The sequence below is a fragment of the Toxorhynchites rutilus genome, chromosome 3, assembly GCF_029784135.1.
Source record: "Toxorhynchites rutilus septentrionalis strain SRP chromosome 3, ASM2978413v1, whole genome shotgun sequence".
Taxonomy (NCBI): Eukaryota; Metazoa; Arthropoda; class Insecta; order Diptera; family Culicidae; genus Toxorhynchites; species Toxorhynchites rutilus.
The window spans coordinates 76722817-76866995 of record NC_073746.1 but is presented as its reverse complement, the minus strand read 5'-3'; the positions used below and the strand labels follow the sequence as shown (position 1 = coordinate 76866995).

The 144179-nt window shown below is 39.9% G+C and overlaps 9 protein-coding genes and 3 long non-coding RNA genes across 24 annotated transcripts in view; 6 read left to right on the top strand and 6 right to left on the bottom strand.

Annotated features, from left to right (window-relative positions):
* Positions 1-46727: 46727 nt before the first annotated feature.
* LOC129776889 (sodium-coupled monocarboxylate transporter 1) lies at positions 46728-65742 on the bottom strand. Of its 7 annotated transcripts, none has more exons than XM_055782811.1 (9): positions 65609-65742; positions 58594-59043; positions 58469-58534; positions 58357-58408; positions 58016-58083; positions 48411-48565; positions 48205-48345; positions 47219-48143; positions 46728-47149 (listed from the first exon to the last, which is right to left on the bottom strand). In XM_055782811.1, exons 2-9 carry the CDS (start codon positions 59041-59043, stop codon positions 47123-47125), a joined length of 1884 nt encoding a protein of 627 aa, XP_055638786.1. In that variant the 5' UTR covers positions 65609-65742; the 3' UTR covers positions 46728-47122. The 7 variants fall into 7 exon arrangements, with proteins under 7 accessions (XP_055638786.1, XP_055638783.1, XP_055638784.1 ...); XM_055782808.1 differs by lacking the exon at positions 65609-65742 and adding an exon at positions 61354-61376; XM_055782809.1 differs by lacking the exon at positions 65609-65742 and adding an exon at positions 60601-60744.
* Positions 65743-70205: 4463 nt separating this feature from the next.
* LOC129777717 (uncharacterized) lies at positions 70206-81395 on the bottom strand. 3 transcript variants are annotated; one of them, XM_055784160.1, is made up of 4 exons: positions 81003-81395; positions 72203-72461; positions 71465-71980; positions 70206-71403 (listed from the first exon to the last, which is right to left on the bottom strand). In XM_055784160.1, the coding sequence occupies exons 2-4, from the start codon at positions 72441-72443 to the stop codon at positions 70862-70864; spliced, it is 1299 nt and encodes a 432-aa protein (XP_055640135.1). In that variant the 5' UTR covers positions 72444-72461; positions 81003-81395; the 3' UTR covers positions 70206-70861. The 3 variants fall into 3 exon arrangements, with proteins under 3 accessions (XP_055640135.1, XP_055640134.1, XP_055640133.1); XM_055784159.1 differs by having other exon boundaries at positions 80842-81394; XM_055784158.1 differs by lacking the exon at positions 81003-81395 and adding an exon at positions 80651-80799.
* LOC129777719 (uncharacterized) lies at positions 75062-77167 on the top strand. Its single transcript, XR_008743285.1, has 2 exons — positions 75062-75380; positions 76817-77167. It is a non-coding gene; the product is annotated as an uncharacterized LOC129777719 (long non-coding RNA).
* A 114-nt stretch (positions 81396-81509) lies between the features above and the next one.
* Positions 81510-82230, top strand: LOC129777718 (NADH dehydrogenase [ubiquinone] iron-sulfur protein 6, mitochondrial). The gene is made up of 3 exons (XM_055784161.1): positions 81510-81725; positions 81820-81999; positions 82058-82230. The coding sequence occupies exons 1-3, from the start codon at positions 81600-81602 to the stop codon at positions 82124-82126; spliced, it is 375 nt and encodes a 124-aa protein (XP_055640136.1). The 5' UTR covers positions 81510-81599; the 3' UTR covers positions 82127-82230.
* Positions 82231-93075: 10845 nt separating this feature from the next.
* LOC129776242 (uncharacterized) lies at positions 93076-101021 on the top strand. Its single transcript, XM_055781780.1, has 5 exons — positions 93076-93468; positions 98858-99045; positions 99118-99235; positions 99296-99605; positions 99664-101021. The coding sequence occupies exons 1-5, from the start codon at positions 93407-93409 to the stop codon at positions 99931-99933; spliced, it is 948 nt and encodes a 315-aa protein (XP_055637755.1). The 5' UTR covers positions 93076-93406; the 3' UTR covers positions 99934-101021.
* Positions 94056-114734, bottom strand: LOC129776246 (uncharacterized). The gene is made up of 4 exons (XR_008743069.1): positions 114598-114734; positions 114474-114540; positions 94930-95260; positions 94056-94867 (listed from the first exon to the last, which is right to left on the bottom strand). It is a non-coding gene; the product is annotated as an uncharacterized LOC129776246 (long non-coding RNA).
* On the top strand, positions 109280-111467 carry LOC129776244 (putative nuclease HARBI1). Of its 2 annotated transcripts, XR_008743068.1 has the most exons (4): positions 109280-110313; positions 110379-110815; positions 110884-111028; positions 111090-111467. XR_008743068.1 is itself a non-coding variant. In XM_055781783.1 (3 exons), the coding sequence occupies exons 1-3, from the start codon at positions 110717-110719 to the stop codon at positions 111368-111370; spliced, it is 525 nt and encodes a 174-aa protein (XP_055637758.1). In that variant the 5' UTR covers positions 109280-110716; the 3' UTR covers positions 111371-111467. The 2 variants fall into 2 exon arrangements, 1 of the variants encoding a protein (XP_055637758.1); XM_055781783.1 differs by having other exon boundaries at positions 109280-110815.
* LOC129776243 (uncharacterized) lies at positions 111299-114399 on the bottom strand. Of its 2 annotated transcripts, XM_055781782.1 has the most exons (4): positions 114152-114399; positions 113982-114073; positions 113719-113905; positions 111299-113660 (listed from the first exon to the last, which is right to left on the bottom strand). In XM_055781782.1, coding segments are annotated over exons 2-4 (765 nt in total). In that variant the 5' UTR covers positions 113984-114073; positions 114152-114399; the 3' UTR covers positions 111299-113084. The 2 variants fall into 2 exon arrangements, with proteins under 2 accessions (XP_055637757.1, XP_055637756.1); XM_055781781.1 differs by having other exon boundaries at positions 113982-114399.
* A 7575-nt stretch (positions 114735-122309) lies between the features above and the next one.
* Positions 122310-125909, bottom strand: LOC129778909 (ATP-dependent RNA helicase WM6). The gene is made up of 7 exons (XM_055786089.1): positions 125803-125909; positions 125278-125491; positions 124675-125079; positions 124368-124486; positions 123156-123287; positions 122675-123077; positions 122310-122614 (listed from the first exon to the last, which is right to left on the bottom strand). Exons 2-7 carry the CDS (start codon positions 125474-125476, stop codon positions 122601-122603), a joined length of 1272 nt encoding a protein of 423 aa, XP_055642064.1. The 5' UTR covers positions 125477-125491; positions 125803-125909; the 3' UTR covers positions 122310-122600.
* Positions 125910-130563: 4654 nt separating this feature from the next.
* LOC129778997 (uncharacterized) lies at positions 130564-131606 on the bottom strand. The gene is made up of 3 exons (XM_055786226.1): positions 131493-131606; positions 130993-131433; positions 130564-130936 (listed from the first exon to the last, which is right to left on the bottom strand). Exons 2-3 carry the CDS (start codon positions 131022-131024, stop codon positions 130624-130626), a joined length of 345 nt encoding a protein of 114 aa, XP_055642201.1. The 5' UTR covers positions 131025-131433; positions 131493-131606; the 3' UTR covers positions 130564-130623.
* A 6974-nt stretch (positions 131607-138580) lies between these two features.
* LOC129779292 (uncharacterized) lies at positions 138581-141054 on the top strand. The gene is made up of 3 exons (XM_055786690.1): positions 138581-138968; positions 140119-140547; positions 140753-141054. The coding sequence occupies exons 1-3, from the start codon at positions 138947-138949 to the stop codon at positions 140941-140943; spliced, it is 642 nt and encodes a 213-aa protein (XP_055642665.1). The 5' UTR covers positions 138581-138946; the 3' UTR covers positions 140944-141054.
* Positions 141055-143215: 2161 nt separating this feature from the next.
* Positions 143216-144179, top strand: part of LOC129778703 (uncharacterized) — a 968-nt gene continuing 4 nt past the window's right edge. Inside the window, exons 1-4 of one of the 3 annotated variants that reach the window (XR_008743482.1) lie at positions 143216-143246; positions 143301-143337; positions 143419-143732; positions 143789-144179. The exon at positions 143789-144179 is cut by the window's right edge and continues 4 nt beyond it. This is a non-coding gene — a long non-coding RNA (uncharacterized LOC129778703). The other 2 variants (XR_008743481.1, XR_008743480.1) reach the window with 2 other exon arrangements.

Sequence of the window (144179 nt, the reverse complement as noted above, 5' to 3'; positions counted from 1 at the left end):
TCTCGGTATTCTCTCTGAACTTCCATGCCACCATTCCATTCAAAAATAATGTGTCTATGATCAGACAAAGACGCCTCATCGGAAACGTGCCAGTTATGGATATTTTCTTGAATTCTACGTTTAGAAGGAATCCACTGATTACTTGCGGTTCACTCGAGGTTAGGTGGGAAACAATTTTCGAGGGACTGGAGATTACTAGCTTTGTATACAATTTCAATTACTTGGCCACGTTTTGTAACAACAACCACAGTATTCAAACAATTATGCCTTCTATTTCGAATCTAATTTTTTTATGAGTTCCAATGTTATCAATTTTTATATGATGATGATCCACCTCATATCCCAACAAAGGTTTGAACTGGCCGATTCATCTAATAGATAATATTTATGTTTAACCAAATTAATTGAACAGTACCGTTCCGAATCATATTTCGGACGCTTAAGGCATATGATGCAAAAAAAAGATCGAAACTTTGTGCACAGTTATTATTTGGTAGATATTTTCAATGAATTAGTTCAATATACTTTTGAGCTTTCTTCTTTGGTACTTATTTGATTGAAAACATAAGAAAATCATCGAATAAAATGCTTTTCAAATGAAGCGAATAAGAATCAAACTTCGGACACTAAATCAAATTTCGGACAGATTGAATTCAAATTTCGGACACTTTATTTTGTCATTTTTTGGACGAAAATTGCATTACACTTGATTATATTTTATAGTCAACTGCGAAACACTTACCAAGCAATCACAGTAAACTGTTACCGATGATGAGAATTGATGAAACACGGGAGAAATTTAAATATTGATGAACAGGTAAATTCTACGTGCTCACGCTAAGCAAACGATAATGAGTGGATTTTGGATTTTGGATGGATTTTTTTCCTACTATGTAATAATTCAAATGTAATTCTTAAATTAAGGGATAGTGAAACTAAGGGATTACTCTAAAGAAGCAATTGTGATGTTAATGTTAATAAAGGGTGTGTCACATCAAATTGCATCACGGAAAATACGCTGTAGGAATTTAATTTTTAGGAATTATATCTTCAGCTTTCGCTTATAATCAGATAAGAGTGTATAGATCACGTTGGCCATGCTTCACTGTCAATTTTTCGTAAATTTGGAAAATGTCGTCGAACGAAAAAGAGCGTCGTGAATTAATCCTGTGCACTCAATTCGAGAATCCGGAATTATCACATCGGGACATCGGTAAGATGCTGGGAATCGTCCAATCCACGGTCAGCAGAGTACTAAAACGATACTTCGAGAACCTAACCATCGACCGGAAGGTGAAGAACGGCAAAAATGGATGCTCCGTCAGTGAAAAAGATCACAAGCGCGTAGTTAAGCAGTTCAGACGTGATCTGAGAAGTTCGGTCCGGGATGTCGCCAATAAGCTGAATTTGTCAAGTTCATTCGTCCAGTAGACCAAGCAGCGGGAGGGCCTGGGTACATACAAGGTTCAGAAGGCTCCTAACCGCGACGAAAGGCAAAACATGGTAGGGAAGACGCGAGCCCGGAAGCTGTACACCGAAATGCTGACGAAGCCGTATTGCCTGGTAATGGACGACGAAACCTACGTCAAAGCGGACTTTCGTCAGCTGCCGGGCCTGTTGTTCTTCTCCGCAGAGGACAAATTCAGCGGAGGAGATTCGCAAGCAGAAACTATCCAAGTTTGCCAAAAAGTACATGGTGTGGCAAACGATCTGCTCATGCGGAAAGCGGAGCGCCCCCTTCGTGATGACCGGCACGGTAAACGGGCAGGTTTACCTTAAGGAGTGCCTACAGAAGCGCTTACTACCACTATTGAAGCAACACGAGGGCCCAACCATCTTCTGGCCGGATCTCGCTTCGTGCCACTATTCAAAGGACGTGTTGGAGTGGTACGAAGCCAACGGGGTCACCTTCGTGCCAGAGGAAATGAACCCGCCCAACGCGCAGGAGCTTCGCCCAATAGAGAAATATTGGGCGATTATGAAGCAGGCCCTCCGGAAGAACCCAAAAGTTGTCAAATCGGAGGCGGACTTCAAGAGAAAATGGATTTATGTTCAAAAAAAAACTACAACCTGACCTTGTACAGAACCTTATGGACGGGGTAAAGAGGAAGGTGCGAGCATACGGGCTTGGGCTCGAAGTATGAATAAAAAGAAAATGCCAAAAGTTGTTTAATAGTTTTTATTTTACTGTCTAAAATTTTCAAAAGGATCGGTCTACTGGGCGAATTTCTACAGCGTTTTTTCCGTGATGCAATTTGATGTGACACACCCTTTAGTTATATCATAAGTGCATCAAGCATTTCAAGATATTAGAACAAAGTGTCCGAAATATGATTCAGAACGGTATTATAAAACCAAAATCAAAGCGAACTGACTCTGTTGAAGGCATTAATTTCTATTAATAGAACATTATAAATAGGCAAAAACTGTAAAAGAAAAACAATGGTCCTATTTGTATCGACATTAACATAATAATAATCTCAACTTCAGGGTCCTTGACAGATTGTGAATTGAACCCAATATCTAAAAGTGTCTACTTAGAACATGATAGAGATCTGCCGTAGTTCAGAAATACTCGTTATTACCATCCGATAAAAAGATAGTTTAGATTCTGAATAGGCTATCCCCATTCCAGTTTCCACTTCAGACCCCACATAAAAATTTCATTAAGTATATCAGTGTTCTGTCAGTGTTCACTTTACAAAATCCAGGCCCACCAAACGCGCGCGAGTCTCAAACTTTCGTAGACAACGCTCTATTTTTTTTACAATATACAGGGTTTTCCAACTTTAAATTCCGAAAGTAAATTGAAATAAAACACACTTAGAATTCGAATTTCGATGAAACTTTTATTTCAAATTAAAGTTTGGTTTATGCCATTATGTGTGAAATACAACATCATTCAAATGTCCACCTAGGGCTTCCTCGCACACCTTGATACGGAACAGGTAATTTTCGATGACTTTTCGGCACATATGAGGCGATATCTCGGTCATAACTTCACGAATGTTGTCTTTCAAATGTTCAAGAGTTTGCGGAGAGTTGGCATAACCCCACAAAAAAAAGTCTAGCGGGTTCAAATCGCATGATCTGGTCGGCCAATTGGCATCACCAAAACGCGAAATCCCTCAAATTTCGTTCGCAATATGGCCATGTTCGGTCGCGTTGTGTGGCACGTGGCGCCGTCCTGCTGAAACCACATGTCATCCGTATCCATATCTTCAATTTGTGACTAAAAAAATCGGTTAACATGCGGCCATAGCGCTCACCATTCACAGTTACCGTTTCGCCGTCCTCATTTTCAAAGAAATACGGCCCGATGACTCCACCAGACCATAATGCGCACCAAACGGTGACTTTTGGCGGATGCAATGGCCTCTCAACAATCACGTGTGGATTTTTTTTTTATCTGTATTATAGTGACTTTCAACTCATTTGGCTGGTTCGTCACTTTTACTTCATTTTTGGAAGAATGTCGGGAGTGAGAATTGAACTCGTGACCTTTAGCGTGAGAGGCATGGATGTTACCACTACGCCAGATCGGCTCCACGTGTGGATTTTCTGAGCCCCATATACGGAAATTTTGGGTGTTCACATAGCCACCGAGCTCGAAATGTGCCTCATCGCTGAAGAAAATTTGATGCGAAAATTCAGCATTTTGCTGCTGTTGTTCGTTCACCCAATCGACGTATGCCCAACGCATTCCATGGTCACCACGCTCTAATTTTTGTACCAGTTGGACTTTATATGGATGTAGGTGCAAGTCCAAATGCAAAATTCGCCACAATGATGTGTTTGACAAGCCCAATTGCTGAGCACGCCGTGGAATCGAAACATTCGGGTCATCCTCCACACTGGCAGCAACAGCAGCAATATTTTCGGCCGAACGCACATTACGATGATGCACAGGTTTCACAATATCCGCTACGGATCTAGTTTGTTCGAATTTACGCACTACATTAGCGATTGTGTGCTCTGTAGGCCGTCCATGATGACCAAAATCCGTCCGTAATGCTCGAAAAACATTTGCCGGTTTTTCATCATTTTTATAGTATAATTAAACAAAATTAACACGTTGCGCGATGCTAAAACGATCCATATTGTAAAATGGCAGACATTCAACTAACGATATGACGCTTTGATTGACAGCTATGTCAAACGGTTGTCAGCGCAGGGCTGTATACTTTCGGAAGCCCGAAATGGAAAATCCTGTACATTAACAAAACAACAACAAAAAATGGCATTATCATTAATGCAAAAGTAATCGAAAACAGTCATTATTTTGTTGTTTATTTAATGTGACATGCTCACTGTGGGTTTGCTAAAGATGATGCTGCACTTTTCTTTGCAATAAAATGTTGCAATCGAACTTCCGCAAATGATGAATGGAATAGTACATCAGTATTTTCAATAGAATAATGACACGAATGACTATCAAATACAAGTGTTGTCCTTTTTAAAAATAAATTGTAGTTGAATCTGTTACACCTTCATAGATAGACACAGCAAAAAAAATCTGAACAGCTGAAAACAGAATGCGAGTAATGCTGAGGGTTAACTTCCTTCAAACCCATCCAACTATTGTAATTCTGATCATCTGTATCCTAATGAAACCCACTTTGTCGAAATTATATTTGAATTTGTACAAATCCCGATCGCATCCCCACCCAAAACTCTGTTTGTGGCAGTCAACATCAAAGCACACTTTCACAGCAGCACTTAGAACGCTGATTGAGTTGATCCGGCATCCTAAAATAGCGATAATTAAACGACGGCCCAAGAGCTCAACCCGAAACCTCTCGTAATGTGTTTTTTTCCAATCAACTCCACATAACCTGCCCGAGCAAATACAGACGTTTTAGAGACGCTCGCTCCCAGGTAAACTTATACGTAATTCAAACGTGATTAAAAGTGCTGAGCCAATTTTTCAAAAACATCCTTCCGCCGCACTGTTTTACGGATGCTTTCAAACCGCAGCATCCTCTTCACCGGGAAAATTCCGCACCACATTTAGCCAAATCACAACATGTCAGGAAGGGGGGAAGGTTGGCAACTAGCAGAACTGACGAAGGGAAATTTGATAAAGAGATTTTTACGAAAACTAAATAAACATTAATGATGTTAAATTCCGAAGCGGAAAAGTGGAAGTCGAGAAAAACATGATTCAGAGCGGCGTGTGTATTTACCTTGGAGCTCCTTCACTCGGTCCCGGTGAAACGAAGATTCATTAGCGAACGGTGCCGTGTGCCGTCGGAAAAGAAAAAAGGGTTCGTTGGAATTTTCCTCACCAGCCCCCAGCTCCGAAAACCGTTTGATGCCACCGATTGGGAGTGTACACGAACAGTACCGTACGCCGGGAGGGGGAGGGGTGGAAATCCGAGATGCCCACCCCAAAAACTGAGTAGAGAATTTTAGTTTTAATTTATTTACGCCGGATAATAGCGAATCTGACTGATGCGGTTAGGAAACCATTGCGCCTCTATTCAGCTTCACTGAAGAAGCATTTAGTCGTCGACTTTTGGAAAATTGTGAAAGGACTTCTTTCGACTGTCTCGCGTTTGATTATGCGATGCTCGTACACGGCTTCTTCGAGCACTTTTTGTGCCACGCGAATAGGATGATTATCGTAATAATATATGTTATTATGAATACTTTCTGCGGCATTTGCTGGCATGGATTGAATAGCGGTGGAAATTTCGCTGAATGAAACTACTTGAGAAAATAACCTGAAAGACAGTCTTCTCTGTAGACAAGCTTGGGAAGACACATTTGATCATTTTAATACCATTCAAAGTTTCCCAAATAGAAATTGTAAAGTACGCGAGGAGCGGAAGTCATTCTCGTCGAACAAATAATCCACATTATTGTGAAAGCACTGATCGTATGAATAAACGACAAAGTTCTGCTAATGATTTTTTACGACCGAAATTTGTTACGCTTTCATCAGAAAAGCGAACTTTGCAATTAAGATCAAATCAATAAGGTGATTTCGTTTGTTTGTTTATTTGAAGCTTCCATATCAATAACACCTTAATTCTATTGAAATCTCCCTCCAAGCGCCTTAAAGAAAATTGATATGTTTTTCACAGTTCACCACAAATGATGTCCACCGCAGGACACCGGAGGATAGATCGATTCTCGAGGAGAGCATGGCAACCAAATCTTCAAAGAGGCTCTCGCTCATCGTTTAAAAAGAAAACACGCTAAGCTTCTTATGTTTCCGAACAATTTCCCATCGCATTGATCTTCGATTGTGTGTCAGGCTCTTTCGGTCCTGCGGTAAATGCGTTCCACAAAAAAAAACATTCGATATTAAATTGACTACGGATTTTGTATCCCGTTCCAAGCGTTTCGAATTGCTTCAATAATAAACAATGTTCTTCCTTCAACCTCCCGTTTATTCCGGCAGAGCTTTACACATTCACTCTCCCCATGCAGTCATTAACGACAGAGAAAGTGATTATGAGCGTCACTCTTATTATCAGCTGGACACGTTCCCGAAGTACCGCGGGCGCGCTCACGTGTGGGTGTTATTCGCATAAATTCAGCATAAGCTGCGGTAATCCTGTGTTTAATCCGGCAAAATGAGCAGTATTCAAATGTGAATCACTGCGCTGAGCGTCATTTGGCTTGGGAATTGTGGGTGGTACTTGTTGTTGCTTTCGGAAATCGGAAAATGAGCTCCATCAGTGTTCTCGTGAAACACTACAAGCTAGCTGTAGGCGTTTTGTGATGGCAATGGATTATTAGGGGGTGATAAAATCAGATTATAATGATGACATCAAATTGGCAATATGGTTTGACTTTAATCACACCATTGGATTTGCACATATTGAATATTAGTTATTGTTGTGAAAGGCTTTTATGGTATGTTTGCTAAATCATCCAAACGGTAATCCCGATAATCTGAGTTTAGTGAAAGTCGAGCAGTTCCACTCCAAATGGCGAATCCATCAGACTTGACCATATTCAATTTCAATAAAATACATCACATATTTTAAGAGACTGAGTATTTTCTATCCACTCAATAGAATAGTGTTAAAATAGAACGAATGATGAGATGTATTTCAATGCACAATGGTCCAGGAGATGCATTTAAGTCGAAATTAGCATTTAGAGCTCGACACATATTCTCTAGACAAAAACTATCCTCGACAAAGTTGTTACATATGATAGAACGCTCATTTTCATGTTATCAAAAATAGGGTGACCAAAAATTCTCGATGAAATAAAAAATCTAACTTTCTTATTTTTATAGATAGAGGTAAACATAGTTCGACAATGTTGTACTCCCAGTTATTTGAGACATCTTTGTGGAACAAAGTTTTTTTCTATCTCTTGAAATAACCGATGTGGCACCTTTTTTCTAAATTGCGTTAGGGTCACCATGAAAAAAACTGTTTTATTCCTCTAACTTTTATATTTCAAATTCTACATACAAACTGTCTTCGAAAGACTTTTTGAGCTTACTAATACAAATATTTTGCGATGCAGAACTTATTCATATTTCTTCCCAAAAAACACGCTATCTGCAATTGTTTGTCATTCTTTCTGGGGCAAACATAAACGAAGTTTCTAGGCGGCATTTAAAAGAGCAGTTCACTCTACATGATGTGTGATTTTCAAAACTATGTTATTTTTCGTGTTTGAGTAAATTAAAATTAAATTAAATTTGAGTAAAAAACCATCAATAGTAGGATTGAGATATTGAGATATTGTGAAGTTCTGCATCGCAAAATGTTGGTCTTGATAAGCTCTAAAAGTCGTACGAAGACAGTTTGATGTAGAATTTTAAATATAAAAATTAAAACAAAAAAAGCGCTTTTCATGGTCACCCTAATGCAATATAGGAAGAAAGCGCTAAATCGATTTTTAATATAATAGAAAAAAGATTTGTTCTACAAAGTAGTTTAAAATAACTGGGGCTACAACATTGTCAAATTATGTTTATCTCTATCTTATAAAGATAAGAAAGAAGTCAATATCTTAATCCTACTCAAAATTATTGATGAGTTTTCGACCAAAAACTCATGATTTCAGTTGTAATTTACTCAAATACAAAAAATAACATAACTTTGAAAATCACATATTATACAGAGTGAATTTTGTTCTTTCGAATTCCGCCGATTCTATTTTTCATACAACTCTTAATAAATGGATACGATTTCGTTATGTGTTGAAATTTCATAAAAAATTTCAAAATTCATATTTCCATTTTTATAAGTTCGATACTGCATCACTGTATGTAAAATTTTCTTGAATTAAAAGGGAACTAAAGTATATAAAAAAAATCGAAGGGGGATAATAAAGGGTGTGTCACATCAAATTGCATCACGGAAAAAACGCTGTAGAAATTTAATTTTTAGGAATTATATCTTCAGCTTTCGCTTATAATCAGATAAGACTGTATAGATCACGTTGGCCATGCTTCACTGTCAATTTTTCGTAAATTTGAAAAAATGTCGTCGAACGAAAAAGAGCGTCGTGAATTAATCCTGTGCACTCATTTCGAGAATCCGGAGATGTCACATCGGGACATCGGTAAGATGCTGGGAATCGTCCAATCCACGGTCAGCAGAGTACTAAAACGATACTTCGAGAACCTAACCATCGACCGGAAGGTGAAGAACGGCAAAAATGGATGTTCCGTCCGTGAAAAAGATCACAAGCGCGTAGTTAAGCGTAGTTAGTCGGTCCGGGATGTCGCCAATAAGCTGAATTTGTCAAGTTCATTCGTCCAGCGGACCAAGCAGCGGGAGGCCCTGCGTACATACAAGGTTCAGAAGGCTCCTAACCGCGACGAAAGGCAAAACATTGTGGGGAAGACGCGAGCCCGGAAGCTGTACACCGAAATGCTGACGAAGCCGTAATGCCTGGTAATGGACGACGAAACCTACGTCAAAGCGGACTTTCGTCAACTGCCGGGCCTGTTGTTCTTCTCCGCAGAGGACAAATTCAGCGTTCCGGAGGAGATTCGCAAGCAGAAACTATCCAAGTTTGCCAAAAAGTACATGGTGTGGCAAGCGATCTGCTCTTGCGAAAAGCGGAGCGCCCCCTTCGTGATGACCGGCACGGTAAACGGGCAGGTTTACCTTAAGGAGTGCCTACAGAAGCGCTTACTACCACTTTTGAAGCAGCACGAGGGCCAGACCATCTTCTGGCCGGATCTCGCTTCGTGCCACTATTCAAAGGACGTGTTGGAGTGGTACGAAGCCAACGGGGTCACCTTCGTGCCAAAGGAAATGAACCCGCCCAACGCGCCGGAGCTTCGCCCAATAGAGAAATATTAGGCGATTATGAAGCAGGCCCTCCGGAAGAACCCAAAAGTTGTCAAATCGGAGGCGGACTTCAAGAGAAAATGGATTTCTGTTAAAAAAACTACAACCTGACGTTGTACAGAACCTTATGGACGGGGTAAAGAGGAAGGTGCGAGCAAACGGGCTTGGGCTCGAAGTATGAATAAAAAGAAAATGCCAAAAGTTGTTTAATAGTTTTTATTTTACTGTCTAAAATTTTCAAAAGGATCGGTCTACTGGGCGAATTTCTACAGCGTTTTTTCCGTGATGCAATTTGATGTGACACACCCTTTAGATATACAGGTAAACTTCAATATAACGTACATTTCCCTTTCAACATTGTACGATATATCGAAGCAAAATAATGAACCCAGGAACACAGCTTATATTACTTTTTTGTGTTGTTGTTTGGGTAAGGTAAATAAAAAATGATGTAAAGGTTCAACTAAAAGATGAAGCCAACCTTTCTCATGATGTTTTCCTTCATACTGCTCGATTCATTTAGAATCAGGAATCATAAAACCAGTTGTATCTAGAGATTGGTGAAAAGTACTGGCCACCAAGTGACCTTTGTTGAACCTGTGAGATTGACATGAAACTCTCAGTACATATTTCGGGAAATATTTTTTACACATTGAACATCGAGGTAAAATGTACATTATATCGAATTACGTTATATCAAATGACGTTATATCGAATGACGTTATATCGAATGACGTTATATCGAGGGTACGCTATAACGAGGGTACGTTACATCGAAGTTTCCCTGTAATAGTCTTTCGTGAACAACTCTGCTGCAAAAACATTCCAATTTTACTTTACTAAGGAAACCGATAGATGAGGTTCTGACCTATCGTCCAAATTGTCAAATGCTGCTAGCAATGTGTTTCCAGCTAAGTTATGACCAAAAGAGAGAGTCGATGAAGAGAAAATCTATCATGTCACTTACACCCCTTTTCTTCTGAGCCTATCTTTGACGCTCCCCTAAACTAGTAAACGAATCTCAATTCCGTCACCGCAAATATGAAATGATTCGTACGTAAGTACGAATTCTGCAACTAAGTACGGTGGATACTTTTTTTGTGTTATTTTATTTTCGCGATTTTGTTTTACGCGATTCTCTTGAAATTACGCGCTTTACTCGAAATTACGCGATTCTCTTGAATATTCGAAAAATTGCACTGCCTCCCGTCGCTTCGAAGAAAAGAAGAGAGACGCTGCGAGAGCGTGTGCGAGTGTGACTGTGACAAACGCGCACCGGTGATGGGACAATCTTTTTTTACGCGATTCGATCGAAATTACGCGATTTTTTTTTGCGCGCACGCATCAGTCGCGTAAAAAGAATTCAGTGTACAGTGGACAGGACTTGAAATTGCTATGGATGCTATGAGAGAGAAAAGAGAAAAAACACATTGATTGATGACACACATGATTAATTGTTCAATAAGTAATTATCGCATCGCAAATCGAAAGGCAGGTTTTTGGCACTTTTTGAAATCGATGCAAAAAATATGAATTAAATAAATTTTTGTTCGTAAATCGTAAACTTGTTCGTACGCCAGATCGCCTCCGGCAAAAAATTGTGCTAGTTCACAAAATCATTGAAAAAACAAAAATGAAATCGATTTTCTATTTTTTCCCGATATTTTTGTACACACCGAAATAAAAATTTGTCGTGAAATATTCAAAACTCGAAAGTTTAATCTATAAAATGATGTGCATCCCATTTTTATGCGTTCATTCAACGTACAAAAATGTATTTTATTAGTATTGGAAAAGACAATTTCTTTTCGGGCCACCCAATAAATCAGCTTTTTTAAACATAATCTACTATTTTTGAAGATTATCAAATTATCCATTATCCATTTTCCGATACGTGTTGGGTGTTGGGACTTTTTGGTGAGGGTATATCTGAAGATCTATTTTTGACGTGGGACTACGTCTAACCGGAATATATGGAGGGCAAAATGCAAAACCTAAACACAGAACATGCAAGAAAGAATGAAACATTTCGAATGCTTATAACTCGAATATTTCTTACTAGATCGGAAAGATGTTTGCATCAATTGATAGGGAATATTTCTACGTATCTATCGCAACTAACAAGATGTTATTTTTCATTAGATAAACAATTGAATAACTGTAATATTAGGCGTTATCTAAAAGCCCTAACTGTCTCGTTTTGATTGGCCCGATTTACGGTTTCCCTAACACAGCCATCAAAACCTAGCAGCCTTGGGGAAATCGACATTGCAAATACATGAAAGTAGATGGACTTTTGTTCTCACCGAAAAAAAAACCAAGCAACGATTGAGAAATCGGCATTGCAAACACATGAAAGTAGGGGGAGCTTTTGTTCCCACCGAAATGTGTTCCCTAACAGAGATTTCTAAATCAAGGTGCCTGGAGGAAATCGGCATTGCGAATTCATACAAGTCGGGGGTATTTTTGTTCCGATTGAAATGTGTTTCCCTAACACAGGCTTCGAATCCATGGAGCTTGGGCAAATTGGCATTGCAGATACATGTAAGTCGGGGGTATTTTTGTTCCGACTGAAATGTGTTTCCCTAACACAGACTTCAAATCCATGGAGCGTGGGGAAATCGGTATTGCGAATTCATACAAGTCGAGGGTATTTTTGTCCCGATTGAAATATGTTTCCCTAACACAGGCTTCAAAACCAAGGTTTCTGGGAAAATCGGCTCTGCGAATGAATGCAAACAGCGAGTTCTTTTGTCCTCGCTTGCCTTTTTGCTGACTGGAATATGTCTCTCTGTGTGGTATACGTCATTAAGGAAGTGTGAAATGAGCTTATTGATTTGATAGTGTCAATCGAACTGAACTCGACGTACATCACAGCCGTCGATGTTTTGGTTAACACGTATAATCATGACTCGTCCCCTTTTTCCTCTTCGGCATTCGTACTGATAAGACGTGTTAATAAAAATTTATAGGGGAATTTCCCTTCAGAGCGAGAATTGCACATTGGCGATCCTGCCAGGAGGTATAATTGAAAAGTTTATTACGTTCTTTATCCGCACTATTATTTCTCACGCTCTTGGAAGGAAGGAAATCCCTCATACAAACGATGTAAGTAAAATTAAATAATTTTAAAATTGAGCGAGGTAAAAGCGAGACGGAATGTCTGCACGGAAATGGCGTGACGAGTTGTCTGTACAGAAATAGCGAGCCACGATGTCCGCACGGCAATAGCGAGATGGGATGTCCGCGCGTAAATGGCGAAACAGGAAGTCCAGACGGAAAAGCGAGACGGGATGTCCGCGCGTAAATGGCGAAACAGGAAGTCCAGACGGAAAAGCGAGACGGGATGTCCGCACGGAAATAGCGAGACGGGATGCCCGCACGGAAAAGGCGAGACGGGATGTCCGCACGGAAATCGCGAGACGGGATGTCCGCACGGAAATGGCGAGACGGGATGTCCGCACGGAAATAGCGAGACGGGATGTCCGCATGGAAATAGTGAAACGAGATGTACTTGTTGGGAGCGAAATTAACATGGCAATTCCAAGAAAGTCTATCCGAAGGGATTAAAAAGTATCACAACATAACAATATCGGTGTGTGAGTGTATATATGCATCATAGGCCGCCCACAAGCTGGGGTAAATTGGTTGTTACGTTAGTAAGTTAGTAAGTAAGATTTGCTTGCAACTCAAAACAGTATTGCTCTCTCATGCAACTTTGGTTACGGTGGAGGTCCGTTATCGGCAGCCGAATGATATTATGAGAAAATGTTGGTGGTAAACGGCGACGGTCCAACAACAAACCAAATAATGAATACATTCTCGGATCAACGCTGAAATTTTGCAGCAAGGTAATCGGTATATATCATCCAGCTCGAAATAATTGAAAAAATTGACTTGCCTTGGTTTCATTCTTTTACCGAAAGCGGTCGTTTGTGTGACATTGCATAGCGGTTCTCGTTAATGTGGTTGTTACAGCTGAATTCATCGAAGCGGGTTTGATTGCGACTGTCCCAGTATGGAGCGAGTTTGGTGATAAAGAAAATTTACAATATAATATGGTTGGAATCAAGGCGCGTAGAAGTATATCCTAAGGTGGGCCAACTTGCTAAAACCACTCTCCAGCCATCTTGGAAGTCTACTGTGTTTTGTTTGTAAACAAAACACAATACGCTAGTGCCGAAGATCGCTCCTGATCAGTCTGTCTCTTTCACGCTTCAAGGAAATAATTCCCCTTCTGCTTTCTTCCGTACTGTTTTCATATACCGCTCCCCTAACCAACTTAGTGACGAAACGGCCTCACCTAGTACCATAGACCCGTCTTGGTTGGAATATCAAATGTGTGTCCTTGAAGCTGATGGAGGTACACTGTGAGAAATAATTAGTAAATATAACGAAATTTTTGGTAAATGTTACCAATCCATAGTCATTTTCTACCGTACTAATAAACATATATGTCAAGCAGAACCATGATTCGTAAGGCCAATATCAGGTACATTTTCCCGCCGAAGATGCACGTATCAGAATTATATCCTTATTATACCTCCGTATCGCCTTATGGCAACAATTAAAATGGTTAATACGCACTTTTCGCGCCAGTTTTCAGATTTGACAACATTCAAGTTTACCAATGTTATCGAGTAAAATATACTAACCTCTGGTAGGGATGTCGGTTTGTTGACAATATGTACAAAAAATTTGTACATTCTACTAAAGTTTGCATTTGTACATTCTACTAAAGTTTGCAAGTTTGCATCTGTAGTTTTCGACCGAGGATTTTTCTAAGTATACAGTTTACGCAGGCAGGAAAAATTACGGGGTTGCCTGGATTACGCGAATATTAATAACAACGAGTGAAGTTTTCCCGCCATATTTCGCAAGTATAGTATCACCTAACGTGGAAACAGATGCCCACGGCCACAGAGGGAATATTTTCGTAATATCGAATCATTGAAGAGACGCGCATATTTTTGGGTAATTGGTTTCCGCTTCAATAGAGCCACAAAGAAAAAGCTTCCGGTAGCTAGGCGGACGAAGCAGCTCATAGAATAAAAGGCGTTGACGGAGCGAGTTGGAAGGCTCCAAGCACTAGACCAAAAGGTGAGGTACCATGTTGGAATATATGTATGTGTATGTGTTTTCGTGCGACCATGTAACATCTGTTGCATTTACAGCAACTGAGAGGATCAGTGAGACAATAGTTTGGGTATGTTGAAGTTCCAATAAATAGCTCTATCATGCAGTAAATGATACCAGCAATTATCGGAATGAAAATAGGGAAAAAAGTACAATTCCTGTGGTCAGGGAAAAAACAAGTGAAATGTTTGTGTCGTTTTGTGGCACAATTGATGGAATTGGGTGCCCCCCCCCCCCCAAAAAAAATATATAAAAAAGTATTATTTCATTCAAAGATTCGTGTGGTTGCCATGATGTTAGTTCATTGTGGTTATAGTGATATTTGTACATTCGTAACGTTAACATTGTAGCTTGTGAAGTTCCACTGAGAATATAGCGTAAGACAGTTGGGTCAAGAATAGGGGAATTGCCAGACATTCCCTGACGAACTCAGATCTGAACAGCAAGATACGTTTAAATTATGTTCTAACAGACAGTCGCCAGAGAAGGAGATGAGCATACTAAAATATCAAATGGATTAAGTCATTTATTTCCCTTGAGTAGAGGGGAGATGTGTGGTATACGTCATTAAGGAAGTGTGAAATGAGCTTATTGATTTGATAGTGTCAATCGAACTGAACTCGACGTACATCACAGCCGTCGATGTTTTGGTTAACACGTATAATCATGACTCGTCCCCTTTTTCCTCTTCGGCATTCGTACTGATAAGACGTGCTCTAACATAGGGGAATTTCCCTTCAGAGCGAGAATTGCACACTCTCCTAACACGATCTTCTAAACTTAGGAACTTGGAAAAAAAGGTCCGTCATTAAATTTACTTCTAACGAAGAACATAATCTATCACAATGCATGAATTGACCTTACATGGCATTATACAATCTTTTTACTCACAAAGCAATTATATTGAACTCAATTGAATTTGGAAACTGTTTCATTCAATCAAGAATTTAATCAATACAAACGAATGATTGCTAAGGTCACGTCAACCTTGCGGTTATACCATAGATATAACCAACCCATTTTTTTATATTTTTTTGGAAGCCAATATAGTGTTCATAATGCTGTCGGCAGCTGGGCGTGTGGTTTTTCTCAGAATGTGGTGGACCGATCTGGCGGTAATGCATGTAAATCATGAAAACATGAATTATATAAATTGTTACGTACCGGTTCTTGAAAATTCGAAAAATTGCGAAAAATGGCGGCAATTTGAATAAAAAATTGGCTGTTTTTCAAAGAAAACCGCTATTGAAAAAATCATTAAAAAAAATTTTTTTTTCGTAGAATTTGAGCACTGACAAACTATCAACCATCTCGACCTTTTTGGTCTACCACAAGAACCCTGCTTTGTAAAGCCGACTTTCTCGCTTAGAACTTATTGAACTAATTAGAAATAGAAATATGAAGAAATGGTAAATGACTTTAACAGCGTATTATTGGATGATCGACGACCGGAATTACGAAAAAAACAAAAATTTAAGAAAATCTGTACCTCGAATATTGACTGAAATCTTGAAAATGAGAAGCCCGTGTACAAGATGTAACTAACTAATTGAAACTTATTTGTGAAGGTCAGTGAAATGTGCGGTTGGTCGTGATTTTAATTGAACTCTCGGACGAAAACGTTCATGAGTAACAAGAAGTCTTGTTGAGGAAATAACTATATATTTTCCTAAATTTATAATGTCTTTTTCTATCAGAGACGAACCAGCCAAGGAAGGAAGCCTCTTAAAGAAGAATATTGCCCCTTCCGCTGAACCGGGTAGTTTTGGATTATCATATGAGTAAATAATCAAACAATAGCAAACAACACGAATATTGTTATTTTTAACATAAATTTGAGTTGAATCGGAATTAGCGTATCTCTGCAGGCGTGTTATTCAAAACAAAAACAATGTAGCATACGTATTAATGCGATAGAACCGAATATTCAGCAAAAGCACTACAGTCAGATATAAAAGTCTGATTATTCAGTACAACAGCTCTCTATGCATTAGTCATATAAAAACGTAGTCCCTCAAAGTCGACACGTATGCCATGTAACATCGTGAACCAACGTCAGAATATCAGCATCAGCAACTACTGATGATTTTGTCTCACCGACAAAATATATCACGAATATCCGCTAAACATGAAACCTGAACACTGGAGTATACGTGTCTTCCCTTTCGTACCTGGCTGAATAAATTATTCGTGAGAATTCCATTAATTGCAAACAGCAAGTCACTCACTCCAACAAACAACACAACACATCCCATCGAGTATTTAAAATACGGAAAAACAACATCCGTCCTGATAAATCCTCGCATTTTAGTTACAGAGCATACACTGCTGACGATGGTGAAGGCTCTACCGCAGGACTTAAGCTTATCGTGTGTATGTGAGTTAATATGAACGTTTCCTTTTTTTTTTCACCAGAGTTTCCCAGCCTAAATGGGAAAAATAAAAATTTCACTTATGTGCCTCTACAGAATTTTTCCAACTCAAAGCTGTTGCCTGTTGGTAAAGCGTTACTTTATTTTAAGTTTTATTACGAGATGTTTGTCCCACTTCGCTATGTTACGCAGAAGGGTTGGTCTCTCATGTTTAGTTTCGGTAGCGATATGCGGAAAAAAAAGATCCTTTTTTTCCACACACATATTCGGTTAAACAGACACGCGATGCCTAACCCTCGCAGGAAGAAGGCAAACCGTGGGAGGGTTTGAGAAAAGCAAATAAATTACACATAAACATCCTCCCCCTTTCTGGTGGGTGGGGCAGCACAGTTGAAAAATACAGCAGCCCTGGGATTCCAATTGGAGGAGGCTGGGCATTCCGAGGTTCGTGTAGAAGATTTGTGCAAATAATGCTATTATATTATACAAATGAGTGCGAGTGTTTGCTTTGTGCGGGATGATATTTATTTCATTTTTATGTTGTTGTTTTTTTTATATATATTTGGATCCTTTTGAAATGGTCATTCACTGGAAGCACTGGAGGCGAAATATAAAAGGTCGAAAGGAATTTTCAAAGGAATATAAACAAACTCGCGTTTAGGAATGCTCGCGTTTACACCATACACAAACTATGTGAATTTTATTTTGCTCTGCATTAATGGTTAGCGGTTTCGTGAATGACCACTTGCAGTTGTCATGATTGTTCAATGCTGTAAGGAATGGTATTCAGCCGTGACCGTATTCAACGTTGTTTACTCTCTGGTTAGCAGAATTTCCGAATTATTGGGCAATGGAATTTGGCTACCAACAATCAGAGGCAATGCGAATTTGATAAAAGTCATATAAAAAGGTTTGATACTTCAATACACCTACTCACTTCCTCGAGGTTTCCTTGGTTATTATCCGATGGATATGAGAATATAAATTTGGATTAATTCATTCTATTTTTGGATGTATAACTTAATTAGTTCCGTTTTTTGCATAAAAAACACATTATTTGAATAATAAAATGAATTAATACATTATTCAAAATACTGATCATCGCTAGCCATCACTTTTTCCATCTTTCTGACAATTTACGGATTTCGTAAGCGTTCATCTTTTGCAGCTAAAAATGAATCCAGCCAAGGAAGGAACTACCAGGTTTTAGCAGCTCATAGTGGATCATATTCTCTTGATCCCACCAAATAAAGAGCATTACTTTGGCACCGTGGATATTCGGCTTCGGTGTTGATGTTTCCGGGCCGAGCTTTACATACGATCTTTTGCGTTTTGGATTGTCATAGTGAATACATTTTTCCACCCGGTAACGATTCGAAAAAAAAACCTTTTTGTGCCGTTCAAGCAACGTTTCGGACATGCAAAATCACGGTTCGACATCTCTCCCTTTCATTTCGTATGGAGCATACTTTCCTTGCTTTTGGACGTATCTTGCGGATTTGAATCATTTTGAAATAGCTTGTCGAGTTAATCCCAATGATTCTGCAAGTTCTGTTTGTGTTTGACACGAATCTTGATCGAGTAATGTTTCTAATTCTTTGCTTTCAAACTTTTTCGGTTGACCTGGACTCTTTTTGCCTTTAACACTAAAAAAATCATCAGTTTTGAATCGTCCAAATCATTCTCTATAAAATCTATCCGATGGTGCAGAGTCACCATAAGCTTCCACAAGCATTCGATGCACTTCAGCTGCAGTTTTCTTCCAATGGAAACAGAAAACCAAAACTTCCCGCATATGATGCTTATTTGCAACGAAATTCAACATTTTCAGCGCAGTAAGAATTAAACTTGTTGTGCAAACCACAAAGACTATTAAAAATATTTGGTTGACATTTGGAGCAGTCGATTATTATATACATGCAAATCAAATATCAAGTTTCGTGGTGTGGGTACCAGGGATGCCAGGTTTGAAGGCATGTCTTCATTTTGAAGACATTTGACTTACTGTGTAGACATTTGATTTTTGAAGACATTTCGAAGACATTATATGTGAAGTATGTGTACATTTCAGTATGATAGTGTATGTTGATTTTTGGAAGATATTATTTCCATAAAATACCTATTATTGGTCGAAAAAATTGTCAAAAGAAGTAAGGCTTTTGTCTCCGTTACATTCTCTCGCTTTTTTCCAACCAATTCACAATACGAAGGTGTTCCGATTACATACCGTTTCAATAATTAGTTATATGGATAAGGTTTGAGTTACAACCAAAACATCAGAGCTGAAAGACACACATTGAGTTTTTTTTTAATTGTCTGATAAATAAGAGTCATCCATTCTATTTTTGGGCATTTCAGTCCACCTTAATAGAACACTCATCATAGTTTCGTTTTTGTGGAAGAATTGGGGCGATATTCACTCAATCAATGGTTCAGCAAGACAATTATCATTTCTAAACTCATGAAATTTAGTTCGCCGTTGCGCAACATATTCATATATTTTCTGAAATAAAGTTCAAAATCTCAAAGAAAGTTTAATAAAACTCGACATTTAACAATATCAATCAGAATAAACGTTGAATAATCTATCAAACATTGTTCAAAATAAAATTATGAATTTTAATTTATGATTGTAAAGACATTTGAAGACATTTTTTCGTTCCATGTGAAGACGTCTGAAAAAATCACCTGGCATCCCTGATGGGTACGTTCGTAATTCTTCGAAACGTTTGATATTTACTCGGTTGCGAGTAAATGTCACTATTCCAATACGAAATTAACATAAGACATAGTTCCCAAATGGCACAACATGAAATCAGTGTCTTCAACGCAAATCGATGAATGACAAAACAAAAGTTCACTGACGGAAGACATGCGCACCAGTTCATTGCGAGGTGAAATTGGACATTACATGGTAAATTCAATTTAATCAAAACACATCTAAAAAAAATAAGACTGCAGTGGCCGTACCGGTATATTTTTCTCTGAATTTGGATCGATTAATCGACGTAATGTATTGCAAAATATTCGCAAAGGATAGAAATGGTTTCAAATGCTAGTATCCATTACTGGCTCGAAAAGTCACGATAATACGGTTACAGTTAGGATTGGGCGTTCTTTAGCAAAATATCGATCTTCACGGACCGATTTCCTAAACGGCGTAGGCATCCATTCTTTAATTTAATCGGTACCAGAGAATCGATGTTTGATAAATCTAACGATTTTTTTCCAATTTATTTATGTATTCTATATAAGTGTTTTCTTTTCTTTAGAAATGGAATAATCATTTCACATTTCTATTCAAGCATTTTATTATAATTCTCAGCATGAAGGTCACGAGAAAACTTCTGAAAGTCTAGACTACTAAACTTCTAAATATGTGTTGAAAAAATGTATTTTCCAGGGTATTCATCTCGTACCGTCATGAAATCATTTAACTAAATCAATGAATTAAGTAATATTATTATTAAATTCAACAACTTTTTATTATGTTTATTCATCCAGAATAACCCTGGAAGTAATCCCATATAATCCAACCGTGCCATAAGTCAAAATCACGGTAGTAATCCCAGTTCCAGAAAAGAACGCTTCAACTGGAGCTGATGTAATCATCCAATTTTATAAGTTACTAACTGACTCGACAAACATTGTCCCGCCCAAAAATTTAATTTCCATTATCACATTCACGTTTTCTTACTAAGCGCACGTTCATGGGTCCAATCGCAGAACTGTTCATTCATTGATTAGAAAATCTACCCGTTAAAATTAGCATAGAATATATGCGAATTGAATTTTCCGAATTTTCCCATTTTTCCTTTTTTCCTTCAGAGTGTTCCGAAAATTTGCAATTGTCATGTTTGATTGAAATATGTGTATAATTTTTACGGAAACCCCTCTCCATTTCAGAGGAGGAAGAGATGTCATACCGCCATAGAAACATTTCTCGCACCCAAAAACCCTCACATCCCAAATTTGCCTCGATTTGCTTGATTAGCTCTCGAGTCATGCAGAAATTTGTACTTCATTTGTATGATAGCCTCCCCTTAGAGAGGGGGGAGTAGTGTCAAACCACCATATACACAGTTATTGCCCCCTAAATCCTTCATGTATCAGATTTGGTTCCATTTGCTCGATTAGTTCTCGAATTATGCGGAATTTTGTATTTCACTCGTATGTTTTATTGGGATTTAGCGACTAGTTGTGTGATAGAATAGCTAATAGTTTATGTCGATTCTTCCAATACTTTTTTCGTTCCACATTTTGTTTAGCCCATTTGTTTACTTATTTAGGCTCGTCAGCATTCTAACAGTAACAAAGCCGAATTTAATCGTGTACATGTTACATGTTTATGAAGGCTGACCGAATAGTTCAAAAATGAAAACGGGACACGAAAGCAGAAAAAACAAGATCAGGAAGTTCATCATAGAAATTACCACATTCTAGATCGATTTTGTTTAACAGTTATCTTAGCTATCAGGGATCCAACATTCATTCATCATACAAAAATCCTTTCAGCTGGTCCGGTAAAATCAGGCGGACACAAAATATAATTAGTGAGCTTCACGAATGCCTTACACTCTAGAAATTTGTTTTCTATTTCTGAAAATATTTGCATCCAACGATTTGCAACTAGCATTGATTCTTTGTTCTAACTTTTTATCTCATTATTTACAAGTTCTCTGATCATTGTCCACTAATCAATCATACAATATGTTTCTATCTATCTCAAATAGAGGTTTTTCACAAATGCTACTTTTAATCTTTGTTCATTCAGGAATGAGCTTTAAGGGGGTAGTACACTATGGAAACTTGAAAAAGTTAAAACAAATATTTCTAGCAGGGGGTCTTCGTAGCCACTTGGTTACGCGTTCGCTTACCAAGCGATCGATCGTGAGTTCAAACTCAGGGCCCTCAATTGACCATCTTTGTGTTGTTATAGAATACCATCATCAGCGATGGAAATCGATCCACGGTGGAACAAAGATCGATACATCCATACAACTGCTCTGCTCTGCAAGAAACATCGGGCTGCTGTTCTATAAATAACTCAACAATGATCAATATCAACTGTCTCCGCTGTCCGGTCTGTTGAACAATGGATGAACAGAAAGAATACCCTTACGCCTAAATGGCTACTACTGTGTAATTTACCATAATGTAATGGAACAGAAAACTGAACGCCTAAATGGCTACTACTAACTACTGTGTAATTCACAATTCATAGAAACATAAACATATGTACATGTACACGATTAAACCCGGCTCTGTTACAGCTAAAATGCTAATGAGCCTAATAAATAAATGGGATAAAAAAAATATTTCTAGCTTAAAATGTTTTTACTGTAGTTTTTGTCCCAGATTTGTGCGATGCTCCGTTCCAAAGTTACAAGCCAATTAGTACACCTAAGTCTTTGCGCAAGGAGCGCGGATCCAAAATTCAAAACGCGTTTTTCCCGAAACAATATTTTGCAAACTGGTGGGAGTTCTATCTCCGAAACGGTCCATCCGATTTTGATGAAATAGTTTTTCCCAGGTTCTCCACTAAATTTCCTGTCATTGTACGTAGGTACGTTTATAATTTTGAAAAATGAAACTTTGGTGAATGTGGAAATCCAGGATTACGTTAAAAAATCATCGGTTGAAATCGGTCCACTAGAAAAACTTGTAGAACTCCCATCAGTTTATAAGGATTTGGCTGCAAGGGGTTCAGCAAACCGGTTGAGGCTATTCAGGGGACAGTCCAATTGACACCAATATTTTTTTTGTTTGTTGAGTAATATATACCTAATAAAACTGTGATATCAGATTAATTATATTAGTTTGATTATCTCGTTGAAAAAAATCGCGAAAATCACATATTTTTTATGATGATCATAGTTTGAGAAATTTTGCCTCCTGTATTTAGATTGAATAAGCTAGACTATTAAGAACACTAATGAAGTCATCAAAAATAACAGAAAAGTCAGTGACAAATGCATCGTCTTTTCCAACAAGGCAATATATGTTTGGAAGGCCACCAACTAATCTCTGGTAAAAAGCAACCATAGTTTGAGGCAAGAGGTTTCAAATTAATCACGCGGGATATTTCTCCTTTGAAAGAAAATAGGAGCGCAATTCGTCAAAAAAAATCCTCTCGATTAAAGATCCAAAAGAAAAAAAAATGTGTTATCATGTTCATGCAATTCACCATACTGTTTATTGTTCAACTCTTCAATTATTCTACACGAACCTTGTAGATATGAAAATGTTTGTAAACTTTTACTGGTCAACCAATCGATTCTCAAATTCAAATTCGAAAAAAATTACCCAGTGCTACAGATTTTCCCCTGGCTTCTTTAAATGATTTTCTATTTGTGTAGGGCTCTAATCTAAACGTCGCATTGTAGACATCGTATCGTAGAATCGTCATCAGTGGTCATTGAACGCTGTCCGAGCACAATTCCCCAATAATGCTGTGCCGAAGAACAATAGGCACAAGATACTATAAAATAGCCCTGTAAACCACACTCAGTCTCTTTCGTCAATAAATCATCATACGATATACAAGACAATGTTATAAATTTTAAAGTGCCCAATAGCCATTTAGGCGTAAGAGTATTTCTTCTGTTCTTCCAGTGTTCAGAATACCGGACAGCGGAAACAGTTGATATGATCAATGTTATGTTATCAATAGCACAACAGCCCGATGTTTCTTGTTGCAAACAGAGATTGAAAGGATAGAGAAAGACCAGGACTCCGACCGTGAATCGTTCTGCTTCATTGATGAGTGTAACGAGGACGTAGTTATGCTATAACAACACAAAGATGGTTAATTGAGGGCCCGGGTTTTGAACTCACGGTCGATTGCGCAACCAATGTGGCTAACAAAAACCCCCATCTTACAACATTGTTGACTCTTCATCACCCGTCACAAGAACGAGTCGCAGATAAAGATGAGATTTATGAAATTTATTTCGGTCAAATAATGTAAAATTCACACGCTGTAGCGATTTATGTAACCAAGCTTAATCAGATGCTCAGTAACGGTGGTTTATATACCTGTAGTGAGTCTGTTAGTTAACCTATCGTGTGGCGAGGATGTTTCTTGGTCGATGTCTCGATATGATCGTCCTCAGTGGCGGCACGAACTTTCCGAGCACCCAATATAAGAGTATTTAAAAAAAAATATGAAGAAGAGGATCGCTCATATAAACCCTCCTCCAGAGATATGGCCCGTACACCCTTAAAAGAAATACACTCTGTCCAACTTCTATAAGACCACCCTGATCTATTTCATTGCAACACAAGCAGTTAGAATTTCAATAAGATACATTCATACATTGTTGAATGCTTAAAATAAAGTTTTTTTTTTATAAATTCGTCTATTTTTACAGGCTCAGTTACATAAGTTTAAAGGAGCCGAAATCTTAAATATATTTTTAAAACTATATATATGAACAATTTTCTTAAATCTATGGTTAGTAATGTGGGAAACCGATTACTCGTGGTGGACTCGAGATTAAAAGGGTGACATTTTCTCAGGAAAAGGATGGGGTATAAGGAAATTATTACAATGTTGATAATCACACACACTCAATTCTTAAATCTATTCGTACATCAGTTGTGAATTTACATTTCATTCTTCTGTTTATAGCAAGCGGACCAATTACTCACAAAGGAAGAAATGGAGGGTATAAGGATATAAGGATAATCACACACGAACATCGATAGATTTAAGGAAAACATATATTTGGGACATGTAATCAAGGTCTAACCGAGCCAACACATCTCTCACCGGCACATTGGGCTGCCTTCCTCTAGCACAAAAATAAAGTTTAGTCAACGTCAATTTCGTTCATAAGAGTTGTTTGTTTATATATTGTGTTTAAATACGATAATTTCAGCTGTCCAGTTTCTATAAAACCATTTCAAAATCCATAAGTATTATCAATGAAAAATTCAAAACGATCGGATGATTTACATGTCAATAATGGGCTTCCTTGCCATTTCGGCTAATAACCTGATAAATTCGTGTTGGAATACTATTTACCAAATGCTGCTGAACGATTTTCTCGATTTTTTTTCCACGTTTTCGAAATTGCGACCTTGAGCTATTCAATCGTTGTGTGCCGTTTTCCCTCAGTGTAGATTCTGCGTACAAGAATCCGCCTAAGATTTTCAATAAGATTCAAATATGGAGAGCGAGCCGACCAGTCTAAAAAATTAAGTTTTCGGTCCTTAATCCATTGCTTAGTTACCTTGCTGATATGAATATGATATGATGTGAATTTTTTGTGACGATATCCACGCAGAAACGATAGGAGAGAGGATGCCAGAATATGTATGTAATCCTTGAATGATGTGAAGGCTATCTTGAGCTTTCCGTTTGCATAGAATCCCGCCCAAACCATGCCCGAGCCTCCTCCAAAATTCCTGGTTGAAAAATACTGTTCCTTCTTCCGTAAATCACGCCAGTACCCGTTGAAACCATCAGGACCATCAAAATTGAACTTTTTTCGTCGCTGAAGAGAACCTATACATTGAAGAACTTTTCGTTATGGTATATAGCAAAATGTATTTTTTGGAAACATTTTTTGTCATAACATACCATGTCCCACTGTCGGTTCATGAGACCTTTGGCAAAACTCAGAAGTCTTCCGATGTGAAATGGTGTAAGATGAGGAGTTTTAACCTTTCAAACCCTCTTTGTGTGACGATTTTTTACCATACTTGACAAATTATCTCCCGAGTAACATTTAAATTGAAATATTGCTTTATTTGCATAAGCGATTTTGAGGTTTTCGAAGCTGTTCTAGTTATTTCCCGCTTATCACCGGCCAGAGAGCTTCGATTTACGTGGAGCTCTCTCCTTCTTACCGTATCCTTGAGGATTGGTCAAATAATTGAGCACTACTTGATGGGATTGTCCAATCCGACGAGAAATTTCTCTGATGCCAACATTTTCTTGGTGAAATGCATCGATTTGTTTTTCTTTTTTCACCGTAAGCACCTTTTTCTTCGGCATTTTCCAGATTTATTGATTAAAACAACGGAAAAATGTAATTGGTCTTATAGAAACTTGACACTTTAAAAATACAAAACCTTTGGTTTACGCTCAGCGCTTGCACACACACATATGAAAATCATGCAGTGTATGGTAGTCACCAATACCAATACACTAGAATATATGTTGAAGCATTATTTGTTTACAATGGCACAAAGCAGCAAGACCATCACCTGGTCTTATAGAAGTTGAACAGAGTGTATATCGCTCGTCTTCCATTCCTTGGAAGTCCTCGAGAAACAGAAACCTCCTGCTCACGCCTCTTTACATAGTGCCAGCTACTGCTAAATCGTTTGAACCGATTAGAATAGATTCTAAAGAACGCGTCATACTTCTTTTTGCTTTGTTTTGACCTTAATGTAAACATGATGCAACATTTACCCAAATATTCTAATTACCTGAGTTTAACATTTCCCCTTGTAGAAGCATGACAGCGGTCGAAAAAAATTGGGATTTTTTTTCTATTTTATGCGGGAAAAGAGATAACACACTTTATAATAATTTTCCTTGTACTTTGCTGCATAATACTTTCACTGTAAAATAATGTAAAATGCTCGAGATTAAACCATACATGACCGGTAGTATTTGCTCGCAGTGGGAGGAACTCATTTCGAAACTGTTTGATGCCACTACCCTTGTTCCCGCATTTTTATCTTCCATAATGTACAGGATTCATCCGCATAAAATTAACATTCTCAGCATATGTGGAGCACGAATTATATATTTAACCTCACCCCGACGAATTCCCAACCACACAGGTTCTTTTCATCTGCTTTTTTTTGTTGTTGTAGATGAAGGGTTTTCGTCCACAGAAGTAAAATATGAACCCATTCCTTTCAGCTAGTGGTCTTTTTTTCTTCCGCAGCTAACTCTTCTGCTGCAATGAGATTTGAATACATATTTGCATTTCATTATTGCGAAACAATAAAGGCTAGGTTTACTACCGGAGATTTCCAACGTATTATGTATGATCGTGGAGCGCAAAAGCTTCATATCCTTCAAAAATCCGCGAGTTATACATTACTCAGCTGCGTGAATCTGATTTCGGCATAATTAGCCCATTAGCCAAAGTGTGCGAATACATTGGGAGGGGGATTTCATGCATGAACCTCGAAATATGTTCCTCTGAAAGTTCACAACTTAGAAGCGGCGAACCATACTTATCTCGGAAGTGGAGTTTCTATAGTTTTTTCCCTTGTGTACACGTCATTGAACATGCTCTCCCCCGCAACCAGAGGGGAAGCCAATTTTGGACAAGTATTAATTCTATTATGCTTTATTATATTGCATTCCGTAAAAAGCTTTTCAACCGCAAACTATTCTAAAGCACTATTCGTTAGAATGAAAAGCCATAAATAAATAGTAATTTATCATTATAATAAAACTATATTACGTTACAGCAGCCAGCAAGGGAGAAGTTTCGCTTGTTTCGGGCAGCCATCGCAGAGAGTCGCTGAAGCCCAACAAGGAATGAGTGGCGGAAATTTTAAACACTATCAAAAATTTTATTATTTCATCCGAAAGTGGCTGCCCAGAGGGGAAGAGGGTGCTAGTTATGGTGTGTGTGTTCTTCGTCACAGGAATGTATTTTCCCAGCAGTTAAGCACATACAAACACACGCTCGTACACACTTTTCAAAAGGTTTCATGTCGGTTTAAAAAAGTTTTGTTCTATTATGTTTACAACTCTACCCGACATGGCGCTTCTACCGAGACGAAGCAGATAGTACCGGAAGGTGGGGTTTTGTACATCCACTTTTTCTGGATAAACTCGTGGAACCCATCTCGAATAAGTGTCATCCGTTTTAATATGGGGAACATTTTCAAAACACCATTTTGACCTACCCATTTTTTCACGAGAAAATACCACTTTTCGCGGAGAATGTCAAAGCGACCAGAAGTGAAACATTGCAGCGCGTGTGGTAAAATTATCTAAAATATCATATTTTCCCACCCACTCAGGGCAGGGCATCGGTAAGGATTTCTCTGGTCGTTGGGTGTAAGGTTGGTTTTTTTTCCAAATTACGTTATCGTCTAGTCGGGTACAGTGACGAACGGCTACAGTTTTCATGGAAGGCAAAAGAGTTCCAAACTGCTGAACGAAACACTCTCTGTGTGCATGTGTGTGCACCCATAATTAACGTTGCACGTTACATTGGCTTTGGCATTTATAATAAGTGGTATTTTGTGATGCCTTTCCGCTCTTGGTCGGGTTTCCTGTGGAGCAGCAGCAAGACTGTTTTAGGTGTGACAACAATTTTATTCATGAAAGTTGGCGAAACAATTTTAAAATGTTCTACGGGGGTTTGCTTGTCACAAGGAAGTTTTTATGTCATAGCAATTATATAATTGAATAAAAGCACATTTTTAATAAACGGGTTTTGACCTCACATTTCAATATTGATAGATACTCTCTGAATAATAACATTTGGTTGGTTTGGATGTCACACACATACAACAATCATGCTTATCGAATGCTATCCCTATTGTAAACTCTAATGTAAATATGTTGGAGAAATCAGTGTTAAACCGACATCCTCTGACCCTTCCAGCTAAAGCAATTTTTGCGAAAATTCCGATGCCCTTTGTACACTTGCCATTTTTGACGTTTCAAATCAACATACAGTAGCTGAAGTCGTGTTGCTGTCAAAACCAACAACAAAACAAAACCGATCAGCAAACTAGAAACAGTTCATGCAAAATTTCGCAGGTGGAATTTAGGTAATTAGGTCAGCAAATTTAATAAAATTCGATACTTCTTGTCAGCCTAAGGGGCTGTCAAGATGTCACAATATATATTTCCGAGTACCAATACCCCAGGCAAATGGTGTTGAGTCGCATAGGGGAAGAAAACAAGGATCAGAGTTGTTCTCACCGGATTTTATCTCCCGAAGTCCATATATTATCCAACCAAGCCGAGTCTTGGATACCATTGGTTCATTTTCACCTGCTTCTACGCTCTTCGAGGCATAATCTAAACGACAGTTGTTCATGCCTATGAGGATGCGTGGAGAAACATTCTCGTAGGACTCCAGCGGCAGCCCTGTAAGGTAACTGTACTTGGCAGTCACTTGTGAAACGGACACCGCCTGCTTCGGGAGAGAAAGATCCCGTACCGTATGGACCTCTGGGAGTTCAAATACTTCACTGGCTTCATTTGCTCCGGAAATCTTCAGGGCCAGCACAACCGACTCGTTTTCCTGACGTTGTTGGCCGCCCGTCCAATCAAGGCATAGCGAATGAGGAGTCCCTTTTAATCCAAGTTCCCTCAGCAGGCTGTTCTCCATTAATGTTGCCGACGATCCATCGTCAAGGAAAGCGTAAGTTTTCATTTGTCTACCCTTACCATATATGGTCACGGGCACGTAGCGAAATAGAACCCCTTTTCGTGGGTTTCGTATGCATGTTGCAACTCTGGGTTGTCGTACCTTCGTTCGCTGGCTTCGCAGATTCGGATGTCGTAGGTTTACTGTACCGCTTGCCATCGTGCAGCAATTTACTATGCATAAACGTGCAACCATTCCTTCCGCATGGTGTTTTGACGTGACATGCGCCGAAGTGCCTACGAAGACACTTCCTGCACAACTTCTGTTCTCTAACAACTGTCCACCGGGACCCAACATCCTAATCGAGAAACCTCCGACACTTTTCTGGACCGTTGCATTCGCCCATGCACAAAGAACAACTCTTCGGGACAGTGACTGAACGATCTTCCGATGGAATTTCGATGCTGAATTCGCTTTCCGAATGAACATTGATGTACAGGGTTTTCCATTTCGGGCTTCCGAAAGTATACAGCCATGCGCTGACAACCGTTTGACATAGCTGTCAACCAAAGCGTCATATCGTTAGTTGAATGTTTACCATTTTACAATATGGATCGTTTTAGCATCGCACAACGTGTTAATTTTGTTAAATTATACTATAAAAATGATGAAAAACCGGCAAATGTTTTTCGAGCATTACGGACGGATTTTGGCGTCATGGACGGCCTACAGAGCACACAATCGCTAATGTAGTGCGTAAATTCGAACAAACTAGATCCGTAGCGGATATTGTGAAACCTGTGCATCATCGTAATGTGCGTTCGGCCGAAAATATTGCTGCTGTTGCTGCCAGTGTGGAGGATGACCCGAATGTTTCGATTCCACGGCGTGCTCAGCAATTGGGCTTGTCAAACACATCATTGTGGCGAATTTTTCATTTAGACTTGCACCTACATCCATATTAAGTCCAACTGGTACAAAAATTAGAGCGTGGTGACCATGGAATGGGTCGGGCATACGTCGATTGGGTGAACGAACAACAGCAGCATAATGCTGAATTTTCGCATCAAATTTTCTTCAGCGATGATGCACATTTCGAGCTCGGTGGCTATGTGAACACCCAAAATTTCCTTATATGGGGCTCAGAAAATCCACACATGATTGTTGAGAGGCCATTGCATCCGCCAAAAGTCACTGTTTGGTGCGCATTATGGTCTGGTGGAGTCATCGGGCCGTATTTCTTTGAAAATGAGGACGGCGAAACGGTAACTGTGAATGGTGAGCGCTATGGCCGCATGTTAACCGATTTTTTTTGCCACAAATTGAAGATATGGATACGGATGACATGTGGTTTCAGCAGGACGGCGCCACGTGCCACACAACACGACCGAACATGGCCATATTGCGAACGGAATTTGAGGGACGCATAATTTCGCGTTTTGGTGATGCCAATTGGCCGACCAGATCATGCGATTTGAACCCGCTAGACTTTTTTTTGTGGGGTTATGCGAAAGACCGTGTCTATGCCAACTCTCCGCAAACTCTTGAACATTTGAAAGACAACATTCGTGAAGTTATGACCGAGATACAGCCCCATATGTGCCGAAAAGTCATCGAAAATTACCTGTTCCGGATCAAGGTGTGCGAGGAAGCCCTAGGTGGACATTTGAATGATGTTGTATTTCACAAGTAATGGCATAAACCATACTTTAATTTGAAATAAAAGTTTCATCGAAATTCGAATTCTAAGTGTGTTTTATTTCAATTTTCTTTCGAAATTTAAAGTTGGAAAACCCTGTAGTTGTCCTCTTTTCTTCCATGTCTCTCTAGTTTCGGAGCGCTAATGGATGGCATCGCAATCATGCTTGCTGCTTCGACCAATTCACCCAACCAGTCTCCAAACTCAGAAAGCGTGACTCTATTCAATCCCTGCCGGTGGAAGGACCAGTTCAACCTTATAGAAGGCGACAGTCTCCAGAGCCTTCCCCCTCAGGCTCCGTCGAAGTCGTAACATGTTCTCTTCGTCACTATATCCGCAAATCCTAGTTGAATTCTCATAACTTGCATGGAATAGTGGCCATTCTTCTGGGTTCCCCGAAAATACAGGAAGTTCTTTGCTGACAGCCTGACGCGCCGATAGCTGGCTCTAGTTCAGCGAAGGAGACTCGGCTGAAACATTGTCGCCTGAGGATTCAATCCGGTACCTCCGCCTGTTACACCTCCATCTATCTTCAGTTGCCTCTGCAAAAGTCGATTTCGCTCTTCCAAATGATTTCTTTCCAGAGCATGCATCTCTTCTAACATTCTCATCTCCTGTGCTAGAGCTTCATCGCCCTGGCTCGCATCGCGCACGTTGATTTGAGACAGCGGATTGATCGTCGAGCTTGCTGTCGAACCGAAACCAGACGTCCATTGTGTTGGATGATTCCTTGTCAAACTCGCTGTTGACCCACCGCTTGCCATCTGCAGGGGTTGGATATTAGTGGAACTCGTCGCTAATCTGCTACCATACATCATTCGCGAGTTTTGGTGGTCAATCGAAAACTCCGTGAGTCCACCGCCAAGCATTATTTGCCTGGGCTGATTCTCAGTTGAATTCGCCGGTAATCTGCTTCCGCCTGAGTTCCGATGCTGCTGTTCCACTTGATCTAACACACGTCGCTCCGTGTCCTTTAAGTCCTGTTCGTATTTCTTCCGTTGATTTTCGAGCTCCTTCATTTGCTGGTCGTCCTTCTCCTTCAACAATCGTTCAAACTTTCTCTGCATTGCCGCTAGCTGCTTTTGTACATATTCCTCCCGATTTGAGTCCATTGGCTTGCTGATTCCCGACTTTGGTATCGCTCCAGTATACGTATTAGGGGTAGAGGTACTGGCTGGAAGAGGATTCGCCGCCTCGAGGCATTTTTTGCAGCTCCAATTCCGATCCTGTACACTCGAGTCCTCACTAACACACGTGAAATGAAACCACAGTTCGCATAAATCACTCGCTACCATACGATCATCATCCGGCTTCTGACATATCTCACGCTCCCTACTAACGATGGATCATTCATTGGAGAAGCTTCCTGCTTCTAGCCGTCACCTTTCTTCGACATACTGACCAATATAAGCCTCCGATCGTAAACGGATTTTATAAAATGTTGTGACAGAAAATGTGACAGAAAAGACAATTTCCGGTTTTGTAACTCGTATAAACTATAATTTTATATATCCATAATTTTAAGTTAGATTTAAATAGAATAGTAACCTCAACGCATAAGATATCTCAATAAAGAATCCTATTCACTTAATCAATCAACTTTTGTAACTGGTACTGTTTGTTTTGAATACCCATAAACAAAACAGGTTGACAAATAATAGTCCAGGGTGGCATCTGGGAGCTGCTCAACATAAAGTTTGATGGTATATCGTGTGGTGCGTCGCATCCAGTAGAGTTGTGACACAATCTATTATTCAAATTTTAGAATACAAGTTAGCAACTTTTAGAAAACAAAGCAATGTAGCAGTTTAAGAAGAGTTATCTTCAAGGATAACCACAAATGCTCCAGCTGATCCCGTAGAAGTTCCGTATTTCAGGCAAACACAAACGATTTGTTCGACCAAATTGCGGAACTCACACAAATCGCAATAGGGATGAATAAAATCTCCTGTTGAAGTTGGCTGATATTTTGCAGTGGCTGGTTCATAGTTTGGACAGGATTCGCTGCATCCCTCATTTCACGTCTTCAGTCCAAGGTTATGGATCCTTTGATTTTCCTCTTCAAGCCGTTTCAAAGCACAATTCTCATGGTATTTTCGTCCACAGGTCCACTGAACTCGCCCCAGATCGGAAGTTGTTTCTGATGGTATTTTCCACTTGGGCCACCGGCATTCTCCTCAAACCAAAGTTGTTAAGCTATGGGTGGGAGATTGAAAAATTTAATTGTATATTTTATGAAAGTACATACTACAAAATACCGTAACCGGGGCCAAGTTGATCACCATTTTCAGAAAAAAAGAAAATATTTCCGAAATTTTCTGTTCAATTTCTAACCAATTATTTTAGAAATCAGTACTGGTGCTAAGCAGGTATGGAAAAATCGTATTCAAATTCATTCGACAACACTCATTCACAGATAAACCTCATCCTTCTATTCTCCGATTGTGTCTCACTATATTTGAGACAGAAAACAATCACCTATCATCTTCGCAAAGTTCATTCACGAATTTATCGAGAAAAACATTGTCTCTTTCATCTATTCTCCGAGAATTTTGCATTCTCTCATTTGTCTCTCGGAACGACGTTAGATGGTGAGAGAATCAAATTGGAATCTTTTACTCGGTGCAATTTTGATGAATTCTCAGACATGAAAAATCATTCGTTTCTCCCTCAAATAGCAATCATTGAAGCCTCGATCGCAGCAGTAAAATACAGGGAGGTAGTCGAAATCGAGTTGTTTCCTATTCACTATTGCAATGACTTCTTTTTTATAGTATGAAACGATCTAAACCATCGCAAAAGACCATATTAACGCAAGTTATCGGTGAGCGGGAAGACCAGGCCCCGGCCAAGAGGATATGATCCGCGAGTCAAGATGTGTCGTAAATTTAGCTGTCATTGCCAAACTATCAAACTTCTCGGTGAGCTCAAGGCAGATCTACGTAACAAGGTGCGCCCATTCGCTAATCATATTGAACTCGAAACAATCGTCAAATTCGCGAAAATTTAAAGAAGGCAGTTTTGCAATCTTAAAATTTGAATGGAGATTCTTATATTATTCGATTACTTAAAACACGACGCTCTCTTAACCATTTGGCTATATATTTCACAACAAACAACATTTACAAAAACTCGTCGTTATAATATAAAATCATCATCAGACACAATTCCAGCTCAATATTACGTAATACTGTATTGCATAGAATACATATTCGGAATAGAAATGTAAATTTTCATTCATTATTTTTTATTTTAGAAGTGTGTTAATGTCATCCTGTAAATTAGCTGTAGCTGTAGAGTGGTTTTCACATTTTGACCCACCTGGCAGTATGTTAAGCGCCTTGATTTACACCATCTTGAGAGTTTGGCAGTTCTCGCGAGCAGTCTTCCGAAAAACACTTACACATGTCCACGTGATGTGAAAATTCCATGTTTTTGTTTGAATTCGAACATGATTCTCGCTAGTGTTGAGTGTCTATCCCCAACACGAACAATGATACACAAACATAGACATGTGAAAACAAACACGATGTTTATAATTCAAGAACATCATGTACAAACATATCACCCGATGTCGCAGTATTTATTGCTTTCGTTTCTTTTCATACACGGAAAGAAATTATTCATCTCAAAACATTTCTTTGTAGAATACTTTTTCACAGAAACGAACTTGAAATTTAGTTCGCATTTCAAAAATTGCACGAACTAAGAGGCTATAAGTTCATGCACCAAAATATACATTTTTATTAAGGCTCATATGGCGTCAGCCTAACGGGGCCGGGAGTTCAATATTTTGACAATGATTGCTTACAACTATGTTAGTAATATGTAACCGATTACTCGCGGTTGGCTCGAGGTTAGTATTACAAGTGTTCTCATAATTGGGATGTTGCAGTCTTCAGTGCTCTGTACGTGTGCCCGACATGGGATACTTCCTATTGGGATGCAGCTGACCGTTAATCAGCAACGACCCCCTAGTCTGCACCCCATATCTAGCGTGGTGCGTCTTTTTCGACTCGAGGAATCCAGGATAGAATGAACACTAGCCGGCGCAATCATCAGCTCGTGTAGAGTTGTCATGAGCGGTACAACCTTTGGCTCTTGTTGAATCATCAGTGGACTGCACAACCTTCGGCCCGTGTATCCGTAAAGAGTGTGTGTATGTATTGCCGCGACTAAGTAAAAGTTTATAGATCGTTCATGCACATTTTGCAAGTCTGATTAAATAATCCTTGGTTTTGTTCAAAGAAAACATTCTCTGAATAGAAAGAAGCTTTCTATTTTTTTTTTGCGTGCATGTTGGCAATTGAAGTCTGGGGAGCCGACTGCATAGCGGGCGACGTCGTACAAATGCTGACCAAAAAAATAAATACCCAAAAATTAGTTTTAGATGCAACCTTCAGCGGCACACAGCAGAACCAGCAGAGAAATTTCAGCGGCTAAAACACACCATTAATTTCTCGATGTTATCACAAACTGAATGAAGGAAAAACTAAAAGCTACACTTACACTGCACTACATATGCTATGTGTGCATGCGATTGCATCATCCTTTCTTCTCCTTTTCTCCGCTCGTTTTATAGCTCGGGTCGCGATCGTCGCGAACAAGCAGTATTGGCCATTTGTATTCAAAAATCCAGCCAAAATTGTTGCTCCCGTGGTCGAGTGGTTAGCGTCACGCCTAACATGTCACTGCTGAATAATTCAATTTTAGTACTTGTTCAAATAGCTAATAATAGCGAATGTTAAATGAATTCAATATATAAATTGATGCGTGCACTAAATAATGATATCAAATGTGAAAAACTCTCATATCAATCGATGTTTATTTTGTTCAGAACAGAAAAAGAGGTTTATTTTATTTGCCCAATATTTTTGATGAAGCACCCATTGTCATGAAAGGAAAGCATTTTTTCCATGTCATCATACCAACACACCACGCGTTGAGTGGTGGTGGTGTGGTGTCCGATTCGCTTCTTCTACTCTACGCACTGCCGGTGCTTGGGGTGAAAATGCAAGAGAAACTGTACACCATGTTCGAACATCATGTGAAACATTGGGATTAAACATCGTATGTCCAAACATACCGCGAATACAAACATGTCACATTTTCATAGGTACGAAAAAATCATGTTTGTATTCAAACACAAAACTGTGAACAGCAGCGTGGACATGTTTATTCCGGACGCAGTGTTTTTTGTGAAACATGGAAGACTGCTCGCGAGTGACAGTGTTTGACGCTGTCAAATGCTGTGTATTAGTATATGGATGCCCCAAGGGTGGGGAAGACAAATTCAAGTGCATTGATTAGCTTGAATGATAACAAGGAAGAGAGTGCGCTCATCTTATTTCCTAACAAGAATAAGACATCTGTTGAGTGTTTTGGTCGAAAAATTATTCAAGATTACCTTAGCATGGGTTCCCTCTCATTGCTCGATTCCGGGGAATGAGAAAGCGGACTAGCTAAGGTGGGCGCTTCAGAAGGCATACTTTTTGAAAGGCAAATTGCTTATAACGAATTTTTTCACATTCCTCGTCAGGACACACTCGTTAGTTGGCAGCGCATGTGGAGTGAAGATGAGTTCGGTCGTTGGTTACACATGATTATCCCTAAGGTTTCGACGAAAGCTTGGTTTAAGAGATTGAATGTCGGTCGTGATTTCATTCGCGTGATATCTCGGCTTATGTCCAATCACTACAACCTAAACGCGCATCTCTATCGCATTGGGCTCGCAGCAAACAATCTTTGTGATTGTGGCGATGGCTACCACGACATCGAGCATATTGTCTGGTCGTGTATCCAGTTCCATGCTGCTCGCTCTCAGCTCTCTAGAGCACTGAGAGCAAAAGGCAGACAATCGAATATCCCCGTCCGGGATATCTTAGGTAGCCGTGATCCTGATCTTCTGCTTCATCTATACCTGTTCCTCAGAAACGCCGATGTCAACGTTTAATGGTGTTTCCTTCGTTGTGTCCCTGTTTCGTATCCCTCCTATCCGATCTATAAACTTTTACTTAGTCGCGGCAATACATACACACACTCTTTTTATTTATTTATTCATTTATTCATTTCGTCAAACAAATGTAGACTACACACTTATACACTAATATTACAATGTTTTCTTAGGTTAAATATTATTTTTGCGGTACATGTTTCTTTTTAGCTGTTTTTTATTCATTGTTGTGTCAATTATTTCGCAGTGCTGATTGTATATACGCATCATGCGATTGATAGGGGCGTTATTTGCATAATTTGTTCTGGATGTTTTGGTTAGAAACAAATTTCGCGTTCTTAGTTGACGCCCAGGTACATAGAAATTTAGTTTTTCTAGTAATTCAGCTGACTGTACTCGTTGCGAAATTAGGTCATTAACAAAAGAAAGCATTGCAAATTCACGGCGTTCTTTTAGTGTTTGGATTAGGATTGGGCGATCTTCATAAAAAGATCGATCTTATCGAATCGATTTTCCAAACGGCTTAAGGATCGATCCACTGATTTAATCGGTACTAAAGAATCGATCTTTGCTGAATCGATCTTTACCGAATCGATTTTCGAAAAATTTAAAGCTTTCTTTCGAATATGCTTGTTCTATATGAATGACGTCTTTTCTTTGAACAGGGAATACAAATTTCATATTTTAATATCAAAAGCATTTTGTTTTGTTTCTCAGCATGAAGGCCATAGCCACAATGCTTTCATATTGTGCTGTCAGGTAGTCGTTTCATTAAATAAAAAATAATTGGAAAAGCATAACATTATTAGGAATTCAACAACCGCCCAAAACTCAGCTGACAATAAGAGCCAATCGTGTCATACATTTGTCATTTAGTCGATGCCGATTCTTGATTTTGGCGCCGGATCCAGAAAACAATCTTTCGCCTGTAATTGATGCCAACATCAGGTTCAGTGATCCTATACGCAATCGTTTACAGTTCATCCCCTCAGTAGCTGCCACTAGTTCCGTCTCTGTCAGCATTTGAACAGAAGTAAATCGTAGAAGAAGCAATCCAAATGTTGATATTATGTTCAAAAAAATGTTAGGTGACATTTTATGAGATAAAAAATCGATGTATACTGAAAAACAAATTTACAGAAAGATCGAAAAGATCGAAAGCAAGAAAAATCGATTTTATCGATTTTATTGAGTACAAAAGATCGATCCTAAAAATCGGAAATCGGAATGGAAAAGATCGATCTTCTAAGAATCGATCCGAGATCGCCCAATCCTAGTTTGGATGTTTATGAGCATGCAACGTGCTTCATATGAAGGAAGTGGAAATGAGGTCCAGTTGAGTTTACGAAGTGCAAATAGAAGAAACTGTTTCTGGACTGACTCAATGCGTTCTTCATGTACGACCATATACGGGTTCCAAACGATGTTACAGTATTCCAGAATAGGCCTTACATATGTAATATATAAAAGCTTTATTGTGTATGGGTACTGGAAGTTATGTGAGGAGCGTTTGACAAAACTTAACCCACTATTCGCCTTATTTATTACAGAGTTGTAGTGTTCTATGAATGTGAGTTTACAGTCCAGGACGACGCCTAGATCTCTAACTATTTCACATTTTTCTACATTTTGATTTCCAAGACATATTACAATATTTGGTACATGTTTTTTTCTGCTAAATGTTATAGAGTTGCACTTTTTCACATTCAGTGTTAGTAGATTTTTATCACACCAAGTATGGAATACATGTATTTCGTTTCGAAATGCTTCGATGTCGTTTTCATTTCCAATTTCCGCGAAAAGCTTCATGTCGTCGGCATACACAAGTACATTGATACGCTTGAGAACGAAGGAGATGTCATTAACGTACAGAATGAGAAGAAGAGGACCAAGATGAGAGCCTTGTGGGACTCCCGATGTGACTTTTACTGGATTTGAAAGAGAATTTTGAAAATGAACAATTTGTTCACGGTTTGTTAGATAAGAATTGAGCCAGTTTATGAGTCTTTGTTCCATTCCTATTTTCTGCAATTTGAAGAGTAGTAATGGAATGTCGATGCGGTCAAATGCTTTACTGAAGTCAGTGTAAAGAGTTTCTACGTGTTTGCCATTTTCCATTGCATTCAAAATAAAAGTCACAAAAGCCAACAGATTAGTTGCAGTTGAACGGCCTTTGAAGAAGCCATGTTGCATACACGTAATTCTATTCTATACTTGTTGGAAGACTTTTTCGTTGACTATTGCTTCGAATAGTTTAGGAATGCAAGAGATAATGGCAATTCCACGATAATTACGTACGTCAGATTTAGCGCCTGATTTAAAGATAGGTACCAAAAAAGATTGTTTCCATTTTTCTGGGAATATTCCAGTTTGTAGTGACATATTGAAAATGCAATGTAAGGGAAGGGTGAGTTCCTCAGCCAGGTTCTTTAGGAATATAGGTGCTATTCCGTCAGGTCCTGGTCCTTTTGTTCCGTCTAATTTTTTTAGTGCATGGCATATTTCCTGTTGTGAAAGATAGTTCACCGATATGTCATTTGGATAATCCGGTAAAAATGAAAAGTAGTTCCGATCGCGATTTTCTTCGGAAAATGTGGTATATACTTCCTGAAAGAAATTTGCAAAGAGATTACAAATTTCGTTCGAAGAATTCCTCACATCCTCATCGAGATGCATCTGCGATGGGAAGTTATTGCTTTTGAGCTTAGACTTTACGTAATTAAAGAATTTCTTCGGGCATGATTTGACTTCAGTTTCGACCTTTCTATTGTACTCTTCGTGTGCACTTTTAATTGCAAAATTTAATTCTTGGGAAATATTTTGATATTCAAGCAAATTTTGATGACTTTTGTCTATTTTGTATTTTTTATGTGCTTTTTGTTTTTTATTCTTTAGATTTCTTATTTGAACGTTAATCCAAATAGGATATTTGCTGGTTGAATTTCTTCGTCTTCTTTTCTTCGGCACAAATTCTGATATTATGTTATTCAGAATTTCGTGAAGAATATGTACAGTTAAGTTGACATCTCGTTCGCTGTTTAATAAAGTTTGCCATTCTATGGCTTGTAGGCTACATTTAATTGCTTCAAAGTTCATCTTGTTATATTCCGGTACTTCTTCATACTCCCAGTCGATGGGCAATTGTCTATTATGTATAAAGATTGAGTATTCAATTGCTGTGTGAATTTTTTCATTTTTCCAAAGAGGAGTCATGGACTCATTCACACAAAAGTCGTCGGTGATGTTAGTAAATAATAGGTCTAGATAATATTTTTGGAAATTTTTTACATGATTTATTTGGTTAAGACCGAGATGTGCAATTTCGTCAAATATATATTGTAGGGTTTCATTTTCCCCGACGACTGGGAGTAGAATGCATTCATTATCATTATCGGGAATGAAGTCTACTTTATTTTGATTGAAGTCGCCATAGATATGCAATTTCACTTCTGGTTCTAGTGTTTCTGCAATTCGATTTGCCGTCTGAAAAAATAATTCATACGACTTTTTATTTGCATGTTCGGGTGGGAAATACACAGAAGCAAATATGTGTACTTCGCCAGCTATAGATAATTTTGCCCATACATGCTCAAATTCTTTATGTTTTTCGGTTATAAGTTCCTCAGAAGTGAAATTTGCATTAATGGCAATGAGGACCCCTCCTCCAGACTTCTTCTGAGATAACGATAAGTTGCGGTCGTGCCGGAATACGTTAAAATTATTTCCAAAAACTTCTTCGCTTCTTACGCTTTCGTCCCAGCTAGTTTCAGTTGCAAGAATTACATTGAAAGAAGCGGGTAAAAGATTTTGATGAATTTCCTTCATTTTTGCTGGGCTTTTCATGCGATTGAAGTTTTGACAGTATATCAAAATTTCAGTCACATTCTGTTGAGAAGGCGGAGAAGTTTTTGAAAAACTAATTCTACTTACTTTACTGTTTTGATTTTTTCGACTACTATTACCCTCTAAGGGGCGCGTCAACGTCGTTGAAAATTTAGCGGACTGTAGAACTTTGTAGATGCTTCCCTAGCATGTTGTAGCCGTTGCGTGTGTTCACTGGACAGGAATGCTCGGTGTGATGTGAGGTCTGCCAAGGCGTCAATGCGTGAAACTCCCAGCTCTTCTTGTACTTCCAGGAAAATTTCACGCAAAAGGTTTGTGTCTGTTGGTAGACCTTCAGCTGCGAGCATTACTGATGCACTAGTTCTTGTAATTCCACGAATACAAACAGCCGTTGTTTGGTCGTGGAGGAAGGACAGATACGTCCTCACTGTGTCCATTATTTTCGAGTCCCGTAGGCGTGCCTTCAAAAAGCGTCTGTCGCCGGCAGCAGATTGCTCCGTAATTCTTATTATAGGAGGTCGCATTGGGTCCAGAAGAGGAGAGCCTTCTCCAGGTGCTGAATTCGATTCCACAAGTGTTAGCGGAGTGGAATTTGCGTTTGACGTTGATTGGGTGCTGTTGCAATGCGGCTGATTTTCTGCTCGGTACGGGTTGATTGTTTCGCCCTTCCTGAAATTGATGTATTTCGAGACCGAGAGGCCAGCAATTGGATGGTCGGTATTTGATGGTGGACCAGCAAACTGCACTTTTGCTGAGGCCAGCAGTTCCTTATCCGATTTATCGGCGCGTCTGTGTTGATTTTTGTTATTCGCATTGTTGCGAATGTGCTGGCTGTTGTTGCGTGCAGTTTGCTTTCTTCGCTTTCTGTTGAGTTTTGCTTTGTCGGCTGCTTTTTCTTGAAGCCTACGAATTCGTTGTTTGGTATCAAATTCCGACCAGTCCGGTTTCCAATGCCATTTATGGTCAAAGCGGCGCCATCCTGGAGAAGTGTGGTCTTCCTTCGTATGAACTATTTTGATGGATGCGCGGCTTTCAGATAGTTCCTCTTCTAAGCTTACAGTTGGCTTGATAGTGTGGGAGACACTAGAGGAAGACAAAGCACTTGCCATTTCTTCCATTTGTGTTTTTACTTCGCACGCCAGTGTGATGTGCGAGTCTGTCAAGTCAGTTTTTAGGGACTCGAATAATTGGGGCAGAAGGTCGATGGAGTTTGTTGTTGTTGAATGTTTTATTTCCATTTCTGCAACTGCGACTGATGCCGCTAATTTCGCTGCTGATTCTACTGCTGCGCTGTTGTCCGTTGGGGCTATTTCTAAGCGATGTTATGGCATTTTTGATTTCCGCAGTGCTGGTTTTTGTGTTGCTGAAGACTTGCGAGACGCTCTTTTTTATATCTTGCAGCATTTCTTCTATGTTCGAGAGGGTTTCATCGTGTGTTGCACTGAGCGATTTGAAGTTGTTTAGTAATTTATGATTGGCTTCGAGTGTCATGCCAATGTTGATTGATTTTAGTGGCTTCACAAGCGACTTCATGCGAAGGTTAGTTATGAATTCTTCTTGGCAGTCCTGACATAGTGGCAGCATGAAGGATCGCAAAATTTCTTCATGATTTCGTTGCGCTCCCACACAGGCGGCGTGAAATTGGCGGTTGCAGGTTCCATAGCAACGCCACAAAAAGCGATTGTCGCTGAGTGCACAATTCACTATTCCGCACTTCATTACACTCGCGTCGATAAAAAAAAATGTAAATAAATAAAGTGGAGCGCGCGGGTCACGTCGTAAAAAAGTAAGATTGTTTACTAATAAAAAAAAGTTACTTAAAAATATACTGGAGCGCTGGTGAAACCGGTCAGCACTCAACGACGGTTGAAAGTCGAAAAAAAAGTTACAGATACACGGGCCAAAGGTTGTGCAGTCCACTGATGATTCAACAAAAGCCAAAGGTTGTACCGCTCATGACAACTCTACACGAGCTGATGATTGCGCCAGCTAGTGACCATTCTATCCTGTATTCCTCGGAAGACGCACCATATGCTACGCTAGATATGGGGTACAGACTAGGGGGGCGTTGCTGATTAATGGTCAGCTGCATCCCAATAGGAAGTATCCCGTGTCGGGCACAGGTACAGATCATTGAAGACAGCAACATCACAATTACGAAAACACTTGTAATACTAACCTCGAGCCAACCGCGAGTAATCGGTTACATATTACTAACATAGTTATAAGGCAAACATTGTCGAAATATTGAACTCCCGGCCCCGTCAGGTTGACGCCATATGAGCCTTAATAAAAATATATATTTTGGATAAAAAAAAAAAAGGAAGAGAGTGGAAGGGAGAATACATGCACGAATATTGAGCCTATTTTGACTCATTCGTTATTTTGTTACGCACGATTATTTCAAAGAAGTATTCGTGAATTGAATGTTGGTGTCCACTCTTTATTATGTTAGGTTCACTCACAGTCCCGAATGAAGAAGGTCGGAAAGTTGAAAATGATCCATCGTGTAATCTCACGATTGCTTGCTGCATTCTCTTCGCCATGATTCTTCCAAGCAGATACAAAACGGATTTATTACTAGGTGTGGAGAAATGAGCAAATGAACTTTCCCATGCTTGGTGCTATAGTCACAAAGCGCTATGAAATGTTTTGTTTAAAAATTTTCCAAGTTCGGAATTTTTTTAATGGAAAATTTCAAAACATAGTTTTGGGGTGAAATTGATCAATCTCTTTTTTCATTAATTCCTAACGTTTGCATTAAAAAAAATGAACAAAAATTGCCGATTTTTCATGGGTTTACCTCTACACGCACTGAAGAAACTACCCATGCAGCATTAATTATATTAACCCATGATTCAGTAGAAAAAAATTGACAGCTCTATCAGTCGAACTCTAACCGTGATGGCAAAAACTCGCGTTCAAGGACGGTACCACGCCGCGTCGAAAATGGACATCGTGCGACACTTTGTGGACGCCGGATACGCCCGTTCCGGCATCTACAACATCTTGGCACTATACGTAATGACGGCATTTGGCTTCTTATTACAAGTTAGGGGAGTTTGCATGGCAATTTGGGTTTGCGGGAGGAATGAACACACTTTCAAAATGAAAATTATTTTTCTCAAATCTAATTGGTACTTCATGTAAATGAAAATCACTTTTGCCTGCAAGTGATGAAAAATGTCATACAAAAATTGTGTCTAAAGATAATTCCATATTAGAATATCTAAAAATTTATAGAAAATACTTTAAATTAGGGTCACGATAACGTACATCCAGTATTTAAATAACGCCAAGAGAGATTTTTCATGCAAATTTCAGCAAATTAAAACTGCCTTCGGGCCGACTAATTTGATAGGGAACAGTTTGCCTCATACAATCTAATGTCGTACCCAGATGTCGACACCGTTCCACAGTCGTCACGAATTGGACAACAATCAGGGCATCAAAAGAAAGCCCGGTTCCGGACGGCCGACGACCCTGAGCAAGAAGAAGCTCCGAAGGATGCTGGAGAGGAAGATCGAGGAAAAAGTGACTACATCGCTGCGTCTCGGAGCTGCAGCCAATGACGCAACGGCAGCGACTGAATAAGATGGTCAAGTCGATCTTCCTGGCGTATCGCGACGTGGCGGTGGTGATGGACGACGAGAACTATCTCACCCTGGATGGCAACGACTGGCAGGGCACTTCGTATTTGACTTCCCCACGAAGGAAGTGAGCACCGAAGTAAAGTTTTTTTCACACACCAAGTTCCCCAAGAAGGTGCTGCTGTGACTGCTGTAGGGATGTCAAAGCCGCTCTTCTTCAGCTCCGGACTGGCCGTGAACGGAGAAATTTATAGTACGAAGTGCCTGCCGGAAGTTTCATCGTTTATCAAGAAATACCATAAGGGCGAAGACGCGGTGTACGGTTGTGGCCATGGTTACCACGACATCGAACACGTTGTTTGGTCGTGCGAGTTGTATCTTGTCGCCAGATCGAATTTAGAAAACTCCCTTCGGGCTGGAGGAAAGCAGTCCAATGTGCCGGTGAGAGATGTGTTGGCTCGGTTAGACCTTGATTACATGTCCCAAATATGTTTTCCTTAAAGCTATCGATCTTCGAGTGTGATTGTTCATACATCCTTTTCCCCTCCTTTTCGTCCTTCGCGAGCTATCGGTTCCCTTCCTACTAACATTAGAATAAGTTAAATTGTAAACACATATTAAATGTAAGGATAGTTTTAAGAATTGAGTGTGAAGTGTCAGTGTGAATGAGAATGTGAATGTGAGTGCGAGTGTAAACACACATCTCCTTACATCCCATCCTTTCCCTAATGAAAATGTGTCACCCTTCTAAACTCGAGTCGACCGCGAGTAATCGGTTTCCTATTTCATTAACCATAGAATTAAGGAAACAACATGTTGATATATGCTAGTTGAAATATAGTTAAGAGTTTGGCTCCATTAAACTTATGTAACTGAGCTTGTAAAAATAATCGGATTAATAAAAAAAAAGACGCGGTGTTCTGGGTGGATCTGGCGTCGACCCACTACTCGAAGCAATCGTTAGAGATGGATCGGCTGAATATCGAAGTGGTACCCAAGTCAGCGAGTCCACATCCCCCAGCTGCGTCCCATCGAGAATTTCTGGGCAAACCTGAAGCGTAAGATCCACTCCAACAATTTTGTCGCGAAATCTGAGAAGGAATTACTAAATAAAACCATGACGAATGTTCCGGTTAACTGCCGGAAGGCCACTCGCAACGGCGTAGTTTTTTTTTTTTGCAAGTAGGCTAATACAATTACCTTCCATGGGAAATTTATCAAACTCAATTATCTGTTTTAGTTTTTTTATTCATCATCCGAAAAAAGTCCATTTTTTAATGCAAACGTTGGGGTAATATGTATGAAAATGTACTGATTCCTTAACCTACGGTCAGTTACATGACTCATAAAAATGCAAGGGTTTGAGGATACAGAATCTGATTTAATCCACCTAAAGGTATAGTCGTGTCTCTCTCATGTTTCGATCTTAAGTTTGATTCGCAGGTCATTGGAGACCATTCGGGTTATCTTGATGTGATCAAAAACCCTTGAAATCACGGAAATGGTCGCCAATGAGCTAATTTTGAAGAACCATGAAGTTCTGGTTATAAAGTGGTAACTGCCTTGGGAACCTGATCTGAAAAATATCAGGGTTATGTAAATAAGGTCATATCGGCTTGAATTTATCACGAAAAAACAGTTTTGAAAAATCTTGAAGCTTGTTACTTGGTGGGTTTTGAGTTGTTTTAGGTCCGCGTACCTGAACTTGTTCCGGCCATATATCCGTAACCAGTGGACCAATTCCGATAAAACTTTAAAGTTTTTTTCAAATGAAACTTGTTGCGTCCAATTCAGTTTTAAGCGTTTCCGAGAGAACTGAGCCGCAACATTGGTTTCATGGTTAAGAAAAAATGTTGTATTTCATGATGCTTTTTGTAAAATTGTTTTTTCTCACTTGTTTTAGTAGTAGTTGTAACAATTTCATTACTGTTTTATCTTGGAAAGAATCAGCTGTGTGAGTTGATACGTTTAGCGTCTATCGATATCGTTTTGATGTGTTGAAAATATGTTTCTTTGTCATGCTTAAAAATGGAGACGCAGACGCTGTTCAGAGAAACATTTTTTTGTGCATGTTAATAAGCGATTCGAAGAGAACCACTGACGAAAAGACCCTACAGAAAAAATGTCATACATTATATGAAAAAGTTCTTGGATTTAATAAAATAATTCTATTTTCAAAGATCGATTCACCAAAGTACCGATTTAATCAGTGAATCGATCCCCACGAAAATCGACAAGATCGATCTTTTTCGAAAGATTGCCCAATCCTATTTCATTCACGTGAACCTTATCTAAATCTCCTCCCCCCTCACCGTGGACAAACGTGGCGTTTTCGTAACCCTACCTCCCTAAAGTTGTCAGTGTCTCCACTGCTTGTACACAAACTTTCGTGCGATTCGAAAAAGCTTTTGCTCCACTGCTGAAAGCCAAAATATCTAAGTTTACTCAGAAGCAAACTACTTTCCTGTTGTTCATTAAATGCCCAGCTGAGCGTACGTGGGGGATATTACCGAGGATAGTTTCGGATAATTGCTCTGTCATTTACAAATTTCCATTCCGTACAAATTTTATTCAAAATTTCATACTTCACTTCAGAAAGTGACGATATAAAAATATCATTTAACCACATACATCCTAAACAATTCTTTGATTGTATCACAGGCAGTTACACAAATGTTAGCACGTTGTACCTATCTTTGTAATAAGTGCAAACCTCAAACACTTATCGGTATAACCCATTTTTTTGTATTTAAAATAATAGTATCTATTTGTACAGCACAGTGTTTTACGTTGGTTCTATACGTATAATTTAAACTATTTCTAGGTAAGCAGCTACTCGCAGAGATTGCATGTATTACATCTATGTTCCAGTTCCATTAATTTCAAGTTAAGTAAAGGTTCATTCATAACTCTGGGTTTGTCGTTAAGTACTAGGACGAGTTATCAATGAGATCGTTTTTGTTTACCACTCTGAAAATTATAAACATGTATAATTTGGCTGTCCGACAAGTTTCGCTAGATATTGATTGTTTTTCTTACCGTTAAGTCCGTTCCGTGTCTCGACCGCATTTCCTCCGAAGTATGGAAAGGTGCATCCTTACTAGCTGATCCATAGTTTCCAAAAGATTCTTGCGGTAGAAACCGATGTATCACAGGAGAAATCAGTTCAGGATCAATATCCTTTAGATTTCTTGGCTCAGTCAAAAACGAGACAATTGTGCCCACTACCATCACGGTCAACACCCCAATCGGTGTGATCCAGTGGTATGATAGACGATACAACGGGAACACGTCTGACTCATCAGGATAGCTCGGGTTAACGATTGAGCTATTCACAAAGAAATTATCCGGACAACCGTCAACCGATACCGGAAGTCGATGAGGTACAATGTCACCTTTTGCGCTGACCAACTGTGCACCTAGCGAAACCCAACCGGAGAGCAGCGCACCGGCGACCCCACCTACAAGTGCCCCTGCCGAATTGCTCCATGGGACTAGCATTCCAAGCGTGAAGATACCACATGTTGTTCCAGCAGCGATAGCTGATAGTGAAGTGGCAACACTTAAAATTCCACCCAGTTTTTCGATAATAAACAAACATCCCATAGCAGCCAATCCAAGAACAATCACGCTACTTCGCACGAACACGTTCGCCATAAAAGGACTCGGATTCACCCGGAAGAGACCCTTGAGAATATCTTCAAATAATACTGCTGATGTGGAATTTAGCACCACGGATAAGGAACTGAGAGCGGCACCGAATATACCGGCAATGAACAACCCGGGAATTCCCTGCAGATGACCAGCGACTTCAATCACATAATGGGGAAACAGCTGGTCGTCGGTACGCACCAACCCCACCGCCATTGGATCACACTGATAATACTGAGCGTAGATCAAAAGTCCAGCGTAGCAGCACATCGATACAAACACCCCCATACCGATGGTAAACATTCCGATGGATCTGTAACGAAAAACATATATGAATGTTGTCTTATCAAGCACGGAAAAAAGAATAAACCTACAATTTTGCCTTCTTCAAGTTTGGAAGCGACATGTAACGTTGAACCATTGTCTGGTTCACGGAATTGAACGAGGTCCAATAGAAGAAGCCCCCGATCAAAACACTCCAGAACGTTTGACGTTCGAACATCGATGGGTTCATGCTGAAAACAAAATCCTGTTAATGTGGCGCGTTTATGCAATAGAAAGCTACCAAGCCAATACTTACTCGAAGAACTCGATTCGTCCTCCTTGCTTTGATCGCTCCCAAATAGTTTCCGGACCAGTTATTGCGATCGTACCCAGAATAACCACAATAACAACGGAAATGAACATTACTACCACCTGCCAGGCATCCGTGAATACGACCGCTTTTATTCCGCCCTGTAACGGAAAAGTGACCAAAATTAGATTATGTAGCTTTAGCTTGAATATATTAAAGTAAATGTAGCCTGGAAAAAAAATTAAGAGGATTAAGCATAATAGTAAATAAGTGAACATTTCGCAAGAGTATGCTTAGTCTTTCTTGCTATCTGTACCGAATGCGTAACAGTGTTTGCGCCATCGTACAAATCAGGTTCCCGTTTCACCTATGCATACAATGCTTTGGTTTTCTTTCCATGCACGTGAGCAATAATTCATATCATAATAGACTGCGAGTAAAAGAAGCCGGTTTCCTTAGTTTGACAGTTGCACCATGACGAAGTGGCAGCGTATTCGTGGTTTGTCCCACGCGCAAAATGTCGCAAAAAGACTTTTCAATCGCCGCGAGAATGTCCCGTTGGACCGTGAAAATGATCGTAGACCGAGAAAAAAGAACAACTATCCGTGAAGGTGGTCACAGGTCGTCCGAGATCAGCTCGGATTCCGAAAGTTTTGCTGCCATCAAAAGGAAGTTCGGGCGAATTCAGTGCATTCATTGAGAAAATGACGAAGAGGCAAGGGATCAGCGTCTTTACGGTACGTAAGATCGTAAAGGAAGATTGCGGGGCGAAGTCAAGGACATGAAAAAAACTCACATGATTACCAATCGCATAGAGCGATTAAAAAAAAACTTAAAGTTGTAAGTTGTAAGTCAGAACTATCATAATATCCTACATAGCTATCCGATTTGCACTTGTATAATGCTTTCTCTTGCCTTAGTTTATGATTCGCGTTCTCGAATGTATAGTGTTGATATTGACACGTTGAGCCCCAACCGAAGTAGCGACCGGCGATGAACTACGTATACAAATACATTGAACAGTCGAGAAAGCAAACATGTTCTGGGAGGATAGAAATTTCTAAGCTGCGTGTTTGTTTTTCCAAAAAAAAATCGGAACAACCCATTATGGACCATCCTGATTTCCTCTTGATTTTTATTCTTCCTGATTTTTCAAAATTTTAGTTGGCAACTCTGATTGCATGTTATATCAAGTAGACTGTGGTTTACTAGCTAGCTGGTACGAGACCAAGATTGTCTAGAGAGAACTCAATATTTACCAAGTGGGCGAGTTGAAATTGTCCGTCGAACAACCAAGTTACTTGGTTTTTTTTTTCGATAGAATGCATACAACCCTGCTTAGTTTTTGAGACAAATAAAAAATTAGTTTTGTTACTAAATTAGTACTTTCAGGGTATGACATGAAAAAACCACTTCATGGTTTATTTAACACAATAAAAAACAAATAATCAATAATCAATATGACCCCTTTTGCCCCTATAACCAACTGACAATGCTTTGGCATTCTCCACGAGAATCCGGAGGTGTTGGGGATCCAGCTAATCCCAAGCCTTCTTCAACGCAGCAAAATAGTTTTATTTGTTCGAAACGTCAGTTTTGTCCACCTTATTGTCCAAAAACGACCATAAATTCTCAATAGGATTCAAGTCAGGGCTTTGGTGTGCCCACACCGTTAGTTTTATCCGGGCCGATCGGAGGAATGCTGCTGTTTTCTTCGCAGTATGCTTCGGGCCAATATCTTGCTGGAAGGTGTAGTTATCCTCTAGTCCCATATTCAGCATTCTTCCAGGTTATCGAAAAAAAATCGATGTAACCATCGGCAGTCATGATACCGTTGATCTGCGTTAAGTTTCCCACCTCAGCCCACGGGAAACAGCCCCACACCATGGTCCAATTACCACCTTTAATCGCCCAAATGATCGTTGGAGGGGTTTTCTTTATTGCATCAGTCTTACGTTTCGGTTCTCTTCCCGGTCGATTGGCCACGCTTTCGACCATCTGATGCTTCCGAATGACCAGCTGGACCGCACGCATAATTTTGATCGGATGGGATAAAAGGTGAATATATTTCTAAAATCTCAAGTGTAGAATACCATGTGTCAACCCCTGCCCAGAGTTGCCAACAATATTTAAAAAAAAACTGGAAAATTTCTCTTAAAAAAACTGGAAGAAATCTGGATCCTGAAAAAACGATTTATTTTGAGAAGTTCGGCTTCGATTTATTTAAAATCATTTTCTTACCTACTATTCCAGTGCTTGGGAAATAGAATTTACTTCGAAGCTTCGTGTAATATTTACATGTAGTTCATAAGATAGCGAAATAAACCATTAATTAACCATTCGAGCAGATCAAAATAACATTTCCCACCACATTACCGTGAAACAATATTTGAGGATTGGATTTGGATAAAACTTGGAAAATCTCGTACTTATTGCTCGACAGTGTGATAAATTGAGATGCTTGGTGACACGGCTTATGGTTATAAATTACTGCATCAAACATAACCTAAATCCTCTGTGTTCGGATTGTAGGGAATACGCTACCGTTTTCTAGCAGCAAATTTCAGCAGCTCAAACTGCAAATGTAATTAAGTTTCAATATAATATAACTTAATAACAATATCGTTCTAGTTTCCTACTTACAAAGATAGTTTCTCCTTTTTTCCTCCTACAACGATTCGATCAATTCGTACTCAAACACTAGCCAGTAAACTTTTAGTAGTTTACTATTTCTCTAGTTTAATGTTACTAGTGAATTGATTTCCACTTTTTATTCGGCTCGGTGTAACCTAAATTCGGAAAGATTGCGTTCGATCAGGTTACTGATATAATTATCACTGTATTTTGTTACCGTGCTATTATTCCTGAATTTATTGACAATATTTCTACTACTGCCGCCCTCACTACTAATAATTTCCAGAAAAATACACCAATAATTTTATTTTCACTTCCAATTCTATTCGATTTGTTTTTGATTTGATTCTGTTTAACTCCCTTCTACTCTATTCTTCCTACCTATCAACGGTGTCAATTCCCACTAGACCGGCTTTTGCCCCAAATAATGTGGCCAGATCAGTGGGTTTCTTTACACCCCAGCCCGTAACTCCGGTACTGCTTAGCCAGTTCCGGTTTAACAGCAATCTCGACCACTGCCAGATTGGCCACCGCTCTTCTGAACACTCCTTTCGTCGTCCGAACCATCGCTTGGCGGACGTTACCATCTGCTCCTTCGATAACCTCCTCGACAACTCCACGGACCCAGTTCTTTCGGTGCTCTCCGTCTACTGCGAATACCATATCACCAACTTTCAAAGCCTTTTGATCCTCGTACCACTTTGTCCGCCGATTGATTCCTGGTAGGTACTCCTTGCACCACCTCTGCCCATCCTGTCTGCCAAGTATTTTGACCGTTTGTGCAAGTTTCGCAACGATTCCGCCAGATCAACGTGTTCGACTGTGCTATCTGCCTCCTTGACTACGCATCGTAATAAGTGATTAGGCGTGATTGCCTCGAGCTCCGACTCTTGTGAAGAATATGTCAAGGGACGAGTATTAATCATATCTTCCGCTTCGCTCAACGTGGTCAGAAGAATCTCATCCGTCAATTTCCTGCCGTCGTTGAACGCCTCCATAGCTTCCTTCACCGATCGTACCATTCTCTCCCAAGCTCCACCCATGTGTGGAGTTCCAGGGGGAATGAAGTGCCACTTGATTGTCGGACTAGTAACGCTCTCCGTACATTCCACGTTGATTTTCTTCACCGTGTTGGACATCTCCTTGCTAGCACCCCTGAAATTCGTCCCGTTGTCTGAGAAGAACTCGTCGGGTGAACCTCTTTTGCAAATAAATCGCCTGATCGCCATCAGACACGCCTGTGTGCTTAGGGTATGCACCACCGCGAGATGCACTGCTCTCACTGCGAGGCACGTAAACAACGCAACCCATCTCTTTTCCTTTCTTCGACCGACCGAGACTTCTATAGGACCAAGATAGTCGACGCCTACCGAGCAAAAGGGCCGCAATGGTCGAGTCACTCGTTGGAATGGGAGTGGTGCCATCAACGGGTTCTTTGGTTGACTCCGCTTGACACGGCACCAGGTGCAGTTTTTCACGACTGTTGTTATTACCGATCGGAGTTTTGGAATGTAGAAACGTTGACAGAGTTCATTGAAAACTGTTTCCCGATTTGCATGACCAAACCTTTCGTGATAGCTCTGAATGATCATCTCTGTGATACCGTGCCGTCTAGGTAGAATAATCGGAAACTTCTGGTCCAAGGAAATTTCTTCAGCCAACGCCAATCTGCCGCTCATCCTAACTATCCCATCAGTATCGATGATTGGACGCAACTGATACAAATCAGCCGGATTTTTCAACAAGCACCCACGAGTTGGAATCTCTCCGCTCTTCCAACGTGCGTACCTCCTCAGGAAAACCATCGCGTTGTGCCTGTTTCAACAAAATTTTTTCTCCCGCGCGAAGTTCTTCTTGATACAGCGGCTTCAAAATACATTTAGGAGTTTTCTTCACGAATACTACTAGGTTTCGACACAAAAATAGGATGACCCTTTGCTTTTCTCCGACAGTTGTTGATGAATCTTATAACACTAGCAGCTATTCGAATCAGCCTTCTCCATCGTGCCGTTACTTGGATATCGATCGATGGAGTCGATGTTCATCAGGAACATCGAGTTCCACCTTTTCTTGACTCGGCCACATACTTTCCGGCTCATGCAGGAACTGTGGTCCCCTGAACCACGGTCCGTTTGAATCCAATGGTGGTCCTATGCTCCATTTCGTCACGACATCTCCAATATTCTTATCTGACGGAACATGTCTCCAATCGCTTGCAGACGTTAGTTTCAAAATCTCACCGATCCTGAAGGCGACGAACTGTTTGTATTTATGCTGATCGGAGCGGATCCAGCTCAGCACTGTTTGAGAGTCGCTCCACAAAACCTGTCTCGAGATATGCAGCGTGTGATTGGACTTGACCGTGTGTAACATTCTAGCACCGAGGACTGCAGCCATCAATTCCAGCCTCGGAATCGATTGGAGCTTAAGTGGAGACACTTTCGACCGAGACATTATCAACGAGCACCGAACATTTCCCTTGATCACAGCCCGGAAGTATGCTGCGCAGCCGTATGCGTGCATGCTTGCGTCGGTAAAAATATGCAACTCCAAAGACTCGATAGAAGACGAACGGATTTCTGGAAAGTAACACCTAGGTATGCGAATATCAGTGACCATCGGCAACAGTTTAGTCCACCGATCCCACTTTGCAAAGGTGGTATCATCTATCACTTCGTCCCAGTCACATCCTGTTCGCCACAAGTCCTGAATCACCAACTTTCCATGGATCGTGAACGGAGTGAGCAGTCCCAGTGGATCGAAAAACCCCATCACGCAACTTAGGACGATTCGTTTCGTTGGGCGTACACCATCTAAAAGATATGGCTTTACATCCTGCCGGTGTTCCATCGAAAACGAGAATTCATCTTGGTTCGGATTCCATACTATTCCCAGTACCCTTTCTGTTCCATTTTCCTTGTCCCGGTTAAAATGCACTGCTTGCAACGCTTTAATTTCGCCTAGTTCATCGAGAAAGATCCCAGAATTTGAAACCCAGTTCCTTATCTCGAACCCTTTTGAATGGATGAACTTTACCTCTTTTGCTCTCCGAGCAGCTTCGTCGATTTTATCAACGCTGTCGAAGTAATCGTCGACATAATGACTCTCCACTATGGCTGCCGCTGCTTCCGGTAACTGCTCGACGAACTCCATTGCATTCAGGTTCTTCACGAATTGGGCTTGACTCGGAGAGCACTTCGATCCAAACGTGGCAACATCCATCACGTACACGTGGGGGCATCATTGGGAGAATTACGGAACACAAACCGCTGCAACTTTTTATCGCTTTCTCGTATCCTTATTTGGTGGAACATTTCTCTTAAATCTCCTCCAAATCCGATAGGCCGTTCACGAAAACGGCAGATGACTTTCGGTAATGGAGTGAGTAAATCCGGTCCCGTGAGTAGCTGCGAATTTAAAGAGACACCATCGACTGTCGCTGCTGCATCCCAGACCAGTCGCACTTTCTCAGGCTTTTTCGGATTCCGCACAATATTGATTGGTAGGAACCATGATGACCCCGAAGCAAATTTCGCCAGTTCATCCGGCGTCGCTAGATGCACATATCCCTTCTGCAGATACTCTACAATCTGTCTTCGTACATTGTCAAACAACTCTGGTGTCTGTTTCAATCTTTTCTCCAGCTGCTTCATTCGGCGCACCGCCGTCGGGTAGCTGTTCGGCAACTGCAACTCATCAGTTTTCAACAGCATCCCGGTTTCGAAACGGTCACCAATGCGGACCGTGGTTCGCTCTAGAACCACGCTCTAGAACCAAAGCCCTTTTTTCTTCTTTCGACTCTTGCGACACCGCCACTACCGATTCCTCCAGTGCGTACTGTTGCCTCAGCAAGGTATGCAGGTCTTCGTTGGAAACTGCTTGGTGATACCCGACGAAATTCCGCGCTTGTTTCGACTTTTTAGTTGGTCCGTACACTGCCCAACCGAGTGGAGAGCGAACGGCTATCGGTTCTCCTTGCTGGCCCATTTTAACTTCAACCGGTGCGATGGCGTGCAGGTTGTTCAGCCCAATAAGCATGCCCGGTCGCTGATGTGACATAATGGGACATCACGAAGGTACCGGTATGCTGCACTCATTTCGTCCACGTCTACTGCCTGTTTGGGAAGAAGCTGCTTCACCGTCTGCACTGCCTTCAGGAGTAGCTTCCCTTCGCTTCCGGTTGAGGATACCCACAGGTTTAGCTTCGTCGAATTTCTTTCATTCCGAGTAACGTCAGCTGTCCAGGTAATCGTCAGTGGCTCATGAACACCTTCTACCCCAAGCATGTCAGTCAACGTCCGTTCCACCAATGTTATCGATGCTCCTTCATCCAAGAACGCTAGCGTTTTCACCACCCTGCTACCATGATGCAATGTCACGGGAATCATCTGGAACATTATCTCGCTTTGCACGTGATGATGATTGTTCATAACAACTCTTGAGTGAACCGGATGTAATAGTGGATGATGACGTTCTTGGCATTCTTCAACGTCGCATCGAATTTTAAACTTGCACGGTGCGACTCCATGATCGTTCAGGCAGACTTTACACAACCTGCCCAGCTCAACTATTTTCATACGATCAGCGAACGACATAGCCCTAAAGTCTTAGCAAAAGCGTAGACGATGATCCGTACGTTTGTAGGCTTTGCAAGGTTTCAATCTTGCGTTCGACGATTTTTCCAGTGGAGTGCTATCTCCTGAACTCATCAGAGTACTGTGGCTGTAGACTGCTCCCTTCTCTTTCATTCCCGCTCTACCTATTTTTCCGCTTCTCATCTCGTTCACTGGCGTCGCGTTACATGGAGGCTTCGCAAGCCTCCGAGACGATTCTCGCCAGGAAGTCCGAAAAAGTCCTCAGGTTCACCTTCTTCTTGCTGCTCTTGAAGCGCACCCACTCTCTTTTGTCTGGTGACGGTAATTTATCCAACAGACTTTGCAGTAGCAATGGGTTTGTCAGATGATGATGATGATGTTGAATTAAAGAGGCTTTAAACTTTTCAGTTCATTCGCCTCTACTGTCAGATGTTCCTTCATCTTCGCCGCTTCAATGTGGTCACACATCTGCTCCACGGCGTTTCCAAATGGAATGAATATTTCCAACTTATCAGACTTCGGCGCCTCCAAGCGGTTCACCTTTCTTATGTGGAATTGTAGGAGCTGTTCCGGCCGGCCGTAGAGTTGTCGCAGTTTCTCTATCACCTTCGGAACTGACTTCGGCATCAGCAGCTGTCCACGAACGTTTTCCAATGCGGGTCCCTTAAGTACAAGATTTTCAATATCATTGTAACCGCAGGCCTCATTCGACGCTTCATAACTTCCTATGAAGAGTGGCCACTCTTCAGGCTTTCCGGAAAATATCGGAAGCTTCCGTGAAATACCATTTCGCGCGTCCAACTGTGCCTTTGTAGGCCCTGCAGATTGTCGCCCCAGCCCGTGTGACTCTACTTTCTTACTGACTTACTTATCTTTCTTTTTCTCATTTTTTTCCAATTCCCCTTCGGGTTCTTCTTCCTCGGACTCTGTGTCACATTCTTCCTCGGACTCGTATTCATCATCTTCGGAGCCGCTTGATTCATTCTCCTTTACGTGCTTCTCTTCTTTGTTTTTCTCCTCAGCTGCTGTCTCTGGCTTCGCAGTTTTCTTCTTAATTTCCGCCATCATCTCCTGGTAGCGATTCCGCATCTGCCCCATTTGTTGCATATGTTACTGCTCTTTTCGGAGTGATTTCTCTAGCTCCATTTCCTGCTTCCGCATTTCGGTCTCCATTTGCAGCCTTTTCTCTCTCAGGATCCTTTCCATTTCCATAAGCTTCTCCCAAAGTCGACACTCTTCTTCAATTTCCTTCTCCTTTGCCCGTTGTTCCTTTTCCAGGGCTTTCATCTTCTTTTCGAACGGTGTAACAGACAGAATAAGAAAACTCTGTCTGCGAATGACGGATCTCTATAGAAGCATATCCAAAAAAGACGAAAAAGACGAGTATACTCGTCCTTGGCAGCGAATGGGATAAAAAAACCGATGAAACTATTAATAATCAACGTTATCGAGAACAAATGAACCGAATTGAGTCGTGCTCTGCTCCAAAAACGATCGGAATGTCAGAAAAGTCAATGCAAAGTGTGTTTTCTTGGTGACAATGTCCCATCGAACCGAGCAAGACCGGTCAGTGAAAAAGTTGGGATACATAATTGCTTGCGGCTTATTCACCATACTTGACTCCTTCCGATTACCATTTCATCGATGAGACACGCACTCGCGAAACAGCACTTCGAAAATATGCCAAAATCTCAAAATCTATTTTGACTCAAAAAACAAAGAATTGTTGACGAGGCATTCTTAAATTATTTTAATAGAAAAAATCCGGATTCATATGCACACACCTGGTAGATTATTGAGCGCATCTGAAGACTCCATCGAAGTTCAGTGAAGGAAGTGCAAGGTACTTCTCTCTAGCGCCCAACCCCATAATGAACAAAAATCTGTGTTTTCCGACAAACAAAAACAGAACAGCCTTTCCACTTATCGTCTAGCCCTCATTGTAGACATTGAATTTGTACTACCTCGTCTGTATTCGTTGCACAGGAAGTAGTCGACCTTCCCCCTTGCTATCTTGCTTCATGAGGCTTGTTGTTATCTGAGACGACGTTATTATTTTTGGAGCTAGAGAATTGCCAATAGAGTTTGTTGCAAGTATCTCGGCTAAAACAACCGGGTTATTCGACCTATCAGCCGGGTTATTATTAACCTATCAGCGTAGCGATGTCTCCATTTTCTTCTGCCAGTCGAAGGTGTGTAATATGTGACAGAATGACAGAATCAAGTTTTCACCCAAAGTATACGACTAAACATGCGAAACTGTTCTCAATCAATGATTAACGGAACCAAGAAAGCAGGAAATTGAAAGAAAACTGAACTTGTGAATAAATTTCTAGAATATCGTAGCCGAACACCAATAACATAGAGATCAAATGTACTTACCAAAAGTGTATAGAATATGCAAACAATACAGACAATTGCTCCTATTATGTGAAGGTCGAAGCCAGTAACTGCAAGTGAAGGATTCAAAATTAGACTAAAAGTTCATTGGAATATCTTGAATGTAATAGATAAACCTTTCGTCGTAGTTTAATTCCTTCGAACTGTGACGAAACGTTTCAACACTTTAACCCTTTCACTACGGCAGTGTGCTCCATCGGAGTGCTACCGCTGAATGGCAGCAGTATACATATCGCGCTAGTGTGATCGATGTGCAGTATCATCCTGATGTCGTCTATAGATGACGCTCGTAGTGAAAGGGTTTATGATATGCTAAATAATACCTTGATTGAACGCCAGAGCTGGGACGTATATTATCATCGGCATGAAAAACAACTGCGATAAAAATACTTCATTAGAATGTAGCACGCGCACGAACCTAAGTAAATCACTCACCTCGTCAAATACGAACATCACGGAAGCTATTGACCTCACAGATGAGTTGAATCGTAGTTCAAGGTACTATGGAAATAAGAACAATGAGACATAAATAAACCATTAAGCTCGGTGCCTTGAATTACCTCATACGACGAATTCAACTTCAGAGAACAAAAAACCGGTAAATAGATCGTACATACTGCCAGTCCCATCAACGCTATTGGCACAATAATCAGCCAATATTGGGTGCCAAAATTGTATATCTCCGCTGGCGTCCCTAATATGGTAACCCCCGATATGTAACCCGCCACCAGACTCATCGCCACGGGGAACGCCTTCAGCTTTCGTGATCCCAGCAAATATTCGTCCATGGTTGATGAACCGAACGTTGACATTCGCTTGCGTCTGCTGCCATCGCTAACCCGGTTTGGGCCACACTCGTCGTCACTGCTTTCCGGAGTGCTGGCGACGGTGCGTTTGAAGAAGCCAAAATATATTCCGCAAGCCGTCGACAGGATAAGCATCGACGAGAAGACACCATAGTCCACTACACTGAATTTGTACAGCTCCTCTAAACTGTCCGCAACTGACATCTGTGATGAATTAAATTAATGTTGTTATCGAGTGCACCAAATGTGTTGCTTTGTTGTGATCATCGGAAGCGCTCAGTTCATCATATGATTTATTTGTTTCTGATTATTATTCGTTTTTGTAATGATGAGCCATCAGATCTTCCACGAAGCCTTGATCAAACACTTGAATCTTATCTCCAGGCGGATGGGGAAAAAACCTAGACTTTACCTCAGTTGAGACGATTGTACACAATTGTCTCGAATTGTACAATAGGAAAATGACCTACATGCGATGTCGTCGTACCATGAAATTTGTTATCGAGTTTTCTTATCGCTGAACCCAAAATTATTTTCAATCCAGTATGGTCCGGAAAAGTTACGTTTATCACTTCGTCCACCGTTGGACGTAAACATTATCGTGATTCTTCGCAGCCACCAACAATCGCGACCGTAATGAGAAGGCAATTTATTTACCCCAATATATTGAAAGGTGAACAAGTAATTGATTTCCTATTGACGACATGGATAACAATTATTTTGCCTTCGGAAATGGTTCAATTGGAAAACAATCTTATGAAGCAGACCAATAAAAAAAACAGATGTTTTTCATGTGTTGTACATGTAAACATAAAAATCACGATAAATCAATCTTTGGTTGTGATAAACAACAGGGCTATTCCGTATTTTCTGTTTTCGTTGAAACAAATCTGCGTTGAAGTGATGCACACAACTTCTTGCAAGCGTGCAACGTGGATAACGTAATGGCACTCATTCTATTTTCACTCGGATGTTGATACTATTTTAATATAGAAAGACAATTTCTCTGCATAATCGATCGGTGACTTTCTCAATGATATTTTGTAGTACAAAGTATTTGTTCAATCTGTTCCACCATTTAGTGAAATGAGAAATTCTCAAAATGCAATATTTACACTGCCATTCAACCTACGCACGAGTTCAACCACAATCCAACGAGGCCGGAACGAAGGGGCACTTTATCAATCTCAATCAATCTATTCAGGTGATATCGACGTCAATGTTCAACTGAGCTTCACTTCTACGATTACTGTGAAACTGGTATTCTTCCTCTTCCGAAGTAGTTAAGCCGGTTTCGGCAGCGAGTCGAAACGCGTAAACAAATGCGCGAACAATTGGAAAACCTTGAGAGGCTACCATCACCCAGAAGTGATTATTTTGCGTCACGCCGTTATCAAGATCATAACTTGTCGTAAACACAGTCCACACAGAGTGTCGCGATATAATCGAATTACTAACGTGAACTTTACACTCCCATTCAAGACTGCAAGTTGTTGTGCCGCTTTCGATGTTTGATTATGCACTCCGTCCAATAATATCGAGCGAAGTGCGACACGTGAATAGAACGCAGTAGTACTTCAAATATGACTCGCCGCACTGCTCATACGAAAACCGTGTGAGTAGTACACTTCGAAACGGAACCACTGCCTCAATTACATAATTGCCAGTGTACGCTAATTATAAACATAACAAGAGCAACTCAAACTATGTGGAACACAAAGTGCGAGAGCATTGTGAATGAAAATAAAAACAAAAACATACTTTTGTCCTCAACAAAGAAACCAAACGCAAGAATTGCAACGAACGAAATCCAAGTCTGTACCGGTCAAACGTTCACACTCGACTGCCATTACACGAACCTCATGTCAATTGAAACCTGTCGTTGGATTGCACTAAACTCGATCACTTTTTAGGACTCAATCGAGTGAATGTTCACGAACGGTGACATGCACGATCGGGGTAACGCAAACATGCACGCAAACGGATAGCTCACCTGGGATTGCACCCAGATTAGGTTGAGAGACGAGCCCCCCGCGAAGTGCCGTAATATCTGGTTTGCCCCCCTGCCCCCAGCACTAAGTCGATAGTGATCGACTTTGATTCACCAATTTCCATTTTCGATATCGGCAAACCAGCTTGTGCGTTTTTTTTGGCTGCCCGCGATTACACGCGAACACAATGTAGTTATCTTGTGGAATGGACTTTGCACCCCCGGTGTGTGAGACAGAGAATACCGAACGGAACGCGGTGCACTAGGGTGTACTGTGAAATCTGTTTGAATCTGGTCTGTAAATCGGAGAGATCCGAAAATATTGTCATACAGAAATACATTCGAAACGCGGTTCTCAATCACCGTATGAATTGCAGTTATCATGTATCATTAAAAAGTATATTCGAGACACCCTATGACGCAGAGCAACTTTTACCATGAATCAGCAAATACGGAATTTCTATTTCGTTGCAATCAACTCGGTGAATGTGATAAGTTAAATATCACGGATCACTCGCTCGTACCTTCATATACAATCAGAAATGATTGCAAACTGCTTCATCCGGCATCCGTTTCGTCGAAACGAAGGAACTGTTGCATATATCCCTATGCCTTATTTGGGTGTGGACTATCGTGCTTGATACCTTCAAACGGTGCAAGGCGCGTGGTGACCTTTACGCAAACAAACAACCATTTAACGGGACTATACAGCGGGAACTCAAAATAAGGAAAAAGTGCTATAATCTCATCGAATATTATCTGAATAATGATTATCTGCATTCCACTAAAAATTTAATTCAGTTCCCCGGCCTGGAACCACTTTGGTAATATTGGTGCCAGGCCGTGGTCATCGGACACTGGCGATTTCTCGAACATGATTATCTTGTAATGGATTTAACTTAGGAGGTCGATTGAAAATTATTAAACAAATAGAAAAATCACTTCCAAAGCCACTATTGACATAAAAGTTACAGGAGGGTTGTGTCCGAAACACGACCGTAAAGTTGACGTAGGATTACGTTAGGCTGAATGTTTCATAAAAACAGGTTTTTCACGCAGTTTTTCGCGGATTTTCGAGTAAACGTGCGTCTTTTTACGCGGTTTTTTATGAGGTACGCATCCCCCGCATAAAAAGAACCTTTTTGGATATGTTTATATATTTGAAAATTATAATATTAAACTCAGTGCTCCCGTGGCCGAGTGGTTAGCGTCAAACCTAACATGCCGGGGGTTCGGGTTCGATTCCCGTTCTGGTCGGGGAAATTTTTCTTCAAAGAAATTTCCTCTGACTTGCACTGTGGTCACGCGTATTCTAGAACTTGCCACTCAGAATGCATTCAAGGCGTGTTATTTGGCATAGAAATCTCAACTAAGTATGAAAATGACGCAAGTAATACTACGTTGAGACGGCGGAGTTCCTCTAGGAACGTTAGTGCCATATAAGAAGAAGAAGAATATTAAACTCAATCATAATTGTGTGTCCCTGGAAAGGGCCGTTCAGTTTGATTGTTAGGTATGGTTTGTGCAAATGTTGATTGTTAGGATGTTTGTTCACAATTGTACTATCGAATGAACTACCATCATAGAAAAATGGTGATTAGTCGTTGGAGAGATATACTGAAAACTAGCTAGATGATTTTGTAGCTATAGGCGAGATGGTTGCTACGTTCTGTGTGAATTAAAATATGACAAGTATATACGGAGGGTGAATGAAAAGCTTCTTCACTCCCAATTTTGCTTCAAACCAACGTATCACGAAACTGAATACACCAACGCGAATTTAAATTGTACTGACAACGCCTACTACGATCTCACGACAGAATATATGGGAAACCCTTTTTTCTGAATTTTCCTTCAATTTCCATTTTGTCTCGCTCTCTTCTTTGGATGGAGACGAACGCAAAAAATCCAAATCAAACGAACCGCTCTCGATGAGCAAGCAAACATTTGTAGCGATTGATTTAAAAATAAAAATCGGAAGCAACTGATTTGAACAGTCAGTATCAGGTTTGATGCGTTAAGGAAAGGCGAAATCCTTCGGATGAAGAAGGCCTGGATGTTGATAACTCAGATATGTGGCACTTTGATCTTCAGGAAGACCATCGTTTATGGCACAGGAAAAAAAACACACTTTGGAAATCAACTTGGCAAACTTCTTAAAACAAATGGATTTATTTCTGGATTATACTCGGGTGAAAGTTGGAATCGGAATCAAAAACACTTGTGGAAACAATCTAAATACTCTTGCTCGGGTAAAGGTTGGAATCGGAAAAGTCGTATGGCATTAGTAGGAAAACTGTATGTATTTTTAGATTGTTTGTATGCGTTCAGCTGCTGTTCGGCATCGGGATATGTTGCACCACACACTGCATTTCGGTAAGGAGAGAGGTTTGGATGGGAAAAAGGGAAGGAATGGAAATTTGGATTTGGAAATAGGGGTACTTGATCAACATTCGCGCTCTCGGTCGTGAACAGATCACATACAGAAAATTAATTTCTGTGGAAACTTGAGGGTCCGAAATTATTTAAATTAAAATATCAATCGTGGGTGAGACGTAGTTCACCGGGTCAGTTTGTGTAGAGAAATGTATATAATAGCAGACCATGCAATATTTTAGGAACAGATAAATAAACGAAAAAGGTATTGTTTATCGGACTCTAACGGAGAACGGTTGTTCTCCGTTGATGATTAGAATATCTGGATGTAAAACATTACTGGTTTCTACAATTTGCAGCAAAAATGCTACCAGATAGTGTTATATTTACACTTATACTAAACATTTTGCGAATTTCAATTGGGCTAACAACACAAAGACGAACCAGCCCAGGAGGCTGGAAGTTTCCAAAATAAAGATGAAAAACGCCTACTACGATCTCAAAGCACCTAACAATAAATCCCTGGGCCCAATTTTTCCCAATTTTTGAACAAAACATTTTAGTCGAGGATTAGAAATTATTGATAATGTAAACATGTTACAGTTGCTATAATCTAATGTGAGCGCATATCAGTGGCAGTTAACCAGTGAAAAAAATTCATCACCTCGAGTATTAAAATTACTCTAGAATTGCTGAGTCTCAATCATAAGAAATACCTCAGTACATTTACAGGACTTTTAACAAAACCCTGTCCGAGCAAATACCATCTTCGAAACATAGATTTCGTACAAGATGATATTCGTCACTTTTGTAATGTCAAAAGCAAATGTGTGATATGTGTGACGCGCTTCAGCAGGAAATCAAGCATATACCTACGCATATTCCATTGCACAGTTCCGTATTCGTATTGCATGAGCTAATGGGAAAGCGCAGCTAGTATCAATCCACCAATCAGAACGCGAGATTTTCATCAAGATAATGGTTGACATTTTTAAATTTGTTGACAGTTAGTTTAATCAAATATCCTTTTTTTCATTGTAATAAAATTCCGATTTTCCATTGTAAAAAACGTCCCAAATAAAGAGCATAAGCGACATTCGCTACTTTTGATTTTTTTATTTGAAGGAAAAACCGGTTTGCTTGTGGATGCTAACGGTGAACATGCTCCAGTACCGAAAACATGTGAGAGATGGTTTTGACAATTCCAAAGCCGTGATCTCGATCTGCAGGACAGTTAACGTTTCAAAAGGAATGTTCAAGCCGCTCTTCTTTCTAGTCATATGGTGAAATAAGAGATATATAGTACGAAGTGCTTACCGGAAGTTGCGAAGGTGATGTGGTATTTATGCTGAACCTGTGATCAGCCCATTATGCCAAAAAATCAATAGAGGATGCATCGGCTGGAGATAAACATTGTCGCGAAGACCGCCAACCTTCCCAACATCCCCCAGTTGCGACCGATAGAAACCTTTTGGGCGAATGGCCAAAATAGAGACGGTCGACCACCAAACCAGCTCAACGTATTAATCTTTGGAAGCATTGGAAGCTCTCTTGAACAGTCTGTCAAATAAAAGTTTTTTTGAGAAAAAGAGAGAAAGATAGCACATCAAACGAATCATCTTAGAGAATCTCCGTTTTGATTGGTATGCAAATCTTTAACAACCGTTCGCAGCAAAAATATTTTTTAACGTTGACATTATTCCATAAAAACAAGACCGGTATTCTGAATTGGCACCCTTAGGGTGCTCATACACTGTTTGACCGAAGCCAAATATTTGACTCTTTTTGACAGATAAAATTTGGTCAACGTGTACGGATCAAATATTTTCTACACAAAACACGACAAGCAAATATTCAATTATTGGATGCCTAGAATATTTTTTCAGTCTGTTCTTCGAACCTGTCGGTAGGTTACCTTGAATATTTCAGTCGATTTTTTCCATGTTCGGTGTTTGATATTGTTTACAGCTGTTGAAAATTGAAGAGTGGCAAACAAAATAGTGTTTGTACAAATATCAAATCAAACCTTATCTGTCAAAAAATATCAAATATTTGACCTCCGGGCAAACAGTGTACGGCCACCTTTACTGGAAGACGTAGCTCTACGTCAAAAATCATTGTCGAAAAATCCTTCTTTGAAATTGTTCCATCAATTAAAGAAAACGTCTATTACATGGAATAATAACAGATACAGAAAAGTAAGTTTTGTTCCAAAATTTTCATTTTAAAAATTTGTTTTTCCCAAAAGTTCATATCACCATATATTTATCCCAAGAACAAATAAACATTGGTCATATACAAACCAGCGCCAGGGAACGGTATGATGTTGCCGCTTGAAATGATCGCTGTGCAGTTTCTCGGATTCACACAAATGATACATGTAGCTTTATATGGTCATCTTACCTAAAATTCAATTGCTCTCGATTGTCCTGTCAGGTAAGTTCTAGGTACCAAACGAAGATTTCACTGCATTTGCGTATACTTTCAGAGTTTACTCCATATGCACACAATCCGTTCAATTCAAAACAAGTTCATATTTGACAGTGGTTGCGTTATCAAATTCAGCAGTAATCGTTCAGATTCAACCAATTTTACATAAAAATTTTTGAAGACCGTATTTTCCCGAAATGTTCTACTATGCGTTTAAATGTGGAACAGGAATTTTTCTGCAGAAAACTGTTATTGTATGAATATGCAACACTACATTTTTTCTTTTTTTTCAATTTGTGGATGTCGTTCTAAAATAACTGTTATTTTTTAGGAACAAACCAATCATCTTTCTATTCCTACGCTTGTTTAAAACGCTGCTTAGCTGAACCATATCTGCCGAGGAAATTGCGTGTGAAAGTAGTATCATCACACTGGTTAAGGAGGCCGTACACTGTTTGCCCGGAGGTCAAATATTTGATATTTTTTGACTGATAAGGTTTGATTTGATATTTGTACAAACACTATTTTGTTTGCCACTCTTCAATTTTCAAAAGTGGTAAACAATGTCAAACACCGAACATGGAAAAAATCCGCTGAAATATTCAAGGTAACCTAACCATGTACCGACAGGTTCGAAGAACAGACTGAAAAAATATTTTAGACATCCAATAATTGAATATTTGCTTGTCGTGTTTTGTGTAGAATATATTTGATCCGTACACGTTGACCAAATTTTATCTTCTTCTTTCTTTCTTTGTTTTTAAGAGGCTTTAAACTTTGCAGTTCATTCGCCTCTAAGGGTGGTTTAGACCAGTGATATATTCATGTGAAGAAATATGATGAGATTTATAGAAATCGCATCAACCGTTTACACTAGCGTGAACTTCTATAATGAATATATTCATATTTTCGGTGAGTTTATTCACCTAAAGTAGAACTGCATCCAACTTTAGTGATTTCTCACCAGTGAGAAATTCACAAGCGTTTACATATGCTGAATTTATTCAAGTTATATATATCTCGAATAAGTGTATCATATTTATTCTCACCCGTTTACACCTATTTTCACGTGAATAAATCCATCTATAGCTATAGATCTCCCTAATGTAAACCCGCCATAATAATTTTATCTGTCAAAAAGAGTCAAATATTTGGCTTCGGTCAAACAGTGTATGAGCACCCTTAGGCTTTTTGAAATTTTGTTTGTTCTTCACGCAAAATTGGATGGGATATGGATTGCATGAAAAAGATTTGTCAGGTTTTGGCTGTTCGTAACAGATTCTTCTAAATTCCACCAACCCATCGATTGCTCTAAAACTAAAAACCTTTTTCTGGCTTGTCCACTGTTTATACCATCTATTGGATTTTTTTTTGTTTCGGATAACCAGACAACCAGAAATCGAATACGCTAAGACACTGTTTGCTCAGACCGTACCCAGTTCACACGCTTGTTCCTTTTAAGTTTTGAATATTCCTGTATTCTTAAAAAATTAAAAAACACAAAATAAAAAAAAAGGATTTTTTTTTTGTTTTACTTGTGCAGGAGCTCGAAAAAATGTCCAAAAAGCATGCCTCTAAACTAGAACACACACTTAAACCTTTCGGAATTCTGTAATTTCGTGAAATTGGGGGGCTTAGACTGAAAGGGTGATTTGATCGATTTGTCTACATCGACTCTCTCTTTTGGTCACAACTTAGCTACAAATACATTCCCAGCTTCCCAAATACAATGTGGAAGACAGGTCAGAACCTCATCTGTCGGATTATATAGCAAACTTAAATTGGAACCTTTTGACGTAGGACTACGTCTTTCATTTCTATACCGGGGTGTAAAATCAAAGTTTCGAAAACGAAAGCGTTACGCCGGAGACCGAGATTTTGAGCATTATAGCTCCTAAACAACTGAACGAAATGGTATGATGAACACTTCATTCGAAAGATAAAATGTCTACGCGTTATATACTTGTAACTTTTTGATCCAAAAACTTATTTCAATAGTCTTAAAATTGATTTCAAAACAGGCTATTGAAATCACCAATCGGTATATAAGCGAGCGCCACTCGGAAATCCACTCAGTTCTAATTGAACACCGATTGGAGCATGTTGTCGCTGTTGTGGTGAAGCTCTTCGTTTATCATGCAAGAGCGAATGAACGGTGTCACCAAGAGCCTGTTTGTGCACCTTAGACCAGATGGGAATCCATCAGGAGGAGAGTGATGCCGCAAATGGTTTTCCGGTAAGAGATCGGAGCAGCCGCCACACACACATACACGCGCGGAACTCTTCGTTTGGATGCCATTCAGCATCGAGAAAATTCCGGAAAGATTCAATCGTTGCTGGAAAATAATCTGCCAGTTCCCCTGGGAATTGAAAAATACATTCATGCGAAAGAGTTTATTTTAATGTTTTCTATCCATATAACACTGCGACCAAATACATATGGTTTTGGGATTATTCAATCAAGTGGAATTAACAGGTGCTTAAATATAACATATAACACTGCGACCAAATACATTCGGTTATGTGATTTTTCAATCAAGTGTGATTGGCAGGAAAGGTTCTGAAGAGTATTCTTCCCCATCAGTAGGATATGTTCGTTTCCAATATTGGATGCGCGCGCAACGGAAAATGTTTCGCATCGCGAAAAACATGATTCTCAATCGATTATTGCTCAGTCGCTGAAAGTTTCAAACTCATTCTCATTCGCCTCTAGTTTGCCTTTCATATTACCATCGTAAACCACACCTTCTTTCTATTCAATCACGGAAAAAAACCTTCTTAAGCGATATTCTGGTGGTGAAACGCATTCATTTTTCGTGAGGACATCGACAATACAACATCGCTACTGAACGAGTTGAACGAGCTGGACGGCGAGGGATCAAGAGATTCATTACCTGGCCTGACCTGAAACGCATTCAGTTAGTTTGGAATTGTGAGGAAGCGCAGAAAAGCCGATCCATCAGAAGAAGAGAAGACGACCGAGAGAATACCAGCATCGAAAAACGGTTCCGTTTGAGACATCGAAGAAACCGCCACACACATATATACGTACGAAACTTCTTTCGTTTAAATGCCATCCAGCATCGAGAAGAATCCGGAAAGATGTCATCGTTACTGCAAAACAATCTGCCAGTTCTCCTTGGAATTCAAAATTACATTCAAGCGGAAGAGTTTATTTTAATGTTTTCTATCCACAAAGTGCTGGTGAGATCGAATACATTTGGTTTTGTGATTTTTCAATTAAGTGTAATTAATTAGCAGGAAAGCTTCTGAAGATTATTCTCTCCCATCAGTAGGATATTTTCGTATCGAATACAGTTTGCGCGCGTAATGGAAAATGTTTCGCATCGCGAAAATCATATAATTTTCAATCAATTATTGCTCAGTCGCCGAAAGTTGCAAACTCAAAGAGTTCATTCGCCTCTAGTTTGCCTTCCATATTGCCATCGTAAACCACACCTTCTTTCGATTCAGTCACGGACAAAAAGCATACTCAAGCGATATTCTGAAACGCATTCATTTTTCGTGAGGACATCGACAAGAAATCATCGTTACTGAACGAGTTGAACGAGCTGGACGAGCTGGATGGTGAGGGATCAAGGGAATCATTACCTGGCCTGACCTAACCTGAAACGCATTCAGTTTGTTTGGGGTTGTGAAGGAGCGCAGGAAAGCCGATCCACCAGAAAGAGAAGAGAAGACGACCGAGAGAATACCAGGTTCCGCTTGAGGCATCGGAGCAATTGCCATACACACACACACGCATACACGCGCGCAACTCTTTACGTTTGCTGGTTATCGAGAAGAATCCGGAAAGAAGTGATCGTTGCTGCAAAATGATCTGTCAGTTCCCCTTGGAATTGAAAATTACATTCAAGCGAAAGAATTTATTTTAACGTTTTCTATCCATATAATACTGCGACCAAATACAATTGGTTTTGTGATTTTTCAATCAAGTGCAATTAACAGGCGGTTATCGAGTTAGCATTAACCACTGGTGGTGGACTTCGAGAAGAGTCCGGAAAGATATCGCTTCTGCAAAATAATCTGCCAGTTCCCCTTGGTATTGAAAATAACATGCAAGCGAAAGAGTTTAGTTTAATGTTTTTTTATGTTTTTCTGCGACCAAATACATTTGGTTCTGTTATTTTTCAAGTGCAATTAGCAGGAAAGCTTCTGAAGATTATTCTTCCCCATCAGTAAGATATTTTCATATCCAATATTGGATGCATAAAACCTTGTACCTCCAACGTAACGCTCTCGTTTTCGAAGCCCCCAAATATTCATTTATTCTTTCATTCAGAATGGATTCAGATTCAACTTCAAACAAATGATCACTAAATCAACGATAGTCCTACGTCACTATTGCGGTTATACCATAGATATAACCCACTTCCTGTTTTTTCAGTTGAGTTATTAAGTAGAAAAAAAGTTGATGAAAACAAATCGATCAAGTCTCTCACACCCCTTGCAATCTAAGCCTCTCAAATTGTATTGTAACAGTTCTTCCGTTTGTGATCCCAGACCGTTCAAAGCGCCTAACAGGGTTTGAGGAAAAGTAATGAACACATTGTTTATAATCAAATGTTACTTCAAATATATTTCAACATTTACGGATGCGTGTATGTCGTCATGCCAATAAAAATAAGATAAAATGAAATGGAAAATGTTAGAAACCAATTCCGAGCTTGCCTCAAAACAAGACAAATAAGTTGCTAAATGCTTCCGCGATTGTGTAACAATTAAAATAAAAAATATAACATGCATACATGATAATTACGTGGAATAATTAAATATGCAGAGCTTCGTTCGATGAGATTTTGTTAAAATGATCGTATAAATAAATAAGACAGGATCCATCGAATAAAACGGCTTTCCGCGTTGGCCAGCACGCCTGGTAGGGATAAAAGTGTATAAGATCCTCGATATAATGCTAGTTGCGTAGTAGAAATCCTCTCTTTCCATCATAAAGATCGCTCAGATTCCGAGGGACAATAGTTTCAGAAAGCTACCAACTACACTTTCAATCTCTCGTACCCAAAACTATATTACCTAGTAATATTGTTAGCAGCGCTTGCAAGTGATTAGCAGTGGGTGAATTTCATCATCGTCAGCATCTTCCATTCATAATAATGTTGAATGTTAAATATGTATATGTGCGCTACTTCTGGATTAGTTTTTTAACTCAAGCAGCTGTCGCCCCACTAAAAAATTCGGTTTCATCTCTTATGCTCCATCTTGCATTCTGAGTTCCTTCATGCGACTGACCATCTTTTCGTTTTCCTGGTGCATTTGACGGGCCAATTTCTCATCGATTTCAGCGTTCTTCTCCATTATCTTCGAAATGGTTTTCAGTGTTGCGTTCGTTTTAGCCGCCAAATGTAATCCACTGTCAGCAACGCTTCCACCATTCGTACTGATTTTCACAGTATTATCATTTTTATCAATATTCACCACCCGGTTGCGGTTCAACCGATCTTGGATGCTTCCTCCATTAGTCTGTTTGTTGTTTGCTGGCGGTTGTCCGCCAGGTTTAGGAGCTCGTTTTGTTTCTTTGTCAGATTTTCGGCCAGAAGAATTTCGATTGAAATTTTCATTCCCATTTCGGTGATGTGGTTTGCCAACCAGGTGCTGAGGATGTCCATGGGGATTCTGATGGTAAGCGTGATGATCCATTGACCCATTACCGGCCGTTTGAAATTGGAATTGTGGTTTCGCTGGTTGGCGTGGACCAACCCGACCACTGCCAATAATTGGTGGTGATGTGACTGAAAATGAAGATTAAAATCTGTAAGGTAAACGAGAAATTGATAAATTTTGTAAACATACCTTTGACGCTTTTGAATTCTCCATCCTGTGTTATCGATACGGTTAAATTTGGCTCACCCTTGAGCCCATTGCTTTGATTGTGGATGCAGCAATCGTCCATGGTCCGCTCGTGTTCCCAGTCACGTCGCCATTTACTTTCACCGGGCCCGCCCGCTTTGGAGCCATAGCGATTATGTTCCGGTCTTCGGCCATCATGTTCGTTTGTCGATAGCGATCTCTGAATATTGCCGTTGTAGTTTGACTTTCCTCCTACTCCGCCACCTCGTCCACGATTGATGCCAACGGAGTTCCCATTGCCCAACCGACCGCTTCTATTGCTTGGATTTTTACGCTCAAAGTTGTTCTTAATGGGTTTATTACAGTTGTTAAGACCCGCTGGAGCTGCCTTTTCGCCATCGCGCTCTACATCTGCCAGGAAGCTGTAAGCCGGATCTGGTGGTGGTCCTTCACCTTCAGCAAACACTTTATAATCTTTCGCAATCTTCTGAATGAACGCATTCTTCTCTTTCTTTTTCTCTGCAAACAGACGGTAATGTAATTATCATAGAAAATAGGATTAATTGATTAATCACGAAGCGGGCATGCCAGGGCAAATCACGAACGACACCCAACAAAGAACCTCCAACAATCAACTCTTCGTCCGAGCAAGAGATCGATTACAGTTAATCGTAAGTCATTGCACCGCCGCACACGTTCGCTTTTGCGCAAGGCTGATCGCACACGCGCTGAACTTCATACCTTCGAGTTCTGCCAGCGCATCTGCGTCCAAATCGTAGGTGAAATCTATTTTGTCGTACTTGTGCTCCCGCGGCCAGTCGTCATCTTTCGGCGGTTTGATTTCCACCATAGCGTTCTCCTTCATTGCCATCAGCCGGTCGGCTTCCGCCTCGCGGTGCTTCTTCTCGATTTCCTCATTGCGTTTCTTAATTCTGGCAATTCGCGCCTCTAGATCCTCCTGATTCGGCTGGACGGACGTCATTTTCCAGCGGGGTTTGTTCTGGGCGGAAGGAAGCGAAAAATATGTTTGGTCGTTATGTTTTGATTGTGTAATATGAAGTGGATATAAATGGAATGTTTTATGAAATAATTATCATAATCATCGAGTATGAAAAGACTTGATGGATATTTAGCAACGTGGATAGTTGGAGTTGGCCTGCTTCAAAGTTAATTCATATATTGATTTCCCTGGCATGATAGTTACAAAGATTTCTCTAATCTTTCAGACGGAAGATCGATACAAAAAAAACTATAGAGTAACACGGGGTGAGTTGGACATACGGGGTGATTTAAACCACCCTTTTATCTCAAAAAGTACAACTCAACATGGATTTTTTATAATGTCATCTCCTTTTATTGTTGAACCGTATGTACCTAACGTAAAAAACTTTGGTAAAATTCTATAGGTGGGAGGAAACGGTAGCATGAACACGGCAAGCACATTTATTACCAAAAAATGTGAGTTTTCCGATCGTGGTTTTTGAGGTTTTTCCCGCTGATTAAACAAACTTTTCGTTTATTGTGCAGTAAAGTTATGTTCATCTACAGAAGAGGAACAATTTGATGCAGCGAAACTGTAAGTTTGATAACAATAAATGAAATTAATTGCATTTTAATTTTTGCATGTTGTGTAGGGTGACATGGACACGTTTCTGTAGGGTGAATTGATCCTACAGGTTTGAGGGTTTTCTTTGGTCTAATTTATTCCATATGGCGATGAATTACAAAAAAAAAGAGGATAGGCAGACAACGTTGGAAGAAGGAGGAGCTTGAAAGAGCAACGCAGGCTATCAAGAGCGGATTTTCTTTGACCAAGCATCGAAAGGGTTTGAAAATGCTCGAACAACAGTGAAAAGATCCATATAGAATTCGAGATGGTCTCTTTCCAATTTTTCTGGTCTGGAATCTGGCCAAGACACCTGGTATCGATTCCAGAACACTGTTACTGATTGTAACATTATCCCAAAATACTTTACATAAACATAAGTATGTTTTTTTCGATGAAACACACAATGGTCCAAATCACACAACAGATGGTCCAAATCACCTCGCATCAAGTTTTAATGTCCAAAAATCATCTCTTTTATTTTATGATATATTTGGTAGCTTGAAGCTTTTTATAATAATTAAACATTATTGATTGAAGGGAAACAAGTGTAGCTCAGAGTTCAAGGTGACATTTTTTATTTAGACCGTATTGGTTTGGAAATATAAGGCTCACTCAAATTAACAAGTTTTGCGAGTATTCTCCAGAAATATTACTGCGTTGAAAAACTAGAAAAGGATAGGTAAAATTTTGGATCATCCAGCTTCAATCCGACCAGAATTTCATTGGCAATTCTACTATGTAGTACAGGGTAGCTTATTTGGAATGTTTCCGATGTTGCGAGCATTATTATATTCGAAACATGCTGTCGAAGTGAGCTTCGTCGTATAGAAAGATGTGCCATCCGCTCATGAGCTGTTCATTCGAAATCGCTTCATCATAGTGAGCGGATTCGGATCGGCTCGCAATCAAAACAGCGCAGCTAATCAGCTCATTACGAAGCTGGAGAGCTGATGAGCTGATGAGCTGCTGAGCTGTTGAGCTGATGAGCTGCTGAGCTGTTAAGCTGATGAGATGCTGTGCTGTGAATTGAGAAACGCGAAAGAATTTTTCGTCTCCCGCGCTTTATGATATGGCGTCAGTTTGTTTTCGTGTGTCCCTCTTCGTTCTTTAGCTTTAGCAGAGATGCCAGATAGGAAAAAGGTTTTTGTTTTGAATATATTCAATCGTTCGTTACTTCATTCAATTTTTCTTACATCTCCAAACAAAATAATACACATTACTATATGCTTGTAAATAAAATTACTATAGTATATTGTTATTTAAACATGACTGTGGAAACACATAAATTAATTTCCGCGTGCTGAATCAAAACAATTCAGAAAATCACCCGGCATAAATGCAGATGATTGATAATGGTCCTTTTGTTACCTTTTTCATCGCGAATAATTATTTCGTTGCGCCTATTATTGGATTTATTTTCTTATCCTTGGATGCAAAAAAAAAATATATCGGTAGTTTTATCAAAAAACGTTGTCTCGGCCAATATTTCTGAAGGCATTTTATTTGGCTACTACTGGTTCTAAGCATCTTCTATGTTGGATTTCGGCATTCAATATTTGTTGTATATTATATTATTTGAATTCATATTAGTTTTAGTTTGTGTACAATTTGCATGTTATTCGTTTTAAATTCGTTTATTTTTTTGCTTTCCGTCTATTAAGAAAATGCACACTATAAAATGTCGCATGGTAGTTACGTTTCATATGCAATTGTGTGGACAACCGCAAATTTCAATTGAGCTGAAGAGCTGTTCCAAATGAGCAGCTCACTTGCATGAGCTGAATGGCTCTGAGCCGCTCACCATGATGAGCTGATTTGCCCATCTCTAGTGGTATACCAGAGACATGTTTTGAAACACGTGATCATTTCAATGGAAAACATTCGATGTTTTGTTTCGTTTTGGGCGTCTATCAACATGAAGTACACCCCTGCAGAAAAAACATCGCATTAAAATATGTCACTAAACGAACCAACAAAAACATGTATTTTTTGTTTTGATCGTCGTCTGAGAAGGACGCGTTTTTGTGGTGCTAACGCACATTTTTTCCAGAGTGAGTCTAGGGCAAACTACTGCGAAAAGAGATTTCGTTTTCCGCGAGTTATGTCCGAATGGTGAATACACATGTTTGTTATACGGCCACATACCACTTGATTCGTTGGTGAACTGCTGTCTTGGAGGAGGCGAGCTCCAGCAAAGATCGATGGTTGTGGAGACGGGAGACCACCAGAGTACTCCAGCCGGCAGATGGTCAATCGATGACAGCCGAAAACGACAAATCAAAACGAACCAACAAGGAAGAACGACATCAGGTAAGTGTGGGGTTCTTTTTCAATTGTTGGATAAAAAAATGGTTCATGAATTTTATCATTCTAACGCCATGCAGGGTAATCCGATCGTATTTACACAACTGTTTCTGCTGATATCTGAGATGTAGTATTAAGAACAGCGTAACAAATCGCACTCTTTTAAATCTTTAAGAATGCCAATTTAGTAGGCAAGCAATGGAACCTATTTCTTCATAAATGCACCGCATTGAGCTATGAGAGAAGAAATATATTATGTGTTCAAATTGGACTTTACTGCGTTTTTGATGAAAAGGCATTCCTGAAAAACAAAAAACTGACTGCCACATAACTCAAAATATGCTTCATCGGAAACCACATTCTTTGACACCATCTCCGAGCAATACACACTGGTAGAAGTCTGGTTGTTTTAAAGAAATACAGATATCAAGCCGTTTTTTTCATGAGATCGGAACAACTCTTCAGAAAAGACCGCCTCAATGTCTGGAGAATATGGCGGGCAAAGTACAACCTCCTAGTTCACTTTTTCTAGGTCATTTTTAACAAATTCACGAGCATGTGGTCTGTCGTTGTCATGTTGTAAAATTAAATTTCTTGAACTCCCCTTATTTTTCTTTCACGTTTCAAAACAGCTTCGGAAGCAAACTTTTGAAACCACAAAAATCTATAAATATGCTGCTTAAAAGTTCATCTTAGTAAAGATCTGTCAATGTCGTTGGCTGTCAGTGAAAATTCTCTAATTATTGTGCTCGCCCTGGAGTGAGCACAATAAAAACGCCCTGAATGAAACTGATGTTTCTATTTTGCAACTGTGTTGAATAATTTTACGCTACAGAATATGCAAGAAACTAACATAGTGTAGAGCAGAATGAAAGCAAAAGGGAAATATTCAATATGACGTACGTCGCCGGTTTTTATACTGTGGAGATTGTACGAATTATTGATTTTATGCGCTATCAAATAGATAACGGTAGTGGGGGACAAATATATATTACCTGGAGTCGCACTGTGTGTAGTACGAGAAGAATGTCGCGATACATACTGAGTGTAGTGTTCTCGCGAGAAAAAGAATGAAGCTGCGTCTACAAAACAACGCAAACCCATCGGTCCTTTTCAGGGCCACTAAAACATTTCTAAGTTTTAAAAATTTCGATGCTTTCTAAAAATTTATTTTATATTGATTTTTTGTAATATTTATGTTATTTTTTTAGTTTCAGAGTATATTTGAATCTATTCGTGTAATGATGTTGTTTTGAATTATAGAGGCTTTGAGCTTTCGCAGCTCATTCGCCTCTAGTTTTAATAATGACCAATTTAAAACACTTTTAGTTTAGTTTTGAGAAATAACATTTGGAAAGCCTTGCTGCTGTTCGATCGCTAGCTGGAGGACTGATAAATCCTGAATGATTTATTTGTGTTTTTTTTTATCGATTTTCAAACAGATGACATGTCGTAGTGGAACTTACGTTCGGAAGCTGAAATTGAAGGTATTGAGAACAATTAAGGCAAACCCGGCACTCTCGAACTACAACACCACCAAAGAACACAACTCTAACCAAAGTATCGTCCGGAGAATTCATATGCGAGAAGGTTATCGTAATTTCCGTGTCCACAAGTAACAAAATAGGACACTGAAGCAAAATCTGATGGCCAAAAGACGCACTCCAAAGTTGTACAGCAAGGTTTTGATGAAGTACGGAGGATGTATGTTGATGGGTGACGAAACGCACGTGAAGGCGGATTTTGGACACCTCCCAGAACGGAATATAAAGAGGAGATATCTCCAGGATAAACTTGTTCGTTTTCTTTAATAAATTTGCCAGATAGTTCATGATTTGACACGAGTTGCAGCTGCGGACAGATTCTCGTCCCAAACAAGAGTATTGACTCGAAAATTTATAAGGATGAGTGTCCGCCGAAACGTCTTTTTCCGTCTATTGAAGCTCACAAGAATCTGGTGAAGTTTCGGCCAGATTTGGCAAGCTGCCACTACAATCCAGAGATGCTTCAGTTGTACCGTGACAATGGGGTCGATAACATTGAAAAAGACCTCAATCCACCCAATTGTCCCCAATTACGCCCCATCGAGAAACATTGGCTAATTGTCAAGCGGAAATTGGAGAAGGGTACCAAAGAAAATCGGTAAAAATGGCCGCTGAGGTTGTCGAACAGGGAGTTCAAACTTTGATGGAAGTTAGCCAAAGTCACGAAGATTCGTCAAAACTTTAACGGAATAATTTTTGAAATATTTTTTTTCTGAAAAGAACGATAGATTATCTGAATTTTGATATAAAAACATTCTGTGTACCTTTAACCAAACACGGGATAAAATTGGTTTTGTGATTCCGGATTCTAAATGTTTCAAGCCCTACTATATGAATTTGCAAAAGAGCTATGGAAAATCATGGATGAAAACGGGTTCCCCGGGAGGCTTACAAGACTGATTGAGGCTACGATGGCTAAATTACAGTGCTGTGTGCGAATATCGGGGCGATTATCTGATTCATTCGAGTTCCGCAGTTGATAGTCTCTCTTGCCTGCTGTTCAACATTACGCTAGAGAGTGTTGTGAGACGAGTGGCGTTTAACTTGCGTGGTACTATTTTCAATAGATGCAAACAAATCATATGCTGCTCTGATGACTTGGCCATTGTCGGCAGAACATTTGAGACGGTAGCGTTGGACTGAGAATCAATGCATCTAAAACCAGATACATGCTGGATTCCGGGTTCGAGCGCGACAGGGCCCGATTAGGTAGTAGTGTAGTGATCGACGGCGATGTGTTCGAGGAAGTGGACTAATTTGTCTACTTTGGCTCAATGGTAACGTCTGACAATGATCCGCGAGATCCAGGGACGCATTATCAATGGGAGTCGTTTCTACTATGGTCTCCACAAACACTTGAAGACTTAGCAATCGTGCGAAATGTTCTCTGTACAAAACGCTAACAAGACCGGTTGTCCTCTGCGGACACGAAACTTGGACAATACTCGAAGAGGACCTGCGAGCACTCGGAGTCTTTGAACGACGAGTGTTAAAAACCATCGGTGTATAGGAGGACGGCGTATGGAGGCGAAAGATGGCCCAGTTTCCAGAAAGTGATCTAAGCTGGAAGGATTCACTGGACAGGAGATGTTGCAAGAATGTCGGACAACTATCCTGCAAAAATGGTGTTCATCGGGAATCCAGCTGGTACGAGACGGAGCGCAACGAGCAAGGTGGTTAGACCAAGTAGAACAAGACTTGGTGAGCGCAGGGTGCCCGCGGAATTAGAGAGAGATAGCCGAGAGAACCGAGCTAATTGGGGAAACATTTTGAATCCGGCCATGCTGTTGAGCCAAAAAAATCAAATAATATGAATTTGCTGAAAATGTTAACAATTTCAATATTACGGTTCCCTTGCTGAGAAAGAAAAGACGTACTTCGACTGGCACTGAAAAGTGAATCCACTACGAAAACCCCAAAAGCATGAAACGATAATTAAGGATAACCCCATCAACACCGCAGCCAAAAACGAATACATAATCGTTCGCTAACTGGTCCTGGTTTAACTCGTCTGCTTTTTAACTTGGCGAACGTTAACTGGTCCTTGGACCAATTAAAAAGCAGAATTTCGTAAACAATCGACCCCATATTCAAATGGAATTTGCTGTGAGGGGCATTCGAATGTAATTTGAAATGTTATGAAAATTGACATTATTTTCGCATGACAAAAACATTGATTAAAATAGAGAAAAATAATTTCCTCAAATTATATTTCATACCTGTTGTCGCACTCAATGCGAAACGGACATTAAAATTCTTTTGTTTATCCAATTTCATGATCAACGCGAATCAAACAATTCATTGAAGTTTCCCTCGATTTTATTTGACGTTTAACATGCCGGACCAGCTAAAACGTGAATGTCGATAACTGGTCTTCTCTTTTCGCCCAGTTAGTGAATGTTTGCTGTTTAACTCTTGCATTCCGCAGTTCTGCGTGTTCACCAGGCATATCACTATCTGACTTATTCTTGTTCAGATCGATACAGCACGACAAGTTTGAGTTGTACACAAAAAAAAATCAATTCTTTGGAACATCTGCAGCTGGCCTGATAATTGAACGATGAACTTGTTACTCAAACATATAATCAAAGATTGCTCTTTAATATTAAAAATCTCAACCAAGTAAAGATAAAATGACGCTTTAATAGTATATTGAGCAGCATTGATTTGCGTCCTCACCCGTTTGGTCACGGATGTTTATAAAGCGATAATTAAAGCTGAATTGTTCTTATCTCTCTCGACTCTGCTATTCCCTTTGCATAGGTAAATAGCTCACCGGGAGACCACACAAAATACTTAATACAGTTCCAGCCGAATCTGAATATTAAACAACAGCGCGATCGGATAACTGTTTGGGATCGACAAACGCCGCTTGACATGCATAACTAATATGGATCAAGTCGGCGACCGTTAGCGGGAAAAGAGCAAAATTCAAATCACTTCGGTTCAGTTTTGAATACATTAGAAAGTCAGGATTTTTAGCACGTTTCGAATCTGGCAGGAAGCAAGATTTTCAAATCATGTCGAACCTGAAACATTAAAATTAATGGAGACTTTGATAACCGAAAGAGTGTACCATACAGAAACCAACCGAGTTGTTTTTTTTGGATAAAATTGTGAATAAAATGAATGTTCGACAGCATCTAATAATACGAGATTTTCAATCTTTGTTTTTGAGCCTCCTGTACTTGTTCGTCTCATATAATCAGAAAAAAAACTCACACATCTTCTTCTTTATACCCCTGTTCCTGGTCCCCATAAAACCTAACAAACTTAAAGTGGGTATCGGCATAATGATTTCGTCACTGCATTTATGAATTTTACAACTGAATAATGAATCAAGGTCACTCAACCGATGCAGCTGAACAGACTTCTTCGTGCACATCATTATTTCATTTCCACAGTACGTGAGTCAGACAATATCCTTCCATGTTGAAGTTTGTTCGTTGTTGATGATGCACTCTCGCAAAAACTTTGTTCTGGCTGATTCACTAGTTTTGAGGGAAACCCATACAATTTTTGCAACTTCTTTATCGCTGACAACTCTGGAGATTGTGTTAGTAAACCTATTTTAAAATAGCACAGCTCTCCAATCTCTTGAATGCAAATTCGCTTACGTTGGTTGCAAAAACGCGACACTCTTTCAGCACTATCTAATCCTTATACGCAATCAACTATCCACACGATATAAGGGCACATCAATTGCAAAATAAAACAACAGACCAATCTTACACTAGCTTTCAGCACATCTGTAGATAAATTTCCCTCGGGTGAGTTGATCATCCCTAGCAAACGATTCAAGATCAGGGTGAAGATGAAACGAAAATCTGGACACGAACTTGGCACAGCTATCCGCGACGGTCTCCAAACTACTGCTAGTCCATGCAAAATAGATCAGATACCTGAATATATCCTAAACTTACATTCTGGCGGTGACGTGTAGATCGACTATGCTAGTGAAAATGATTTTGTCCTACTTTTCCCGACTTTCTGCTGCGTTTTGTATTCGCTGTTGCTGTTTTGCGGTTTCCTTCCCACTTAATGTGTGTTATGTTTTTAGATAGAGAGACACAAACACACTCACTGTCGGATGGCGAAGACTATCCAGCGGTGGAAGAGCCCCAGGCGGGGTGTTGAGATCCAACGTATCGCACTTTGCAGAGTGCACAAGAGAACACCTCCTAGGCGCCTTCTGGTTTCTCGGAGGTTACACTTTCACACTGCACTTCCGCCTCTGCAAAGCAGTGCAGCAACGTCAGCCAGCCACCAACGCGTATTCTTTTAATATCGCAATGACATAATCGCTGACCAGTGTTAATTCGGTGAAAATAACACTTTTCTAAATCGCAATTGCGATTTTTTGCTGCACTCCTCCTAATGACAACCACGAAAATACTTAGCTTTTTCGCTTTCGTAAATACTTTTCCTCCAACTCTCCCAACACTAACGAACCAAAATAACACACAACCCCAAGTTGGAAAGTTGCTTGTGCAAAATCGAGTGCATGATCGCTTGAAAACACAAACGCACACACACTCCCACGCAGCTGTCAAGTCAAAACTTTTGGTAGCGGCTCCACTGAACTGAAACATCGTCTGTCAATTGATCGTGCTGTCAAAATTAGAGTGAACGATTTTCCTCGCCAGCTGCAAAATCAAAATAATCTTCCTTCGGAGCAGAAATGGCTTGTCGGATGCTTGTTTCATCGTGCCGTTTGCTCGGCTCGGCTGGCACTCGAAGCATCGCCACCCAAGCTCTGGGTGCACGCTGTACCGCTATCAAGGATGAAATTACTCACACTGGACAGGTAACTATGGATTGTCTCGGTATTGCGAGGTTGCACCATACAATCGATTACGCAAGACGAATCTAAACAAAAGCTACTGCTTTTATGACAACAGTTCTACGACGAGAAGGATTACCGAAATGCCCGGTTTGTGGATGCAACCAAGGTGGTGAACGAGAATTGGGCCATCAAATTGATCGATGAGACACCTATCATCCAAACCGATAAAAGGGTTGTGTATTGCGATGGTGGCACTGAACCGGCGCTTGGACATCCGAAAGTTTATATTAATCTAGTGAGTAGCAGGCTTTGACAGAAGGGGATGAGAAAGTATTCAAATCACACTGTTTCAGGATAAGCCAGGAGCACATGCTTGCGGTTACTGTGGACTGCGATTCCAGAAGATAGACCATCATCATTGAAGCAACAGCTAGTGGCATATTAGCTTCAGGGCAAATGCGGATGACCGTCCTTACACATTTGTCCACGAATAAATAATTGAAATATAGATATTGTTTGAACCTTACTAGAATATTCATTTTGCCTTTAGTTTTGGTTTTTATTTCTTTCCATAAGTATTTCACGAAACATTTTCAAAACAATCCGATGCCTCAATTTTTAGATTAAACTTTAGGCTCGGCTTTGAATTTTGTTTTTTTTTTTCGTTAGACGTTTGACTCGTTGCATTTGGACGCAATATATTGTTTCAACGGCATTGCATGACCCGAAACCCCGCTTATAGATTTGTGGTATGCGCTGTAGCAAACCTTTTACTCAAATCATGCCCGGAGAATTTAATCAGGATTTTATTGGGCTGCCCTGATGATTTTCGTGGTTTTCCCTCATGTTCCCCATTTCAACTTTTTTGGTGTTTTTTCGGTAGCATTTATGTGAGCTGTCCGCTCTAAGAAATCAGAAATACTTTGTAACGTAGGAGTAGTAGTGAAAATATAAAAAAAAAACCTATAACGAAAAAAGGAAGATCGCACGATATAACTCGTTCATTTAATCATAAATCGCAGAGATGTTTACATCAATAGATTACAATTTTTTTTACGTAAGTATTATTTGTTTAACTACTAGCAGCGCAGTACCATATTTTCGGGATTGACCACACGAAGTTATTGAAATAGCGATGCTTTTGCACTCGAACAGACTCTCGCAACTTTTTTTTCTTAAATATTCTTCTAACTCCAAATGTCTCTATGTCTCTTTTCTTCTACTCTTTCTCTGCGTTCAATTGTTGCTCCTTTAACTTTTAACTTTCTACTCTTTACTCTATACCTTCATCTCTCTACTCTCTACTTTTGAATGAATACGGATGAATGAAATTATTTAAAAAGTTTAGCTTTAAAGATTGCTTGAAATACAGTCGCTGCAAAGAATCCAGTGTTTCGAAAATACGTTCCGTAACTGCCGAAACAACTCCCTATTTTCTATTCTCTAGTCTCTACTTTCTAAAGGGTGTGTCACATCAAATTGCATCACGGAAAAAACGCTGTAGAAATTTAATTTGTAGGAATTACATCTTCAGCTTTCGCTTATAATCAGATAAGAGTGTATAGATCACGTTGGCCATGCTTCACTGTCAATTTTTCGCAAATTTGGAAAAATGTCGTCGAACGAAAAAGAGCGTCGTGAATTAATCCTGCGCACTCATTTCGAGAATCCGGAGTTGTCACATCGGGACATCGGTAAGATGCTGGGAATCGTCCAATCCACGGTCAGCAGAGTACTAAAACGATACTTCGAGAACCTAACCATCGACCGGAAGATGAAGAACGGCAAAAATGGATGCTCCGTCAGTGAAAAAGATCACAAGCGCATAGTTAAGCAGTTTAGACGTGACCCGAGAAGTTCGGTCCGGGATGTCGCCAATAAGCTGAATTTGTCAAGTTCATTCGTCCAGCGGACCAAGCAGCGGGAGGACCTGCGTTCATACAAGGTTCAGAAGGCTCCTAACCGCGACGAAAGGCAAAACATGGTGGGGAAGACGCGAGCCCGGAAGCTGTACACCGAAATGCTGACGAAGCCGCATTGCCTGGTAATGGACGACGAAACCTACGTCAAAGCGGACTTTCGTCAGCTGCCGGGCCTGTTGTTCTTCTCCGCAGAGGACAAATTCAGCGTTCCGGAGGAGATTCGCAAGCAGAAACTATCCAAGTTTGCCAAAAAGTACATGGTGTGGCAAGCGATCTGCTCTTGCGGAAAGCGGAGCGCCCCCTTCGTGATGACCGGCACGGTAAACGGGCAGGTTTACCTTAAGGAGTGCCTACAGAAGCGCTTACTACCACTATTGAAGCAGCACGAGGGCCCGACCATCTTCTGGCCGGATCTCGCTTCGTGCCACTATTCAGAGGACGTGTTGGAGTGGTACGAAGCCAACGAGGTCACCTTCGTGCCAAAGGAAATGAACCCGCCCAACGCGCCCAATAGAGAAATATTGGGCGATTATGAAGCAGGCCCTACGGAAGAACCCAAAAGTTGTCAAATCGGAGGCGGACTTCAAGAGAAAATGGATTTCTGTTAAAAAAAAACTACAACCTGACGTTGTACAGAACCTTATGGACGGGGTAAAGAGGAAGGTGCGAGCATACGGGCTTGGGCTCGAAGTATGAATAAAAAGAAAATGCCAAAAGTTGTTTAATAGTTTTTATTTTACTGTCTAAAATTTTCAAAAGGATCGGTCTACTGGGCGAATTTCTACAGCGTTTTTTCCGTGATGCAATTTGATGTGACACACCCTTTACTCTCTCTCCTCTTCTCTCTACTCTCTTATCTCTTCTCTTTACAGCAGCAAGAACACCCAGCTGAAGGAACACTTTTTACTTCCTACTTTCTATCTCTACTCTCTATTCTCTGCTCTCTGCTCTCTACTCTCTACTCTCTGCTCTTTACTCTCTACTCTTCATTTTCTACTCTACTTTTTACTATCTACTCTCTAGTCTCCACTCTCCGCTCCCTGCTCTCTACTCTCTGCTCTCTGCCCTTTACTCTCTACTGTCTACATTATTCTCTCATCTCTCTCTTCTACGCTCTACTCTCTTCTCTCTACCTTCTACTCTCTGCTCTTTACTCTCTACTCTCCTCTCTTCTGTCTTGTCTCTACTTTCTGCTCTATGCTATTCACTCTTTCATCCTACTCTACACTTTCTACTTTATACTCTCTACTCTCTACTTTCTAATCTCTAATCTGTACTCTCTAATCTATACTCTCTACTCTATACTCTCTACGCTCTTCTCTACTTTTTTCTCTCTTCTCTCTCCTCTTACTCTCTATTCTCCACTGTCTACTATCCCCACTGTCTATACGCACGCGCATGCACTTTCACGCGCGTTTTTGGACACGAATTTTTTAGCGTTTTGATTTATAGCGAGATATTGATAAAAAATAATGTTGACAGTCGGAAAATATCAATCATTCCCTAAACGAAATTCACACGTTTTGATGGTCTATTAGCACGAGAAATTCAGCGTGTGAGAGTGAAAAATTTGGCATTTACCATTTCTATAACAATATCGCTCTATTCAGCGAGCAGTCAACAGTATTTTAAATTTAATAATTCTGATTTTATTCAGAACCGCCAAGCGTGTTTGCTGAAGACTTAATTACTGAATTTCTTTTTTTTTCTGTGATTGTGATTGTGTATACATAAAGATACAGAATCTTTTATTTTTTCAATGTTCTCATAGATGCAAAACCAAACCGCAGCTAGAGACGTCGGTTAATCGTTCGATTAATTCGAATAATCGAATATCTGAAATTATAATCGATTAATTTTATATCGAATAATCTGAAACCAAAATATGAATAAATCGAATAATTGTCACTGTAATCGCGATTAATGAAAGAACGATTTTTTTTCAAGGTTAATGCATTTTCAGGCTAAGAATTAGGCTATTTAATTTTCTATTGGCGATCTAACGCAAAACGTAAACGATCAGTGAGCCACCTGGATTTTGTTTTTGAACTAAGAAAATGATGATATGGTAACCTAAAACTCAAAAACAAATCACGTATATTTTACTTCCGGACTTTCCAATGTAGTTCCCACATGGAAGAACCATGCATTTTTCTACTTGTTTTTGATGGTGCTCTCGAATTTCCGTATTTGATTCAACCATTGTCAATATTTATACAATTTTCACTACTGAAAGAGATAAGAAAATAACATGTTATATATAAAAATGCGCAGAATTAAATTTCTTAAAAACTAATCGCAATCTTATTTGATGATTATAACATTGAAATTTATGGAAAGAACTACAAACCTTCCATAAGCTCACATGGCAAAATTTAAAACCATCATCACTTTCACCGCAGCGCTGGCTAGGTGTAGATTTGTACGTTAGATCGCCAATATCCAACATTTTTAGCTAAGTATGGGCGTGTCAATTGTGATAATATGTACTTTACTGATGGGTCCTCTATGAATGAGTCCACAGGATTTGGAGTGTTCAACAATTTTTTTAGCACCTCACACAGTCTTCAGAATCCTTGCTCAGTGTATATTGCTGAATTGGCAGCAATACACTGGGCGCTGGACAGCGTCGCCTCACGACCTGTTGAACACTATTACATTGTAACGGATAGTCTGAGCTCTGTCGAAGCTATCCGTTCAGTGAGGCCGGAAAAGCACTCACCGTACTTCCTTGAGAGAATACGAGAAATTTTGAGTGCTTTATCCAGACGCTGTTATGTCATTACCTTTGTCTGGGTCCCTTCACATTGCTCAATTCCGGGTAATGAGAGGGCTGACTCATTAGCAAAGGTAGGTGCAATTGAAGGCGAAATTTATCAGCGTCAAATCACCTTCAATGAATTTTATTCTTTAGTTCGTAAAAATACCATCGTTAACTGGCAACGCAAATGGAACGAAGATGAATTGGGCCGGTGGCTCCACTCAATTATCCCTAAGGTTAGCCTCAATCCGTGGTTCAAAAGTCTGGACTTGAGTCGGGACTTTATTCGCACCTTCTCCCGACTCATGTCCAATCACTGTTCGTTAGACGCGCTGCTTTTTCGTTTTAATCTTGCCGACAGCAATCTCTGCGGTTGTGGCCATGGTTACCACGACATCGAACACGTTGTTTGGTCGTGCGAGTTGTATTTTGTCGCCAGATCGAATTTAGAAAACTCCCTTCGGGCTGGAGGAAAGCAGTCCAATGTGCCGGTGAGAGATGTGTTGGCTCGGTTAGACCTTGATTACATGTCCCAAATATATGTTTTCCTTAAAGCTATCGATCTTCGAGTGTGATTGTTCATACATCCTTTTCCCCTCCTTTTCGTCCTTCGCGAGCTATCGGTTCCCTTCCTACTAACATTAGAATAAGTTAAATTGTAAACACATATTAAATGTAAGGATAGTTTTAAGAATTGAGTGTGAAGTGTCAGTGTGAATGAGAATGTGAATGTGAATGTGAATGTGAATGTGAGTGCGAGTGTAAACACACATCTCCTTACATCCCATCCTTTTCCTAATGAAAATGTGTCACCCTTCTAAACTCGAGTCGACCGCGAGTAATCGGTTTCCTATTTCATTAACCATAGAATTAAGGAAACAACATGTTGATATATGCTAGTTGAAATATAGTTAAGAGTTTGGCTCCATTAAACTTATGTAACTGAGCCTGTAAAAATAATCGGATTAATAAAAAAAAAAAAAAACATTTTTATCTAACCATCTAACATCGACAACCCGATAGACCCCGCGACCAGAATGACATGGTGATACGAATCGAATATTGAAAGATGCCCCAACGATTAATCGATAATCGAATAAATGAAAAATTTAGACATCACTAACCGCAGATACACGGTCGGAACGAACGATTTTGAAGCTCGTGTTTTTGAGTTTCCATTTTTATGATTTCTCGAACATATTAGGGCATCTCCACCGGTGGGTTGCTATAAGCGTTGGTAATTTGACAATTTTAGTCGTTGCTTTTTTAGATAGCAACCCATTTTTGCACCGGTCGTTATCATGGTTGCCATTTTAATACTTTTCTTAATCATATTTCGGACACTTTGTTCTAATATCTTAAAATTCTTAATGCACTGATGATATAACTATAAAATAAATATCACAATTGCTTCTTTAGAGTAATCCCTTGATTTCACTATTATTTCATATGAGAACTACATTTGGATTATAACATAATCGATAAAAATCTGACAACACTACTCATTATCGTTTGTGTTTGACATTTGCTTAGCGTGAGCACGTAGAATTTACCCTTTCATAAATATTTAAATTTCTCCCGTGTTTCATCAGTTCTCATCATCGATAACAGTTTATTGTGATTGCTTGGTAAATGTTTCGCAGTTGACTATAGCATATAATCAAGTGTAATGTAATTTTCGTCCAAAAAAATTACAAAATAAAGTGTCCGAAATTTGATTCAGTGTCCGAAGTTTGATTCTTATTCGCTTCATTTGAAAAGCATTTTATTCGATGATTTTTTTATGTTTTCAATCAAATAGGTACCAAAGTAGAAAGCTTCAAAGCATATTGAACTAATTTATTAAAAATATCAACCGAATAATACCTGTCTTCTTGAATGGCGTTAACGTTCCCTGTGGAACTTTTGCCGTTTCAACGTATGCATTAACTAGCGTCATTTATTAATACTTCATTGAGATTTCTTAAGCCAAATAACACGCCTTGAATGTATTCCGAGGGGCAAACTCTAGAATACGCGTGACCACAGTGCAAGTCGAAGGAAATTTCTTTGGCGAAAAATCCACCGTCCAGAACGGGAATCGAACCCGAACACTCGGAATGATAATGTGGGACGCTAACACTCGGCCACGGGTGCACCTGTGCATTAAGTTTAGATCTGTTTTCTGCATCATATGCCTCAAGCGTCCGAAATATGATTCAGAACGGTACTTTCTTTTTCGCACCGGTGGTTATCAAACGGGGATGTTTGTTTTGTTGTTATGATTGTTTGTTCTGAGGTTTGAGAAACTCACGCGTCGTAGAAAGAAAAGCAAAAATCACTATTTCATAAAACAACTCAATTGACGAATTTACGTTGGATTTACAACCAGATGGCGCAGCGAGTAAAATGAGGATGTTCAAATTTTCTAGACAAATCAGAATTTATCTTCAAATTTCCCGGTTTCATGTATTCTTTCCACGCTGAAAAGGTTAGAAAATCATCATTTTACAATGTGCTATGTATATTACGAGCAATGGCTTGTTATAAGTATTGTAATTTTAATTTTTTTTTTCAACTACGTAAACGATGAAAAAAGTGTTTTGCGCTAAAAATACTGCAAATCCTTCTCGTATCGACCCCTACATAATCAATGATATCAGCCAATTTGATATGATATCGATTTCATAGCAATTATCCATAGTATCAATAACCGGTAAGCATTATCAAACTTAAAATTTTCGAAGATTATCTATAACAGATTCACAAGCTTCACTTGTTTAATACCTTCATGTCCTCCTCTTCCTCAGCGGTCCAACCAGGGGGATTTTCACGGGCCGGATCGTTTTGAAGACTATTCACACGTCGCTTTCGGCAGACTGCCAAGAAATGTCCTCGTTCACCGCACCCGTTACAGTTCTTATCCCGTGCCGTGCCCGTGCCCCACTTCTGTGAACAAGACGGTAGCAACGGTTACAACGGTTGTAGCGTGCGTCGGGTCGCTTGTCCGATCTGCGGAACCGCTTCGGCTGGTTTCTAACTTCTCGATCATCTCTATTACGCTTTCGTTGCAAGTCCGTGGACTTGCCGTGATGCACTGCTGAAATTCCGGAACCACTCGGCTGTGCCGTTTCTGCTTCATAAGCTTCCTCCCTCGTTACGGATTGCACAATGAAGTTTGTGTCATAATTGTAGATTCTCGCGGTTTTTCTCAAGTCCATGTTACGCAATCCCTTTAGCATTTGAGCTCTGACAAAACGCTCCTATGACTTTCTCGAGTCGTTCGATTTTGTGGCTAGCTCAAGATTTGCGTTAGTTGGCGTGGATGTTGGTTTCTCCGGTGATTTTTCGAGGATTGCAGTTTGTGTATTCACCGTATTTAAATGTTGTTCCTCGTCGTCCAACAATGCGTCCGAAGTCTCCGAAACGTTATGGCTGTCGGAAATGTCAGAACTGGAATCAAAACTCTCGTCGCGGTCTGAAGCATCACTTTGGCCGCTCTCACAGCAGCTGCTACTATCGCTGACTTCCATGTCCTTGTCTTCCGGACGCATCGAGGTTTCGCCGGCTTCTCCATTATGAGACAATTCGTCGTGGTCACTATCGGAGCTGCTGGTGGCTCGCACGTATTTGCCTTCCATGATCCAAGATTGGATGCGAACTCGTAACCTATAATATCCAAGTTATATCACAATATTAGAAATCTCTCTTGATCGAGGGCTTTTAACAGAGCTAGTAGTTATCGTCAATCAATCAGATTATGTTTTTGTGGCAACCTCCGTGGTCTACCATTGAGGGTGAATGTCAACTACCTCGCAATCGTTACAATCATCTTAAATCTTTATTTCAGTGATGAATGATGCGATCGAGGGTGAAATCAACCCTCCTCGCGATTTTCTGGAGTCATCCCGACTCCGTATTTTTTTCTGTGGTAACCCCCGCGGTCTACCAACGAGGGTGAAAACAGACCACCTCGTATATGATCAGTTCAAATCATGCTTCCTGGAGTCATCCCGACCAATCCAGTGTTTCTTCTATGGTAACCTCCGCGGTCTACCAACGAGGGTGAAAACAAACCACCTCGTATATGATCAGGCATAATCATGTTTTCTGGAGTCATATCGACCGATCCAGAGATAAAATATGCTGAATCATCACATTGAATACGAATTTTCTATTCTCAGAAATACGCAAATAACCTTACTTTGTTATAAGATGTCTTTCTGAGCGTGACCCCAGTGATCCCCGTAAATAACTTTTTTAAATTGATTTTCTTATAGTCAAATTAGCCATAATTGGTCTCCTGGAAGGATCGCCAAAATGTGTGTCCTGAATTTACTACGGGAATCACTGGGTCAATTGGAGCTTAATATTGCACTCTTAACTCGTGCTCAGTTGAGTATCGAAAGAGGACTTGTCAATCAAGTGCCCGACCACGGAGGAAGCGTGTTGCCAGATGTGATATTAATTCCTTTCCATAAAGTGATGCCAGATGCTAACTGAGCTACTCTCATTGACCCCTCACAAAACAAAAAATAACATAGTTTTGATAATCACGTATTATATAGAGAGGAATTTGTTCTTTCAAATTCCGTCAACAAACATTTTTTATGTTTGCCCCAGAAAGAATGACAAACAAATGAAAAGAGTGTGTTTTTTGGGAAAAAATATCAATAACTTTGAGCGAAGTTGAGATATTGACAAGTCCTGCATCGCAAAATCTTTGTATTAGTAAGTTCTAAAAGTCTTCTCAAAACAGTTTGTATGTAGAAATTGACATATAAAAGTTAGAGAAAAAAAACAGTTTTTTTCATGGTGACCCTAGTGTAACATGGAAAAAAGGCGCTGTATCGGTTATTTCAAGAGATAGAAAAAAAACTTTGCTCAACAAAGATGTCTCAAATAGCTAGAACTACAACATTGTCGAACTATGTTTAGCTCTATCTATAAAGATAAGAAAGTTAGATTTTTTTTATTTCATCGACAATTTTGGTCACCCTATTTTTGATAACATAAAAATGAGCGCTCTATCGTATGTTACAACTTTGTCGAAGACAGTTTTTGTCTAGAGAATGACTGTCGAGCTCTAAATGCTAACTTCCACTTAAATATCTATAACATCTATCTGACGACATTCAATGGCTGAAATGAATCTAAATTGAAATAAAATGAATAATCACCACCGAATCTTGCTTTTCAGTGCGTAAAATAAACAAGCACCCTCACGTTTGTAGTTCTGAGTTCTAATGTAGGTGTCGCATGAGCTGATTCAGCTTTGCGTAAATTCGTCAATTGTGATTGAGTTGTTATATGAAATAGTGATTTTTGCTTTTCTTTTTACGACGCGTGAGACAGGGATACCAGGTGATTTTATCAAATGTCTTCACATGGTTCGGAAAATGTCTTCAAATGTCTTCACAATCATTTCGGAGGAAACTAAAATTCGTAACTTACTTTTGAACAAAGTTTGATAGCTTATTCAATGCTTATTCTTATTGTCATTGTTATGTAGCGTATTTCATTAAACTTACCTTGAGGTTTTGAAGTTTGTTTCGAAAAAAGCGAGTGAATGACTCCGAGACAAAAGTCTCCGTTGATTACTAAGAAAAAAAGTAACCAAGTAGACTGATATACAAAAGTTAGCAAATGATACTGAGACAAAAGCATTACTTCTTTTGACGACATTTTCGGTTGTCGTTTGATTAAAAATGTTGATTCCCACGAAAAACTACCCTATGCAAAATATCAGCTCAATCGGACTTCATTTACTAGTGTCGCACAGTCGTCAAATTTTGAGTTTTTTGAAAACCGAAAATCGAAAAACACTTTACTTTTGTCATCGTGAAATTTTTGATTGTTTGTTTCCCTGAGGCTTCAGATTACAAGGTTCATTCGCCTCTACCCATGAATAAAGCCTAATTGAAGATTAATATATCCGGGTTTGAACCACGAACGATCGCTTAGTGAGAAAACATGAATTTTCTAGTGTCAATTTAAAAAAATATATTTTGAGCGAGATGAATTGCGCCAGATTAGCTAGTGTTTCATAAACTTTTTCAGCTTGTCTATGGTGAGATTGAAATCGATTTACCATGAAAAACAAATTTACCAAAAGTTTTTCTATCGAGCATCGAGTGTCGACCCAAGGTAGCCCAATTCTAAAAAAGAATAGATCATTTTTGCATAAACTTGAAGGTTTTATATAGCATAGTTAAGATTAAGACGCGTAGAAGTATACCCTAAGGTGGGCCAACTTGCTAAAACCACTCTTCAGCCATCTTGGAAATCTACTGTGTTTTGTTTGTAAACAAAACACAATACGCTTGTGCCGGAGCTCGCTCGTGATCAGTCTGTCTCTTTCACGCTTCAAGGAAATAATTCCCCTTCTGCTTTCTTCCGTACTGTTTTCATATACCGCTCCACTAACCAACTTAGTGACGAAACGGCCTCACCTAGTACCATAGACCCGTCTTGGTTAAGATGTTACGATTCAGAACAAATGTATTCTTTTTTTTTGTGTACAGATATAAAATCAGAACGAACAAAACGTTTTTACACTTTTCCAAAAGCGTATAAATTCACATAAAAGAGAAACTGCAAAATCTAATATCTTTTCAGTGTAGAATTTTGGTAACCGATTCCGCCGACAGCCCTTCACTGGGCAAAGCTTTCAGCGTACGTGACTTTCGTGAAAAGCTCCCCCGTATTGCGCAAGACGTCCGAATATTTGACAACTTTCGGCTAGGTTTTCTTCACTTTTCAGCTGATATTTTTCGTGTTTCTAGAAGTCCTTTTGTGCGCTACGAATTTTGTGAAATTTCTGCATCATACTCTATCCGGGAAAACGTAAAACATTACCAAATCGACGCCGAACCGCGCAATACAGCCAGGCACGCTTAAGTTATAACAAAACCGCTCCGGAAAACATTGTAAAGCAACTACTCAAAACAAAGCGCTCCTCGGCTTCCTCGGTAGCCTGCGACTTTTCTTATTCCTGCGCCCAGTGTTTCAAAAACCCGGTCAAAATTTGCGTCGTAAAGATGGATCTGTTGAAAAAAATGATGGGCCTAGACGGTCACAAGGATGACGACGACGACAAGAGGTGCGGTATATTTGCTTGTTCTTTGCTATTTTTTTTCCTTTCTCTATATTCACTTTCTATGAAAATTCATGCTGCACAACTGTTCAAAACAAGATACTTTCGCTCAAGGCTAAAATTGTTTTTATTACACAATATTTTGTGAGGGGGTGGAAAATTGTGTTGGTGCGAGATTTGGGTGTTTGACTTTCAATCAATTTTCGTGCGGCTGCTCCCGGTGTTTCACAACAAAGTTTTAAGAAGACGAGAGATGGAAAATTATATTTTTTCATGTTCCGTCTAATCGTGTTTATGATAATCGAATAATTTTTGGAACAATCACTCCAATGTCATGGATGCAAATTATGTTTCCCTGTGGCTGTTGCCTTCATGCTGTGAAACAAAACAAAATGATTTTGATATTTGAATATGAAATTTGTATTCCCTGTTCAAAGAAACAACCGCATTCATATAGAATAAGCAGATGAATCGAAAAAAAACCTTTAATTTTCAACGTGTTCAATTTCAATTTTCAAAAAATCGATCCGACAAGGATCGATTCAGTGAAGATCGATTCTTTGGTTTAATCAGTGGATCGATTCCTACGCCATTTGGAAAATCGATTCGATAAGATCGATCTTTTTATAAAGATCGCCCAATCCTAATCTGAACACTAATTTGCGTTCCACTATATCTTATTGTTATAACACAAAATTATCTTCAGATACAATTATTGTAAGAAATTATTTTACCACATAAAAAAACAAAGTTTTTCATTTACATTGAACTATAATTTGATTTGCAGAAAGAAATTTTCATTCATAATTTTTGTATGAAAAATGTTTATTTTGCTTGAAAATTCATTATTATCTTTGACGCTCATTAACTCGTAAAACGAAGTTCAATGTCATGTCGTTCATCTCGTTTTCACCGCGAAGTGTACGCGGGAATATGATAATATACCTTTTTCATTAAATAAATACCAATAACGCCTTAAAATACATGTAGGGTAGATAGGGGCAATATGGTCCCCCTAAGAACGAAACATCCTGAATCATGCATGAACATTTATAAATTATGCTACATGTTAAAACCTCACGATTTGAAACCTTATTGATCGATGTACATTGTATGAAAATGCTTTAGAAAAGATTCATGATGAAAATTTACACTTTTAAAAATGTATTCCATTTTCGTCGATCGAGAGCACTACGGGGCAAAATGGGCCACCATGCGGGGCAATATGACCATGCTGGTTGATTCAATCATTTAAGCATGTTTTCGCTGGGAAATAACGTAACAAGTTCATATAACGAAAGTTTATTCTATGATCGTTATTCCGTGCTCAGCGCTCAGCTGAAGTTATAGCGCTTTTCTGCCTTTTTTCCCGCATTGTTAGAATTTTGGAATTTCTGGTCTGTACCTGTTGAATGAAGATAATAATTTTTAGTTCAATTCGTTTTCCTATTGATAAAAAATAGTTACTGGAATCACTGATGTCTCATCCACGTTGAATTGCCTTACTGGTGGAATGTCGTATTTCTGCTGTACGTCCTCCAGTAAATCGTAGAATTTCCCGACTGCAACGCGATTGAATCCTTGTGCCCTGGTGGCGGAGATTGCTTTTGGTGTCCAAAGTGAGAGTTGTGGATGGCGCTCTCCAAAACCAGCCAACTAATCCATTCCGGCTAATTGCTTTTGGCTATTGAAAGTGTGAGAAATGCCATCTTTCGGCCAAATCGTACGCCAGCTTCCGGATTTCTTTCGCCGTAACACTGTAGAACCGTTGTTCCATAGAGAGAATATAATCTACGAGCTAAGAGAATTCCGTCGTTAAAACATTACTAAATGATCCGAGTTGCTGGAGCAGCAAAGGATCTGCGCAACGTAAATAACGTTTGAGTATTTCTCGCGGGACACAATGCACTAAGGCTGCCGCGCTCAAGCTGGTCTGTGACCACTTTATACGTTCGGATGTTCTGATATAATTCCGCACCATGATTCCACATCTAGTTATTTCCAACTATGTTTACAAATGTTGACAGCAGTATTTACTGGTTATGTTGAAGAAATACCTGGTCATAATGCCCAAGCAGCTATGCCCATTCCGCTCCGTACGTTTACGCTCAATGAAAATAAACCGTTCTTTTACATGAAACAGCAAAGCAGTGGAAATGTTCAGAAATAATACCAGTACGAATTGATATAAAGAAAAGAGTAGTAAATTTCAGTATGAAGCGTACAGAGCTTATTTCGTTGATTGCTTTTTTATATGGTTTTCGTGATTATCAGTTAGTGTGAGATTTCCTTCAATATCTTTATAAAACAGTTGAATTTAAATACGGTTTTGACAGAGATACTGGAGTAGATTATTTCTAACATAATTGTTTGACAAAATAAGTGTCATTGGTTCAATAACAAGCCCAAACGAAGGGCGGCCCATTTCGCCCCGCCTGGTCATATTGCTCCTATCTACCCTACATTTGAAAAATCATCTGACATCCCTGGTAAGCCAATGCTGTACTATCTTGTTTCTAGTCAGCAGCTCACACTGTGTGAACGGACAAGGCGAGTCAACCAATCGCCAAGCGAGTTTACCGGCCCAGTAGCTGCTCACTGTCAAGTTGGCTGCGGTTAAAGTTTGAGTTTTTTGGAAATAGAAAAATTACCCAAGAGTAGAGTAATGGAAATCGGGGTTTTCGAAAATAATTTGTTGAAGTCAAATGTTTTCAAATTGCATGAAACGTCGAGATCTACTGTCATCTCGAAGGAAAATTTTTGCCAAAAATCAACACTCTGGTACTTAATTTTTTTTCGGAATATGTAACGTAACGTATGGTTATGAGTGCCAATAAAATAGCTATCTCGATTTTTCATTAGGAACTTGCTGCGAAATGTTGATTTGCACGATAACATACCCAAAGCAAAATATTAGCTCAATCGGACTTCATTTACTAGTGTCGCAGACGTTAAAATTTGAGGTTTTTGAAAATCAAAAAATCACCGAAAATCAGGGGTTTTCAAAAGAATTTTTTGATGCCAAATGTCTTAAAATTGCATGACTCGTCAAGGTTTACTTACTGATATCTCTAAAAAAAATTTGTGAAAAAAAAACTTTTTTTAGCACTTGGTCGTTTTTCCGCCTGAAAAGTCGATTTTTGACCATTTTTTTTAGATAACCGTAAATCTCGACGTGCCATGCAATTTTAAGACATTTTGCATAAGTTTTTTTTGAAAACTTCGAGTTCCGGTGATTTTTCGACTTTCAAAAAACTCAAACTTTGACCGCTTTGCGCCACTCTCCCTTAAGTTCGATTGAGCTGAAATTTTGCATAGGGCGTTTTTTCAAGGCGGTGAACATTTTGTACGGGGTAACTTTTTGAAATTTTAAGATCGATTTTTTTCCATTACATACTGTACACCCAGATGCTGACGAAGCCTCAGTGTCTCTTCATGGATGATGGAACTTACGTCAAGGCGGACTTCCGGCAGCTTCCGGGGCTACTGCCCTTCATCGCGCAGCACAAGATTGAAGGGAGGGAGGAGGTTCTGGGGGTAACTTTCAAAGTTTGCCTAAAAAAACAGGAAGTGGGTTATATCTATGGTATAACCGCAAGGGTGACGTAGGACTATCGTTGATTTAGAGATCATTTGTTTGAAGTTGAATCTGAATTCATTCTGAATGAATGAATATTTGGGGGACTTCGAAAACGAGAGCGTTACGTTGGAGGCACAAGGTTTTATGCATAAAATATTGGATACGGAAATATCCTACTGATGGGGAAGAATAATCTTCAGAAGCTATCCTGTTAATTGCGATTGATTGAAAAATCACAAAACCAAATGTATTTGGTCACAGTGTTACATGGATAGAAAACATTAAAATAAACTCTTTCATATGAATGTAATTTTAAATTCCTAGAGGAACTGGCAGATTATTTTCAGTAACGATTAGATATTTCCACATTTTCCTCGATACTGGAAGCCCACCAGTGGTTAATGCTAACTCGATAACCATCTGTTAATAGCACTTGATTGAAACATATTTGGTCACAGTGTTACATGGATAGAAAACATTCAAATAAACTCTTTCACATGAATGTATTTTTAAATTCCTAGAGGAACTGGCAAATTATTTTCCGGATCTTTCTCGATCCAAACGGAAAGAATTCCGTGCGTGTATGTGTGTGTGTAGCGGCTGCTTCGAGATCTTCCCGGGGAACCGTTTGTAGCATCACTCTCCTCCTGATGGATTCCCTTCTGGCCTAAGGTGCACAAACAGGCTCTTGGTGACACCGTTCATCCGCGCTTTCATGATAAATGAAGAGCTTCGCCACAACAGCGACAACATGCTCCAATCGCTGTTCAATTAGAACTGAGTGGATTTCCGAGCGGCGCTCGCTTATATACCGATTGGTGATTTCAATAGCCTATTTTGAAAGCAAATTTAAGACTATTGAAACAAGTTTTTGGATCAGAAAGTAACAAGTATAGAACGCGTAGACATTTTATCTTTCGAATGAAGTGTTTATCATACCATTTCGTTTTTAGGGATTTGTTTAGGAGCTATTAACACTCAAAATCTCGGTCTCCGGCGTAACGCTTTCGTTTTCGAAACTTTGATTTTACACCCCGGTATAGAAATGAAAGACGTAGTCCTACGTCAATACATGATTTGGCAAGCGATCTGGTCATGTGACAAATTGAGTGCGCCGTTCGTGACTACCGGGATTGTAAACGGGCAGATCTTCCTTAAGGAGTGTCTACAGAAGCATCTGCTACCTCAATTGAAGTAACACGAGGGCCCTACGATCTTCAGGCCGGACCTAGCTTCGTGCCACTATTCAAAAGTTGTCCTGGAGTGGTACGATGCCAACGGGGTCTCTTTCGTACCTAAGGACATGACCCACCCTCCAGGCCCATCGAAAAATGCTGGGCTACTATAAAGCAGAAACGGAAGCATCCCAAGGAGGTCAAATCTGAGGAAGGCATGAAGTAAAAGTAGGATGAAGATGTTGCAGCCAGATGTTATACAGAACCGTATGAGTGTAGTTAAGCATAAGGTGCAAGCATACGGTTATGGTGTTGAAGTTTAATGGAATAAATATGCCAAAAGCTTACTAATGGGTTATATATTATTGTCTGAAAGTTTGAAAAGGATCGGTCAACTAGCTAATTTTTTACAACGTTTTTTCCGTGATACAATTTGATGTGGGACATCCTTTGTGTGAGACTTTCTATCATATCAATGACGACCATCTGTAATTTCGTTACTCCAAGCCCTGTTCAGTCATGGCCAGAGCTCCGATAAATCTATCCACTGTTATGCTTCTATAAAGTATGCCCGCTCCCAAGTAAATTTTCCTTTTCTCAAAAACTGAAAACATATTTTTCCGCTCTCTTCCGAATACAGGAAGAAAAAACCGGTGGTTAAGGATGAATTCCGGAAACCAATTTGGGTGGAAGAATATGACAGCGATGATGATCTCTTTGACAACCAGAAAATCTACGGTGTCCAAATTTTCACCAACCCGCTCGAGATACAGAAACATTTCGAGCATCAGATCCAGGAGATGATGAAAAGCCTGGAGGAGTACGATGGTAAGCAAACAAGTTTCCACCAAATGTGTTTAATTTCCAATACTAATCTGAGGTATACACCGTGTGTTGTAGAAACCTTTAAGAGTTTCGATCACGATTTGAAGCAGGATTTTTTGAAGCCCGGTTTTGAGGAGGAAATTAAGAAGGAACTAAAGAAGGAAAAACTGCTTGATACTGACCTGGATGGAGAGTAAGTACAGCAGAGTAAACCGACGAGACCGAATAATTTGAACGCAATTTACTTCCACAGAATTTACCCGGACCAACTGCACACTCTGCTGCAACGTATTTCCCCAGATCTGAAGGATCTTTTACCCAAGAAGCGGACCCAGGATGTCCACTCTAAGGGTGAACCGAAACTAAAGCTTACCGACGAGCAAAAGATCATGGACTGGATTCACGGCTATAAAGAATCGGACCCGTTGCCACCGGTGCGCTCTCGTGCGCCTCGCAAGATGCCATCGCAACGTTTCCACGATGGAATTTTTGAAGGAACATTCCAAGGACCGCGTATGTTCGGCCAGAGTATCATCTCGCAAACCATCCGGAAACCCGACGGGGTGAGTAAATATTTCACAAGAAACAATGAACATCTAATGTTATGACTCATTTGCACAGACCTATGAAACACGTAAAACCGTTCGCGATTCGGAAGGGCACACCAAGACCACTATAACACGTTCGACCAGTGATGGGAACAAGGAATCCATAACAACATACGGCGACGAAGGTGGGCCTTCATCGACGAAACCATTTATGGACGATGGTTTGCCAGAAACTGGCACCAAGAGTGATTCGGTTGCTCACACCTTGCTCGTCATGAACCAGAACGACCGCAAGCATCTCTTCGCTAAGAATGGTTACGTTCTCCCAAGGAACCTCTGGTGACTTCAAGCGCAGACAAACCGTAATGAGCTAACTACACTACTAGTAGATCATCGGTTCAATTTTCATTACTCTTATTATACATACTTCCCATCTCCCCGGAATTCCGCACCAGCGGAAACGGGTCCAGTTTCGTCGTTTAGCGAGCCAAATATGTGTGTAGTAGTAGTAGTAGTAGTAGAAACATCCCACTCGATTAACAAGTGTGACGATATTCTTACAAATAATCTCTATCACTATCCTATCAATGATCACGTCTATGATAATGATGATGCAGCTGAACAGCTAACGATGCAGAATCCTTTGACAACAGAAAACATCAATAGCAATACCGAGTGTCCTGCTGTTTTACATTTGCTCTTGAGTAACATAATTCTAGCTTTAGTAACGTTTAGTTTAAGTAGTGTTCATGTCTTATTTTCATTGTACAACCACGCGAAGGAAGCCGCCGCCGGTCAGCAGGAGGGAAAGACAGTTGAGCGATGCAGTATTACGAGCAATTGGCGAAGGAACGTACCGTCGGTATGTCTATTATGAAAATCGGTCAATCTGTCCAACTATTGTCGACCTGTACACGCTTCTCTAGCCGGAAGACATTCGTGTTTGTGATATTTTTTTACGTTAGACAGTTATCGATGCGTCCCATCGAATAAGTTTGCTCTTAGTACTAATAATTTTAGCTGATCGTGGTTGCGATCTGGGTGTGACCCGGGGTACCGTACACAGGAGGCAAGAGACTAAAAAATTCTGGAAGCGAAAAGATGATGATGATGATATGAGAGGGTTGGGTGAACGCGCGTGTTTTTAGGTAGATGTTTTTTGAAAACTTGTGAGAAAGAGACAAAGTAACTGTATATTTTTTTACTTCATAAGGTTTTTTTTTATTGATTCATAGTTTTTTTTAACAGGAAAATTTTGAGTAACAAATAGCTCGAAGGCAATGAAAATCATCTAATCTCCCCATACATATATACATATATGGATAGTAAACTACCAAAACTGTGCATGTAAGCATGCAACAATCTATCGTAACTCCCCTTAAACCATGAGAGATACAAAATATATTATGGAATATTACAAAGCAACCTTAACTCGTCTCTCTTCGCTGTGTCCAGCGTGAGTATCACTGCCCATGTTACGAAAAATGGATTCACCCTAGATACTTTGCTAGTCTATGGTGACAATGTTTCTAATTTATGATGACAAGAGACGGACAACTACACCCCCTAGTCAAACCGAGTTTGAGTGCACTAGCAAAACAGACATTACTGAAAATCAAACACCGGCTAGAAAAATTGTCCGATTGGAAGCCCATATCAGGGAATTGCGTTGGAAGCGGTTACGTTGGTGCAGTAAATAAAGTAGATGTGCCAACCTCAATGATGGGTGAGGTTAAGAATGCCATCAAACAGTTTAAGAACAACAAATCATCTTGAAAAGATGGCAACAAAGCAAAACTTATTAAAATGAGCCCGGAGAAGTTGATCAACTGTCTGCATCGACTGATTGTCAGAATTTGGGAATCAGAACAGCTGCCGAAGGAGTGGAAACATGGAGTTATTATCCCTATCTTCAAGAAAGACGACAAACTAGACTGTGAAAAGTTTCGTGCAATCACCGTCTTGAATGTCGCCTACAAAGTGCTTTTCCAAATCATCTTCCGTCGTCTATCGCCACATACAAACATATTCGTGGGATGTTATCAGGTCGGTCTACTACTGACCAGATCTTCATCTTGCGGTAGATCCGCCAGACATGCCGTGAGATTCCCAATGCACCATCTATTCATCGACTTCGAAGCCGCATATGATTCAATAACACGAAAAATGCTATGGAGAATCATGGACGAAAACGGCTTCCACGGGAAGCTGTCAAGACTGATTGAGGCTACGATGGATAGAATACAGTGCTATTTGCGAGTATCGGATGGATTATCTGGTTCATTCGAGTCCCGCAGGGAGCTTCGTCAAGGTAATGGTCTCTCTTGCCTGCTATTCAACATTGCGCTAGAGGTTGTTATGAGACTAGCGGCGTTTAACTTGCGTGGTACGATTCTCAGTAGATTCAGTCAATTCATCTACTTCGGTGATGACGTAGACATTGTCGGCAGACCATTTCAGATGGTAGCTGAACATTACATCAGATTTAAGTACGAAGGAGAGAGAGTTGGACTGAGAATCAATGCGTCTAAAACCCAATTGATACCGGCCGTGAGATTCCGAGACGCATCATCTACCATGCGAATGGAGCATAAATTTATGCATAACTTAAGAACTAATCAAGCAAACAGAATCAAATTTGGCATGTGGAGAATTTAGGGGGGAAGAAACGTTTTTAAGGTGGTTTAACACTCCTCCTACCTCTCTAAAAGGGGAGGGGGTGGGGCTGCCATACGAATGAAACGCAAATTTCTGCATAACTCGAGAACTAATCCTGCAAATGGAAACAAATCTGGCTTATGGATGTTTTAGGGGGCAATAAATGTTTCTATGGTGGTTTAACACTCCTCCCCTTCTCCAAAGAGGGACGGGAGTGGCTGAATAACTCGAGAACTAATCAAGCAAATGGAATCATACTTGGCATACAGAGGTTTAAGGGATAGATAAACGTTTTCTATGGTGGTTCGACACTGCGCTCCCCTCTCTCAGGGGAGGCTGCCATACAAATGAAACACAAATTTCTGAATAACTCAAGAACTAATCAAGTATACTCTGAAGGAAAATGGGATATTCGGAAAATTCAATTCGCATATGTTCTATAATTATAGTGACAAGCGTTGTTTGTCTATTTGATGTTTGCGCTGAAGAAATTGATCTCTGTTCGCAAGTTGAAATGGATATTAATGTGATAAAACGTGTGGTACCTCGGTATTCGGATTCTATTTGCTGACCACTGATTAAACACGTGTTGTTCGTTCGATAGTCCAGTATATTCTGATTCTCTATTATTATACATAGCAAGGCCTACTCATATTAGATTGCACATCTCCTTTTTTTTATATAATGTTTTTGAATCATATTTCAGTCAACCTAATCAAATCATTTATACAATAAAATTGTTAAATCTCGCAGGTAGTCTTCTCGTTTTATAATGATCACTTAACTCTACATTATCAAATCCCTGGAAAGTTTCTTCATCTGATGAAATGATTCTCTCAGCTTGATCTTCTGCTTGCATTGTTTCAACTGCAGGTGTCAATACATATGGCATTATTGAACCATTGCTGGATGTCGATGGTGCTGTGTCCTCTTCTGAACCTGCAGTGGTAATTGATGTAGTTGCTGCTTCTGTAAATGGAGGGATAAATCTTTTCAAATGTGCGACATTTCTTTGAAATGTTTTTCCTGTATCTTGATCCTGTATTGTAGCTCTCGGACCAGCGCGATCCAGCACAGTGTATTTAGCTGTATTGAACGTTGTGGCTAATTTGTTGGATGGTAAACGATTTTCCATTAACACAGTATCTCCCTTCTGGATGTCTGAAACCTGAGCATGACGCCTTCTGTCCTCCCTTATTTTCCCTTTTTCTTTATTGATTTTGTCCAAATCTCGATACTCTGATGATGGAGGTGTAGTTTCAATATCCTCGATTGAAGGCAACTTGGATCTGATCGTACGACCGAAACACATTTCAGTTGGAGTTTTACCGGTTGTTGAATGAGGAGTTGTATAGTACATTAGTAAATAATCATTCAAGTCTTTCTTCCAATCTCGTTTCAATGCGTAACTGATCTGTAGCCGCTTCAAGAGTGACCTGTTTTGTCTCTCTACCAACCCATTTTCTTGAGGCCAATATGGCGCGGTATGATTTAGTACAATCCCGTTTAATTTGCAAAATTCTCCAAACTCTTTTCCAATGAATTGTCTGGCATTGTCAAGCGTTATTGTCCTTGGATATCCTAGTCTCGTGAATATTTTGGCTAACTTTTCAACAGTATCACGAGAATTTATTCTTGACATAACTTCTACTTCTTTGTATCTACTGAAATAGTCGACTATTACCAGCAAGTACTCTCCGGATGGCAAAGGACCCATGAAATCGATTGCAACGTCTATCCAGGGTTTTGTTGGCAATTCTCGTCTGCTCATCGGGAGCGGTTTATTTGGCATTCCGACTAACTGGCAACCTTCACAGCATGAAACATAATCCTTTGCCTCGCGATCCATGCCTGGCCACCAGGCGCGATCTCTTAATCGTCTTTTCATGATTGATTCCCCAGGATGGCCTTCATGAGCGAGCTGCAGCATGCGTTGACGAAGTTCCCGAGGTACAACAAGTTTATTCCCTCTTACAATTGTGTCTTCAATTAAACCCAATTCATTCCGGAACGGTTCATACGACTTCACTAAAACGTTGCTCCAGTTTCCTGATACGAGTGAATCTCGAACAGCTTTGAGTTCGAGGTCTGTTCTTGTAGCGTTCTCAATCTCTCCTACGTCCACCGCTACTGATTCCTGTACCGCTAGAACTAAAAAATGATTGTCCTTCTCGAATTCAACAGGATCCTCTGCTATCACCAGTCTAGAGAGCGAGTCAGCAATATTATCAGAACCTTTCCTATATTTCACAGTGTATTTGAAGGATTGAAGCCTCAACACCCATCGTTCAATTCGAGCACAAGGCGTGGATGAAGGCGAAAATATGGTTTCCAACGGCTTATGGTCGGTCTCTAATTCAAATTCTCTACCGATGAGATAAACTGAAAATTTTTCGACTGCCCATACCAGTGCAAGCGCCTCCTTTTCCGTTTGGCAATATCGTTTCTCGGTTATGGTTAGACTTTTGCTTGCATAGCTTACAATCTGTGGATTAGCATCCGTTCTTCCTTCAAACTGAACAAGCACTGCACCTAGAGCCACTGGAGAAGCATCAGCTATAACTCGAGTTCTCAAAGAATTATTGAAAAATGAAAGCGTTTTTACATTAGCAATCATGCTTTTCAAAAGGTCAAAGCTGCTTTGATGTTTTCTTTCCCATGTAAACCTATTATTTTTGCATATAAGCTGCCTTAGAGGTTCCGTTATTGTAGCTAAATCAGGAATAAATTTTCCCACGTATGTTACTAGACCCAAGAAGCTTCTAACTTCTTCAGAGTTTCTTGGTTCGCGAAACTTTTGCAGTGCTTCAATTTTACTTTTAGTTGGCTTAATTCCTTCCGATGAAATCAGATGACCCAGAAACTCGATTTGTTTGACTTTGAAAATACATTTGTCCTTGTTTAGCAATATGTTCCTGCTTTCCAGAACATGGAGCACTTTCTTCAACGCTGCATCATGTTCTGCATCAGTGTCTCCCGAGACGATTATGTCATCTATATAATTTACAACATTATCACATTCCGATAGAATATGTTCCAAAATTTTCTGGAACATTTCTGGAGCACAGGAAATGCCAAACATTAGGCGTTTATATCTGAATAATCCTTTATGACAAATGAAGGTTGTTATATATCGTGATGATTCTTCCAGTTCTATCTGAGAAATTGAAGTAAAATACAATTTTATGAACATACTAAGTATATATAAAAATGCACAATTCATATAGTAGATATTCCCGAAATGTTTGACTATTTTACTACTATTATTATTATTACTCTTTAAGAGTTCTTACTTGGTGAAAGGCATCTTTGATGTCTAATCGACTAAAGAATCTTGCTGATTTGAATTGAGGCAGAAAATCTTCAAACGTAGGCATCACATGGTATTCTCTCTGAATTGCTTGATTTGGTCTTCGCATATCCACACAAAGCCGAAGATCGCCGTTATCTTTCACAATGGTTACCAATGGTGATACCCAAGGCGATGGACCCGATACAGGTTCGATGATGTCGCGTATCAACAGTTCATTTAATTTCTCTTCGATCCGACTGAGTAACGCAATAGGAGGACGACGAGCTCTTTGAACTATTGGAGTGATGTCTTGATTAACAGGAATCCTTACTCGAACATTTTTCATCTTAGGAAATGGTCGATTCGCTATAGGAACTACCGCGTTGATTGATTGTTCAGGATTCGTAAATCCAATTTTCAGCACTCCTAAGCACTTTGCAGTTTCTTTTCCAAGTAGTGACTGCAAACCGCCTTCCACAACATAGAACATTGCGATTGTTTCAAATTTACTGCTTCCTGATTCTACTGTAATGGTTGCTTCAAACACATTCACTATCTTCAACGGCTTTGCTTCTCGACCATATCCCCGAAGAATTGTATTAGGAACTTGTTGTGGAATCCAGCTTCTTAATCCTTGTTTCTTCATATATTTCCAGGTTGCATCGTCGATAATATTCTTTGAACTACCTGAATCAATTAACACCTGGATCAACACTCCTCCAATCTTAGTCCATAAAAATTCGTCGCCATCACCGATGTTAAAAATGAAACTTTCTGATTCATTTAGATGAGGTTTTTCTTCTTCCACGATAGCACGGACATTTCCATATCTGGTTCGCTTCTCTGGACGATGCACCGATGGTCCTTCGTATCGCCGTTTGAAATTTTGTACTGATCGACATACTTTTGCATAATGACCTATCTTGTGACACTTTTCACATTTCCTTCCACGGGCCGGACATTCACGGTCAGTTGCATGGTGATTAAGCAGTCCACAACGATAGCAGGTAATACGGTTATGTTTTATTGAATTGTTGAGTTTGTTGATTCGTTCAACGTTATCAGTTGTAGTTAATGGCGCGTTTTCAAATCCAGGTCCCGCAATTGTTTTCGCTTGTTGTTTAATCGATTCGAACGAGTTCACCATTCGTGTGAGTTGTGAAAGCGTCACTTTTTCTTCATGTAACAACTTTTCTCTCAGTTCCGTTGGTGCATAGTATATTACCTTATCAATAATCCTTAATTCCCGACTCTCTACACTCGTGTTCCCAAAATCACATCGTTTCGCCTGTTCCGAACATCGCATCAAGAATTTTGACAACGTTTCGCAAGATCCATCCTGAGTAGTTGCGGGTATTAATTTACAAAATTCATTCCGTTCAAATGAATCGTGTTGCTTCGGCAAAAAGTGTTGATCGAGTTTTTCAATTGCTATTTTGTAAGGGTCGATTCCTCGTTCCTTGTCTTCCTCGACATCCGCTCCATCAATAGAATAGAATAGATCCTGTAACTCTAAACCTCCCTTTGCTAGCAATATGTTCTTCAGCCTGGATGCGTTTCTCTCTTCACTTGCAGCTACAATGACTTCAAAATTCCTTTTCCACCTTATCCATTCTTTCCGGGTTAATGTTTCGGGAAGATGATTGAATTTGAAAGGATTTATATTCCAATTTTCCATTTCCGATAATTTCCGCTCTGAAAAAAAAAATAATGCACAACAGTGGTGGTTGTCAAGGTAACTAATGAAAGCTGTTGAATTTAAAACATTTTTTTTTTTTTTTTTTTTTTTTTTCGATCTAGGCAAGCCTTCTTTTTTTTTTTTTTTTTTTTTCACTCATTGGTTTTCCATGCTCTTGGCAACAGATTTTGTTTTTCGTTTTTCCTTGCTACTAGCAACGGAGTGTCCTGCATGATGCAGTGGATCTTTTTTTTTTTTTTTTTTTTTTTTTTTAACTCAGGCTTTTACGCCTTTCCCTGCTTTTAGCAGCGGAGTGTCCTGCTTAACGCAGTGGATCCTGATCGTATCAGATAATCTTTTCGATTTCTTATGACTTACCAACTTTTCAATCAAGTCCGATTAATCCTCGTCGCCAGATGTGGTACCTCGGTATTCGGATTCTATTTGCTGACCACTGATTAAACACGTGTTGTTCGTTCGATAGTCCAGTATATTCTGATTCTCTATTATTATACATAGCAAGGCCTACTCATATTAGATTGCACAAAACGCACTCCTATATCTTCTTCTATCTATATAAATAAACATGAATCACCGAATGTGTTGATAAGTGCAAAACTTCAGGAAGGAATTGTCCGATTTAGGGCTGTCTTCATTCTATCCTATTTTCTGTATCAAACATTTACTCCATGTCACGGAGAAACATGTTTGTTTGGCACCATAGGTCATAATAATAACCTTGCCGATATCGCCTATTATGCCTCAAAGTAATATCCCACCTTGTATGCATATACTTGGTGCACATACACACGCACGGTACCCAGCATCGCCCTTTTGGCATACCAACAGTAATGAATCAGTGATTCGGCTTATCAGAGCGCGTTGGGTGAATCCTCGGTAATAGAGGTCACACACACCCCTATTCTGTATTTCGATCAATTCGAAATATTTCGTACGACTTAATAAAATTCCATTCTGTATTACGTTCGAGTTGTTTTTGCATTTCGTTCGATCTGTTTCTCTTCGAAAATTCAACGAGCAAAACGTTCGAAATAGAGAATGCGAAATTATAACTCGAACGTAATAACGGTTTCGAACGAAATGGAAATCCGTCGGAATACAAAATAGGGCTGACAATGTTATTTGCAAGTCGTTGAAAAATCGTGAACGAGAATTGTGTCTGAAAATAGTTTGATATTATAATGACGAGTTTTGATAGAAGTAATAAGAATTTTATAGTAGAAGGTAATGTTAAAGGGTAGAAAAAAATGTTTCCTGTAGAAAACGCTCATAAGACCGGTTGTCCTCTACGGGCACGAAACGTGGACAATGCTCGAAGAGGATCTGCGATCACTCGGAGTCTTTGAACGACGTGTGTTAAGAACCATCTTCGGTGGTGTACAGAACGGATACGAACGAAGGTTGACGAGTCTGCCTTTTTCGAAAATGTTCGAATCAAGTCTTTCGAACGAATGTCCGCGGATACTCTGTGCTCGCCAGATCCTTCTCCATTTGGTCCAACCACCTGGCTTGCTGTGTTATCCATCGTTTCGTAGCCGCCGATGAACAACATTCTTACTGGATAGTTGTCCGATATTCTTGCAACATGTCCTGTCCAGCGTATCCTTCAATCTTTGGCTATTTTATGAATACTGGATTCACCGGTGAGTTATGAGTTCACAATGGGCCCTATTATAGAAATCGAATCGAGGATTCGATACAATCACTATCACTATCACACCGAGTAAAATCTGGAATTATAGAAATCGAGGAAAACAGCTCGATTCGTTACTCTGCTCGAATGTCAGTGGCCATGCTAAAATATTTTGAAACGAGTTTGAAATGTTTCACAAAGCACTATAGAAAGGATGCCAAATCTTTTTTTGAAACATCTGCTATGAAAATCATAAATATCTATATTTCCAAACGTGTTAATATGGTTATGTTTTGGAGAAAACCGTTATTACCTCGACGTATGAAGCTTAATAGACGTAATGCATGCATGGATGTGTAATAAAAACGACATCATGGAACAATTTGCTTTACAAAAATATACACCCTTATTCTTGTTAACGGCCGTATCTGCTTTCGTTCGAACGCTCTGATTCGAACACGTTCGGAGAAGGTATCATTGGTTTCGTTCGAACCTGGCTGAACGAATCCACTTTCGAATGTAAACACTGTTGGTGTTACCAGATGTGTTTCGAAATTTAAATCTTATCTAGGGAAGTTGAATTGTCAAATCGCTGCAAAGAATCAATGTCGCCGTCTGCAAAATAAATAGTTGTAAAGAAACAAAGAAAAACAAACGATGTATGTTTCACTTTGTTTTAAGTGCGATAGTTTTCAAAATTTTATTTGAATTGATAAAAGCTGTTCATCAGACAGTGAGAAATGAGTTTTCATTGATAGTTTTAGTTTTTGAAATGTGTATTTTTCCCGTCGCAGTTGTAATGAAGCAAAGATAAACAAACGATATGTGTTTCACTTTGTTTTAAGTGTGATTTTTATTTTATATTTTATTTGAATTAATAAAAACTGTTTATCGAATAGGGAGAAATCAAAGTTCATTGATAATTTTAGTTTTTGAAATGTGTATTTTTCCCGTCGCAGTTGTAATGAAGCAAAGATAAACAAACGATTTGTGTTTCACTTTATTCTAAGTGCGATTTTTGTTTTAAATTTTATTTGAATTGATAAAAGCTGTTCATCAGACCGTGAGAAATGAATTTTCATTGATAATTTCAGTTTTTGAAATGTGTATTTTCCCCGCTACAAAAGAGCGTTTGTTTTGTATGAAAGATTTCAAGAGGATTATATTTTTTAAAATCCGAATGTCACCAATGGTTTTGCCGATTGTACAAATTCGACTTCTTTACAGATCGTTGGTTTATTTCTTTTTCTAGATCCGTGTTGATAAATTGGTGGAAATCGAGTGACTTGCTTGTGCAGTTGAAATTGTTGTTCTCAAGGCAAAAGATGGATACTGTTATGCTGGGTTATGTCGCAATGATGGAAGACAACACCCCCTCTTTGAGAATGAGTAGAAGTAACCTTAGAAAGAAAACCAACATCATGAATTTATCAACAACACAGTAAGAATGATCAATTCTTAGAGCTAGATGATTTATTATAAGACATTTTAATTTTTGATTTTCAGATTCAAGAAGAACTTTCGTTTGAATAAAACAGCATTTCGATACATTGTACAAGAGATAAAAAATGAATTTCCACGTCAAAAGAAAGGCGGTCTATCGGTGACTGATAAACTTGCTGTCTGCTTGCGTTTTTTCGCAGAAGGGAGCTATCAACATGGTGCTAGCAAGGACTACGATGTGGCTATAGCCCAGTCAACGTTTTCCAAAGTTCTCGACGAGATGTTGATTATTTTGGAAAGGAAGATTTGCACCAAATGGATAAATTTCGAAATGACACAACAAGAAATGAGGGAAGCAAAGCGATTTTTTTTATGAAAAATCGGGAATTCCGGGCGTTATTATGTGTGTAGATGGCACGCATGTTAAAATTATTCCGCCAATTGCAGACCGGAATCTATTTTATAATAGGAAAGGGTTCTATAGTCTGAATACTATGATAGTAAGTTGATTGTTATTTGAATTTTTCAATAATATCCTTTCTTGTTAAAAACGTAAATTTTTATACAGATATGTGATCACACCCAACGTATTCGATTCGTTGATGCAAGCTTCCAGGGGTCTAATCACGACTCTCATATTTGGAGTTTGAGTTCAGCAAGAGCACGTTTACAGGAAATGCATAGGAATGGTGACACAAATACCAAAATTTTGGGTACTTTACAAGAATAACATTGATGTACATAATTTACAATCATTTTTCTGTTATTTTGCAGGTGATGCCGGTTATCCTTCCGAGCCGTGGTTGCTCACGCCTTATCGAGCTCCAGAACTAGAAAGTCCAGAAAGCGAATTTAACAGCAAGCATGTTTTAGCAAGGGGGATAATAGAGCGAACGATTGGAGTTCTAAAAAATCGATTTCGATGTATCCTTGGTGCTCGTCAGCTCCATTATACGCCTACCAAAGCGGCAAAAATTATCAGTGTTTGCTGTGCCCTGCACAATATATGTTTATATTTTAAGAACGACAATGATGAGGTTCAGTCAACTGAATAGATGTTTTAAAGTGTCGAATTCCTATATTCTAGATTTTATATACCCTTCATATATATGTTAAATATTTACAAATAAATATTTCCTTCACTGACGAAAACATTAATTTACATAGTATAGTTTAAAACACATTCAATTATATTTATTATCGTGAAATATTACATCGAAAAACGCATGATTTATTCAAGTTGAGGTAAATTCTATAGTTTTCCATCATTGCAGCATAACAGTATCCATTATTTGTCTTGAGAACTGATTCAAATCGTATAACTTGCATATTCTAAGTTGTATATAAAGTTGGATTAAATCACACTCGTTTGTAACGTGGATTAAATTATACATCGTATATATCTAAAATTGTATAAAATGGGAAAACCCGATTTTATTTATCATGATATGACTAAATCGTAATTCGATAAAACAAACATCGGTTTTATGATATTCTTGAATGGCGTTAACGTTCGCTGTGGAACTTTTGCCGTCTCAACGTATGCATTAACTAGGGTCATTCATTAATACTTGGTTGAGATTTCTATGCCGAATAACACGCCTTGAATGTACTCTGGAGTGGCAAGCTCTAGAATACGCGTGACCACAGCAAACCGGAAGAATTTTCTTTGACGAAAAATCCCCCGGCCAGAACGGGAATCGAACCCGAACACCCGGCATTATAGTATGGGATATATAAATAAATTTCTCAACCACTCTGCAGACTGCCTATTGGACTCAGGAGTGTGGGATTGGATCCACGTTTCATCCATTGTCACAAAACGTAGAACGAAGTCAACTCAATTTCGCTTCAACAATGCCAAACCGACTATTGAATCATCAACTCGCCGCTGTTTTTGTCAGCAAACGCGGCACCCACCAAAAACAATATTTGATCCAAATACAATGTTTTTCTGTTTTCATTTTCTATACGAATACTCAGGTAGAACTTAAACAACAGTAGCAACGATCCTGACCACCTACATTCTTGTACCAGCGCCATAACGTATCACATGTTGAAAACATTAACAAGTTGGACCACAAACATGCACCGAGTCACCAACTACCACCTAGTCAGTGACGTGATATCTCACATGTTGATGTTAGCATTACTTATTTAACGTGTGTTGTTGTTCATTGACTTGACCGATCTAGGACAATAGGCCACTTTGTTTAATATAAGTAGCATTGAAAAGTGAACTGTATCTTTATAGCTCAGACAGGAAATAAAAATGATTCTTAGTTTGTCAATCGAACTGTGTAGTTTTAACTCGATCAGGTTCGTCACTAATGCTATCAAAGCTTTGAACAATCAGAAAACCATAACGGCGACACGAATCAAAATGAAATCTTCAGCATCTTATTAAAAATTATAACAAACACTAGTACTTGTATATTTTATAAGACACTACAAAGAATCGATTTTTGGTACTCTGAAAGATTGGTGTTCGAATTTTATATTTATCAAAGCAATAAGTAGACCTTACATAAATGTAGTTTTGAAATTATGTATTTTTTATTTGCATGTGATAATTTCTCACGAAGGTACAACCTTATTTAAATTTTCGATATCGCACTTCTAATTTTTCGAGTAGTTTTTAACTATTACATTCGAAAATGTAATATATTCACATTACAATATATACTTTTAAAATTCATGTCATTAAATTACAACATAGCTTAGCATTCACATTACATTACATTCACATTTGTTTTAAAATCGAAATGTCTATTGTAGACGGCTTAATTCCATCTCAAGAATCCTTTTTTTAATTTTCAGTTTTTCCAGATTAATTCTCTCTAATTCCAGATTGTGCCTCTGATTTTCCATCAGCACATTGTTGATAGTTTCGTTTATGTTCTCTAACTGTTTCGAAATCTGTCTGTTATAATGAACCAAATCAGCAGTTTTTTTTTCAAAGCATTTTAGAATATTGGTGACCGAGTCATGAAACGTTGCTTGGTTTTGCACTTGTGTCTCCAGCAATGTGTGCATTGATGTCCTCCTCTTCTTCGATGTATGCGTCTCATTATTCTCATTGGCTCTATCCTCCGGAATTCGATTATCTTCAATCGACGCAGATTCCCCACTGTCATGAATTGATTGATTTGCGCTAGGTTCTAGCCCGAAACTGCAAGTGTCGGCTATGCCCTCAACTGCTGGAGCAAGTCCTGCAAGAACAACAACTCGTTCCTCCAGCGCAGTAAGTTCAATAAACTTACTAGGACCCCCACCTGTAGCAAATTGCTCGCGACGGTTGTGGGCTAGCTTGCGTTTCGTGTTCGATTTCCAATCGAACCAGACCTGCAAAAAAACTGGTTTAGAGAAACGAATATAAATACAGAACTTTGAATGTATCTACCTTTTTCCACGCAGTTGAATCTTTAGTTGGTGGCCCAAGACTGTTCAACTCGGCTGCCACAGAATTCCAGTAGGGAGAAGCATTGCATTTCGCGAAACCCTTCGCGATATCCGGCTGCTCTTCCAAGAGATCAACCAGTCGGCTGTATTGATCCTTGTTTGTGCTTTTGGATTTCGATGGTTTCGACCTAAACAGTCCGATGGGAATAAAATGATTAGGTTAAAATAAAAAAAAATGAATGGCTTAAAACATTGTTCACTTACATTGTTCTATCCAGGTTCTGTTTCGTCTAGGTTTTAGAGTTGAAATATTCTATTGGAAATGTCTTTCTTTCTGCTTCTACAGCAATTTTTCACTGTAATTCAAATAAACATTAAAGCACATCACATAGAATTTCAGAATTAAACATAAAAGAAAATGAACTTTTACATACCACATCACCTGAATAAACCACAAAAACGTAAACATCGATTGAATTTTCTTCTACGCTTCGTCTGATTCGCAACCCAACATTAACGTTTGACTGACAGGCGAAAAAACACTTTCGTACGAAAACAAGGATAGGACAATTCGTTCGAACGAACGATGTTCGAAAGTTCGAATGGATAGATTTCTTTCGTACGAAACCAAGGATACGAATGAGGCATACTTTCGAACGTTTTCTATTCGTACGAAAACAAGAATAAGGGTGATAATTATTAGAAAATGAACTTTCTCATGTATTTTCACAACTGTTGTTTTTAAGTTCAACTTACAATTAATAAAATGATTATATATTGCGGAATCCACCAACTTGTAAACTGCGCGGGTTGAAGTCCTAACCTAGATTCAATTTCTGAATTAATTACGGACAACGATATATTTTAGTTGTTATCTTACGCTTCCTGATATGCAAATATACAAATATGCGACAACTGTAAATATTTACAAACTAGCGATAATTCACTGCTTGTTAATAAACCAATTCAATTTAACTCGTAACTATTGCGGGATTTTTTTGCACCACCTCGTGAAGTTTGTTCTTATTCATTTATGTTACTTCTTTTTCATCTTCAACCGTCATTTTTCCTGTCACCTACATGACCCACTTTTTGGCAGGGTCTGTTAACGACGTTCTTGCAGTGAACAGGGTGACCAGTGATTCCAGGAGTCACGGCAACAGGGCCCAATATTTCAAGTAGGCTAGAAATATTGTGGCACGGATAAAACATCATGGGTATAAAAGTCTCACAGAGAAAAGCATAATTTTATTATAAATGTAATTTATTTTTTTCGCTTTTCGGCATTTGTTCTGAGGTCAATGTGGGCGAAGTCCTTATTTAACGAGGATAAGGAATAATGGCGGGCCTAAGTCGCCAAGATGACTCGATTCGAGTCGGCCGCCGACCCGACTGAAGCGGCTCAGATAATCCTTTGTGGGCCTTTGTTTGCTCTCAGCCACCATAACAAGGAAGTATATTAATCTTGTACTTTATGCAAAAATATATAAGTTCAAACTTTTTCTAAAAGAATTTTAATGTTTAGTGAATCTGTTCACGAATCCTAAGTCGAATGAAATATTTCGAATCGATCAACCTCAGGCCTCCTGCCCCCTTCGCACGTAACGTAATTTGTGCACGACGTCTTAAGGCTGGTTTAGAGCTCTCGTGAACGTGAACTAACACTTTTTTGTTAATAATTTATCAGTTCATATGTAAAACGCGGGAAAACCACCTTGGAACGATATGAAGAAACATTTTTTAGTTGAAAAACATATTTAAATACAATCCATATTGATAAAAAGAGATTAATTTCAATATTTCACTACGATTTTGAATTTTCATCGTGAAATAGAGATGTTGGTGAATTCAACAAAGTTCGCCGGTTTCGGTGAACGTGAACGCGAAAACAGTGGTGAAATAGTTCCCCGTTCCATGTTTTAAGGCTGGTTTAAAGTTCCCGTGAACGTGAACTTGAACAGGTGGTGGAATCAGAGGGGTCCTATGCGGCCATCTTTTTGTAGCCAGCATTGAAATCATAACCTGAAATTAAAAATGAAATGTTCCTCGCGATCCTGCAGCAGAGATTTTAATTGCAAATCGCCAAGAAGGCTTCCGGATAGTTATCCAAACATTGCTTGCCAAATGAAAGTATCCAACGAAATCAAACATTAACATATATGACTACACACAGTGAACAATAGAGAACCCCCCGAGCGCGAGCCCTGCTTTATGCTGCCTACGCTCAATTTGTATTGGTTGGAATAGGGTTGCCAGAGCCCCGGTCGTAGTGACATATTTTTTTTATCTCATTTATTTATTTATTAGGATCATTAGCATTTTATCTGTAACAGAGCCGGGTTTTTATCGTGTACATGTACATATGTTAATGTTCCTATAAATTGTAAATTACAAAGTAGTAGTAGTAGCCATTTAGGCGTTAGGTTTTCTATTCCAATACATTATGGTAAATTACACTGTAGTAGCTATTTAGGGGTAAGGGTATTCTATCTGTTCTTCCAGTGTTTAGCAGACCGGACAGCGGAGACATTTGATATTGATCATTGTTGGGTTATTTATAGAACAGCAGCCCGATGTTTCTCGCAGAGCAGAGCAGTTGTATGGATGAATCGATCTTATTTCGACCGTGGATCGATCGCCATCGCTGATGATGGTTGCGTGGACGTAGTTATTCTATAACAACACAAAGATAGTCAATTGAGGACCCTGAGTTTGAACTCAGGATCGATCGCTCAGTAAGCGAACGCGTAACCAAGTGACTACGAAGACCCCCGTAATGACATATTGAATTAATCCATTTTTGTCTATATGAATTGTGTTTAAATATATTTCTCAACTAGAAAATGTTTCTTCCTATAGTTTCAACATGTTTTCCTCGCGTTTTATACATGGATGATGATGAATTTTTAACAAAAATGTATCTGTTCACGCTCACGAGAGCTCTAAACCGACCTATATACAGTAGGGTGGCAGCGAAAATGATCATGCCAAATTTCAAAAACCGACTATGTACATTTTGTTTATTGGCCCAAAAAATAATCTTTGCAAAGTTTCAGCTAAATTGGACATGATTTAGGGATGCCTCAAAGCGCTCAAAGTTTTGATTTTTTGATCCTCGAAAATCTTTCAAGGGAAAGGAAATTTGGAAAATCGATTTTGTTTTCGATGCCAAATGGCTTGAAAATGCATGGAACGTAGAGATCTGGTGTTATCTCAAAAAAAAATTTTGGCCGAAAATCGACCTTTTAGGACTTATCCTGAGAGAGGCAATGAAGGTATGGAAAAAAGTTGTCGAATTTAAAGAACCGACCATGTACAATTGTTTATTGGTCCAAATAAATTACCTGTGCAAAGTTTCAGCTCAATCGGACATGATTTAGGGGTGCCTCAAAGCGCTCCCCTTGGAAGATTTTCGAGGATAAAAAAATACAAACTGATCGCTTTGAGGCACAGGTAATTTTTTTGGGCCAATAAATAAATTGTACATGGTCGGTTTTTGAAATTCGATGATTTTTTTCCATGCATCTATTGCCACCCTAATATACAGCAATCTTGCCCGGACAGAAACCGTTCGGTCATGAAAAAACTATTAAAAAAGTTTGATCAAAGAAATTTACGAGTTTCAACTACATCCACCATTTTCGAACATTACTTTTGTGGTGACCCTATTCAATAAGTCGTCCTAGTACCTGGCTGCACTGCAAGTGCAGCAAAATCAGTCTAAAAGTTAGAGATGGGCAAATCAGCTCATCATGGTGAGCGGCTCAGAGCCGTTCAGCTCATACAAGTGAGCTGTTCATTTGGAACAGCTCTTGAGCTCAGTTGAATTTTGCAGTTGTCCACACAATTGCATATGAAACGTAATCACCATGGGACATTGCATAGTGTGCATTTTCTTAATAGACGGAAAGCAAAAAATAAACGAATTTAATTTGTAATTGTACAAAAACTAGAACTGATATGAATTCTAATAATATAATATACAACAAATACTGAATGCTGAAATCCAACATAGAAGATGCTTAGGATATGCTGAACTTAAACAACAGAAAAACCAGCAGTAGCCAAATAAAATGCCTCCAGGAATATTGGCCGAGACAACGTTTTTTGAAAAAAACCATCGAGATTTTTTTTGCATCCGAGGATATAAAAATAAATCCACTAATAGGTGCAACGAGAAATAATTATTCACGATCACAAAGGTAACAAAAGGACCAGTATCAATCATCAACATTTATGCCGGGTGGTTTTATGAATTGTTTTGATTCAGCACGCGGAAATAAATGTATGTGTTTCCACAGTAATGTTTAAATAACAATATAATATATAAAATTTATTTACAAGCATATAATAATGTTTATTATTTTGGTTTGGTAACGAACGATTAAATATCTTCAAAACAAAAACCTTTTTTCCTATCTGGCATCTCTGCTAAAGCTAAAGTACGAAGAGGGATACACGAAAACTAACTGACGTCATGCCATGAAGCGCGGGAGGCGAAAAATCCTTTCGCGTCTCGCAATTCACTCTCTGCAGCTTTTGCGCTCCACAGCTATGCAGCTCAACAGCTCAGCAGCTCATCAGCTCAACAGCTTATCAGCTCAACAGCTCAGCAGCTCATCAGCTCCAGCTCCGTAATGAGCTGATGAGCTGCGTTTTTTTGATTGCGAGCCGATTCGAATCCGCTCACTATGATGAAGCGATTCGAATGAACAGTTCATGAGCGGATGGCACATCTCTACTAAAAGTATCGTCACGTATTTAAACACATGTACAGAAATAAAGTTAAATTTAATTGATTTATTTCGTCGCGTTATTTGCTCCTCGTCATTTCCGACCCACATTTGGTGACCCCGACGCGATTGAAACGGGCTCCAGTCGAAAAAACGCTAAAACTAAATCGACAATCGGATAATTTTGCTTTTTCCGAAGCAATAAACAATATGGTAGACTCAGCTCCAGCGCAGCAAAATATTGCAGCAGTGGCAATTAAGTTGCCAGATTTCTGGAAGAACGATCCACACATGTGGTTCGCACAGGCGGAAGCGCAATTCCATCTGGCACAGGTTACGAAAGATGAAACAAAATTTTGGCACATCATTGCAAAAATAGATCAGTCCGTGATATGCCACGTCTCGGACTGTCAGTGTCAAATCCTCCACTTGAAAATAAATATGATGCAGTTAAAGATCGACTGATTGCTCGTTTTGCTCTTTCGCCACAGGCGCGACTCGAACAATTACTTGGTTCTTGCGATTTGGGTGATCTTCGACTCACACATCTTCTCGCGAAGATGCAGGAAAGCTCCACGGGATTGAATGTCGACGATGCATTAATGAAGATGCTATTCCTCCAAAGGATGCCGCAAAATGTTCGAGTGATATTGAGCATAAGTGATGGAAGTTTGGTAAAATGATCGATTCAACTACGGTCTCTACCGCAGCTGTTCAGATTCCAACTCAACCCACTGGACAGAATGCTGATTACACCAATCTGAAGGAAGAAATTGAAGTTCTTACAGCCGAAATTCGACGCCTCAAGACTACCCCAGTACGAAACCGTAGTAGATCTTCTTCAAACTCGAGACCCCGTAGCGAGGACGTTCGCTGGTACCACCGTAAATATGGCAATTGAGCAGATCGTTGCAGAGAGCCTTGTTCATTCACACGTAAAAAAAATTAGTTGGTTGCCCGCCTGAATCGGCACAGGTGGGTAGCACTGTCCAAAGCCGCCGTCTCGTTATTTTCGACAAAACAAGCAAGATTCGTTTCCTCATCGACACAGGCTCGGGTGTGTCCATCATTCCAGCGACAAGACAGGATAGAGCAGGAGGAACAGTTTCGTTTTCTCTACATGCAGCAAATGGAACAAAAATACAGACCTATGGGAGTAAATTTATCGCAGTGGATCTCGGCCTTCGACGATGTTTCAAGTGGCGCTTCCTAGTGGCAGATGTAAATATTGCCATCATTGGTGCGGATTAGCTAGCACATTCAAAGCCGCGTCGTATGCCTCCAGAAAAACTTCAAGCAGCAAAAACGAGTTCCAAACCATGTGCGAAATGGGAATATGTCGCCCTTCGAGCAGCAGCTGGGCAAGCCCTCTTCATTGTGTTCCAAAAAAAAGTGGTGAATGGAGGTTTGTGGGCGATTATCGGCGCTTGAAAAAAGCTACAATCCCTGACAGGTACCGCGTACCTCACGTCCACGATTTTGTCAACAGATTCCAAGGTAAGATCATTTTCACTACGTTGGATCGTGTTCATCGACGATATTTGTATAGCGTCAGCAAGCATGGCTGAGCATAAGGAACACGTCAAAGTTTTCCTCGAACGCCTCAAGATATACGGTCTTGTAATAAATGCCGAAAAGTGTGTTTTTTCGAAACCGCAGGTAGAGTTTCTAGGATATTTGATTGATAAGGACGGAATACGTCTCATTGCATCACGTGTTCGCGCTGTTCTCGAATATAAGATACCAACAGTGGTGAAGGATTTGCGCCGGTTCCTGGCATTGATTAATGTCTACAAACGTTTTGTACCACATGCTGCAGAAGTTCACGAGCAGTTACGAAAGCTAATTCCTGACAAAAAAAAATGGGATGGGAATTTCATGGGACAAAGAAACATCTCATTGTTTCGAACGATGCAAACAATCGCTAGCCGAGGCAACATTGCTTCACTATCACGACGCATTAAAGCCTCTTGGGCTCATGGTAGATGCATATAACAGCGCTGCGGGCGCTGTGTTGCAACAATACGACGGTGAAAGCTGGAAACCCATTGGATTTTTCTCTCAAAAATTTTATACTAGTCAAAAAAGTACTCTTCTTTTGGTAGAGAATTAACTGCTGCACATCTAGCAGTGAAATACTTCCGGCATTTAGTGGAACGACGAGAATTCATCATTTTCACTGATCACTTCCCACTAACTTGTGCTTTGACCACGAATCTGAGTAGCCGTCTCCCCCACGAGGAGCGATATCTGGCACTCATAGCGGAATTCACAAGTGACATTCGCCACATAAGTGGAAAAGACAACATCGTTGCGGATGTTTTTTCCCGAGTTGATGCGGTAACAACCGGGATCGATTTCGATGCGATCGCTGAAGATCAACAAAATGACCAACATTTGAAAAAAAATCTGTCGTCGAAAAATTCTTCCTTAAAACTCGAGCTCCGGACATTTACTCATCTGCGCTCACCGTTGATTGTTGATTTAACTACTAACAAAAACCTTCGTCCTTATGTTCCAGGAAACCATCGAAACAGCGTAATGACACAACTTCATGGATTAGCTCATACAGGTGCTCGTGCAACAAGAAGGTTGATCACCGCTCGATTTATTTGGCCCGGCATGAACAAAGATATCAACCAATTCGTGAGAACATGTCAGCAGTGCCAATTATCAATAGTAAAAAGGCACACCGTAGCACCTTCATCAACTTTTGATATACCCAAAGCTCGCTTTCGGAACATCCACATCGATCTCGTTGGACCACTTGCTCCTTCTTGTGGAAATCGTTATTTGTTGACCATCATTGACCGTTACTCGCGATGAGCGGATTCCACTTAGCGAAATGACTGCGCCAACCGTCGCTAAAGCTCTCTACGCAGGATGGATAGCTCGTTTTGGGACTCCAGAGACGATCACATCAGACCAAGGGAGGCAGTTTGAGTCAGAGGTTTTCAAGGATCTCACGCGATTGCTTGGTGTACATCATATACGTACCACTGCATACCACCCACAGTCAAACGGAATTATCGAAAGATTTCACCGAACTCTAAAAGCATCCCTCATGTGTGCCGGTGGGCGGAATTGGCATGATCGGCTTCCTTTAGTACTACTAGGACTTCGCTCCGCTTACCGAGAAGACTTAAAATGTTCATCTGCAGAGTTGGTGTACGGTCAAGCCCTCAGAATTCCGGGAGAATTCTACGACCATCCAACAACAATCGTTCAGAGCTATCAAGTTTTCTGCACAAGACATTCAGCTAGTTAAATGCACCAGTTCCGATCCACCATGCGAAAGAAAAAGCGTTTGTACACCAAAAATTGAAAGATTGTAGCCATGTCTTTTTGCGAGTAGATTCGGTAAAGAAGCCGCTCCAACAACCATATGAGCGACCTTACGAGGTTTTAAAAAAAATGGAAAATTTTCGAAATCGCAATTCGAAGAAACAAGCATATCGTATCCATCGACCGTGTAAAACCCGCGTTCATATGCGATGGAAGCATCTCGCGTCATCCCCAGGACGACACTAAAACCGTAGTTACACAATCAGGACACAGAGTTCGTTTCTGAGTGTAACTGGAGGGGCATATGTGGTGACCCTATTCAATAAGTCGCCCTAGTACCTGGTAGTCAGTTTAAAAGTATCGTCACGTATGTAAACATATGTACAGAAATAAAGTTAAATTGAATTGATTTATTTCGTCGCGTTATTTGCTCCTCGTCATTTCCGACCCACATTTTCTTTCAAATTTAAATATAACACATTTTTGTTTTGTTCATTGTTTTTTTATTTTATTTTTGATATACACAAATATCTAAAAATCAGGTTTACCTAGTTTTCATTGAAAACAAATAAAATACACGGTCCATTTCATGTGTTTATTTACTTTAGTGAAAACTCTAAAATAATCGAGTGTTAGTGAACCCAAGCGCTGTAGAATTCGTATATAAGTTATTCTACTATTTTGAGATCGATCATGGAAACCAACTCGCTAATAATCCCAATTTCTACTACCCTCCGTAGTAGGTTTACACTCAAAACGAAAAGAAGAAAAAAAATTTTTTTCTTATATATATTTTATATATTTTCTTATATTCGAATTCTACAAGCTAAAAATGCTACCATTGCAGCAATCGGGATGATGGCATTTATCGTCCTTCGACTGTGAATAATGAAAAAAAAATCAGTTAAAAAGATTCGCTTTCTATCTAAAGGCACTTACTATACGAAGAGAGATCAATTTCGTCCGGTAGCTCAGTGATGTTAACATCGAATCGGTCCTGCACCTCGTTCAAAATTTTTGCATCGGTTTCGTCGGAAACGAAAGTGATTGCCAGACCCTTGGTACCGAAACGGCCTGCCCGTGCCACCCGATGCAAATAAGTATCGGAATCCTCAGGCATGTCGTAGTTGAAAACAATGTTCACTCGTTCGATATCCATACCGCGTCCAAACAGGTTAGTGGCTACGAGAATGCGTTTCTGAAAATCCTTGAACTGCTGGTAGCGGGAAAGACGCTCCTCCTGGACCATACCACGGTGAATTCCGATTGCGGGGAAGTTTTGTTCCGTCAACAGTTGCGCCAATGCCATACAGCGCTGAACAGACTTGACAAAGATGACAACCTACAAAGAAGAAAAAGGTGATGAAAATTACTGATACTGATCCCTTCAAACCACTATTATCGATCAATTATATCATACCTGATTGAATTCGAGAACATCTAGCAGTTCAAAAAGTTTCTTATTTTTCTCATTCTCCTTTAGCTTGACATAATGCTGTTGCAATCCGTGAAGTGTCAGCTTAGTTTCATCATCGACATACACTTCCATAGGCTAATCGGTAAATAAAATAACATAAAAATAACATTTTAATTTTAGACACCTCTGTGCGTTGGCTGAACATTTTTTCATCGGAAAGCTCTTTCTTTCTGGAGGGGGAAACTACACGGAACAACTGGTAACTCTGCACCGGTCAAAAAGTCGATTGGTGTCGTGGGAAAGTTTTTTTTCGTTTGCTCTTGCGCACACTCTGGGATCGCAAGTGTGCCACATAAGACCCGGTGTGGTTAACTTTTATGCTCAAAAACAATATGAACACAGCGAAAATGTTTTCGATGATCTGAAACGAGATAAGACCTATTGCGGTTATGAAAATACAGACTAGTTACATACGGATATGGCTCTGGAGGTCTGCAATCTCGCCGATTTGATCGTGACGCATCTGTACTTCGCATCGTATCCCTCTATAGACAAGGATCGCGCTTCACCATCAGATTCACCCACAGAACTCGATAACGCTGCTCGCTAGCTTGCACTGGAACTGGACTCAGCTTCGATCTTCGGTTCGGCCAGTAGATTATTTTAGCTTGGTTATTATTAGGTGTTTGCACAATTAGTGGGTTGATAACTATTATAGAATCCTAAATTCGAATATTAACGGGTTGGTGATGTATTAACTGTTTTCAGATTTGAAGGAATCTACTGGCCATTTTCTCCATTTCCTGTGGTGTTCCTCCATTGCTAACATACAAACCTTACTGCACCGAGCATCGGACACAGTATTCGTTTGCAAGATATTGGCGACAATGCCATCACGCGTAGTATTGGCAGGTTATGTTCCCATTTAAGATTCAACTATTATCGGTGTGTTTGGATTTACGTTCAGGTAACTGGTTTGGACATCTCCCAATGGCCATTTTTAACATGTTGACAATGTATTAACATTTTGCACGTTTTAAATGGATGATTTCCGAAAAGCTCACGATCCCAGCGGTACGAGAAACGTTTCCCATCAACACAAAAACTTTCGAGGTTAACTTTAGAGCTAGCTGAACAGCTACTACTGGCGATACGGGAAACGGCAGTAGTAGTAGTGGTGGTAGAGGTAGTAGTAGTAGAATAGATTTTAATTACATCTTGCATGAACTTCTTGCACACTGGACGTATCTCCTTGCTGAGTGTGGCGGAGAACATCATGACTTGTTTTCCGTGTGGAGTGTTTCTAAAAATCTCCTGTACATCCCGACGCATATCTGCAATAGAGTAACAAGGCGGTGGTTAGTATTATTCACTTGGCATTATGAAAAATGTTGACGTTCAGTTACTAATCAGCAAAATATTACAAATCGTTCACTAGAAGAAACTCAGATGTCCCTATCTACAAAATGGTGTAAGCTTCATCATTTGCAAATGTATTTTTTATAAAATCTTCAATGCTTACCTAGTTGCTCTAGCATTTTATCGCACTCATCGAGGATAAAGTGCTTCAGATGCTTGAGATTCAGCTTCTTGTTTCGGATAAGCGCCAAAACACGACCAGGCGTTCCAACGATGATATGCGGGTTAGTTGATTTTAGCACTTCTTCATCTTTCTGAATAGGTAATCCTCCGAAAAATACTGCCACCTTAATGCTAGGCATGTATTTAGAAAACCGCTCATATTCCTTGCTGATTTGGAAAGCCAACTCGCGCGTGTGGCACATTACCAAAACGTAGGGCACACTTTCAGTTGGTTCGAGCTGCTGCAGTGTGGCGAGCACAAAAACCGCTGTCTTTCCCATACCAGATTTCGCCTGGCAGAGAATGTCCATACCTAATACAGCCTGTGGGATGCATTCGTGTTGAACTGGAAAAAAAGGATTGTTGAAAAATGCGGCTAGCGACTTAATATTTCGAAATGTTGCGAAAGTATATCAGTAAAATTGATAAATCAATCATTCATTGAATCAGTTGTCCCTATCTACAAATGGTAAATTTTTCATCATGATAAAATCTAACAACATAACGCCAGATTGTACGAAATATGAATCATCCGAATGCTTACCTTCGGAGGGATGCTCGAAACCACAATCAACAATAGCACGCAATATTTCCGGCTTCAGGAGGAAATCCCGGAAACCGGAACTGTGAATTGAGACGTATGTTCCTTTTACATCCTTTTTCGGCTGTTCTGCCGGCTCGACAGTCACTTGCTCGGTCTGATCCTCATCCTCGTAGTCCAAAAGATCATCATTGTCAGCCATTTTGTTTTATTGATACTGCAAAAAAAAATAACGGCATAAAACGAAATAAGCGGTGTGATTGAATAGTCTATTTGCCTGTAAGTTATATCTGCACTTAGTGCAGTTACCAGAATTATGAAATATGTAAAACACACGCAAATTGAAAAGATACCGGATTCAAAGACCGCCATTTTGAAATATCTCACAATTGACGAATGCACAAATTCGTAAACTTATGCGTTCGTAATCTTCCCCACCACTTTTAATAGCGAAATCGTGTTTTAAGTAGTTAAGACTAAACAACACGAACACTTTAACTGTAAAATTTCAATAAAACAAAAACTCACCAAGGAACAAGCAGTGGATAAAACAACGCGGTCGTCACTAGTTGAAAGAACAAACGGGAATGAGCAAACTGCTCAACGGCAACGTACGCAGCAAAACTAAAGCACAGTGCACACCAGAGGATCTTGACAAATATTACATGGATATAATAATCTTGCGTCAGTCGATGAATCCACTGGGCACTCAGAGAAATCGTTTGTTCGGTTCATTTTGACTGGATTGCTCACGTCATTTTTTTTCTACTAATTTAAAATTATTTATTCTTCCTTCTTATGCGAGGAATCTGTGAACGTTAATGCTTCCTTCTTATCAGTTAAAACCAGTATCAGTAAAAACGACAGCGTGGGGCGATTGGTGGCAATACATCTGCCTCCAAGATTGGAATGTTCTTCGTCGTGGCAAACCTCTTGAATCCCACAAATTCTCCAATCTTTTTAGTATTGCAAATATTAAGGTTTTTTTATGTCGTCTTGAACATATGTATATTTATTTGCCACGCTGAATGCATCTATTCTCTTCATATTCATTCATCAGATCAACAGATAACCGCTGTGCGATAGTTGGAATTAAGGTTTATAACTTCGAGCATCGTGCACAAATTTCGTAACGCTATAACTGCGGAATCATTGCTTTGTTTTGTTTATTGATTTTAAATGGCATGCACCAAACACGAACACAACGGGTCGTCCCCCTACTATGCTGTGATTGTGTACCTAAGTTGTGCCGGTGAATGAGACACGTTTTGTTCCTTGCCTTGCTTTCTCACGAACACTATGCGCCTGGAGCTATGCAATCATTCCGCATCGATACACAACGAGTGAGGTTCGATGATGTACGTTCTGGCACAGTCAAAATGCTCAATTGTTTAACTATTACCATTATTTGTATTATATGTCAAAAAAACTGGATGAGTATTTCGTATAATGATATACGAGGGCGGTTCGATAAGTACTTAGCCTCATCGCCCGATGGTGTCAGTATCGCAAGAGAGATTACTTATCGTGTAGTACATTCTCGTAAATGGCTACTGTCAAAATTTCAGCCAAATCGGACTCGTACATTTGTTTTGACCGTGTGTGGAAGCGGGCGTGTCCGGGGATTTAAGAAAAATGGAAAAATGGAAATTCCACCGTCATCACGGCCAAATTGGTCGAATTGCACTACGAACTGCTGCCCCATCCACCATATTCTCCAGATTTGGCCCCGTGCGACTTTTTGTGTTTCCAAACTTAAAAAAGTCACTCGCCGGGCAGAAATTTTAGTCGAATGAGAAGGTCATCGTCATTTTCTAAAAATTTTGTTTTTTTTGTAGGCTAAGTACTTATCGGACTGCTTTCATATAGTATTGTATGATAATAACTGTTTCATATGCATTCGAAATCTTTTGATTTTTCATCACAATCTAGGCCTATGCCAAAAGCATAGTTTTAATGCTGAAATATATTTCTTCGTGTCTTTGTTATCCGCAGTATCCTTACCGCCTAATTCCGCAGATAATCGGGGCTATACTGCACGGAAAAAATCGTAGACGATAGTGAAAGGTTTTCTTAGATCTCCTGAATGTTTCTCGAATAATTGAGGTCCAAAATGTCCGTTTGCTCTCGTGTTAATCATCATCGTGTAACGCAGCTATACTCAACCTGCGACCTACCGCAATCTTCTGATTGACTCATCTACTGTTACTTCATTTTAAACCATTTTGTATGTGTGACATTAACGGGAACCTAAGAAATCATTCCCTTATTTTTTTAGGTAAGACTAAAGGCGCGTCCACATTATTCCGAATGATACCGATCGGCCTGTACCAGGTGGCATATTCGATTCGAAGCCGAAGCCCCATTGGATGTATGAAGCCGTCACGAACACACGAAGCACAATGTCGTCAACGCTAATTTACTTCGTTTTGTTTTGGTTCGACTTTCTCGAACCGAACCCACTTGTTTCGGGTTGGGTTCGGTTTGTTTCGAGTCGGGTTTCGGCACGTCGGCAAGCCCGGGTGGTACGTCCACACTTAGTCGGCTTTACCAGGCGGCCAAGGCCGCTCGGCGTAATGTGGACGCGTTTCAAGACTGTTTTATGTAATAGAAATACTAAATGCAGCATTCGTTCTGCGGACAATGTGAATAGAAAAATATTGCAAATTAGGCTTCACCCGTTTCTTTATTCATCGAGCATTAACAAGCCATTCGCGATCTAACAGCATTCACCATTCATCAGTCATTCATCTAGCCACCATACATTGAGGGTTTCCAAATGGCCATTCTCAAGGCCAAAAGTTTAGTTCAATTTTTCAAATCGCCCTATTCCATGGTTAGAGGCGAATGAATTGAGAAATTTTGAAGCTTTTACAATTGAAACCATGATCATCACAGTCTCGTTTCAGCAAGAAGACAACAGTCTTTCTCAATAGTGATCGGGATGTTCGTTACCTTTTGACCCAAGAACTTGGTTGCTTCGAAAGCAAATTATTGAAATCGAAATCGTGCGTTCCGTGGATTGGCAATAAGGATAAAAATCTCGTGTAGGGTAAGTGATCTTGGTTTGTCCGATTCAGGGAGTTTTCACGCAACTAGTAAATGCAAATCGATTTTTCTTGATGAAAATTACAAAAAAATTATACGTTTGGGTTTGTTGAAAAGCCCCAAGTCTCTAGTTGCTAATACTACCATAAGGCGTTGAAATTATTCAAATTTTTATGTTTTTTAACGATTTTTCTAAAAGATAAATTATGATCATGGTTTGTCCACCTCTGATCATGGTTTGTCCACCTCTGATCATGGTTTGTCCCAAAAATGATCATGGTTTGTCCGGTTTTAGAAATCACCATTTTTGAATGAAAAAATTCGAATTATCAAGTAGATGTTGCATTTATAATTGTTTGAGTTTACTGTCATAAATTAGGTTTTCTTCAGAATATTGCCTTTTCTTGGGCATTTTCAAAGTTTTCACCTCAACACACTCAACACAGAGGAACTTTATTTCTGCTATATGCGAAGGACACAATAAACAAACAGCAGCGCGCCAAACGAATGCAAAACATTAGTGAATCGGACAACTCATGATCAGAATTGAGATCATTGAAATGCGTTAATTTAATGGTTTAGCTATGTAAATCTGATACAAATGATATGCGAGCATGATGTTTAGAATATTTGTAAGTGTTATAATCCAGAAAAAGTCTGAATACGTGCCAAATAATCATCCGGTGATTGATTAAAAGTTAGCTTAAATGAGGGACGCATTGGCACCAATGGAAGGTGGATTTTATAATCCTTTAAAACATGTGAATCCGAAAAATATACTATAAAACTACTGTAAATCATGAAAAAGACAATTTTATTTATATGTTTTGAAACATTCGAATACCTGATTTGACACAGGTGCGCTGAATTAGGGCAATAAAAAAGTGGACAAACCATGATCATATTTTCGACTGGACAAACCAAAATCATTTACCTTAGTATTCTCGCGAGAACACTCATTTTCAGCGTAAATCAGTTCCGGTGATCCAGATTTATAACCATGGCAATTTTTCACTGATTTATAGTCTGTCACTACTCGTGCGTGTTTAATCGAACTCATCTGGTTCCCGGAATTCAGGATGAAGAGAATGCTTTTTTTTAATACAACCGGTACGGCTACAAACATAAACATTATTGAAATCGCTGCAAGTAGAGGTGTGCAATCCAGCTCATCATGATGAACAGCTCAGATCAGCTCAGCTCATCTAGAAGAGCTGTTCTTTATGAACAGCTCTTCAGCTCAGTTGTCAGAGTCGACATCTGGTTGCGACTTTCAATTTGGTCTATACATTTCCGATATTTTTACTGAGACTTTTCATTATAATATAAAATTGTCTTCAAGAAGAATTTTTTGAGATTTTTTCACCGCCTACAAACAAAGTGTTTTAGACTAATTTAATACACAGATTTTAATTTTCATTCATAATTTGAATTTTAAAAACGTGCTCATTCTGCCTGAAAGTCAATTATTATTTTTGGCGCCCCCTAAAACAAAGCCCAATTCCGTCAACCCGAATATAACAGTTGAAAAGACAAGGAACAAATGAAACTGAACTGATATCATAACACGGAGAGCGAGAGACGGTCAGTTCATTTGAATATTACAGCTCACACACTCTCTTCAATTCTACAGCTCTTTTCTCTCCTTCATCATCATCAAAGTGAGCTGAAGAGCTGTTTGATTTTTTTTTGCGGGCTGTTCCGCGTCAACTCACTTCAAAGAGTCGATTTTTCGGAACAGCTCATGAGCGGATGGCACATCTCTAGCTGCAAGAGAATCCCACGAACCAGTTGAGTGATTTATGGCTCTATTCAAACTTTCCTGAATGGTCATGAGTGCGTGCGTGAGTGGTAAAATCGGAGAAAAAATTAAGTTTGCTAAGTATCCGTGTATCTTATCAATCACGCAAAAAAAAATCTTCGTCGAACAAATAACTGTTAAAAAGGTTTTTTTTATAAAACTACCCACATTCCGTTTTGCCTGCCAAGATCGGGTCGATGAAATGTCAACAATCGACCTCAAATGCTGCCACCTTGCAATCGAGTTATCGACCTTTCATATGCATTCATCGAACAACTTGACGCCACTTTTTCGCCAACATGTGCAAGGAGTCGACCTGCTTGCAGCGCTGCTTCCAGCACTGCTTGCTGCTTGTTTGTATTGGTTTGTTATTGAAAATGAAAAGGAAATACATTGATCGATTTTAAACATTTTATTGAAAAAAAATAATAAAAATCCATGTATAATAAAAATAAGGTATAGAATGGAATCGGTGCATCCGGGTTGTCTGGATTGACGATTCAAATCCGACTGAGTACATTGATGAATACCTCCTTGCCCTTGATGACACAGATATGTGGCTGAGGAGGATTCTTCAATGTGCGTGAAGCACGGGATCTCCGATGGGGAAAATTGCTCGAAATACTATCGATGGCCAGGTCCTGCTGCTGTTGCTGTTGATGCTGTTCCCCGGAATAGCACCCTGGACTTAAAGGATACTGCCGCGGGAAAGCTGATGCTGTTGGCTGGTGTGACAAGTGGAAATAAGCAATGTGGTGATGAGGGAAATCATCTTTCTCATTCGCCGATTGATTGAGTCGGATGTATTCATAGCTGAAACAAAATAAAATGATTAGTAAGTGAAAAGCAGAAATAAATTCCCTACTCACCAGTTGTATGATTCGGATAAAAATGCGAACATTAAAATATCATGCGATTACGTTCGCTAACCTCGCCTATTTTCATTCTACTATACTACGGAATCAGTGCATTCGGGTTCCTCCGGGGTGGTAATTCAGCTGAGCAAGTTGATAAATACCTCCTTGTCGTTGAGTTTTCGTGTCTGAAGAGGATTTTTGAATGTGCGCGAAGAACGGAACCTCTAATGGGGAAAGTTCTTCGCAATACCATACCATGGTCAAATTCTGCTGCTGCTGCTGCTGTTAATGCTGTCCCCCGGCATTGCCAATAGGGGTTGGAGGTTACTGCTGCAGGAAAACGGATGTTGTTGGCTGCTGTGATAGAAGTGGAAATCCGCACTGTGGTGATGGGAGAAATCATCTTTCTCACTTACTGATTGATGGAAGCAAACGAGTCGAATGTATTCATAGCTGGTAAGACAAGATAAAATAATTAATAATTAAAAAGCTGAAATATATTTCATACTCACCAGTTGTATGATCCATTTGTTTTTGTTTGAGATGACAGTTTAGCGGAGTGGAAAAAAGAACCACCAGTGATGCCATTTGGTTTGTTTAATTATTCAGTATTTTCGCCTAACGAACTATCCGCGTTGGCGATATTGGGGAATAGGCATGACAGTATGGATTTGCAGAAGGAATGAATACACTTTTAAAATGAAAATTATGAATGAACATGATTTTTCCTTAATCAAATTAGTACTCTATGTAAGTGAAAACCACCATTGCCTGCAAGTGGTGAAAAAACGTCATAAAAAATATGTTTTGAGATAATTTTATATTATAATGACAAGTTTTTTTGAGAATATCTGAACGTCTATAGAAAATAATTCAAATTAGGGTCATGACAACGTACTTTAAGTAGAAAAAATTATGCCAAGAAAAAAATTTCATACAAATGTTAGCAAATATAAACTGATTCGGGCCGACTAATATGATACCCACAATCCAATCGACGAAAAAAACATCGACCTAACAACGACCGTAACGCTGTTACCTATTCACGATGACGACGATTAGGTATCGACATCTGGATACGGCATTAGTTTGTATGAGGCAAACTATTCTCTATCATATTAGTCGGCCCGAATCAGTTTATATTTGCTAAAATTTGTATGAAATTTTTTTCTTGGCATAATTTTTTCTACTTAAAGTACGTTGTCATGAACCTAATTTGAATTATTTTCTATAGACGTTCAGATATTCTCAAACAAACTTGTCATTATACATTCAGCTCGCGCAGTCCGAAGACATCGGTCGCAAATTTGTTCGCGTCTATCATATAGTGGAGATTATACCGTTATCAGTGGCTGGTGAAGTTATTTCGCCCTAACGGGGTTCTCTTTATTGCGCGAGTGAGAAGAGCAGCAATCACAACCAGCGTGAGGAAGAAGTTCTCCACCGCGGGCGCGGTGCGTGTGCCGTATCATCGCTGTGTGTGCTTTATCATCGTCATCGATTCCATCATCGTGTGGTGGTGCGATTTACCGTTGCAGCTGTACCGAGCGATTGCCACGCGGTTCGATTGGGACACCGTTTCATTTCATTCGCATTGGTGTGCGATTTAGGTATAATATATATATTAGGTTTAGGAAGATAGAAGAATTCAAAATTATATTATTTCATATCTGCCGTAATGGCAGAAGGTCAAGTTGAAATGGAGATTGAAACTACTGTTTCCTCCTCACTAGCTACAACGGGGGCTGGGAAGTCGCTCAAACGCGTTCCCCCCTCAGAAGATGTCTCTTCAGAGAAAGAGTTAATTAACCTCAACAAGCCCCCCTCAAGAAAATTGGCAAACTTTTCCTCTTCGCCCCCTCCATCTCCCGCTTCCGTTCAACTCCCGAACTTGCCTCCTAGTCCTACTGATCCCGCTCCCGCTCAACAATCGACCTCGTCCTCCCCCTCAGTTGTTTCCTCTCCTCGTGTCAAGGTCTATCCAGACGATGCACCTGGAGCTGGTCCATGGGTTGTTTTTTTCCGGCTCAAACCTAAAGGAAAATCTATTAATGTCATTCAGGTTTCGAAAGATCTGGCAAGATTTTATTCCTCCGTGGTCGAAATCTCTAAGGTTAGGCCGAACAAACTGCGTGTTGTCGTGAGTGATCGGTAACACGCAAATGCAATTGTGATCGACGAGAGGTTCACCCTAGAGTATCGTGTCTACGTGCCCTCCCATGACGTAGAAATCTCTGGGGTGGTAACTGAAACGGGTCTGACGTGCCAATTGATAAAAGAAGGAGTTGGTAAATTCAAAAGACTCCCTTTGGTGGGCGTTAAAATTTTGGACAGTCGCCAACTAGGTAAAGTATCCCAAGAAGAGGGAAAAACGAAATTCACGCCGTCAGACTCGTTTCGAGTAACTTTTGCTGGTTCGGCCCTCCCTGAACCTGAACCTCCCTGTCATGGTGGACAAATTGAGACTGCCTGTGCGACTCTTCGTGCCAAAGCCCATGACTTGCAACAAATGCAAGTCAGTTGGTCACACTTCAGATTATTGTGCCAACAAGGAGCGCTGTGCAACTTGCGGAGAGCAACATGTGGGGGAATCCTGCAGTGCGACTGAGCATAAGTGTCCATATTGCGGGAGATCCCCACACGTGCTCTCAGCTTGTGAAACTTACAAGAGTCGCTGGGAGAAACAGAAGCGCTCTTTGAAGGAACGCTCAAAACGCACTTTTGCGGATATTTTAAAGGGCGCTTCTCCACTTGCCCAACAACAATCAATCAACACTCAAAATGTCTTCGCCACGTTGCCCGTTGACGAAATGGAAGCGGACACAGCTAACGGGGGCACACCGTTCATTTTCCAAGGGAATCCCCGGCGCAAAAATGTGACCACTCCCAAAGTTCAAGGACAAGCCCCACCGGTTATACCCCCTGTTAGCATGTCTAAAAAATCGAGTGCAGCGGACAAGCAAAATCAGGTTCCTCCTGGTTTCCGTGGGAATGGTTCACCTTTGAACGGCTCAGAACTCGAGGGGACATCAAAAACCCCAACTGTCCTTGTTTTTCCGTCTAGTTCAACTTCCCAATCGGGATTTATAAAGTTGACTGACCTTGTGGATCAAATCTTCACGTGTTTTAACGTTTCCGACTCCATCAGAACCATTGTCATCTCAATGCTTCCAGTGTTAAAGACAATTTTGCAGCAATTGATGCAAACATGGCCCCTTCTTGCAATGATTATCTCGCTTGATGTCTAATTTAAATAGAGAGGTCGGAGATATCACTGTTTTACAGTGGAATTGTCGTAGTCTTATCTCTAAATTGGATACTTTCAAATTTCTAATTCATAAATTCAATTGTGATATTTTTGCTCTGTCCGAAACCTGGCTCTCTTCTCAAAATGATCTCTCTTTCCACGATTTTAATATAATACGCTTGGACCGCGATGACAGATACGGAGGGGTACTATTGGGGATTAATAAGTGCCACCCATTTTTTAGAATTGAACTTCCACCTATTGGAGGGATCGAAGCTGTTGCTTGTCATGCAAACATCAGAGGCAAAGACCTCTGTATTGTCAGTTTGTATTGGCCTCCGAGAGCTGCGGTTAGCCGCAAGCAACTTGTTGGCATGTGCTCACTCCTTCCTGAGCCACGATTGATCTTGGGAGACTTCAACTCTCACGGAACTGCCTGGGGGGAACAGTACGACGACAATCGTTCATCGTTGATATATGACCTTTGTAACAGCTTCAATATGACCGTTTTGAATACTGGGGAAACAACACGTGTACCTAAACCTCCTGCTAACCCAAGTGCTCTTGACCTCTCGCTTTGCTCGAATTCACTATCGTTAGATTGCAAGTGGAATGTAATCCAGGACCCCAACGGTAGTGATCACTTGCCAATCAAAATTTCCATCACCATTGGGTCGAATTCTTCTGAATCTATAAACATGGCATATGACCTCACAAGACACATTGACTGGAAAAAATATGCGGACGCGATTGATCTAGCCATCAATTCCAGAGATGGTTTGCCTCCATTGGAGGAGTATAACTTCATTTCTCGTTTGATCTATGACAGCGCGGTTCGCGCTCAAACGAAACCCATCCCAGGCTCCACTATTCGTCGAAGGCCTCCCAATCCATGGTGGGATAGCCAATGTTCCAAGCTTTATCAGGATAAATCGAACGCATTTAAAGCTTTTCGAAAACGTGGAACCATTGAGAATTTTCAAACGTATTTGGACCTTGAAAATCAATTTAAAAACTTGATCAAAGGGAAAAAGCGTGCTTATTGGCGAACTTTCGTGGGAGGTTTGTCACGAGAAACGTCAATGAAAAAATTATGGAAAGTGGCTCGAAACATGAGAAATCGCTCTTCATCGAATGAAAGCGAAGAATATTCACATCGATGGATTTTTAAATTTGCACGGAAAGTTTGTCCCGATTCCGTTCCTGTGCAAAAAATTGTTCGAGATATACCACAAGATAGGTGCGATCTTGATTCCGAGTTTTCGATGGTAGAATTCTCTCTTGCTCTCCTTTCTTGTAACAATTCGGCTCCAGGAACAGATAGAATTAAGTTCAACTTGCTGAAAAACCTCCCTGATGTGGCGAAACATCGCTTGTTGAATTTATTCAATCGGTTTCTGGAGCATAATGTTGTTCCAGATGATTGGAGACAAGTGCGAATTATAGCTATTCAAAAACCCGGAAAACCCGCGTCCGACTTCAATTCGTACCGCCCAATAGCAATGCTGTCTTGTATACGGAAATTGTTGGAGAAAATGATCTTGTTTCGCCTTGATCGTTGGGTTGAAACGAATGGCTTACTCTCAGATACACAATATGGGTTCCGCAGGGGCAAGGGGACGAATGATTGTCTTGCGTTGCTTTCTTCAGAAATTCAAATGGCTTACGCCGAAAAAAAACAAATGGCTTCAGTATTCTTGGACATAAAGGGGGCCTTTGATTCTGTTTCAATAGAGGTTTTGTCAGACAAATTACACTCTCGGGGTCTACCGCCTCTATTGAATAATATGTTATATAACTTGCTTTGTGAGAAACATTTGAATTTTTCTCATGGAGATTCGGCAGTAAGTCGGGTCTCTTACATGGGCCTCCCTCAGGGCTCATGTTTAAGCCCCCTTTTGTACAACTTCTATGTAAGCGACATTGACAATTGCCTTACACAAAATTGCAGCTTAAGACAACTTGCAGATGATGGAGTAGTGTCTGTCGTAGGATCAAAAGAATCCGACCTGCAAGAACCCTTACAAGATACATTGAACAATTTTTCAACCTGGGCCATTGGGCTAGGGATCGAATTCTCCACGGAGAAAACAGAGATGGTGGTTTTTTCTAGGAAGCATAGACCAGCAAAACCAAAGCTTCAACTTTTGGGTAAACCAATCACTCATGCTATGTCATTCAAGTATTTTGGGGTCTGGTTCGACTCCAAATGTACTTGGGGGGCCCATATTAGGTATCTGAGTAAAAAATGCCAACAAAGAATAAACTTTCTCCGTACAATTACCGGCACCTGGTGGGGAGCCCATCCAGAAGATCTTATAATGTTGTATCGAACAACTATTCTCTCAGTGATGGAGTATGGCAGTTTCTGTTTTCAATCAGCTGCCAAAACAAACCTCATTAAACTCGAGCGAATTCAGTATCTTTGTCTCCGTATCGCGTTGGGATGTATGCCCTCAACGCATACCATGAGTCTCGAGGTTTTGGCAGGCCTACTCCCACTAAAAGATCGCTTCAATTTATTATCTCTTCGGTTCTTCATCCGGTGTAAGGTCATGAACCCATTGGTGATCGGAAATTTTGAGCAGCTGATCGGGCTAAATTTTCATTCTGGATTCATGACTTCATATCATGAATTCATCTCCATGCAGGTTGATCCTTCTTCGTATATTCCCAACCGTGTTTGTTTTCCTGACTACATCAATTCCTCTGTACATTTTGATCTGTTCATGAAGGAGAAAATCCATGGAATTCCAGATTATCATCGATCGGGGATCGTTCCTACGATCTTCAATGCAAAGTATGGGCGTATCAATTGTGATAATATGTACTTTACTGATGGGTCCTCTATGAATGAGTCCACAGGATTTGGAGTGTTCAACGAATTTTTTAGCACCTCACACAGTCTTCAGAATCCTTGCTCAGTGTATATTGCTGAATTGGCAGCGATACACTGGGCGCTGGACAGCGTCGCCTCACGACCTGTTGAACACTATTACATTGTAACGGATAGTCTTAGCTCTGTCGAAGCTATCCGTTCAGTGAGGCCGGAAAAGCACTCGCCGTACTTCCTTGAGAGAATACGAGAAATTTTGAGTGCTTTAACCAGACGCTGTTATGTCATTACCTTTGTCTGGGTCCCCTCACATTGCTCAATTCCGGGTAATGAGAGGGCTGACTCATTGGCAAAGGTAGGTGCAATTGAAGGCGATATTTATCAGCGTCAAATCGCCTTCAATGAATTTTATTCTTTAGTCCGTAAAAATACCATCGTTAAATGGCAACGTAAGTGGAACGAAGATGAATTGGGTCGGTGGCTTCACTCGATTATCCCTAAGGTTAGCCTCAAACCATGGTTCAAAAGTCTGGACTTGAGTCGGGACTTTATTCGCACCTTCTCTCGACTCATGTCCAATCACTGTTCGTTAGACGCGCTACTCTTTCGTTTTAATCTTGCCGATGGCAATATCTGTGCTTGTGGCCAAGGTTACCACGACATCGAACACGTTATTTGGTCGTGCGAGGTGTATCTTGTTGCCAGATCGAATTTAGAAAACTCTCTTCGGGCCAGAGGAAGACAGCCCAATGTGCCGGTGAGAGATGTGTTGGCTCGGTTAGACCTTGATTACATGTCCCAAATATACGTCTTCTTAAAAGTTATCGATCTTCGTGTGTGATTGTCCTTATATCCTTATATTTTCCTTTTCCTTTTCCTTCGCGAGAAATTAAATCCCTTCTTACTAACAATAGAATAAGGTGAAATGTAAATACATGTTAGATATAAGATAGGCTTAAGAATTGAGTATGATGAATGTGAGTGTGAACATTGTCAACATATCCTTATATCCCTTCCTTTTCCTGAAAAAAATGTCACCCTTCTAAACTCGAGCAAACCGCGAGTAATCGGTTCTCTACTTCATTAACACTAGAATTAATGAAAAATGATTATATATACTTGTAACAATACAGATAGGAGTTCGGCTCCTTTAAACTTATGTAACTGAGCCTGTAAAAATAAACGATTTAATAAAAAAAAAAAACTTGTCATTATAATATAAAATAATCTCAAAATTTTCACTTACATAGAGTACTATTTTGATTAAGGAAAAATCATGTTCATTCATAATTTTCATTTTAAAAGTGTATTCATTCCTTCTGCAAATCCATACTGTCATGCCTATTCCCCAATATCGTCAACGCGGATAGTTCGTTAGTCGAAAATACTGAATAATTAAACAAACCAAATGGCATCACTGGTGGTTCTTTTTTCCACTCCGCTAAACTGTCATCTCAAACAAAAACAAATGGATCATACAACTGGTGAGTATGAAATATATTTCGGCTTTTTAATTATTAATTATTTTATCTTGTCTTATCAGCTATGAATACATTCGACTCGTTTGCTTCCATCAATCGGTAAGTGAGAAAGATGATTTCTCCCATCACCACAGTGCGGATTTCCACTTCTATCACAGCAGCCAACAACATCCGTTTTCCTGCAGCAGTAACCTCTGTGTGGACGCCAGAGTGCATATTGGCAGCACTGTCAGCTATAAGTATCTCGCCATACTCGTTCATCCCATCATTCGTATATACCTCGATTACAGCAACCTTGCACCTCGGCCTGACAGCTCATCTGAGTACGCCACACTCACAATCGCCCTCTTCCTTGTTCCAGCCACAGCAGAAGCAAGATACGTTTCCGCGTTCCGAGGCAAAATGGTGTACTTCACGGAGCCCGGTAATTTACATTGGCGATCCTGCCAGGAGCAGGAATTTCCTGCAGCACGGCTATTTGTGTTCGTCATAGCCAATTGACCATTTGGCCGGTTATTGTGGCGTGGTGTTGGGACGAAAAAGCTAAATATATTTCGAAAAAAAAACAAATGTGTGGAGGTGAAAATGAACATGGCTGTATTGCAGGTTAGACATTGTGATTGTTGTAGTGTAGCCGGGTCTGAAAAAGGTTGAACACGAGTGTTTTTTTTCTCACTTTTCGTTTTTTTGTTGAATAAAGGGAAAGTGTTGTGTGAGGAATCGAGGAATCACCCAACGCGCTCTGAGAAGTCGAATCACTCTTTCGTTACAGTTGGTATGTCGAAAGGGGCGATGCTTGGTGCTATACGACTGAATGTGGGTAACGTGCGTGTGTATGTGCATCTAGTATATGCACGCGAGGTGGGATGATACTGTGAAGCCTAACAGACGATACCGGCAAGTTCATTATAGCTTATGGCGCCACACAAGTGTGAAGTAATGAACTTTTTATATATGATTGGGCTTGTGGAAGGGATCGGAATTAGGTAATATTAAAAGCGGATCGTGACGACCGCGCTAGATGTAATAAAAAGTGGATCGCGACGACCACGCTAGGTACTATTAAAAGCGGATCGTGACGACCGCGCTAGGTACTATAAAAAGCGGATCGCGACGACCGCGCTAGGTACTATTAAAAGCGGATCGTGACGACCGCGCTAGGTGCTATGAAAAGCGGATCGTGACGACCGCGCTAGATGTCATAAAAAGCGGATCGTGACGACCGCGCTAGGTACTATTAAAAGCGGATCGTGACGACCGCGCTAGGTACTATTTAAAGCGGATCGTGACGACCGCGCTAGGTATTATTAAAAGCGGATCGTGACGACCGCGCTATGTTCAATTTAAAACGGAACGTAACGACCGTGCCACAATTGATTGAAGGGGCTCGTGATAATCGAGAATTTAATTTCTTTCAAAATTGCGTCGAAATAAATGGGAATTATGAAAACAATAACCATTTATGAAGAAATCCCACTATTAGAGCAGCTATCCATGCTGCTTCATAAGAGGACGGCATGAAATGTCGAAAATAAAGATAAAACTGAAGAAAAAATCTTTCATCTATTCCCCAGGTTCCGTTTTTTTTAGAAAGGGGGGAGGATGTGTGGACGCCAGAGTGCATATTGGCAGCACTGTCAGCTATAAGTATCTCGCCATACTCGTTCATCCCACCATTCGTATATACCTCGATTACAGCAACCTTGCACCTCGGCCTGACAGCTCATCTGAGTACGCCACACTCACAATCGCCCTCTTCCTTGTTCCAACCACAGCAGAAGTAAGATACGTTTCCGCGTACCGAGGCAAAATGGTGTACTTCACGGAGCCCGGTAATTTACAACCTCCAACCCCTGTTGGCAATGCCGGGGGACAGCATCAACAGCAGCAGCAGCAGAATTTGACCATGGTATGGTATTGCGAAGAACTTTCCCCAATAGAGGTTCCGTGCTTCGCGCACATTCAAAAATCCTCTTCAGACACGAAAACTCAACGACAAGGAGGTATTTATCAACTTGCTCAGCTGAATTACCACCCCGGAGGAACCCGAATGCACTGATTCCGTTGTATAGTAGAATGAAAATAGGCGAAGTAAGCGAACGTATTCGCATGATATTTTAATGTTCGCATTTTTATCCGGATCATACAACTGGTGAGTAGGGAATTCATTTCTACTTTTCACTTACTAATCATTTTATTTTGTTTCAGCTATGAATACATCCGACTCAATCAATCGGCGAATGAGAAAGATGATTTCCCTTATCACCACATTGCTTATTTCCACTTCTGTCACACCAGCCAACAGCATCAGCTTTCCCGCTGCAGTATCCTTTAAGTCCAGGGTGCTATTCCGGGGAACAGCATCAACAGCAACCGCAGCAGGACCTGGCCATCGATAGTATTTCGAGCAATTTTCCCCATCGGAGATCCCGTGCTTCACGCACATTGAAGAATCCTCCTCAGCCACATATCTGTGTCATCAAGGGCAAGGAGGTATTCATCAAAGTACTCAGTCGGATTTGAATAATAATAAATATGTTTAAAATCGATCAATGTATTTCCTTTTCATTTTCAACAACAAACCAATACAAACAAGCAGCAAGCAGTGCTGAAAGCAGCGCTGCAAGCAGGTCGACGCCTTGCACATGTTGGCGAAAAAGTGGCGTCAAGTTGTTCGATGAATGCATATGAAAGGTCGATAACTCGATTGCAAGGTGGCAGCATTTGAGGTCGATTGTTGACATTTCATCGACCCGATCTTGGCAGGCAAAACGGAATGTGGGTAGGTTTATTGTAATTGATTGGCTCAGAATGCAAGGGGTGTAAGTGACTTGATCGATTTCTCTTCATCAACTTTTTATTTAGTTAATAACTCAACTGCAAAAACGTTCCAATTTAAGTTTGCTATACAATCCGATAGGAGAGGTTCTGACCTATCTTCCACATTGTCAAATACAGCTGGAAATGTATTTGCAGCTAAGTTATGACCAAAAGATAGAGTCGATGTAGAGAAATCGATCAAATCACTTACACCCCTTTCATTCTAAGCCCCTCAATTATGCTCTAGAATCTGTTTTAATTCGAATTGCACAACTCATTGATTTTGTAAACCTATTAAGGCGCGTCCACATTATGCCGAATGATGCCGATCGGTCTGTACCAGGCGGCATATTCGGTTCATTATGTAATGTGGACGCCCCATCGGGTGCACGAAGCCGAAGCCCCATCGGATGCACGAAGCCGTCACAAACACACGAAGCACAATGTCGTCAACGCTAATTTATTTCGTTTTGTTTTGGTTCGACTTTCTCGAACCGGACCCACTTGTTTCGGGTTGGGTTCGGTTTGATTCGAGTCAGTTTTCGGCACGTCGGTAAACCCGGGCGGTATGTCCACATTTAGTCGGCTTTAAGTGCGATTCACATACAATATCCTCGTCACGTTCACGTTCACTTTCCGTCCCGTCACGTTGCGTCAATTATTCTTCCAAGTTGTTCTTATGCAAACATTCACAAGTCGAAGTTGCCGTTGCCGGTGTATGTGAATGTTTGCATAAGAACAACTTGGAAGAATAATTGACATCGGCCCGGGTTTGCCGACGTGCCGAAAACCGACTCGAATCAAACCGAACCCAACCCGAAACAAGTGGGTCCGGTTCGAGAAAGTCGAACCAAAACAAAACGAAATAAATTAGCGTTGACGACATTGTGCTTCGTGTGTTTGTGACGGCTTCGTGCATCCGATGGGGCTTCGGCTTCGTGCACCCGATGGGGCGTCCACATTACATAATGAACCGAATATGCCGCCTGGTACAGACCGATCGGCATCATTCGGCATAATGTGGACGCGCCTTAAGAGGTTTACAAAATCAATGAGTTGTGCAATTCGAATTAAAACAGATTCTAGAGCATAATTGAGGGGCTTAGAATGAAAGGGGTGTAAGTGATTTGATCGATTTCTCTACATCGACTCTATCTTTTGGTTATAACTGAGCTGCAAATACATTCCCAGCTGTATTTGACAATGTGGAAGATAGGTCAGAACCTCTCCTATCGGATTGTATAGCAAACTTAAATTGGAACGTTTTTGCAGTTGAGTTATTACCCACAATCAAATCGACGAAAAAAACATCGACCTAACAACGACCGTAACGCTGTTACCTATTCACGTTGACGACGATTAGGTATCGACATCTGGATACGGCATTAGTTTGTATGAGGCAAACTATTCTCTATCATATTAGTCGGCCCGAATCAGTTTATATTTGCTAAAATTTGTATGAAATTTTTTTCTTGGCATAATTTTTTCTACTTAAAGTACGTTGTCATGACCCTAATTTGAATTATTTTCTATAGACGTTCAGATATTCTCAAAAAAACTTGTCATTATAATATAAAATTATCTCAAAACATATTTTTTATTACGTTTTTTCACCACTTGCAGGCAATGGTGATTTTCACTTACATAGAGTACTAATTTGATTAAGGAAAAATCTTGTTCATTCATAATTTTCATTTTAAAAGTGTATTGATTCCTTCTGCAAATCCATACTGCCATGCCTATTACCCAATATCGTCAACGCGGATAGTTCGTTAGTCGAAAATACTGAATAATTAAACAAACCAAATGGCATCACTGGTGGTTCTTTTTTCCACTCCGCTAAACTGTCATCTCAAACAAAAACAAATGGATCATACAACTGGTGAGTATGAAATATATTTCGGCTTTTTAATTATTAATTATTTTATCTTATCAGCTATGAATACATTCGACTCGTTTGCTTCCATCAATCGGTAAGTGAGAAAGATGATTTCTCCCATCAGTGCGAATTTCCACTTCTATCACAGCAGCCAACAACATCCGTTTTCCTGCAGCAGTAACCTATAACCCCTGTTGGCAATGCCGGGGGACAGCATCAACAGCAGCAGCAGCAGAATTTGACCATGGTATGGTATTGCGAAGAACTTTCCCCATTAGAGGTTCCGTGCTTCGCGCACATTCAAAATCCTCTTCAGACACGAAAACTCAACAACAAGGAGGTATTTATCAACTTGCTCAGCTGAATTACCACCCGGAGGAACCCGAATGCACTGATTCCGTTGTATAGTAGAATGAAAATAGGCGAGGTAAGCGAACGTAATCGCATGATATTTTAATAGTTCGCATTTTTATCCGGATCATACAACTGGTGAGTAGGGAATTCATTTCTGCTTTTCACTTACTAATCATTTTATTTTGTTTCAGCTATGAATACATCCGACTCAATCAATCGGCGAGTGAGAAAGATGATTTCCCTCATCACCACATTGCTTATTTCCACTTCTGTCACGCCAGCCAACAGCATCAGCTTTCCCGCAGCAGTATCCTTTAAGTCCAGGGTGCTATTCCGGGGAACAGCATCATCAGTAACAGCAGCAGGACCTGGCCATCGATAGTATTTCGAGCAATTTTCCCCATCGGAGATCCCGTGCTTCACGCACATTGAAGAAACCTCCTCAGCCACATATGTGTGTCAAGGAGAAAAAGGAGCTGGATTCGAATCGTCAATCCAGACAACCCGAATGCACCGATTGCATTATATATCTTGTTTATATTTTATATGCATTTTGTGTTTTTTTGAATAAAATGATTAAAA

Coding starts and splice junctions, on each gene's coding strand:
- LOC129776889 (XM_055782808.1), bottom strand. Junction 48,144..48,204: donor AACTTGAAGAAGGCAAAATT/GTAGGTTTATTC, acceptor TTTTCGTTACAG/ATCCATCGGAATGTTTACCA. Junction 47,150..47,218: donor GACACGGAACGGACTTAACG/GTAAGAAAAACA, acceptor TATAATTTTCAG/AGTGGTAAACAAAAACGATC.
- LOC129777717 (XM_055784158.1), bottom strand. CDS start 80,701: ATGATCAACTCACCCGAGGGAAATTTATCTACAGATGTGCTGAAAGCT. Junction 72,462..80,650: donor CAGATGTGCTGAAAGCTAGT/GTAAGATTGGTC, acceptor CCTTCCGCCCAG/AACAAACCCCGCTGGAAAAT. Junction 71,981..72,202: donor TGCGCTGGCAGAACTCGAAG/GTATGAAGTTCA, acceptor GTCTGTTTGCAG/AGAAAAAGAAAGAGAAGAAT.
- LOC129777718 (XM_055784161.1), top strand. CDS start 81,600: ATGGCTTGTCGGATGCTTGTTTCATCGTGCCGTTTGCTCGGCTCGGCT. Junction 81,726..81,819: donor AAATTACTCACACTGGACAG/GTAACTATGGAT, acceptor TTATGACAACAG/TTCTACGACGAGAAGGATTA. Junction 82,000..82,057: donor CGAAAGTTTATATTAATCTA/GTGAGTAGCAGG, acceptor ACACTGTTTCAG/GATAAGCCAGGAGCACATGC.
- LOC129776242 (XM_055781780.1), top strand. CDS start 93,407: ATGGATCTGTTGAAAAAAATGATGGGCCTAGACGGTCACAAGGATGAC. Junction 93,469..98,857: donor GATGACGACGACGACAAGAG/GTGCGGTATATT, acceptor TTCCGAATACAG/GAAGAAAAAACCGGTGGTTA. Junction 99,046..99,117: donor AAGCCTGGAGGAGTACGATG/GTAAGCAAACAA, acceptor CGTGTGTTGTAG/AAACCTTTAAGAGTTTCGAT.
- LOC129776244 (XM_055781783.1), top strand. CDS start 110,717: ATGTGTGTAGATGGCACGCATGTTAAAATTATTCCGCCAATTGCAGAC. Junction 110,816..110,883: donor ATAGTCTGAATACTATGATA/GTAAGTTGATTG, acceptor ATTTTTATACAG/ATATGTGATCACACCCAACG. Junction 111,029..111,089: donor CACAAATACCAAAATTTTGG/GTACTTTACAAG, acceptor GTTATTTTGCAG/GTGATGCCGGTTATCCTTCC.
- LOC129776243 (XM_055781781.1), bottom strand. Junction 113,661..113,718: donor ATTCAACTGCGTGGAAAAAG/GTAGATACATTC, acceptor GTTTTTTTGCAG/GTCTGGTTCGATTGGAAATC.
- LOC129778909 (XM_055786089.1), bottom strand. CDS start 125,476: ATGGCTGACAATGATGATCTTTTGGACTACGAGGATGAGGATCAGACC. Junction 125,080..125,277: donor TTTCGAGCATCCCTCCGAAG/GTAAGCATTCGG, acceptor CTTTTTTTCCAG/TTCAACACGAATGCATCCCA. Junction 124,487..124,674: donor TAAAATGCTAGAGCAACTAG/GTAAGCATTGAA, acceptor ACTCTATTGCAG/ATATGCGTCGGGATGTACAG.
- LOC129778997 (XM_055786226.1), bottom strand. CDS start 131,024: ATGTTCGCATTTTTATCCGAATCATACAACTG. Junction 130,937..130,992: donor TTATCCGAATCATACAACTG/GTGAGTAGGGAA, acceptor ATTTTGTTTCAG/CTATGAATACATCCGACTCA.
- LOC129779292 (XM_055786690.1), top strand. CDS start 138,947: ATGGTGTACTTCACGGAGCCCG. Junction 138,969..140,118: donor GGTGTACTTCACGGAGCCCG/GTAATTTACATT, acceptor TCTATTCCCCAG/GTTCCGTTTTTTTTAGAAAG. Junction 140,548..140,752: donor GAAAACTCAACGACAAGGAG/GTATTTATCAAC, acceptor ATTTTGTTTCAG/CTATGAATACATCCGACTCA.